The 121,426-nt window shown below is 40.8% G+C and overlaps 1 protein-coding gene across 1 annotated transcript; it reads right to left on the bottom strand.

Moving 5' to 3' along the window:
- Nucleotides 1-1,146: 1,146 nt before the first annotated feature.
- Nucleotides 1,147-100,980, bottom strand: mrc2 (mannose receptor, C type 2). The gene is made up of 30 exons (XM_034055767.3): nucleotides 100,679-100,980; nucleotides 72,113-72,499; nucleotides 68,710-68,883; nucleotides 63,655-63,819; nucleotides 62,823-62,936; nucleotides 61,417-61,557; nucleotides 59,483-59,668; nucleotides 54,945-55,099; nucleotides 53,089-53,193; nucleotides 44,827-44,942; nucleotides 44,482-44,630; nucleotides 43,567-43,781; nucleotides 41,033-41,175; nucleotides 27,912-28,008; nucleotides 26,237-26,372; nucleotides 24,695-24,727; nucleotides 22,742-22,908; nucleotides 21,763-21,830; nucleotides 19,671-19,771; nucleotides 15,996-16,141; nucleotides 13,112-13,226; nucleotides 12,627-12,793; nucleotides 10,780-10,888; nucleotides 9,507-9,748; nucleotides 9,128-9,293; nucleotides 8,857-9,006; nucleotides 5,063-5,182; nucleotides 3,442-3,621; nucleotides 2,838-2,858; nucleotides 1,147-2,322 (listed from the first exon to the last, which is right to left on the bottom strand). Exons 1-30 carry the CDS (start codon nucleotides 100,788-100,790, stop codon nucleotides 2,102-2,104), a joined length of 4,401 nt encoding a protein of 1,466 aa, XP_033911658.3. The 5' UTR covers nucleotides 100,791-100,980; the 3' UTR covers nucleotides 1,147-2,101.
- Nucleotides 100,981-121,426: the final 20,446 nt, after the last annotated feature.

The raw sequence follows: 121,426 nt of genomic DNA on the forward strand, positions 1-121,426 counted from the left end.
GGGGGGGGGGGTAGGGTCACTCTTTCCAGAATTAACTAGTATAAGGGGTACTGTGTTTTAAGTGCTACCCATCATGTTAGACAAGTCTTTAATTCCTTCACAAGCCATTATTGCATCCCACTCCAATAGACAGAGCCATCCTATTCTGTGCCTACACATCCCACCTGCCTAATACACTGCTGTTTCTTTAGGGTACCCCCCCCCCCCCCCCCCCCCCAACCAGCAGATTCACTGTATTTCAGTTTAGATCCCTTACTGGAAGTTCACTACTACTGTCTTTCTTTGCTCTCGCTCTTGCATTACTGTATGATACTTGGACTCCACTGTGTTTTCTTTGACTAAAATGTTTAAAATAAGTGTAAGGGCTCTGTGTAATATTCTGATGTCATTCAGGGCTCAAAGTTTGGGAAACTACCACAAAAAATACTGTTTGTACCATTGGTGCTCATCACAGAGCAGCAGAGCTGGTAACATACAGCTTACCAACTCATTTTGCGTTGCAGTTCAGTAAGATGTATCCACAGATTCACTCAATAGTGTATGCAATTCAGACCACCTTTATTCCTGCCATGAAAAATGGCACATAATATGCCTGTATAAATACATTATCATTGGAATGCATGTGTTTTTCATTTTAGAAACACAATTATGCAAAAGATTAGTAGATCTGGTTCTCTGTCCTTCCAACTACAGACTGTGGGTGATCAGATCTGATACTCACTGCTTTGGCAATGACAGGGTTAATGAATCTGTCTCCCACAGCATAACACTACATGCATGCATAGTATTCAGTATTCAAAATAAATATTCCACTTGAAAAACGTTGCATACAGATGAATGAGCAGTATTCAAATTGTCACTATTCCGAACACTGTTCTAGGCTCTAAACATAAGTCTAAAGCTAGTTTTGAATACTGTGTGAATTTAACAGGGGTGGTGACCATGTGCTAACCACTAGTAAGAGTCTTAACCACTCTGCAAAAGAGCCAGATTGCATTGGTGGTTACAGGGGTCAGAATCCGTAACTGCACGTGCATCACACAACACTGCCTGTTCCACTCATATACACTGAATTATATGGGCTCTTAAATGATTATTCAGAATATCTATTTGGGATATCCGGATTACTAAGTTATTGAAACAGTGTTGGTGAAGCTCTTTCTTTATTATTGTAACATAGTGCTCTGTGCCCCAATGGTCTGTATTTCAAGTCCTTATTGCACTGTTCAAGAATACAATGTGATTGTGCAGACATTGTCCTTCATCTTCTACACGTTTCAGACTATCTACAATTTCATTAAAATTATTAAAAGCAAATTCACAACAACTATAATCGTACTTGCATGTATAAAAATGGTACAATATTGTGCATGTATTTTATACAATATAGCAAAAAAGCCATTTAATTGGTATCACAAGGTCCAAATAAAATACATTTTAAAAACAAAGTTATCTTTTGGTTATTTCTACCAGCGCCATTTTCATTCAAAAGCCAAGAGCCATGTGCACACAGGTACAGAAATTAAAGTTAAAGTTGATTTCATTTAAAATCAAAATAGGATTCGTTATTATGGTTTTGTTTGTGTGGGTGTGAGTGTGTTTATGTTTTCAACTCCTGTCAGCTTTTATAATGTAGTTATCTATGAACAGTTTTGGGGGGGCTCCTTTCAGGTTACAGTAAAATGACTGATTTCCTCACCTTTTTTCTGGCAGCGTTACCTTTTTTGACTAAATTTGTGAGAATGTATGACATAATTTCTGTAAAAAAGACCCTTGGTAACGTTTCACATTCCATAGGTGATTTGGCAATGTGTGAATGTATTTACATTTCAGGTTAGTCATACGTGATGTATATTTCAAACATGCGAGAGTCCATAAAACATGCATACCATAACAGTAAAAGCATAACCGAAAAAGCACAACTGGAACTTGTCGTACCACAATATCTGCTAAATTAAAAGAAAAACTAAAACAAATAAACAAAAGAATATTTTCTTCTTGCCCAGGCTTGCGGCTGCATCTCTTTAGACCCCCACCCCCTCTTCCCTGTGCTGGCTCTGGTGTGGGTGTGTTTGGTCGGTCTGTCTGTTTGCCTCCTCAGTTACTCGGGCTGCTCGTTCATCTCCATGTCAGACACCAGGATGTTCTTCTCGGCTGACTCGGTGGGGGTGGAGGTGGTGCGGCTGTAGCGAGCGCTCTCAAAGGCCCCACGGCCCCCATCTGCTCTCTTTCGGTACAGGTAGATGATGGCTGCCATGAACAAGCACAGTGCCACAGTTGCCACGACTACCACAGCAATCACTGTGCTATTGTCCTGGACAGCTGGAGCGAGAAATAAAAGAAACAATTATATCACATTCGAAACCAATAGATTTAATGCCAAAAATAATCACTGAATAATTGGAAGATATACAGGGGGTAACCACAGGGTCATGTCACTTCAATAGTCTCATTGAAAGAGAAGTGTTTAGTGATTTTATATCATAGTATATCTAATAAACAGTATCAAATCTTTAATATTCTTAATATCTTTTACAGAGAAAAAAATGCAAAGCACATAGATGTTAGTATTGGATTTACTGGTCTGCTATTTTGAGTGGAGTTCTATCTTAGACCTGTGAATAGGTCAGTAGTGTTGAAAGACTTAAAGGAAGAAAATTAACTACTTTCCCCACCAGCAGAAGAATATAAAAACTGAAATACCAAAATAAAACATTTCATTTATTGAAGTACAATAGCAATAGTTCCTTCTATATTGGGAATTACGAACTGGTTTAGCATATAACAGATTACTTTAATTGAACTAATTAAACTGAAAACTCCAGTCTTATACTTACAGGACTTGGAATAGCTGGGATCTATAAATGTAAAAAGAAAAGAAAATAATTGTAATACACACCCACACATGCAGACAGGACCCTGTTTAAATATCATTGCTAGTGCATATACCTCTATCCAGCCTAAAGTAGCTTCAACTGCGAAGACACAAGCGTATGCCTACCCCACAGAAACACACTCCTCAATACATCACTCTGAACCAAATCCATGCATTACTACTGGCTCCAGATTATACATGTCCCATACAAATAATAACTAATGAAGAACCTACAGAAACGGTTATAGAATGCATTTACCATAGTTTGCTTTACCATACCTATCTGTGCTTTACAATACTTGCCTATGGTAAATTGGCGTTACAACATTTTGCTATGCTTTTACTGTGGTAAACTTAAGGGGTCAAAAAAATTCCCACAACACATTATTTAAAAATCAAACTAATTTGTTGTTTCTGAGCTACTTTTACAACATGGCTTGGAGCAGGGATGATTTGAGTTCTGGTAAACAGCATGCTTGATAACAGCCCTGGAGACTGCGATGTCTCTGTTACTCTCCAGGGCATAGTAACCTGAACGGAGACTGAGAGCTGTGCTGGGTGGCTACCTCGTGGCATCTTGCAGATGATGCCTCGTGTGACGTTGGTGCAGGAGCCCAGTCCCCAGGCCCCATTGTTGCTCTGGACCCAGAAGCAGGTGTTCGGGCTCAGCATGCTATGGTGGGAGTCCTGCTGGCCCCAATTTGAGTACTCTACCACGGAGCTGTCCGGCCACACCAGGCTGCCCTCTGCAAGACACAGGCAAAGCAACACATTTGTCTTTCATCTAGTATCCTGGGCACGTAATTATACACCTATTTTAAGCGATATGCCCTCAACTTTACCAGGTACAGTGGACTGTTTGAGGACTGTTTAGATGTAATAGAATTGTCTGGTAATGGGACAAAAAAGGATGGAGTTATATTTGTTTGAACATAATGACAGCAGGCCATTAGGCCATTTGGCCCATCTGTGCTCATCCGGTTCCTAGAAGCTGACTGATCTAATAAATGTGTCAAGTTGGGTCTTAAAGGATCCCAGTGAATCTGTCTCAACAACAGAACTAGGTAGCCCACTCCTCTCGGTGTGTGAAGAAGTGTCTGCTACCCTCTGACCTAAGTCTATCGCCACTTTTCCAACTGTGCTCTCTGGTCCTGGTTTCTGTGCTGCTTAACAATGTCAACTCTGTTTAGGATTGTAAAGACTTCAGTCGTGTCCCCTCTAATTCACCTTGTGTTCCAGGCTAAATATACAGAGGTGAGTTAGACAAAATAAACACTATTTGGGGAATTCCTACCATTGCATTTTAATTTTAATTTGCCTTGCTGCTGCGAAGCAAGTTTCAGGTACATCTGCCATGTTTTAAAATGTATTCACATAAACGAATGTGGAGAGCTTTTGTAAACTATGAGAATATATTGTGCCAGGGATTAGGGATCAGTTTCCCAGACAACCAGACAGCAGGAAATCGTTTTCAATTCAAGTGTAATTCCAATTACCCACTGAAGCGTCCTTGTTACGTCTGTCTTATTGTAGAACTGTAGTCTAGAAAGTGTTTGGTGTATATTTGTAGAGGTTCTGGAGATTTATTATGGCTGCTCAGGGAATTTTCTTGTTATTCAATTTTCTATACATGCATTCTAAGGACCTTTTACCTAAATGCTGAGAAAACTTACTCCATAACAAAAACTCACAATAATGTATACAGACTACATACGGTAACAGTAAGCAGGGAGTTTATTATATAATAATAATAAAAGGAATAATGTACACCCAACCATGCATAAGGCTGTAATTCTATCAAGGGTTTCTAGTGACATATAAATCAAAAGAGGGTTAGCGATATCTCAGAAACCTGACAGCAGTGATTATTTTTAACAGTTCAAGAAGTGTGGAGAATAACATTATAAAACAGAATTTAAAAAATGCAAAATTATTTTTAACATATAATTTTAAACTTCAGTATTTTATATTACATTTTTCCATGTGGAAGTTAATTGCCATTGATTTGTACTCAATTGTAAACGTGAGGGAGGAGAAATTTTCTTGTTTTGAAATCAAAACATTAAGTAATGGATTTATTGAATTCCTGATGATAATTGTCTTCGACCTGTGAACCTGTAATAATAAAAACCTGGGCTGGCATGGACTAGGGCGGCTGATGGAGTTCAAAGGCTTAGAATCTCTCACCTTTGGGGTTAAAGGTCATCCCCAGCCAGGCCCCGCTGGACTGCCACTTGTAGTCCTGGATATGCTCCCACACAAACACGTTCTCAGTTTCATCCATGATGGACAGGACCGTGGCTCCCACTGTGCGCAGAGAAAGACCAGGACAGAGCAGATAGGTCAGCGACAGCGCTTAGTTCTTGGGAAAATGATCACATTATATTCCCAATTCTACTGCAGCAGTGTGGAGTAGTGGTTAGGGCTCTGGACTCTTGACGGAGGGTTGTGGGTTCAATCCCCAGTGGGGGACACTGCTGTTGTACCCTTGAGCAAGGTACTTTACCTAGATTGCTCCAGTAAAAACCCAACTGTATAAATGGGTAATTGTATGTAAAAATAATGTGATATCTGTATAATGTGAAATAATGTATAATGTGATATCTTGTAACAATTGTAAGTCGCCCTGGATAAGGGCGTCTGCTAAGAAATAAATAATAATTAATCTCAGTTTAAAGCGAACATTTGTCTCATAAGGAAAACTACCTTAAATCTCTCTTAAATGTTCGTATCTCACATAGAAAATAATTTTTTGGCTTTGGGGTCGTACTTGGTTTACTTTCACAATGAGCAAGAAATTAAATCTCTGCAATGTCTGCAGGTCGGCAATTCTGAATGTTGTTCTTGTATACAGTTAACCCCGGCTAGCAGTTCATTTACGGTAATAAAAAAAAAAGCGAATTTCTATATTTGGTTTATTTTACCATTTATAGCTTGCAAATAGTGTTACCATTTCCCATCTACTTCAATGATAAAGTATTGTTTATATTACATTGTTTATATATACTTCAACTTCATTCATGAAATAACCACTTATGCTTTCCCCGATTTAGTAAAATTAAATAACCTCCTTGTGAACTGCACGTAATTATTATTATTTCTTGGCAGATGAACATTACCTTAAAGATAAAACTGAAAATCGAACGCTAACCTAAAAAAGCTGGATGAGTGGATTCATTCTTTTGATTTCTGCCAATCTTGAGCACGCAATGTGTTTGGACTGGTTTATAGTGCTCTGACGTTATTGTTTTTATTAAGTCAGCAATATGTTTATTTACTTTGGGTAGTTTTGGGACACAGAGTTTGTTTGATAACGGTATATTGTATAATAATAATTATGATAATAATAATAATATCTGACGTCTAAAAAAACAAATGCAACACTTGCAGAGAACTGAGTATGCACAGTGGATAGCTCAGTAGTATGGAGCACTAGAGCACTAGTGTATGAAGTGTCTTATAGATACAGCTATTGAAAAAAATTGTTTTGATGTAAATGTAAACGGTACGAAATTCCTTAATTAAGGCTGGTAAAAAAAAAAAAAGAAAGTATTGCAGCTTCTAAATGGTTCCGCTGTTGTCAGGGGAAAATGAATCAATGGTCACTGATGATTGTCTTTGTGAACAGCTGTCTTTGTAAAGGTCTGCGTGTGTTTGTGAACTTGTGTACCAGTGTCTTACAAAAGAGAAAAAATTAAATGTGTACTTGCCAGAAACCAACAAACAAAAGCTTTAGTCTATGTGTTCCGTGTTATATGAAGTGATCATTGCACTGTGCACTGACGAGCTTGCTGATTTTACTGTCACGGAATACAGTACTTTCTTTTTTTCATGCAATGCATTCCCTTGCGCCTATCTGAGGTGAAATGTATTTTTGACACCGTTTAACCATCGCGAAATAGGCCTGTATGTATGATCGTTTTGTTTATGCCATAGACATATGCATGCATGATTATGGTTTTATGGTTGGTGTTTTCCCCTAGTAACGTCAAGATTCGAAATCAGGGCTTTTTGGCAGAAGCACTCAAAAGAAGCTTTAGATTGTAAATTTCTTACAGTTATCATTTACAGTTAAATGATATATATATTTTTAGAACACTATTATAGTGTAGTGTAACAGGGCGAGGAGCCCTGTACATGATTGATTGTTTATTTATTTTTAGAACGGGGTAACCCTCCGCTCCTGTGCACTTTATTATTTTGTATTTGTTTTGTTGTAGTATTGTTATTGTTGTTGTTGTTATTGTTATGATTTATTATGTTTAAACATGATGTATTGTTTTTGTTTTAAAATACCTTGTGGGAATGCTTGACTGTCAGCTAGTAATTATTGAATTAGCTGGCAGTCATGCATAATAATTCTACCTGTGCAGACTATGACCGAGGGGTAATTAGAGAATTAAAAGCCAGTTAACCCCTTGGCCATGATATAAAAGACCTGCTGCTTTGGCTGCAAGGGATGGGTGTTCGAGAGGAGGAACAGAGCGCACAAGAGGAGAAAGAAACGGTGATTAAAATAACCACAAGATCAGTGAAAGCCATCTGCTCAGTGTCACAAAGACGGCCGGAGTGGGTGGTGTCAGACCAGAGCCAGGAAGTAACACACAGAGACTTGGATTTTGGTTAAGCTGAGCGCGTGATCGCGCTCAGCATTTAATAATTAACAGCACAGAAAATAAAAGGTTTGAACACAAAACAAAACAGGACACGGCACTTGCGCCAAAATAAATAGACAAACAAAACGTACTAAACACTTAACAAACGGTGCACGGAGAGACAAACAAACACGGTGAGTACAAACACTTATATTTACGATCTTATTTATTTTAACTCCTCTCTCTCTCTCTCTCTCTCCCGTTCTCCACTCTCGAACACCCAACCCCGACTGAATAAACGTGCATCTATATATACTGTTGTGCTGGGATTCAATTACTAATTAATTATTCACTTGAATCCCAGCACGTGAATTAATTCTGTGCAACCCCGTGCTTACATATTACATTTAACCAGCACGTGAAGTGATTTGTGCTCTCCTTGTGCCTAAATACAAATCTACACTTTTTAAATACACGTGAAACACAGACCCGTTTATATCCCGTGTACCAATCTCTATACACCAACATTAACACACGCACACAACATACAACATATAACACACAAATGCACACAGGGGCGGGGCACATTGCCACACTCAGCCTGACCTGTGTTTTGTGTTTGTGATTTGTTTTTTGTTTATCTTTTTTATTTTGCTCTGTGAGCAGTGGTTTTTTGTTCAAACCTTTTATTTTATTTTTGTGTTTGTTAAAATAAAACGTCGCAAACGCCTTGCACGCGGTCCTGCCCGAGTGTTATTCTTCCTGTGTCTGGCCTGACGTCACCACTTAGCCATCCCTGTCACATGTAGTTTAATAAAATATAAATCAGATTGTAATGTGAAATAGGTGACATATTGACTTTAATATGTGCAGTAAAACAGCCTTTTATCATTCTGCTTCGTATCATGACCTGCTTATAAATGGAGACAGCAGCAGAGGTGACAAAGTCTTAGTCTATGATGACAGCTTGTGTTTTGTATCCAATGTTTGGTCGGCTTTCTTTGTTTTGAAAAACGTAAAAACATATAAACTTTCTCGAATCCCTTTCCCTCAACCCGGCCTGCCTGACCGGTTACACACATATAAAAGATATAAAATTACTACAAATAAAATGACAATGAATAATTTGAACCTCGTCTGGCTTTATTCCCAAGAAGATCAAACCGGGATGTGTTACTTTACACACTGTACTGATGTGCATGTGATCAAACCAGTGCATAGAAACATTTACTGTCATCAACAGTAATTGTCAATGAACTTTGGGCAAGAATGCTTTTAAAATATACTGCACAACAGGACACATTGAAATATAGGTACTACAACCCAATATTGTTTTTCGAATAGATATGCGACCTATAATAATTATTATTCAGCCTCTAACAATACCTCCTCGGCACTTCTTGGCTGCCTCCGTGGGGGTGGTGCGGGACTCCAAGTGGAAGGAGTAGCAGGAATCTCGGAACGGGACCCAGTTGGAGTCCTTGAGGGAATGCGGGCATTCTCCAGAGGAACTCCACTTGTGGGGCTTGACCGGCTCTGAGATGATAAAACGATCATCATTTTAAACAACCTAGACTTTAACCAAGCATATGTTTTACAATAAGTGAGCCCAAGTTAGTAGGTATATAATATATTGCAACTGGTTCCCCAGCAATACCTGTATTTATCAGGCAGATGGCGCCCTGCAGCTTGGTCTCACAGGAGACTGTGTTCCACAGCCCATCCACACCCATGTAGCCGCAGCCGGAGGTCCTGGCCGGCTCGCTGTCCTGCCAGCTGCTGTAGGTCACCTGATTCTCCCCCAGCCACGAGAAGCTCCAACCCTGAGCAGACAAAGGAGGAAGAGGGACAATGCATTGCTTTCTATTGATAAAACTTTTGTACCTGGATCACAAAAACTGGTTAGTCTTCAGTTCAAAGCCCCCACATTTGTTTTTTTGTTTTTATAGTTGATTTTAGGCATCTTTTTATAAAAGTCACTCAGAAGTTTGCATTTGCTTTGCCCCTATGGCAGTCAATGCAGAGCTGCTTCTTACCCTGTCCTTGTAAAGCCCGATCCACAGCGGCTTGTCCAGGCCGTTGATGAGCTGGGTGAGGTAGGCCTGCTGGTATGGATCATGGATGCTGGCCAGCGAGGCGTTGCGAGACTCACACAGCAGCACAGCCTCCTCCCAGCTCAGCGGCTTCTTCACAACGCGGTATGTGTGATTGCGGTACTGCAGGGGGGAGCTGGGGGGTGGGGGGAAGGCATCCACAGAGGCTGGGATGATATACTGATCTGCAAACACAGCAATCTGTTAGTCATACATGCAGTGAGATATCTGACCCATGGCACAGCCCATTAACCCACTCCAGCACGTTTAGTCCACTAATATGAAATAGAGCACTGAAACCTGGCAGGCAGGTAACATGTAGACAACGTCACCTTGCATGGGAGGGGGACTGTCACAGCCAGTTACAAGGCGTCGACCATACTTCTGAACTGGTCGAGGTGATTTTTCAACCACCTTGATTGTATAAAATGCATATTTAGCATTGCTTTATTATAATCAAATGTATAAAGTGAAATAACATATTTTGCACAATAAGCGTAGCATCGAATACCTTTCATATTCAGTGGTCTAGAGTGAATATTGTTCTCACTTTGGAATCGATCTTGCATTCAATCTAATCCAGAAACATGCTGTAGGACAAGCTTACTTTTATATTTCTGACAGATGAAGCCATTTCTTTTCTGCGCACAGTTCCTGTCGTCCCAGTGGATCATCCGAATCGCACTGTTCCAAATTACACCACTGTATTGCTAATTGCGTATATTGTGCTATTTATATATAAACAGAATAATCTGGGAACGTTGAGTGCTGTGGTTACTTCACTCATAGAATTACTACAGGACTTCTCGAACATTCATGGTATCAAACTAAAGTTAATAAAATGCCATGTCAATTACCCACAGATAAGTAATTTTAAAAATCCATGTAAAAACCTGTCAATGGCAGATATTACAGACTGAAAATCTACAACAGAATACCACAAGACAAGGAATCACTTGTGAGCATGAAGTAATCATTATCCATTGTTTTGCACCATACTACACAACAAGCTTTATAGGTGCAAGTGTCTTAGTTGTACCTGATCTTACAGTGTAGTCTCACAGGCATAGCCTGGTATACAAGAATGCGTGGCTAGGCAAGTTGTTCTGTCAGTGTGAGTAAAACTACTGTACAGAATTTGAAAATATTGCATCTCTTGAAAGTCTGACAATAGACTATACATTGCGCACAGAAACATGCTGTAGGACAAGCTTACTTTTATATTTCTGACAGATGAAGCCATTTCTTTCCTGCGCACAGTTCCTGTCGTCCCAGTGGCCTGTGTAGTGTGGGGGGGCTCCGTGCCAAATCACAGCGCAGTTCATCTTCAGAGAACAAGAGACACAAGGGTGTAACAGGAAGCTGGGTTTCACATCGCCCCTCCCAACCCTGCCTGACTGAACTCACATCATCTTCCAATCTGTTTCTCATGTATTAATATTGTTATAATTGTTTGTGTGTTTATAACAAGTGGTAGCAAAGAGCAGGTACAGTGAACCTTCCCAAATTACTCCATCACCAGTCTCCATTTCCATGGAACCCTCTCTTATAACTGCCAGCAAATGTGCCCAGAGCTCATTGAGCCATTTGTAGGTCTGGTCGTGTGGCATACACTGCTGTCCACTGAAAGCAGTTTGGACCACCTTTATATAAGTTTATAATGTTTTATAAAGAACAGTGAAAGCATGGTAAAGCATAGTTAAGCATTGTAAATCCCAGAGATGCATGGTTAAAACATGGCAAACCACTGTAAACTATCATGAATGCAAAGTATATTCATAGGAAAAGCATGAGAAAACAAAAAAAACTGCAGTAAAACTTTTATAAGGCACCAAACTTATTTAACTTATGGACTAAGCATGATTCGAACCTCCAAGAGATGAACAGCTAGGTTATTAATCCACTGCGCTGACTAGTCCCCTTCTTAGATTTTTGGTCACAATTATAAATGTAAAAAAAAAAAAACAGATCAAATAATTGTTGTATTCATATTTTTTTGATGTATCGTAAAAGTGATATTTCCTAAATAAATAGTGGCAAAAGAAAGAAGTACATATAGCTAACACAATCAAACCAGTGCCTGAAGTACATATAGCTAATACAACCATTCCAGTAAGTCTTATCTAATGTGTATTATATAAAAGAGGCACACATTTTTTCAAACATGTAATGGTATTCTTTTGTATAAACAGTAAAAGTGGTGAGCGTACCTTGCACTCTTTTCCACACTGCACAGTACTTCCCCACAGTCCTTGTAGGAAACAATTCTGAATGCATTGTTTGTTTTAGACGATGACTCTTTGAGAGCATTTTTTTTAAATATGTATTTCTCCAGAAAAAAATAAACAAATCTTGGTCCACCGCTGCAACCCCTGCACCGACTCGTGAAACAGCGGTAGACACACACGTCCTCTGAAACGTGTCCTGTCAGGCTGTCTTTTTTTGTACTGTAGGCCCACAGCAAAGCCACCAGGCCCATAGTGCCGGAGGACAACATAGATCTGAATGGCTCTACAGCAGACCCGCAGGCGCCCTGCCGGCCACAGGAGTCACTGGTGTGCGGTGAACTGAGGACTATTCTGCCGACGTGAGCCCTCCCTACCCGGGCGGCGCTCGGTCAACTGTGTGCCGCCCCCAAGGAACTCCCGGTCATGGTCGGCAAATGACATAGCCTGGATTCAAACTAGCAATCTCCAGGCTATAGGGTGCATCCTACACTCCACGCAGAGTGCCTTTATTGGATGCACCACTTGGGGGCCCTTCCATTTATCTTCTTTAAAAGAACTCAAACTCCCAGAAGCTGGACGCATTGGCTCGCATTTGAGTACCAATCACTGCTTTTCCTATAAGTGTTAATTCATTGGCAACTTAAGTCCATCATGTGACTTTGGCAAGTACAGCATCAAAACAATTTCACCTGTAACATAATGTGTGTGTTTTTCATATAGGAAAACCTGAGACCAATGAAATGATAATATATATTGGATACGATTTACTGCAGTTATTTTGTTGGCTGCATGTACTTTAACAGTGACCCAACCATAGCATGAATGTACTCCTTACGGCAGTTGTTTTTGTGCTCATGTTGTCCCGGCGTCCTGAAGGTTTGCCAGGGGCCCAGTTGACGTATTTCAAAGGCTCCTTCTCAGTCCACTGGAACTCATTTTTGGAATCCTGAAGGCCAATCCACAAGTCAAAGGTTACGTTCGGAAGGAGGGTTGTGACAAAAGCTGTCAGGGAACAAAATACATTCAATAAGTCTACTGTTAATTTGTTTAATGGATTTGTAAACACATGCATGGATTTCTGTATGTATACAACAGTGAAACAAAATGTTTGAAACAAAATGATTCAACCCCAGACCCTGATATTGGGTATCAGGATTTGAGACTATTCTTTTAAGATAGACAGTGCTAGGCAGTAATCAAGGCCAATGGAGGACAAAGCAATCTGTGGCCAAAGCAAACAGAAATGAAAAATGTGATAATGGCCAACACTATGATGAATACCGGTTAGTCATGGTCACTGGGGCATGTTGGATACAGTACCTTGCTCCAGGTGGTTGGAGATGGTGGCCAGTGCGCTTTCCTGTCTCTCACATGCTCCCTTTGCTGCCAGCCACGTGGCTCTATCATTCCTATTCCACCCGTAGATCTTGAAGCACTGCAGGGACACAAGATTGGTTAAAATCAGGACTTCTGTCATGCAGGAGGCTTCTTGTGCATTTGACTACCTTTCATTAGCTCCAGTGTCACTGTGACTGTGGCTTTGTCCCTTGCTTTAAGTGTAATTTAAGTTTTGTTGTTAAAATTGTAGGGAAGAAACTGGAACTCTCAGCAGAGTCAAGGCGCAGAAACTGTGTTCTCAGATAGAAATAAACTCAGACTAACACATACACATAATGGATTATGTTTAACCTATGAAAGGCGCTATATAAAAATAAATATATTATTATTATTATTATTATTATTATTATTATTATTATTATTATTATTAGTTGTCCTGCATTATACCGCCCCCTTTATAACGCCACCCTCGCATACTGCCAGCTATTCTCTCTGAACAAATATCACCAATATAAAAACAGTGCTATTTTCCCCCGTTATATCACCACCCCGCTGTCCGCCACCTGCCAACTTCCCAAGCCAAGCAAACGTAAATATAAGCATCGTAGTTTCCCTCATTGTAGCGCAAGCAAAATAATCATGGCCAATTAAAACGACAAAGTTATGCAGTTAACCTTTGACTCACTTTCCTAATTCGTTGTTAACTGAACGTTCAAACCAATGTTATCAACACTCCCACTCCCAAAGCAAAACATAAAGCACAACATGGCGAGTTGACCCGACATTTAGGACAATTGTAATGGATAAAAACAAATGGCTTACCTTGATGGAACAGAGCGATTTGTTTAACCTGAAAAAGGCTTGACGCAGTCTAAAATAAGTACGGTATTTTACATGCAAGCTTCGCACAAATGAAGGCTGGCTTAAACTAAAGCATCAGTTTTGTAAAGAGAAGAAGTTTTTTTTTTTTTTTTACTTTTCGTTTAAAAAAATGTGCTTGCCTGTACATATTCAACTTTTTTTTTAACTGCTTAAAAAAGAATGCTGTTGAGCGTAAATTGCTTTGTGGAATAAATAGATGGCATCGTTCAATGGGGGATAGTATTCAGCAGGCTTACAGTCGTGCCACAACCAGTATAGTAAAAACAAAAATAAAAATAAAAAAATTGTACGCTTTTTAGGTTTTTACGGAATTGTTGTTTGGGTGTATAAACTGTTCCTCAAAAGTAACCATGTATGTTCCATACAGATGGGAAAAGATGATAAAACGTCACTAGTAGACCTACTGTTGTGTTAAGAACTAGTACTGTAGTTTAAAAAAAGATTAATGTTTCATTAAAATGGCCTGGAGATACTGTAATTGTATAGCTAAAAAAATAAATCGTTTATTGCAAACATAGAAGGTTGTGTGTGTTTCATTTTTTTTTTTTTTTTGTTGACCCTCACTATAACGCCACCCTCGCTTATTGCTCGTTTTTGCCCATGGCCCTTACCTGGCAGTATAAAGAGGGTTGACTGTGTTATATTAGGAACTGTGTCAGGGCTGGGGCATTTTGCATAAAAAACGGTATATAATGTGTGTGTTTGTGTGGGTTCTTGTGTGGTAAATTATTGGTGTTTGAATTTAAGTTTGGCAGGCATGGAGTTAAAATCTCATTCCTGCAAAATCCATGGTTGGACTCAAATGGGATAACTGATTGCCAATTAGAGTCTGACATGTATACAAGAGGAGCCAGCCCCTTTGCTCTGGGGCTCTTGTTTGGTATCCTATGTCAGAGCAGTAGGTTGTGTGCTGCCTGTGAATAAGCCCTGGATAGCAATGCTTGGGCTTCATTTATTTGACTTGCATTATGATTTTAAATAAAAGTGAGTGGAAATTGCTTTATAACGGCAGTCTCCTGTTTTCTGGATGTGCTATTCCCGTGGCTAGCCAGCCTTAACTGTCCGGCTACACTTCCACAGGAATATTTATATTCAATCAGAAATGCCATCCGGACATTGTTCTAAATTACTGCAACATGTCTTTGTATAGCAGTGGTTTCTCAAGCTACACTCACTGTGAAGTGACTTGGGTCTGCTACACCCTTCCTAATACACCCCTTATCAGTAGATCACAGAAACACATCTATATGTACTATTCTTAATCAGGTGGACTTTCATAATAGAACCCTCTACAAAATATCCACTGCAATTCACTGAGAAGGCATACAAATAAATAAAAAACTGAATCAGCCTGCCTGAAACCTTTATATTACTTTCCTTCTGTTGCCAACAAGACACATTTGGAGTACAAATTTCTGGCAATCTAACACATCTGCCTGCTTCAATGCCATTAAAATAATGGATGCTGCACTCCATTAGAAATGTTGCACTCCATTAGAAATCCACATTGCTTGTACCTTGTATTCAGCCAACACCTGCCTCTCAATTACTTACTTCACAAATCAAGAATGAACCGATTACCCTATCAACAAGTAAGAAATGTACTTAAAATACTACAAATAAAATGCCATAAAGTAAAAACAAATTAAATGTGACATTAAAAATCTATTTGGGACAAATGTGTAACTCCTTAATCTCAGAGGATGCATTAGTTACACCACCTGTCTTGTTAACTGAAATCCTGGCTGACGCCTCAGAGTTCAAACAACAAGAGGTCTAATTAATACATCCTCCTTGAAACAGGGTTTTTTTTTATCTATATATAGAATATATTGAATATTAAATAAACTGGCCTGGACTGTATACTAAGGCTAACACATATATGTAGCCTGTACTTTTTAAAAAAAGATTAAACGTCTAAACTCAGACCTATTAGCACTCCTATAATGGACAATACTTAGCTGCTCTGAAGCCTGTGCTGTACCTTATTGATGAAGGGAATCCAGCCCTTTGGGCAGCCCCCAGGGCCGGGCGTTGGTGCTGGAGGCAGGGGGGTGATCTGGCTGCTGGTGTTGGTCCGTTTGCAGATGTATGGTAAATCAGTGAAGCACTTCTGGTCACCCCATTCCTCTGTGAGAAAGACACCAGACAGATCTGTGCTGTTATGTTAGCTGTAACCCTGTTACAGAATACTAGGTAAGTTTCCCCCTTTTTAGGACAATAAACCGAAGAGTCTTCCATCTCCATTTTCCACAGTAGCACAATGAATGACTACAAGCAGGGGAACAAATATAGCCAATTAGCTGCAGATAATTATAAAATGCTGATGTTTAAATGCTAAAGGGCAGCAATGTGGGGTAGTGGTTAGGGCTCTGGACTCTTGGCCGGAGGGTCGTGGGTTCAATCCCAGGTGGGGGACACTGCTGCTGTACCCTTGAGCAAGGTACTTTACCTAGATTGCTCCAGTAATAACCCAACTGTATAAATGGGTAATTGTATGTAAAAATAATGTGTAAAAAATAATATAATTGTATGTAAAAATAATGTGAAATCTTGTAACAATTGTAAGTCGCCCTGGATAAGGACATCTGCTAAGAAATTAATAATTATAAAGTCAAACTGCTAGAGCTATCTACAGTAGTGACTGAAAACTATGATGCAACTGGTATAATGTAAACTTGGCTTAACCCCAAGCTCTGGAGAAGAATGCTCACTTTAGGTTTATGTTATTCTAGAAGAGGACACAGGGCTGAGCTGTGCTTAAGTGATGGATATTAAGTACTGTGCAAATACTCAAATTTCCTTTGTTTTATGAAAGGACCAGGAAGGAGTAAAAGTGAACCGTGAGATTCCGTGCTGTATTCTGTCTGTCTAATAATTGTTACTTGTTTGTTACTGTTAGACGACTAATCACCGGGAGCTGTCGCTACGAGGCCCGCTCTACACCCGGACAACACGTCACCACTGTTCACCATTCACTGTACTTCACCACGTACACTAATAAGCACTCACTCTGGACTTGTGACCGTGTTTGTGTTTCGTGCATTATTCGTACTTGTTTACTATTTTGGGACTGTACCCCTTGGTATTACATGTGTGATACACATTGTGTAGAGCCAGGTACTTGTTATTTAAGAGTTGTGAGCCCACAACCCAGCCAAATAAAGGAGCAGTTTCATTAAACTTTCACTGTCTTGTGTGTGTTATTCCTGAGCACTGAACTTTCACTGTCTTGTGTGTGTTATTCCTGAGCACTGCACCATCTACACCTGCACACTTCAATCTACCTGTTCACACGTGGTGTCAGAACACGGATATGGACGTCACAGCATTAACAGCGCTGTTGCACGTGCAAGATCAGAGATGGGAGGAATAGGAGCGAGGGAGAGAAGAACGATACAAGGCACTGATTGAGAGGGTTGGACTCAGACACACCCCAGGCACTAGCAGGACCCGTGATGGCACCCCCTAAAGCGAGGGCACAGAAAATGACAGCAGAGGATGACATGCAGGGGTACTTGGTTGCCTTCGAGCGGTTGGTTGCCTTCAAGCGGTTGGCTACCACCGCATTATGGCCTAAGGAATACTGGGTGAGTCAGCTGGGCCCTGTTTAAATGGGGAAGCCCAAGCCGCTTATCAGACCATGACTAATGAGGAGGCTAACCAGTATGCCCTCATCATGAAGGCCATCCTCCAACGCCTGAACATCATGGGGGAAACACATTGGGTGCGTTTTTGGTAGTACCGGAGGCTACGGGAGACCTGCCCTAGGGTGGTTGTGCAACAACTGTGTGACCACATGGTTCACTGGCTCAGCCCCTCCCAGAAAACAGGAGAGCAAATGGGCAAAGCCATGGTATTTGAGAAGTTTTGCCATGTGGTCGGCGCCAAGACCCAAGGATGGATACGGCGCCACAACCCGGACACCCTGGAGGCCGCAGTCAAACTGGCGGAAGACTACGAGGACTCCCAGGCCTTATCAACAGGGGGACAGATATGTAGCCCCAGTGCCCTCTGTCCCTCCTGTCTGTTTCAGGTGCCATGAACCAGGACACTGTTTGACAGGGTTCTCCCCCTTCGAGCTCTTGTACAGCCAACAGAATCACGGCATCCTCGATCTGTTGAGAAAGGGGTGGGAGGAGCACAAAGTCTCATCCAAAAATGTAGTGCAGCATGTGCTCCTACTCCGTGATCGCCTGGATTTGGTCGGGCATTTCGCCCAGGACAATCTAAAATCGGCTCAGCAGCAGGCAACAGCAGCATTGCAACAAAAATGCACGTATTCTGACCTTTCGACCAGGAGACAAAGTAATGCTGCTTCATCCCACTTCAGAATCCAAATTGTGTGCTAAATGGCAGGGATCATATGAGGTGATGCAGGCTATAGGGAAAGTGAATTATGAAATCGGCAGCCCGATCGCCGCAATGAAAAGGAAATTTACCACATAAATTTACTGAATCCTTGACAGGCAAGGGAGGCCTTATATACAGCCCAAGGCGAAGTAGAGGATGATTTTGGACCCTATATAGAGGCCACTAGCCCTCAGAGCATTCCGATGGGGGAACAATTACTTCCAGATCAGAAATAATTGAGTTAATTGAGGAGTTCAAGGATGTTTTTTCTGACTTGCCCGGCAGAACTAACCTTGTTGAATATGACATTATCACTCCCCCAGGTACCACGGTTCGAGAGAGACCTTACCGGATCCCGGAAAGTCGACGAAGTGGTGTTTGCAAAGAGGTGCGGGTGATGCTCCAACTTGGGGTGATTGAGCCTTCCAGGAGTGAGTGGTGCAGTCCGTTTGTAATAGTCGCCAAAAAGGACGGCACCAACCGCTTCTGCGTTGACTTACGTAAGGTAAATGCTATTGCCAAGTTCGATGCCTACCCCATGCCTTGAGTCGACGAGCTTCCCGACAGACTGGGAGTGGCAGGGCTCATCTCAACTTTAGACTTGACGAAGGGATACTGGCAGATCCCATTAACCAGCAGTTCCAGAGAGAAAACTGCATTTTCTACCCCTGATGGTCTGTTTCATTTCATAACCACGCCGTTTGGGCTACATGGAGTGCCCGCTGCCTTTCAGAGACTAATGGACCAGGTCTTACGCCCACATCGTTAGTATGCAGCAGCATATATTGACGATATGGTTATTTACAGCTTCACCTGGCAAAAGCATTTGGCTAGGCTCACAAGGGTGTCTCTGAGGGTAGCCCAGCTGACAGCCAACTTGGGTAAATGTGCATTTGCCAAATTAGAAACGCATTATTTGGGATTCACTGTGGGACATGGGCACGTGAAACCCATAGCCACCAAAGTCCTGGCTTTGATGGACGCGGCAATCCCGAAAACCAAGTCCCAGGTGAGGTCTCTCTTGGGGTTGGCCGGTTATTACTGATGCTTTATCCCTGAATATGCCACAGTGGCCAACCCTCTAGTAAACATCACTAAAAAGAGTGCACCAAATTCAATTAAATGGACAGGAGAATGTTAGGGGACGTTCGATACCATTAAGCAGAGATTCTGTCAAGCCCCTACCCTTATCACACCAGATTTTGATAAGGAATTCATCCTCCACACCAACGCTTCGGATGTTGGTCTGGGATCAATCCATTTTTCAGTCTCTTTAAATGAGGCCTGCCTACTGTAGCTTCCTTACCACTTTTGGGCATCATGTACACACACTTCTTCTCTCTGGAAACAGGGCGAGGCTTTTCTTGTGCCCAGGACACAAAGTTCAGAACAGACCGGTCAGACCACCTTAAATAAAGAGACACACATAGGTCACTACCTTAAATGATGAGGAAGATACACAGAGAAGTTGAGGGACAAGACCACTGTCTATAGTGAGGTGCTTTGAGAGCTTCTCCTCACAGCTCAGTTCTGTCCTGAACACTCCCTGCACTACTCTGCCCTGAACACTCCCTGCACTACTCTGCCCTGAACACTTCCTGCACTACTCTGCCCTGAACACTCCCTGCACTACTCTGCCCTGAACACTCCCTGCACTACTCTGCCCTGAGCATTCCCTGCACTACTCTGCCCTGGGCCTCAATCACATATGTTCACATTGAAGTACTAAAGTGTGTTCAAATCAATTTGGATTGAAATTCAATGAGCATAGACCAAAAATAACAACTGTGCTGCCCATTAAAACATGAACCCTTGTGGAATGCCATGTTACTAGTTTTAAGAATCTGATTTAGAGCAAAAAAATAAAATAAATGAAACGGGTTTGATGAAAAATAGTAGCCTGGTTTAATTTAAATTTGAAAAACAAATTTAAAAAAAATATTTACTTTGTAGCCCAATATTTTGCTGGTTGGAACCACTTGGGCAAAGCATGGCATAACTTTCTGAAAACTACAGGTCACATTTTCTTGTGATGGCAGTACCACATGACTTTCATTATGAAACTCGGTTGTTAATAAGGTCCCCTAAATCACAATGGCCTCAGATCTGTATGAAACAGATTGAAAGTAACAGGATGGAAAATATAAACTACTAAAGGGACTTGTATTTAATGTAGATAAGACCTTGTACTGAGATTTCCATCTTGTTTTGACCATTCTGATTTAGTTATGTCACATTAGGAATCAACTAGCCCATTGTAGCAGACTAAGCTTCAGAAAACCTGACTAAATATACGGGCCCCCCCCCCCCCACCGCTTTACCAAACCAGTAATGGAGCTTGAGACAAGTCTCAGTGCCACTGCAATAGGAATGTGTAAAACCCTGTAATGTTAACTGTTTGGGCAAAATCAGAGACTATAGTATCACCTTGTGTACCCCGGCTTCTTTGTCTCGTTTTTGTCAAACTGTCTAGCAAGGACCACTAACAAATATCCCTGTTTTACTTCTGCACTGTCATTTATATGTTAATGGGTTGTTACCACAACAGCACTTTCAGGCATCTGAAACCGCACGCTTCACAATCACGTCACAAGCATGTGACCGCCGATAACTCAACTACCGGTTTCTGAGGCTGACTGTCACTTTTCTATTCGACGAGCTGGTGATACCCCTAGTAAATACATTTAGACCATGGACTTTCAGGCAGGAAGTTGATGCAACATCCATTAATTTCCTACAATGAAAACATGGTAAAGAATAAAATACCAGTATGCGTAGTATAAACATTCAAAAAGCACAGCAGACTCAAACAATACTGTGCTAATCTATTTTGGGTGTGGACATTAAAGATCCCATGAAACTCTCTTGAGCAGGTGTGTTTGCTCTGGTGTCCTGCCTAAATTCCAACATGGGTCAAACAACTTTGTCAGCAACATGCATCCCCTGCCACAGCTGTATATTCAGTATAAGAGCTATCAGTATGATGACAAAGATGATGACCTTGACATGTATCAACATTATATAAAGAATAAGAATTACCAAGTTTCATGACAATTTGATAACTGATTATCCAGATATATGCAAAAACGCAAGTGTCACATACAGACGGATGGATGAACGGACAGACAGACACCCCCTATATCCCAATAATCTGTATCCTCAAAAACAAAATGTTTATGCCAGGTTCCATGACAATTGGATTAGCGATTCTCCAGAAACATGACATACAGATGGACTGACATACAGACAGACAAACACATCCCTGTACTCCAGAATCTGATATTATCCATTATTTTAAATAATGTTAATACCAAGTTTGCATGGATTTCATTCCCAGTGGGTGATAAAGATGTGACTGGATCTATCCTGTTTAAATTTAATACAAGGGAATAGGTCACCTGAAGCGGCCATCATTTTCATAGGTGTGCATTCCAATCCACCAGTGCTGGTTTTGAGCTTTGGGTCGCTGGCATGAAAAAATAAAACAGTGTTAGTCACAATTTAAGATTTGCATGCATGTAAAACTAGACTGCCTTTTAGGTTTGTGGACTTGAAATTGTGATCACTTTTCTGTGTTTTTAGTAGATATACTTTTACACGTTAGTGTTCTATCCTAACTATCACCTGTTCAAACTGCTAGTGCAATGTGCCCTCTCTGCAGTGAGATTGCACCTGCTTTACAGTGTCTAGTGGGGGTATGGAATGGGTTACCTAGTCATGTTGTTGATGCTGAAATCATTGGGATCCTTAAAGACACAGCTTGACAAACTTTTGAGACCAATCAATCAGCTATTAGGAACCTGTCAAGCATAGAGACCGAATGGCCTCTTGATTGTACATTTTCTTATGTTCTTATATTCTTATAGTGTCATTGTTGGGAACTGAGATATTAGTACTCCAGATTATGGAAGTGGCAGTACTAAGGACATTACCAGCAGTCAACAGGATGTCATATGTAAAAATAAGTCCTTATGTTTCCCCAAATGATTCAATAATGATATTTTACTACTATCCAATTCCGTAGCATTGAAGCTACAATTAATTTTTAGGATTAACATTGGCACATGGTGCTAATGAAACCTCAGAGATATAGATTTTGTGAAGTAGGGAAGAACAGATCATCACCATATAAAGACAGATAAAGACAGATCATCACCATACAAAGACCGATCATCACCATGCAAAGACAGATCATCACCATACAAAGAGCACCGTTTGGATTTACAATCAAACCCTACTTTAAATGCTAAAAAAAAAACATGAACATGGAGGCATGGATTTAAAACATGGTAGATCGATACTGAATTCAAGCATGTTACCATGTAAATAAGTACAGTGTGAAAAATGTACAAAATGCAGGAAGGTACGGGTCCCTACCTTGAGTAGGGCCTTCCCGAGAAAGTCAAGCTCTTCCTGGCTGTGGATGGAGGCGAGATGCCCGCCAAACCAGGTGCAGATGCGCTGGGCCTGCATCCAGGTAGAGTGGTGGTCAAAGAACTTGTACTCCACATCCTGGAACCGCACCCACTCCTTTGAGCCATTTTCTGGAGGGAGATGGTCACGTTCACTCAAGGTACAAGGATGATAGTTCTTTGTAAATGTAACAGTCGACCCCGCACACCGTAAGCAAGGGTCTTAACCACTGTGCAAAAGAGCTATGCTTGTCTGCATTCGTGGTAATAGAGCTTTTAACCTCATCTCACCGACAGGGGACACAATCTGTAACGGCAGTGCATCACACAACACTGCCCGTTACAGAATGTCTGAGCTGAATGATGGTGTTAAAATAAACTTTAATTCACTTGTCCACTGTATATTCAACAATTAAACAGCAATATTTTCCTAGCTGCCTGTTAACATTGTTTATACACTACATATCCGATCAACTACCACATCATTAAGTCATTTTAGTGTATTTTAGGTTTATATGGTCTTGAATTTTGGTCACTTTTCTTCCTAGAATCCCTGCCGAATCCTTTTGTAGAATGTGGTTGGCGCTTAATTGATTAATTGAGGATCAATTATGCCCAACCACATGCTATAAAAGAAGGTGTGTATGTGTATCAGTATCTGTTTTTGTTTAAATCTTTTATTTTGGCCCTAGTGGCTTTATTTGTTTATTTGTGTTCTTGTTTTGTGAATAATAAACATGAGCAACAGCGCTTGAACTGCAGCTTCTGACTCTGGGTTTGCTCTCCTGCCGCTGACCAGCCTTGACCGCAACGCTACCCTGCTATACCTATATAATCAGTTACTGATTATACCGGATTATACAGTATGCTGGTTTACGGAGTTACTGTAAAACCTAATACTGCACCTTAAAACTATAGTACAGTACATACAATGCAAGTACTGTCCAGGCATACCCTGTAATTCCAGGATTGTATTCCTTTTCATTATACTTTCTCCATTATGTAGGAAGGATTTTACAGCAGATGTGCCATACCCGCAACATACTTGATTATAAACTTAGAAAAGCAAAATCACTAAAAAAAATCACATGGTTTTAGGCAGAAAAGACTTACAAATCATGCCAGAGTCTAGAAAAGATTGTTTGTAGAGAGTATCAGACCACTAATATTAATAGGGATGTGGTCGGGAACTCAAAAACCAATTTATACTGTTTGTAAAGAGGATGGCTTAGACTGTACTACAATCTTAATTGCTTGTGCATCAATTTACAAATGCTCCGTGACAAGGACATACTGTATGTTGCCTTGGTACTTTGTCTCCTGAACCATTCTTCTCCAGATACTAACAAAGGAGCCATTTCAGTACATATTAAAAGGTAGAATATTTAAGGTGTGCACAATTAAGTAATTCACCCATGTATCGTTCATTTTATTTGGTCTTCATCACAACAGAATTGTCAGTAGGGAAGCTTGCACAGGTGTTGACGGTGAGACTAATAACCAAACTCTTTAGTTTCACGTTGATGACGCAGAAAGCCCTTGTATGGAATTAGCAAGCTGTAATGGTCTCCAGTAGAGAACGTATTGCTATGAACCCTACAGAGCTCAAACTTTTTAACAAGAACTTTCAAGGACGTGATGAAAAACAGAAACAAAATAAAAATTGAAAATCAAATACCATGAATGATATCTGGATGACAAGAATTCAATTGTGTACACCCTATTTATTCTACCATTAAAATGCACATAAAATCATTGGTAATCTCCTGTAAAGAGTGCCAAGCAGAATTACTAATATGCACATAATAATTACTATAGATTTAGCATGCAGATTTGGATCCGTCTGGAGGAGATTTAGGTGATTTTTGCTGAAATAGAAACAATGGCTGGAAGAAAAAATAAATTATGCTGAACTTACCTTCATTGATTTCTGGCTCTTTCACGTCAGTCCCTGAAAAACAAAACAGAAAAAAAACAGAAAAACTGAAGCCATTGCGGTGTTCTATATGTTATAGAACAGCATAATACAAATATTTAATTATTTTAAAATGTATTTATTGCTAAGAATTTATGGATTACTGTATGGTAGCTTTTTTATATAATTAAATACATCTTATTTTTTATCTGTCAGTGTAAACCCTGTATCCCTCACACCGTTTGTTAATGTGAAGGGTTTATCCTGGTAATAAATAAAAACATACATAAATGACTTTGAGTACACAGTTTTTATACAGCAGAACCTAACATATCACATTAAGCATTCAGAGCTTATATATAAAAACATAAAGTTTATGAAGAAGAAGAGACCATTCAGTCCATCTTAGCTCATCCAGTTCCTAGCAGCTGATTGATGTCAGAATTGTGTCAAGTTGGGTCTTAGTGTTTCTGCCTCAACAACATTACACTACGTAGCCCATTCCATACAGTCCCTACTCTATGTGTGAAGAAGTGTCTCCTTCCCTCTGACCTAAGTCTCTCTCTACTTAATTTCCAACTGTGCCCTCTGATTCTGGTTCCTGTACTGAGCTTAAAGTATTGGTTTGAGTTAACTATGTCAGTTCTTTTTTAGATTTTAAAGACTTCAATCCTATCCTCCCTGATTCTTTGTTCCTGGTTATATAGATTCAGTTAATTCAGCCTTTCTTCGTAGCTCAGTCCTCTAAATACTGGGATTAGTCTGGCTGCTCTTCTTTGGACTCTCTCCAGACCAGTTTGTCACAAATCAAAAGCAATAACACGAACAGTGAAGAATTTACAAAACAAGCTTTAATTGTGTCACACATCTTCGACACAGAACAGTACACACAAATACCTTAGATTAACCACCAACACCTACTGTTTTGACTTACTGTACACACATCAAAGGAAAATGCACCCTAAATAACTGCAGCATTGCGCTCACATTCTGTGTAGCACCATGTCTGACCTACATGGAGGACTTCAATGTGCTTTAGATTTCAATAATGCTTTCATGTGTTCCTTCAACCACTCCTGAAGGTTTTAACTCTGACCCTGCCTGCCTAAAAAGCATGTGGGAAAGTGGTCAAGCTAGATTGAGCAGTTATGCCGATCTAGCTTGACCACATAATAAAGGAGACAGCTCCTCAGTAGTTAGTTTGGATTTGAGATCAGCAGGTGTCGTGCTCTTTGTTTCCTTCGCCAGGAGAGCAGTTGCTTGGGTGGCATTTGTTTTGTTTCTTTGTTTTATGTTTTTGTTTAATTGTTTTGTTTAAATATAACAGTGTGCTCCTAACACTTCATGTCAAGCTCCGGTGTTCTGCCTGTGCTGTCCCCGCCACTAGCCTGCCTGACCGCAACACTACTCTTCCATGGCCCCTTCCAATTCTAGGAGGAGGTGATCTGATATTGGTGATCAGTGACCAATAATAGCTGGGAACTGGAACATGGTTTTTGCTACCTACAAAAAGACTGATAAAACCAGACAGAGGCAGACACTTACCCTTGGGAATCTTGCAGATCCAGTCGAGCTCAGACTCGCACTGCATAGCCAGCCACTGCATGGTGCCCAAGTCTGCCACCGCACACTGCCGGAAATCATCCTCATGGTGATAGCGGCCAAAGTTGTGATAGGAGTACTGTGGAAGAGGAGACACATTAGACTGCTGTCCTACTGATCTAGTCATCTATCTGAAATGCATAAGAAACAGAAGACAATTCCCAAACGAGAGGAGGCTATTCGCCCCATGTGTGCTCGACGGATCCCTGCAGCTCATTGATCTCAAAACCTTGTCAAGCTGGGTCTTAAAGGACCGCAGTGATTCATGATTAACAATATAACTAGGTAATCCAAGCTATACCCTCACCACTCCCTGTGTGAAGAAGTGTCTCCTACCCTTGTCCTACAGTAAGTCTATTTCCACTTAATTTCCAGCTGTGTCCTCTGGTCCTTGTTTCTCAACTCCTTTTAAGAATATAAAGACTTCAATCAAGTGCCCCCTAATTCTTCTTTGTTAACTACTCATTTAAGTATTTAGAGGTCAATAGGTGTTTGTTTTATATCTATTTCATTATCATGAATAATTAGTGAACCTCCATGCATTAGGACACTGCAGTTTTAATTATATTAATTATACTGCAGCTGTCAATTACAATTACAGTAGGTTTGGTTTCTGTATAGAATGGCAATTAGATTCCTAGTGTGAGTGTGGATCTACTACAGCCTACTGTAATGGATATACACAATGTGATTCCGAATTCCGTTTCACCACAAGGTTGTTCCCTAAGCTGAAGTGATCTCTTAGGAGGTGTTCCTAAACATGGAGACTACTGTACCATGTTTAACACAGTTAAAAAGGGTGTGTTGCACCAAATTCCTTTGTAAAATGCTTTTAAAACAATGTAAGCATGTGAGGCTTTTCTATAATGAGCAGCACTCAGTATGCTCATCTCTCAAACTTTAAAATAATGATTGCATTTTCAACAGAAAAACAGTAAGGAGCATTTTTATAAAGATTTTGGCAGACATTCACAACTGTAACAGATTTTTCAACAAAAGCATACAAGTTATGGGAGCAAATGTCAAATCAAACTACTTATGTTTTGTTCAATGAAATGTAATACTTTTGTACCACGGAATCTAAGAGTTCAGGGATGGAAAAAGACTCCTATTGCATAGCTTGAAATGAATTTGTTTATGACTGTAAGTCGCCCTGGATAAGGGCGTCTGCTAAGAAATAAATAATAATAATAATAATAATAATAATAATAATAATAATAGCAGTTTCACCAGGTTTTTCCAGGTTTTACTATAAGCCTGATTAGCCACAGTGTATAGGTAACCACCTCAAGTGTCTTATTAAACCAGGAATGGATCAAACTGCTATGCAATGGGAGGTATTTCCACCCCTGTAGTGCATTAAAATAATGCAGGTGTGATAGACAGATGGACAAATGTACGGACAGACAGACACCCCCATATATCCCCAGAATTTAACACTCAATAAAATCTGCGAAATAATCTTAATACCAATTTCATGTCAACTGGATAAGCGATATTCCAGATGTACAGTGTAACATACATATGTACGCCTGCACTATATCCCCATCACTGGGGAAGTTCATCCCCTGGGGGGAATAATTAAATGTCCAATCTGATTCCCGGACTGGAAGCTCACCCCCAGGCCATCACTCCACTTCCAGCTCCAGTTGTCCAGTGGGTTTTTCCGGTTCAGTCCGATCCAGAACCAATGCTGCTCGTGGTCGTCTGACTCCCTGCACAAACAGAGAACACACACAGACACACAGAATGAGCCGCAGAAGAACTGATAACATGTCACACAATCTCATTTGAACTTTACTTGTGTGTATTTTGTGTGTATATATATATATATATATATATATATATATATATATATATATATATATATATATATATATATATACAGACGTGCTCAAATTTGTTGGTACCCCTCCACAAAAATCGAAGAATGCACAATTTTCTCTGAAATAACTTGAAACTGACAAAAGCAATTGGCATCCACCATTGTTTATTCCATATTTAATAGAAATCAGACTTTGCATTTGATTTTTTATTCAACATAATATTGTAAATAATAAAACAAATGAAAATGGCATGGACAAAAATGATGGGACCCTTAACCTAATATTTTGTTGCACAACCTTTAGAGGCAATCACTGCAATCAAACGTTTTCTGTAGCTCTCAATGAGACTTCTGCACCTGGTAACAGGTAGTTTGGCCCACTCTTCCTGAGCAAACTGCTCCAGCTGTCTCAAGTTTGGTGGGTGCCTTCTCCAGACTGCAAGTTTCAGCTCTTTCCATAGATGTTCGATAGGATTCAGATCAGGACTCATAGAAGGCCACTTCAGAATAGTCCAATGTTTTGTTCTTATCCATTCTTGGGTGCTTTTAGCTGTGTGTTTTGGGTCATTATCCTGTTGGAGGACCCATGACCTGCGACTGAGACAGAGCTTTCTGACACTGGGCAGTACGTTTCGCTCCAGAATGCCTTGATAGTCTTGAGATTTCATTGTGCCCTGCACAGATTCAAGGCACCCTGTGCCAGGCGCAGCAAAGCAGCCCCAAAACATAACCGAGCCTCCTCCATGTTTCACTGTAGGTATGGTGTTCTTTTCTTTGAAAGCTTCATTTTTTCGTCTGTGAACATAGAGCTGATGTGACTTGCCAAAAAGCTCCAGTTTTGACTCATCTGACCAAAGGACATTCTCCCAGAAGGATTGTGGTTCGTCAATATGCATTTTAGCAAATTCCAGTCTGGCTTTTTTATGTTTTTTCTTTCAAAAGTGGAGTCCTCCTGGGTCTTCTTCCATGGAGCCCACTTTCGCTCAAAAAGCGACAGATGGTGCGATCAGAAACTGACGTACCTTCACTTTGGAGTTCAGCTTGTATCTCTTTGGCAGTTATCCTTGGTTCTTTTTCTACCATTCGCACTATCCTTCTGTTCAATCTGGGGTTGATTTTCCTCTTGCGGCTGCGCCCAGGAAGGTTGGCTACAGTTCCATGGACCTTAAACTTCTTAATAATATTTGCAACTGTTGTCACAGGAACATCAAGCTGCTTGGAGATGGTCTTGTAGCCTTTACCTTTACCATGCTTGTCTATTATTTTCTTTCTGATCTCCTCAGACAACTCTCTCCTTTGCTTTCTCTGGTCCATGTTCAGTGTGGTGCACACAATGATACCAAACAGCACAGTGACTATTTTTCTCCATTTAAATAGGCTGAATGACTGATTACAAGATTGGAGACATGTGTGATACTAATTAAAGAAACTAATTAGTTTGAAATATCACTATAATCCAATTATTTATTATCTTTTCTAAGGGGTACCAACAAATGTGTCCAGGCCATTTTAGAATATCTTTGTAGAATCAGCAATAATTCATCTCTTTTCATAGCTTCTTTGCTTTATTCTATGACATACCAACGGCATGCAAGTATACATGATAAAATAGCTTTTAATTCATCACTTTTCAGGAGGAATGAAGCATTATTTCAATGAGCTGTAAGGGTACCAACAAATTTGAGCACGTCTGTATACATATATATATATATATATATATATATATATATATATATATATATATATATATATATATATATATATATATATCGGATTACTGTTAAAGTTAATAATACAGATGAACACTCATTTCTATACTGATACAGTAGTCTCTGGATAAGAGAACAGCCCTCGGGATGCAAGCAAAGTGTTCTCTTATCCAAAGTGTTCTCTAAGACAGTGGACCATCGGACACAACATGCCAAGGCCAATCACGATATGAATCAATAAATACAAATGTCTTTATAACTTATATCATGATGCACATGCATCAACATATGAAATTAACAGAATAAGTAAATGAAAAGCAATAGGCAAGTGTTAATAAACTATAATAATAAACTAACTGACAAACTAAATTAACAAAACACCCCTACAGTACAGTAAAAATGCAGCAGCGGCTCTAACAGTAATTATGAATAAGGGAATTCATTTTAACACAGCACCACCCTAAATACATTAAAATGCAGCAGCATCTCTAGATTACTCTCGTGATGACAAGTTAGTTTTGAAAAGATTAAATAAACCATATTAGTTTGATGATGATGAGTTATCAGGTTGCAAAACAGTACTGGTGTCAGTTTTTAATCGGTTAGCAACAAATCTGTGCCAAAAAGGTGTTTTTTTTAAGCAAAGTTCCTGTTTCTTTAGGTGGAGCATTTGGGAAAATTCTGTTTCTACACAAGGGTGTTCCCTAAGCCGAAGTGTTCTCTTAGGAGGTGTTCCTAAACACAGACACTACTGTCTACTGTTAAAAAAAGGGAGCGTTGCACCAAATTCCTTTGTAAAATGCTGTTAAAAGTGTATGGTGATTTTTTTTGTGAACAGGCTGGCACTGTTTCTTTAAAAAATACAATACAATGTCTGAAGGCCAGTAATCTATACAGTGGATGAGTTATACATATACAGAGCTGCAAAAATGAGTGCATCATTAACTGACAGTTTCCCTAAATGTTTGTATATTTAAATGCGTGACATTATACGTTGGACAAACGACATAAAAAAAATGAGAAAATATGCAAAGAGACAGCGAAAGAATAGGATACTACATTATATAAAAAGAAGCTTGACAGTCAGCACAAAGTTTTTATACTAAATTGTGCCAATAACACTAGGCAATGCAGAGAAACAGTAAGACAACATGGAACGATAGGTAACAGATGTAACCCCGGTCCCCTGAAAGAGAAGATGACCGCCAATTTGCATACTTTTGGGATATGCCTGCTTGTCAGGTATTCGCTGAGCATTTTATATCAAAGCTGCAGATAGGCCCCTCCGTGGAGTGACGTCCTCGGTCCCGCCTCACCAAGGTAATACATAATAATATAATAATAATAAACTTTATTTTGTATAGCGCCCTTAAAAGCAATCATCTCAGAGCACTTCACAATTAATAGTACAGAAATAAAATAAAAAGATTATACATAAAAAAGCACAAGGAAATAAAACAATCATAAAAATCATAAAAACACCTTTCTAAAAAAGTAAGTCTTTAAATTAGCTTTAAAAACACTCAAAGAAGGTGAGTCCCTGATCTCTAGTGGAACTGAGTTCCATAATTTGGGGGCATAACAACAGAAGGCCTTGTCGCCCATAGAGCGCAGGCGAACAGGCGGGACACACAGCAGTCTGAGATCAACAGAGCGGAGGTTGCGAGTGGGAGTGTAAAACGATAAAAGATCTGACAGATAAGTCGGAGCTAGCCCATGAAGAGCCTTATATGTCAGCATTAAAATTTTAAAATCAATTCTGAACCTGAAAGGCAGCCAGTGCAAGGCCTCCAAGACAGGAGTGGTGTGATCTCTTGAGCGGGACCGAGACAAAATTCTGGCTGCAGAGTTTTGGACAAATTGAATTTTAGTGAGGATGCTATTAGACACCCCAGCGAGCAGGGTGTTACAGTAATCGATCCTGGAGAAAACAAAAGCATGAACCAGTTTTTCAGCTGCAGGTAGAGAAAGCATGGGACGCAGTCTGGCAATATTTCTAAGGTGACACAGTCATTCTCTTTTGCATTGAACCTGCGAATGAGAGTGATGCAACCTCACAAGGTTGGCGGTCATCTTCTCTTTCAGGGAACCAGGGTTACATGGTGAGTGTGCAACCTCAGGGCCCTAGTGCCTATTAAAGGCATAGAGTGATCTACGGCATTAAGTCGGTAGAACCTGGTAAATGCAGGGTAGTCCAGCTAGCCGCAGTACATATATTGGTCAATGAGGCATCTCTGAAGAGGGCCCATGACGTAGCCACACCTGGTTGAGTGTGCAGCCACTCTCCCAGGTGGGGGTAGGCTGGCATTAGTATATGCAGTCGAAACCGTGTCCACAATCCAATGGGACAGTCGCTGCTTGACCTTGGGTCTGTTCACCATGACAAACGAAGAGCTGGTCAGACTGACGCAGCGCTCTCGTTCTATTCACATAGCATCTCAATGCCCGAACTGGGCAGACGGAATTTAATCTCCTATCCGACTCCTCCGTGAAGGGTGGGGGATGGAAAGTCTCTAGTTCCACTGATTGATTCAAGTGAAACGCTGTAGGAAAGGTAGGAAAGCAGGGTTCGCGCGCAACAATACCGTTTCCATCGTCCCAAACATGCATACAAGAACTGTACACGGACAGTGCCTCTAGCTCACTGACCCGCTTAGCAGAGGTGATAGTTAATAGAAAGGCTGTCTTCATAGAGATATTTCAGATCTGTGGTATCTATGGGCTCAAATGGGGCCTTCATGAGAGCCTCCAGTACCACGTCTAGACTCCATTCGGGGAGGACGTCCTTTATACGAGGTCGTAACTGCCGAGCACCCTTTAGAAGACGGGTCGCCAGAATATGAGTGCCCGGGGATACTGAGTCGATGGGAATGTGGCAAGCAGATTTGGCTGCTAGGTACACTTTCAACGTAGAGGGGGATTTACCCGCATCTAGTAGATCTTGCAGAAACTGTAAAAATAACTGCTATAGGGCAATACATGGGATCATGGCCTTTGGCCATGCACCAGTTTTGAAAATATTTCCACTTACAGGCATACAATGGTCTTGTGGAAGAAGCCCTAGCGTTTCTGCAGTGTACTCAATACTGCGTCGGAGAGCCCTAGGGCAGACAGACGGTCTCATTCAGGGGCCAGACCCACAGTTGGAGTCTGCCCGGTTCTGGGTGCCAGAGTGTGCCTTTTGCTAGACTGAGGAGATCCATGCGCAGCGGGATCTCCCAGGGCTGGTCTTGCAGCAGCTGGCAGAGGTTCGAAAACCAGGTTCTCCTGGGCCATTTGGGTGCCACCAGGAGGACTGTCTCTCTCTCTCTTCCTCTCTCCTGACCTTCTCAAGGAAGGCAGGGAGCAGCGCTATAGGCGGGAAAGCGTATAAAGGTACTTTGGGCCATCTGTGCGCTAGAGCGTCGATGCCTAGTGGACCTCCGCATCTGCAGAGGGAGAACCACAGGGGGCAATGGGTAGTCTCTGCCGTGGCAAAGAGATCGACCTGGGCTTCCCTGAGGCATTCCGAAATGTGTTGCACCACCTGAGGGTGCAGTCGCCATTCTGACCGGGTGAGGACCCTCCCTCGAGAGGAGGTCCACCACCCCAATACACCACTCCTGGGAGATGTACAGCCCGGAGGGACAGGAGGTACCTCTGCGCCCAGATCAGTAGCCGAAAGGCTATGCGGTGTAACCTCAGGGACTGAAGCCCTCCCTGGTGGTTCACGTATGCAACCACTGACATGTTGTCCGTGCGGACAAGGACATGTTTGTTGCGGAGTACAGGGAGAAAATGTTTGAGCACGAGGTGGAATGCTCTCAGCTCTAGCGTGTTTATATGCATAGACGTCCAGTGGCCCGACCAGGATCCGCTAACTCCTCTTCCTCTTGGATGCGCCTGTCATCACCACTTGACGGTTATAAATGACTCCCATCCTTACGCCTTCACAAAAACTCACAAAAACTTGAAGGAGCTCAATCACAACTGGAAAAAAGTGTTAGAGTAATACTCACCACCTTACCTACCTGTCTGTGAAAAACGTGCGGGGGGCTAAGGAGAGACCGAATGGCAGCACGGAGAACTCGAAGACCCGCCCCTGAAAGGCGAAGTGGAGATATTTCCTGTACCCTGGACGGATAGGAACATGAAAATACACGTCCTTCAGGTCCACTGTTGTAAACCAGTTGCCCGGCCGGACAGACTGGAGGATGTGGCGATGTGTGACCATCTGGAACCTCCTGTCTCTCAACAGCCCGTTGCGGTGTCTCAGGTCTAGGATGGGGCGAAGGCCATCGTCCTTTTTTGGCACCAAGAAATACCTTGAGTAGAGCCCCTCTCTTTGAGAGGTGTGTTCTACGAGACGGATAGCTTTTTTTGAAGTAGTGTTTCTGCCTCTTATTTGAGGGCCAAGACCTGGAGAGGGTTGCTCACGGATGTGACCGTGATCCCTCGAAAGGGAGGAGGTCCCAAATGGAATTGCAGTGTATAGTTGGTGTGTACGGTGATGAGCACCCAGGAGTCTGAGGTGCAACTGCACCGGTAGTGTAGATGGTGTTGTGCGAATGGGTGGGTCTGAGGCCGTGAGTCTTCAGGGCCCCTGCTGGGGCTGCAGAGGCTGGGGCGGAGGCTGCCTTGGAGGCTGCCTAGAGTGGTTCCGCTGGAACTGTCTCCCTGGTCGCTGGTGTGCTGGGGCCCCACATCCGGCATTCCCCCGTCCTTGCTGCTGGTTCCTTGCCACAGAGACCTGGAGGCGGTGCCTCAGGTTGCTTGGTGGTGCCGTAGGGACCGGGATAGTCCGGGTTACCGTGGTAACTGCCAGACACTAACGCCTAACCCTTCCCCGTGCTGAGGCCTGCCGAAAACTGCACGTAGCTCTGAAGCTAGCGGCTCGGGAAGGGTAACCGAGCATAGCATGCCATCCAGGTAGGCCATCAAAAGGCCTCCTGTGTTAGCCAGGCGCGTGACCTGTGCTTCCGCGGCATATGCCTTTTTCAGGTGAGCTTCCGTGATCCTGCATTGCCATTAGGGCATACTGAATATTTGGATAGCCCTCCTACGGGGGGGCTCACTCTAGGGCCGCTATGGTGGTGTCCACAGGAGGGAACTGTGTGAGCTCTACCACCTCTGCTCCTTCCATAGCGGCTGCGCTCTTGGACACGCTGAGCACTGAGGCTGAGTGTTGCCAAGAGGATTTGTCGGTAAGCGCTTGAACAGCGAGGCCACCGAGGCATCGAGGCTTTAGTGCACCGAGGGCCTGAGGGTACCGCGGGCATCGAGGCCTAGACATGGGGGCGCCGAAGAACTGAGCACCAAGTACCGAGGGCAAAGCACCAAGGTACTGGGCTGTTTGCAATCACACAACCAGGAACAGCGTGTAGCTTGCAGTGGCTTGGAGCACCCAAGATGGCGTCCGGACCACTTGGAGCCCTCAACCGGTGCAGCGCGTAGCTTGCAGCGGGGTAGTGCAGTCCCGAACCTGGAGAAGGGAGAGGTGGAACCGAGGACGTCACTCCTCGGAGGGGCCTATCGACAGCTTTGATATAAAATGCTCAGCGAGTACGTGACAAGCAGGCAATCCCAAAAGTATTGATTTGGTGGTCATCTTCGAATTGAAAGGGAACCACATTTATACAGCACTCATTTCAATCAGAACACCAGCATCGTTTCAGGAGGGAGCATGATCTGAATATACTGCGATGTTTAGAAGATAACTTCTCTTTCTCTGTTCCTGAGTATAAACACTGAAAAAAGTAGTTCTCTAGTTGATTTACCTAGGATACATAAATAAAAATATCAAAGCAATCGGGATTATGTTGAAAATGATGAGATAGCGACAAATATTTTGTTTATTTAGCAGACGCCTTTATCCAAGGCGACTTGGGTGTGTGAACTATGCATCAGCTGCAGAGTCACTTACAGTTACGTCTCACCCGAAAGACGGAGCACAAGGAGGTTGAGTGACTTGCTCAGGGTCACACACAATGAGTCAGTGGCTGAGGAGGGATTTGAACCGGGGACCTCCTGGTTACAAGCCCTTTTCTTTAACCACTGGACCACACAGCCTCCTTAATATCAAATTAAACCTTTTAATTCAGATGTGTGTGAGTTTCTCTGGTAACCTCAGTCCTCAGTAGACCTACATCCAACTGTATGTTCTTGAAAAGTACAAAGAGGAATGTACAGGTAGTGGACAAAGAAATGGAAACACCTGGGTAAATGAGTGACACCAAGTACATTGAAAGCACGGGCTTCCACACAGGTGTGGCTCATACGTTAATTAAGCAAATAACATCCCAGCATGCTTAGGGTCATGTATAAAAATGCTGGACAGGCCTGGTTGCCTATAATTATGGCTAGCATGGCTGCAAGAGGAGACCTCAGTGACTTTGAAAGAGGGGTGATTGTTGGGGCGCATTTGGCAGGAGCTTCAGTAACCAAGACAGCTCAACTTGCTAATGTTTCACGGCCAACAGTGTATAAGGTGATGTCAGCATGGAACTCTGAGGGAAAGACATTATCAGCAAAGGGCAACAGTGGGTGGAAGCACATATTCCAGGATCGTGATAGCCATGCATTAATTCGAAGTGCAAGGCAAAACAGGTGAGCAACTGCAGATCAATTGACTGCAAATTTCAACCTGGGGCGCGAGCAGCCAGTTTCATCAAAAACGGCCTGCCAAGAACTCCACAGAGCGGGATACCATAGTGGCCCAATGTCCTATTAAGTGACTTTACATTGGTGTTTCCATTTTTTTGTCCACTACCTGTATGTGTAGCAGTAGACTGCTGGCAGTGCTTCATTACATAAGAACATTTACGAGCGACAGGAGGCCATTCGGCCCATCTAAGCTCATCTGGTTCCGAGTAGCTGATTGATCTAAAAACTGTGTCAAGTTGGGTCTTAAAGGATCCAAGTGATTCTGCCTCCACAACATGACTAGATAGCATATTCTATACCCTCTCCACTCTCTGTGTCTCCTACCCTCTGTCCTAAGTCTAATCACTTAATTTCCTGTTACGCTATAGTAATTAGTCATATGGGCAATCTTTCTGCCCCCACCACATCCTGAAGCTATATGCGGTGCTCTTTGCCTGCTCTGGGAAGAGCTGGAGAGGGAGGGAGGCACAGCGGGGTGCTGGCTGTTTAAAAAAATCTCAACTATCTGGCACATATCCTAGAAAGCAGAATTTAAAATCGTTGTGTCAGCAACAAGACAAATGAACTCAAAACGCACTCTGGGATTTTTTTTCACCTTGGAATTGAACTGGACCTGTTTCTATTTGCAAACTACATGTTATACCTTTACAATATGAAGATATATAGTATGGTTGGAGTAGGTTTTAGAGTTGGGTTGTGTCACATTTAGTAACCAGTACACTTTCATTTTTTTGTTAACAACTCACTCAGCTGCTGCAGATACTAAAGGACCATAGGTCAACCACAGCGTTTACCTGTCTTTAATTAACGCCTATTTATTTTGAAATGCCTGTTAATTTTACAAAACTAAAACCAAGCATCTAAGTTACATATTTAAAGTTCTATTAAGCATTCAAGGTGTTTTACTTACCATTTTGTAACATTAAAATTAAAAACAAGTGTTAAATAAAGAATGGAGGAAATGCTTTGAAAATATGGTCCCACGTGTTCAAATATTTTTGTAAGTAATCCACAGTTCATAATTCAGCATTTTTTTTTATAAATTTAAACCTAATCCCCAGAAAATATGCTTAATATTTATTTCTAATGACATCCCTAAAATGTCATGCGTGGAAGGAAAAACTATTTATAATATGTTTAAGTTAGGGCTGTCAATTAATCGCAGTTAACTTCTGCAATTAACACATTAATTTTTTTAGATGCATTCTTTTTACATTGTGTCTTGACCCTCTCAGCATATTGTAATTCATTCCCTGCGGCACTATTTGAATATACTCGGAAGCATGCAACACAGTAAGTGCAGTCGTCATTTGAATCGAAAGTTAGTCATGGAACTGCATTCTGGAGCAAAGCACTAAAAGTGAAGGACTTATGAATGGAAAGTTTATTTTGTTAAAACTTTCTGACAGTTCATTAGAAAGACTGTTACTTGTATCTATTGGTTCTATTATTATTATTTGTTTATTTAGCAGACGTCTTTATCCAAGGCGACTTACAGAGACTAGGGTGTGTGAACTATGCATCAGCTGCAGAGTCACTTACAATTACGTCTCACCCGAAAGACGGAGCACAAGGAGGTTAAGTGACTTGCTCAGGGTCACACAATGAGTCAGTGGCTGAGGTGGGATTTGAACTGGGAACCTCTTGGTTACAAGCCCTTTTCTTTAACCACTGGACCACACAGTCTCCTATTGGGGTATATTTGTTGAACAAATGGATATATTTGTTGAAATCTACAACGGAGTTCGGAATCACAATAATTATTTATACTGACGGATGCATGAAGGAAAAAAGAACACTAAATTCTAACTAACTTTATTTTTTAATCAACAGCATCTATCGCCAGCGGGTCCCTGGCTCCTTTTATGGAGAACCGAAGGGGACAGTGGGTCAATTCCTGGGAGGCAAAGAGATCTATCTCTGACCTCCCAAACCTCTCCCAAATGAGGCTCACCACCTTGGAATGTAGCCTCCACTCTGAGGCGCTGGGAACTCCCCGTGAGAGGAGGTCCGCCACCCAGTTTATCATCCCGGGCAGGTGTGCCAGCAGTGAGAGGAGGTTCTCATGTGCCCACAGCAAAAGCTTGCGGGCTACGCGATGGAGACTGGGAGACCTGAGGCTGCCCTGGTGGTTTACATAAGCCACCACCGTAGTGTTGTCTGTACGGAAAAGCACATGTCTCCCTTGAACCTCCTGCAAAAAATTCTTCAAGGTTCCATACCCCACTTGCCCCCTGCCAATCTACACAGCGCCCCAGCCGAAGCTGGACGCATCCGTGGTGATGACCTCCCTTCTGGTGACGCTGCCCAGTGCTACGGCTTGTCACTAGGCGGCCACATTTCAACACAGGCTGAAAAACCAGGTTTGGAGAGGGTGCATGTGTCGGAGACCCAAGTAAGGGCCTGGGAAGCTGCTGCCATCAAGCCCAGATGTCTCAGGAACGTCACTACTATAAGCGCTCTGTTGAGGTCTTGTTCGCCCACCTCCTCAGAGGCGGTGATGGAGAGTACATCATCCTGCTGCCAGTCTGTGCTTGTAGCCCCTTGGTTCCCCAAAGGCAGCAGTGTGGAGTAGTGGTTAGGGCTCTGGACTCTTGACCGGAGGGTCATGGGTTCAATCCCCGGTGGAGGACACTGCTGTTGTACCCTTGAGCAAGGAACTTTACCTAGATCGCTCCAGTAAAAACCCCGCTGTATAAATGGGTAATTGTATGTAAAAATAATGTGATATCTTGTAACAATTGTAAGTCGCCCTGGATAAGGGCGTCTGCTAAGAAATAAATAATAATAATAATAATAAATAATAAAAAGGCTCAAGCAGCAGCTCTGCAAGCACCGTTCCCTGATGGGAAACAACTGCCCAGTTTCCTGGATCGGTGACCCTTTTTCCTCCTCTATTTGGAGGAGGAGGAGAGGCTGAGGAGGATGATGAAGACCGTGAAGATGGCTTCCTACGTGGGCTCCTCCCCCCCCCCCGAGAACGTTGCCTGCTCTCCCTAATGGACACAGAGTGCTCTGTAGAGCTGCGAGGCATACGTTTGTGAGCAAGTGCCTCTCTGGCATGCTCCGGCCCTAGGCAGGAAGAACATCTGCCATGCTTTTCCTCCGCTGGCAGACTGGCCTTGCATAAATCGCAGGGAAAACCCAGGCATGATGCAAGAACACAGTTGGGAACCGCTTTGTAACTTTGCACAGTCGGTACGGTACCGGGATAGAACCGGGTGGTACCGGGACGATGCTGGGTCGGTTCAGTACCAGTTCAGTGCCTTTATGCCGTGTCGGTATGGTACCATTGTTATAATACAGTATTGTCAGTACGGTTCTTTACTGAGATTTGAACCAGAACGGTCCAGTTGATTCGGTACCGTTACTTTGCGTGCACCGGTTCGGTACAGTACGGTACCCTCGGTACGTGAACCGGACCTGTACCAGGACGGTAACCGGTCGGTTCAGTGCTTGCACCGGGTCGGTATGGTACGGTACCCTCAGTACGGTATGTCAGCAGTACCAGGACGTGAACAAGAGCGGTACTGGGACGTGAACCAGAACAGTACCGGGAGGGTACCTGGTTGGTTCGGTACCGGTTTGGTGCTTGGACTGCATTGTTTCTCTCTATTATGTAAAAATGTAGGGGAAGCATACAGACAGATGGATGGACAGACAGCCATCCTTGTTTGTGGGGAAATAAAGGATGTCCTTGGCAAATTTAATCACAATTGGATAAGCAGTTCTCTAGATATACAGTACAGTATGGGAACCATGCAGAAATAATAATTATACAGTACAAAGTACGACAAAGTTAATTTAGAAAAAAAAATCAAGCTTGTTTGGCAAATAATCTCAGTTTGGTTCTCTTTATAAAATGCAGTGTAAACGAATAGGGATTTTGTCTGTGTGCACAGGAGAAGCACCCCAAATACACAGAAGTGAATCTATTCCTGTCGTCACCCGTTAACATAAGAACATAAGAAAGTTTACAAACGAGAGGAGGCCATTCAGCCCATCTTGCTCGTTTGGTTGTTAGTAGCTTATTGATCCCAGAATCTCATTAAGCAGCTTCTTGAAGGATCCCAGGGTGTCAGCTTCAACAACATTACTGGGGAGTTGGTTCCAGACTCTCACAACTCTCTATGTAAAAAAGTGCCTCCTATTTTCTGTTCTGAATGCCCCTTTATCTAATCTCCATTTGTGACCCCTGGTCCTTGTTTCTTTTTTCAGGTCAAAGAAGTCCCCTGGGTCGACATTGTCTATACCTTTTAGGATTTTGAATGTTTGAATCAGATCGCCTCGTAGTCTTCTTTGTTCAAGACTGAATAGATTCAATTCTTTTAGCCTGTCTGCATACGACATGCCTTTTAAACCCGGGATAATTCTGGTTGCTCTTCTTTGCACTCTTTCTAGAGCAGCAATATCCTTTTTGTAACGAGGTGACCAGAACTGAACACAATATTCTAGGTGAGGTCTTACTAAAACTGAGTCCAGTGCTGAAGAAACACACGCACACATTTTGCTCCCAGACGGTTTATAACGAACCCATTATGGTCGCGGCCCTTGGAGACTCACCCGAAGAGTTCATGCAGAATCTGGGAGACAAACTGATCCTCTTCGAAGCTGGCAATGCTGAGGAGCTGAGCACCATGCTCCCGGCAGAACAGGTGGGCCTGGAGCCAGCTCAGCTTGTCCTGGACCCCCGGGTAGTGGAACACCTGGGGAGAGAGGGGGTTCACGGGAGGGGTTCTTCAGACTCTACAATACAGTTTGTGGTTAAAATGGTTTGTTTGAAGATCTTTAATGCAGACTTATTATTATTATTATTATTTATTTCTTAGCAGACGCCCTTATCCAGGGCGACTTACAATCGTAAGCAAATACATTTCAAGTGTTACAATACAAGTAATACAATAAGAGCAAGAAATACAATAACTTAATTTCCCTAATGTTTAAACTTTAAGATTAAACACATTTAAACTTTAACATGACTGGATTGTTGGTAACCACTCATATAACCCACAGCAAGAAGCACTGCAGCAGAGTCTAAAATAATTAACTACATTATTAATGTGTAAAAAACTGCGGGCCATATTATCAAAGCATTTACTCAAGTCTTTAATTAACTCACATTTTTTAAAGATGAAAATTCAACAGTAATGTACAAAACTGAGAAACAAACTATATTAAGATACCTTAATTCACATTACTCAGGAGTTTGATACTAGTTCTGTATAGTCAATAGGTGTTTTTCTCTTCTTCAAAAACAGGAGTTAATTAAAGACTGGAGTACACTTGGTACAACACGTGTGTATATGGAATAGACTTTGGAGAAACACTGAATATTAAATACAGTGTATAGTTACTACTATATAAACACTAAGCACAACATGCACATTTTGCAAGCATGTTTCTGATAATGTTTAAACATTTCAGAAAAAAAGTTAAAATTGTTTAATGTTTGGATAACGTTTTAGAGTAAGTAGTAGGGTTCTGAAAAATCAGCGTTATACGTCCACACATGTTGCTACAACTGTTTAAATAATGTACCTGCAATTTTTCTTTTAATTGTTAACAAGGAATCTGAGCTGCAAGTCTATCTCCCGACCAGGAAGGGCGCTAGGTAAGGTTGGTGGTACGCCTTCTCCAAGATGGGTCAACTCGATGGTGGGACGGAACCGGAAGTTGGTCATCTTGAGGAAAGGGCGTAGCTGTATGACTGTGGAACAACTCCATTGTGATCAACTGTGTTTCCCGCAGCAACTGGAGAGAGCGCGGCGCTGCACTGATAACAGGGAAGAGTTTGGCAGTGCAAAGGAGATGCAGCTACGTGAGTATGGTCCCTTACGCTGAAATTTCTAACGTAGCCGGAATGCTGTTTGTTTGTTGCCTGTGTTGCAGCCAAGGATTATACCACAAGCTGACACTAGTGGAGCCGGCATGCACCCCTGGAGCACCTACCCTGCACACAACCACCACTCATCCCTGCACAACTGCACGGACTACAACCCATTGCTGGTAGCAGGGGTCCTTTTGAATTAAATAAATAAAAGCCGGGCATTTTTGGAACTGCACTTGAGATTGGACATTCTGTTTCTTCCTACATCTTGACAACATCCTGACAACCTTTGTTAACAATGAAAATAAAAATTACAGGTACATTATTTAAACAGTTGTAGCAACACGTGGGGACGTGTACCACTATATTTTTTCAGAACCCCTTTTACTCTTTAAACTCTCCCCTAGTGGCTTCATAGACAGTTTTTGTTTTACTATTATTCTTTAGAATCTGCTCAGTATATTTCACACTGTGGTGCTAAAACTGCATGTGATATTAAAAACAGCAACTTGGCAGGTTATTGTCCTGATTTAAACACTAAAATGTGTGAAACATCTTGAAAGGCCAGCAGTTCCTTTTAGTCCTTATGTTACTGGTTCAGCTTATGGATTTTTGGCAGGTCAGCCTGAACATTAAACCTGCTCACCTCTGATTACTTGAACCCCAGTGGGATAGCAATGGAGTGCAGCCAGCCCTGTTAACTGTGAGTTTAATTAATTGTCTTGATAAAATGCTAAACGCCGAAATGTTGATATATTTTTCTGAGGTCTCTATGGGTCTCAGATTTGACATCATGGATTTTAAATAATAAAGAACCTGATTTTTTAAATGATTTTCGTGCTCCCTCAATTTTTTTCTGATTTATATTTGCCTATGGGACACGGAATGGAAGTTTAAGCAGAGATGGTTATGCGCTGATTTACTACTGCCTGTTTCTGCCTTGATTGGAAACACACGTGGCTTGACGTTGCAGCAAAGTGTGATGGTCTCTAGCGCATCAGATATACCATTTTGGAGGATTTGGGTATTAAGGACTTAAAATTAAATTTGCAAGGGTGTAAGGGGGCATTTATGCCAGGTTGAAAATGCTTACTTGCATTACAGTTATGGATACTGGGGTTAATACACAGGCTGTCGGCTTAAAGGAGCCTAACAGCCCCCTCAATTAAGACCCTGCCACCCCATCCTGCATATCCCTCTAGAAGTCATATTACTAATCACGCAGATCTCCTGGATGTGTTGTTGTCTGGTGTGGGACTCTTTCAGTTACCTTGTAGCAGTGGTGCAGGGAGCTGGAAGTGCTCCAGCCTCTTGGACAGGTCCCGGTTAGACTCGGGGTGGGCGCGGGCACTGGCAGCTCTGGGCTCACCGAAGTGTCCTGGTTTTGTCTGCAGATGTACTTGGCTCTGCTTTTACAGTCCCTCACCTCCCACAGACCTGTGGAGCTGCCTGTCGCCAAGACCACACAGCCACCTTTGCTGTACCCTGAGAATGAAACACAGACAAATATGAAAACACACTCAACAGATGGTTATAAATACACGCTGATGCTGATCAACTGAAGGATGCTATCCATCAAAAGGTAAGATGTTGTTTTTGATGTATTTCCAAGCATGGATGCTCCTTGAAAAATCCTGAGGTTATTGATAAGGTTATAATCTTGGATTTAGCAGGGCATTTTTTATACAGTATTTCATCCATTACTATTGAACACTCAATAGTGCTAAATGGTAAAAAAATTTAAAAAGACTTCTATTTGAAAAGTTTGTCATTGACGTATTAAGTTTCTTTTAGTATTTCAAAAAGTTTTCTATAAAATAAAAAAAATCATTTAATTAGTGATGTCAAACAACTATGGTTAAAAGTGTTTATCAAAAAGCTCATACTAAGCTAATATATAAAATATCCACTAACCTAAATTAACTGCAGTCTGATTTATAGTATTCATTTTATTTTAATTTCTCAAGATCTGGGTCATAAAACAAAGGTTCCAATGTCTTTTTGAGCTCTGAACAGCACCATTGCTGTCTTGCTCCCCACAGCTGTAAATGTGGTAATAATATAGTTGTACAGTTCACAGTTCAGGAGTTCAAATCATCTCAAAACTCGGAAGCGTTTGCCCTGGTTTGCTTGTGCATGTAAATCACACCGCACTGCACAAAGCTAGTTTCCCGGTGGTTCGTACCTGGCTGGTCCCGGTTCCAGTTGGTGTACATGACCTCATCACCACTGAGCCAGCGGAATGAACCAGTCCCGTTCTGGTCGTGGAGTGCGGTCCAGATTAAATCGTTTGTCCGGCGGTAGACCAGACTGCTGACAAAGGCCTGCTCGAACCTAAGAGGCAGAGACAGTGACGTTTAATTCTACACGGTAACATTGCCTTGATGCAATTCGGAAAGCAGAGAGGCCACAGCAGCAAGAAGCTTTCACAAGAACTACCAACTGACTGTGTAGCACACAGCGAATAAACGAGCAAGACTAGCGAATAAATTCAAAGATGACGGGGTCAGGGCTCAGCTGAGAGCAGTACCTGTTGGTGATGGTGACGAGGTTCGACTCTTTTATAGAACATGCCTTCCGCGCTTCCTCAAAGGACAGGAGCTCCTCTCCTAACCAATAGCAAGACGGACTGTGCCACTTCCAACCCTAGATGGGGGAGGCAACAGGGATGAGAACAACTAAAACAACACAGATTAGCAGAAGCCACCAGTGTGGTAATCATGGAACTGAAGTTCCTTCCAAGTATCTATTAACTGCTAATCAGCTTCTGTCAGAAATTATACATGCTTTTCTTTAGTTTTCAAAAACATGACTGCTCTTGAAGTACAGGATAATTAAATTGGCTGCAGAGCACAGAGGAACATGTCTGTGAAACTGAAATACTCATGCATTTGTTTTACCAAGACAGTAAATAAATGAGAGCTCTCAGCAACAGGCAGACATTGCCATGATCTATAGCCACTATGTTCAGATATAAAAATGCAACTTTGACATACAGAACAGACATATAAGACAGATGCCTCCACATCTGTTCACCCCAGTTCTTGTGCTCAAGAATGTCCTTACCAATTTTCATCACAGTGCAGTTATAAGCCATTTAAGTTAGTAATTCAAAATATCACACAATGAGCTTTATAGTATCATCTGCGAATAAACACAAGTCCTGCCAAGTTACACAAATTAATAATACATACAAATGCAGCTTTTCAATGTAACTTTTCTGATGTTTAAAGTGTTTTTTACTAGTTAGTATCTCATTTCAACTACAAGACTTCCATCACCATCTGTTCTTCATTACCTTCCATCTGGCTAACATCATAAAAAATTAAATTAAATTAAATATTTGAGAGCACTTGAAAAATAAATGTTTCATAATGATATCTCATGTCCGTTTAATGTTAAGGTGTAGGGCCATCGTGGCCAACCATGACGATACTGATTCTAAATCGCAACTTTGCAAGGCACTTCATTTATTCTGCAGGAAAATGTGAATGTTCTATTTGTGTTGAAAATGTGCTAATGAAAGATGTTATAGCTTTAAAAAAGTTACCAGGTCATTGTGTTATTTTTATGTCATCTCTCTTATATATATATATATATATATAAATATATATATATATATATATATATATATATATATATATATATATATATATATATATATATATATACATAAATTTGGAATCAGAAATTATTTTACCCCCGATTTTCTCCCAATTTGGAATGCCCAATTATTCAACCTGACTCACTGCTGTAACCCCCGCACTAACTCGGGAGAGACGAAGACGAGCTCTCGTATCCTCCGAAAAGTGTGCTGTCAGTCATCTGCTTTTTCCGCACTGCAAGCACGCCGTGATGCCATTACAGAACTACAGTGTCGGAGGACCACGCAGTTCTGAATTGCACACAGGCAGACCTGCAGGCGCCCGGACAGCCACTGTCTGTGGATTATTTTTCTTACCGATTCAGCACTTTGAGTTATTTATGCCACTTCAAATATTTCTTGCCAATTGATACTTGTTCCATAACGAGATTCAATTGATTGTTAATTGGGTCACTGGATTTCGCTCCTTTGTTATTATTTATTTATTTAGCAGACGCCTTTATCCAAGGCGACTTACAGAGACTAGGGTGTGTGAACTATGAATCAGCTGCAGAGTCACTTACAACTACGTCTCACCTGAAAGACGGAGCACAAGGAGGTTGTGACTTGCTCAGGGTCACACAATGAGTCAGTGGCTGAGGTGGGATTTGAACTGGGGACCTCCTGGTTACAAGCCCTTTTCTTTAATCACTGGACCACACAGCCTCCTAAACATCATTATTCATTATTAAATATTAAATAAATATTATTTATTTCTTAGCAGACGCCCTTATCCAGGGCGTCTTACAATTGTTACAAGATATGACATTACTTTACATACAATTACCCATTTATACAGTTGGGTTTTTACTGGAGCAATCTAGGTAAAGTACCTTGCTCAAGGGTACAGCAGCAGTGTCCCCCACCTGGGATTGAACCAACAACCCTCCGGTCAAAAGTCCAGAGCCCTAACCACTTAGTTCAAACAGTTAAAATGTTTGTCTCTCACATTGCGTCAATGTTCCTCAGAGAGTGAGTTTAAACTCGCACTTACACGGATAAAAGTGTCTGTTGTAAGTGAAGATAGTAGCGAGGACTATGTTTTAGATGTAGAACTTGAAGTGGCATTAGAAAAACTAAAATGTAAAAAACAAAGGAAAGTGAAACGGGAACGGTAAGTAAAGGTATTGATAGTTTTGCCAAAACTAAAAGATGCAAACCTACATATCACTGCAAGTGATCGGTTTTCAAGATGCACATAAGTGGGCTGTAAGCTTGTTTTGAACAGTGGTTAAAGCCAGGAACAAAATGCAAAAGCTGAGTTTAAATCTAACCTCTATGTAAATGATAAGAGGTTTACTAAGTGATGATGAAATTGCTTTTGTTACTGATAAAAATGTAGTTTTTGCTGTTTAAACGAGGAATGAAAACCGACATCTCCCAGAATGCCACAGCTATCCAAGAACACTGATTGAATGACAGTCAGTTAAACTAATACACCTGTTTGTAATTTAACAAGCCAGGCAGATATAAAAGGACCGGTTTTAAAGACAATAGCTGTCTGTGGCAAGGTAAGGAACTGTGTATAGACCTGAATGTGGTGTACATTAAAACAAAGTATATTAAATCTGTGATTTGTGTATTTAAAGCCGGTAAACTGGATTAGTGTCTCATGAAAAGATACAGTATGGATCCTGTTAAATTTAGTTAGAGCTTGGGCTTATTTTTGTTTTGTATTGTTTGTTAAAAGAAGCCGTGCTCCTACTGGAAAAGGCACACCGCGGAAAAATAAACACGCAGGTATCGTCCTGTTTAAACCCATCCTTTGTTGTGGAGCGTGCTTTATCCAACAAAAGGTGTGTTAGGAACCCAGAACTGTGTTCAAATATATACTGTAAATAAAGAAGCTTTGTCACAATTTGTAATTATGGAAAAAAAAATAAAGTTTTACATTGTTAATGTATAATTGAATTACCCTACTTTTAGCAAACAATAAAAATGTACATTATTAAGGAGGCTGTGTGGTCCAGTGGTTAAAGGAAAGGGCTTGTAACCAGGAGGTTCCTGGTTCAAATCCCACCTCAACCACTAACTCATTGTGTGACCCTGAGCAAGTCACTTAACCTCCTTGTTCTCCGTCTTTCAGGTGAGATGTAATTGTAAGTGACTCTGCAGCTGATGCATAGTTCACACACCCTAGTCTCTGTAAGTCGCCTTGGATAAAGGCGTCTGCTAAAAAAACAAATAATAAATTGAAATTGCAAGCCCTTTTCTAAGTGTTACGTTTAAAAGATGTAATGCTAATTAACTAATTGTTGTGAAATAAAATGATATTCGCTTTTCTGTTGAATTGTTATGACTCACAGTGGTTTCATTAACGAATTAACGAAAGTTTTCTTTAGATTTGTAACATTAACTGTGGATTTGTTAATCAAAATAAATCTGCCCTGCGCTCCCCTTCTCTTCAGAGCCTCAGACATGCTTTGTGTGCTGAGGGTGTGTGTGTGAGTGTGCTTTTTCCTTAACATTACACAGGAAATACGTGTGCAACATGCTAGCTACAGTATCTAATGTAAGGTTCTCCGTGTGATGTCACACCTTGAATAATATGAAAAAAGATTGTACATAGAGAAAAAAGGGTCCTAAGTGGTTTTATACTGGGTAAAGCAAAAATAAGTAAAAAAATTAAAAAGATTTTCTTCCAAAAAATCTGTAAATTAAGAAAGTATGTAAAAAGTCTACTAAGGCTGTAAAATTTGATTGGAATAATGTATTTATATTTTTTTGTAATGTTATATATCTATTACTGTACTGGCCTGTAGAAGATGTTATTGTTGCATTTTATATATTTCTTGAAGTACACAGAAAAAACAAATGTACTCTTTTCAGTTTGGGCAGTCTGCAAGGCATTTGAACATCTGTCAAATTATACTGTATGTGTAATAATACAGCATACAGAGAAACCCCAGCACAGAGATGGGGATGTATAGTGCAGTGAAGGAGTGTGTGAAACCAGCGATGAGATGGTTAAAGCTGATTTGAAACATACTGTAGCTGTGATGTCTTTCGCAGATTGCTGGGGCACATGCCAGCACTCAACAGTGCTTTCTTTCTGTGCGGAGGGATGACAATGCTGGCCGGGGTTCAGCTCAGGACGGACATAATTAACAGAAGAGCTTTTAATATTTACAATATGATTGCTCAATGTAAACAGCTGCTGAATGGCCTGAACAGCTGCTTCTGCTGATGTGACAGCACTGCGTGGAAGACGGGTTTGCATGACTGTCTTGGGAGTTCTTTGCCAACTTAATTGTTTCCCTTCAATACAAATAATTAAACGCAATAGCTACGAAACCCCCAAATGTACTTGGTCGCATACTTTTTGAAGGAAGAATAAATATGATTTCAGTCATCAATGGTTATGTATCTTGTTGCACATCATGCAAACTACAAATGTGATTTTAGCGCACTGTTACACATCACAGTGCAGGCACTGGAGGCTACAGTAGGTGCTACTGTATGCTGGGTTATACCACAAGCCTTTCAAAAAGAAAAGCTAAAGACCAGAGCTATACTGGTAAGTCAACTGGTAATTCACCTGTATTGAATTGTATTACTGTTACAGAACCCCCTGCAGTGTTTACAAGAAACCTATTCATTGATGCAGTACCCAATAAAATAGTTTTGATACATCATAGGTAAATAAACTAGGGAATTACTTTCTTCTTTCACTTTATTCACCAGAAGAAAGAGGTTTCCTGCCCAGTTGCTGTATGACTAGGGCTTTTCAGTTTTAACAGATGAAAACCGATAAAACACCCCCCATATCCCCCCCACCCCCGTTACAAAAAAAAGAAATTGGTGTACAGCCAATAAACACCAGAAAACACCAGAAAAACAGTGGAAATGGTTACTCAATTCACGTTGACCACCCCTTTCCCATTGAAAAAACAAACCTACTAATAAAAAATGTCCCTCCTTCCTGACTTGAATTTATCATTCATTCATTCTGAATACTTTAAACCTGCCACAGCTACAAAATGGCAGCACATTCCTACATTTCTATTGGAGACTCCGCTTGCGAGATTCAAAACAAGATTACAATCAGGATGGAGGCTTGTTCGTGGGATTTAAAGCTGTATTACAGTTAAAATATGGAGGATTTAAAACAGAATTTTACTGTCTTTATCGTGCAGTTACACAGCGCTTCCTCCAGTTTCACATGATGTGTCTTTTGGCAAGTGATATTTTCAAAATAATATTGTTCTGAATTGAATTACTTCTGCTGAAAATATAGTACTACAGCAACAGCATCAACTACAGAACATCTAAATGGAGGCCTACTTATTTTAAAACACAGTCCTTTCAGCTATGTATTTTTGACATTGTACCTTTTGTGTTCCCTGAAAAAACAGGGTTGGAACGGGCCACCGTGAAATAATCAGATATGCATCACATTCGTTTAACCATCACTGAAGTCAAAATTTTATAGGGTTCGGATATGTGAGTGCTGACTGTACGAAGAATTCGCAACAACTTCAACTTGTATAGCTTTGCCTTAGAAAAATCTACACATTCTTAAAAAACATTATAAAAAAATACAAGAAAATAACAATAGATCTTCAACAGAAGAACATGGACAGTGATAATATTGCTAGTGCTAACCTTGACAAGAACTTCTTAAGGAATCCTTTTATACAGTAACACATGGTATTACAAGGATTTGGGGCATATATCATGTCAATTAAACCTTAATATTTTGAAATACGACTTCCTAAATGTGTGAGGTGAATATATTGCTGTTTCAGGTCCTGTGAAACAGTACAGGACAGTCAGTGTCCCAAGGAGAGTACAGTCCTGCCCAGTAATCAATTTGCTGAGGACAGTACAGGACAGTGAGTCTCATGTGTACATTATAAGAAGACCTGAATATACCAGAATATATCCAAAGTACCCAAACACATGCAGGGTATTATGGGTTTATGAATAAAGATTGTATATACTTTCCAACATTATTATTTGACATATGTTGACTTTTAAAATAACAAACTAAAACAGGCTAGGGGGACTTTGGCTCCCCTCTATAACAGTATCCTTTTAACTAAAAAAAATATCATTTATTTAGCAAAAAAAAAAAAAGTTTCTTGGCAACAGAGCAGAAGTGTGTCACTGATAATAACTCAGACTGAGGGAGACTGAGGGAGTTGCAGCTCCCCTGATGGTTGCCAGAGTGTGCCAGACCGTAAGGTTGGTGGATTATTCTCCTGAAAGGAAACAGCTTTGAGAATGACAACCATGTGGGAAGCAGCAGCAGCAGCAAGCTGTCTGCAAGAGTAACTACAGTGAATGGGTATTCCTTAAACAATCACATGGCTCCTTATGCAAGTTATAACATGTCTGCAAGGAAAATAACTGCCAGTCAGCAATATTCATGCTTTGATCACCAATACTGAATCATGCTGACATTGAAAGACAACAGTTCTTGTCTTAGTTTAGTGACTCAGCACTGACATAAGAATTGTTTATAAGAAACACATTACTTTACCTTTTCTGTTTTTTTTTCCTCAATATATTCCTGATTGTTTTGATATTTTTATTCGCACATCATAGGTAAATTAACGAGGGAATTACTTTTTTTCAACTTTTACTTGGGAAAGTTCACCCAAGAGGAAGAGATTTCTTCTTCCAAACATCGCAGTGTATCCAGTTCATGCTCCCTCCTGCAACAATGCTGGTGTTCTGATTGAAACGAGTGGTGTATTGTGGGAACAGAAAACCAGCACCTTTGCAGGAGGGAGCGTGACACACAATCCTTAGAAGGGATCATTTTTTCTCCTGGTGAACGCTCCCAAGTAAATGTTGAGAAATGCATTGCCCGGTTGATTTACGACCCATGATGTGCGATTACGATCTTAAAAAGTAGAACACTTCGATATGTACAGCACAGGACAAAGGTAACGTCGTGTATTTTTTGTAAACACTGCATGGTGTACTGTAACACTTTTACATGCAAATCTGTTGCAGCGTACTAGACTTATAAATATGCAGCCCAGATAAGTTTTAATAAGATGTTCTTGAGTGCTTTTCATCATATTGTATGTTTCTCTTTCTATTCTTCTTAATGATTCATGCCATTGTCTAAAATACCTAATACTCTAAATAAATTAATAACCACTGCACGCACATACAGAGGGACATCATCACACAATATCTTCGAAATATTTATATATCAAAAGTTTATTGGACGGATAGACTTATACGGTCGGCACACAAGAGTTTTTAGTAGTCCCTTAAAAAAGATTTTTTAAATGATTCAGTTGGGTTTTGAATAATAGTGATCAGTTATACTGTTGTTGTTGGACTAATGTCATACAATACAAGGTTAAAACTGTACTTAACCCTCCAACCATTTTTGTACACCTATACCACATGGTTTTAACACTATTACTACCAAATATTATTCCTATACAAACACAAACAAATGTATATATTTAACTCTATCCTATTCCAGGAAGGAATGAAAATGTATAAGCAACAAGTCATCAAGTCATCAGTCATCTCCTGCAGTAGTAGTAATATGGCAGACTGTCCCGACAACTTCCTGTTTCTACAACTTCCTACTTTCTCTATCTTGTCAGTCAAATTCAGACAAGGGTGTAAATATGTCTGTGGCAGGGTGTTACGGTGGGTGTGCGTGGGTGGAGGGGGGGGGGGGAAGGGATATTGGGATGGCACAGAGGGGGTTAAATTCCTCCCTGCCAGAACACACATGGGAATGTGGCAGGGGCCATAATGGAACAATTGATGATTAATTAGGATCCAGCCACAGGTGTATAAAAAGGGTAATCATGGGTGTAAAAAATGTAGAGTTAATGTTGGTGAAGGTTAGTGTTTGTGTTGATGATGTGTGCTGTGTTTGGTGTATTGGAGGGTATATGTACAGTCGTTTTTGTATAAACCTTTTATTTTGGCCACTGTGCCTTTTTGTTTGTTGTTTGTTTTTGTCTAGTTTTGTAATAAACGTGCACAATAGTGCTTAACCTGCAGCTTCATGTCTGAGTCTCTCCCTGACAGAAACAGCCTTGCCAGTGACGCTACCGTCACAACGTCTTATGAAACACCAACATTAAGAATGCAGTACCATGCTGAAACAGTATAAACAGATCGATATTGAAAAGGTAGGAATGCCTATTGGCCCTGGACTCTTACCTTCTCGCATTCGTGGTCCTCTTCCTTCTTGTCGGTCTGTCGGCCCTCTTTCTTGCAGATGGACGGCAGCGTCATGTTACAGGGGCTGTCATTCCAGCGGCCCTCCTGAGCAGCACAAAGAAGACCAGCCACATTGTACACGGCGCTTACCAATTCATGGAATTCAATGTGTTATTACATAACAGACAACAGATTTGCATCACACGGGTTCAATGTTGAAGTGAACTTGTTTTTATAATAAACAAGTTTTGTGGATGGTCCGTTTATTATAAACAATGCGTAGAATGTTCTAGTCAAATTTTGATTAAAGCATCTTCATCGCATTTATATTTTGCAACACTTTTACCCATAATCCACTTTCGTCTCATCTTAAAGTAACTGTAGCTAACAAACTAGTCCCAGAAAATTTCTCTGCAATGCACATCCATTCATATGTGGTTAATGTGCAGTTTTTAAAGAAACGCCTGTTATAGGAAACATTTACTTTCATTTTGGTACCATGCTACGTTAAAGAAAGCTCTGTTTATGAGCCAAGACTGTCTTGAAGTTGTCCCCACCCCTTCACTGCCTTCTTTCCTGTCAATAACCAATAGGCTGCTTCCCCTATTGACTGACATGCTTTCAGCCAGTAAGACACGGCTGAGGTGAGATGACCTAGGAAGTGTAAGTGCAAACAGAAACCCCAAAACAAGGCAGAGAAATTAAAAGCTTAATTGTACCTATTGTAGTAGCAGATATCATGGTGTAAAATTAAAATATGTGTTTTCAAAACTGCACATGTCAGACCTATTTAGCTAATGGTACAAACTGTAAATAAAAATAAATAAATAAAGGTTTATGGAATTATTTTGTTAGCTTTAATTACTTTAAGACATCATAAAGCTATCATCACTGACCAGACTTTTCCCACTTTGGCCATACTGAGAAATAACATTCCTTTTGCATTACTTAGTGTCTGAAGCACGACAACTCTAGTTTTAAAACACACATTGATTGTCAGTGGGATGGACAGCACTGTCATGGTTCTACGAGCTAAATACCATCACTGTTTAGATCATTAAAATAGGACCATTTGGTCACCAAGGTTATGCAAATCTAACAGTACATGTGACCGCATAAATATGTAAATTGGCAGAAAGTGCAACTTGGCACGAGTGTAAAACATCCCAGTTATATCCTTGTTTAGAAAGTACAGCTACACCAGAGTGTAACCACAAATACATCAGTAAGAAATACCACGCAGAACAAACGGATGTAAGAAAGACCACTAATGTTATTTCTGACAGCTGTATTTTTACACCCACTTGGGGCAGTGTTGCAGGGGGCAGGTTAATGGTGATACTCTGGTGTACCAGCTGTACTATGAGAGCAGACATGTTTGAGAGCTCTGTTGAGGCCAGGATGATTTAAACTTCAAAGTTTAAAAAAAAACAGGTCACCAGGATGTTACAAAACAGACAATGATATACACAGTTAATCACTTAGTTGCAGTATGTAAAAGGAGAACAGTTACCGCCTAATTGCTGGAGCTGAAAGACAAGTTAGGGGATGAAGAACAGTTTACAGATCAGAACACAGACAAAAGAGGAGGCCCTTCATGAATTCTTAGCAGGATGACTCCTTTACATTTATATAGTAAAACACTCATGGAGCTTGGTAGGGGGCTCTAAATCAAGGGCCTTTGGGGTTAATCACAAAACAGCATTGTTCATGAAACGTTTACTAGTATACTGAATACAAAGAGAGCTGTGGCCGGCTGCAATAGTACTGAGATTATGTGTATGTGTTATTGAGAGCCATGACCATGTCGTTTATTGAATGGGTTACGGAGCGTCTCTGTGATCCTCTGTACTCACAGGCCCCCAGATGGTCACACAGTCCTCCCTGTTGTTGCCGAAGTTGTTGGGCTCGAAGGGGTGCCAATAGGTGAAGAGAACTTGGGTGCCGTCAGACCACTCGAAGTTCATCTGCTGCTTGCCATCATTCAGACCGATCCACAGCTCATCCACATCTGAGAGAGAGGAAGAGTCACAATGGCACACAGGGGTCAAACCTGGACAGTCACAGGGCAGTGTGATAATACAGTAACCTTGTAAAATACCACAGCTGAACCGCGCCCAATTGGGAAATGTCTTCCTCTCTTGTTAATGTATTCCAGTGCAAGCTATGCCCATGCTTTTTGCAGTTTAAAGTAATTGTAGCTAACAATTACTCTTCAATTATCTAAATAGGTCTCTAGCGCACAGTTTTTAAAGAAACGCGTGCTTATAAAGCAAAAATTTCAGTTGTTTGCATTGTCTTCCAGGAATTGTCACTGCTTTACTTCCTTGGTCATCTGTTTGTTCTATGTGTTATTGCTTACTGATGTATTTCTTACCATTAGGGAAACCGTATTGGGGGGGGAGGGGGAGGGGGACGGGGGACGGGGGACAGGGGACGGGGGGTTGTGGTTACACTCTAGAGTAGCTGTACTTTCTAAACAAGGATCACTTTACAATGATATTTTACACCCATACCAAGTTGCACTTTAATACTACCATCATTTAAATAATCAAATAGGCCCTTTCTGCAGATTTACATATTGATGCAGTCACATGTACTGTTAGATTTGCATAGCCTTGATAGCTGAATGGCCCTATTTTAATTATCAAAACAGTGGTGGTATTTAGATCTACCACTGCGTAGGTTAATCAGTCCTTCCGGAATTATGCGAAAGAAAAAGCTAAATTCTGTGATATTTTTTACATGTTTATGCGTCATAAATGACAAATTATGCGACAGTTTATGCAACATTAAATCAACCTATTTTAATACTGTAGTAGCAACTTTTTATACGGACAATTAAAAAAAGCCATTAAAAGGGAAACAAGTGTAGAATGTTTATTTTTGGAAAATCAACAAATATGATTGGTTATTGACAAGAAAGAAGCCAGTGAAGGGGTGGGGCTAGTTTCATCCAAGTGCAAGAATACCATTCATCATTATTATTTATTTCTTAGCAGACGCCCTTATCCAGTGCGACTTACAATTGTTACAAGATTTCACATTATTTTTACATACAATAACCCATTTATACAGTTGGGTTTTTACTGAAGCAATCTAAGTACCTTGCTCAAGGGTACAGCAGCAGTGTCCCCCACCTGGGATTGAACCCACAACCCTCCGGTCAAGAGTCCAGAGCCCTAACCACTACTCCACTCTGCTGCCCTGTCATGTTTTAAAATGAAAATTTGTGTTTCTAAAATATGTGTTTCTTTTAAAGCTGCACATTTGAGACCTATAGAATGAATGTATGTGCATGGTAGATAAAATGTATGGAACTACTGGTTAGCTACAATCACTTTAAAGGAAAACTGAATATCCAATATTAGAAAATGAATCTAAGATTTCCTTTATCCTGATTGGTCAATATGAGGTCCCTAATATTTGGTAAAGGACCTCAAATTTTATCTTTCAAACTAGGCTTAATCAATGCCCCGGAAAATAGGTAAATACAGTACTTATTTTTGTATTTTACCTGTTTTCTGCTTGATGAAAGAAAATCTCTTTATTACACACCCTCTGAATATTGTCTTTCAATGTGGACTGAAGTCTGCTTCATCTGTCCTAGAAGTTCAACCTATCTATTTAAATGTAGTAATACGGAGGCTTTGAATAACCTTTATGAACACACTATGAACAAGTTACTGAACTAACAGCACGATCAGCATTAACACATGTAGGCTACTTAATGTTTTTAATTACTAAAACTTTTTTCTTTTTTTTAAGGACCTAACGGTAAGTTAAACCTGAAACATACACATATACATGAATGTGCACTCAAATCCTCACAATTTTTTTTTTTTTTAAACCACTGATATTTTTATTCATTTACATGTTTTACATTTAACAAACAAACAGATCACTATTCATGTTCGCCTTTGTGTACGAGGTGTTTGAACTGATGTATTTTAGTTTTAAGTTAATATTTAAGCTATTGATTATTTGATTATACCCACGTCGTCCACCACTGGTAATTTAAAGCTTGATACATCACACAACCCCAAGATTAATCTAAAAAATATTAATACTTTAAAGGCCTCAGAATTAACCATTTCAACAGGGATACAAGGATGAAGACTACCAGACCACACATGGAATTCTGAGCAAACCACATTACTCATGACATATTGAGGAAAACAGTTGTATTCATTAGCAACTAAAACTACTGTTATTATTATTATTTGTTTATTTATCAGACACCTTTATCCTAGACGACTTACAGAGACTAGGGTGTGTGAACTATGCATCAGCTGCAGAGTCACTTACAATTACGTCTCACCCGAAAGACGGAGCACAAGGAGGTTAAGTGACTTGCTCAGGGTCACACAATGAGTCAGTGGCTGAGGTGGGATTTGAACCGGGTACCTCCTGGTTACAAGCCCTTTTCTTTAACCACTGTGTAATTCTATGCAACAGTCTCCTTACTGTTGCATAGAATCATGAAAATAATTTAACTTTAAATGTAATTTTTTTTAATGCAGCCATTTTTTTTATTGTAATAATAAGGCTTTACCATCTGGTAAGGCTCATCTCGTTATGTTAAATGCTTTTGCCTTCAGCTCAGGACATTTAACGGCATAAGAGGGGCCTTACAGGACATCAAACGATTAAAAAAATTAATAGCAATTAATCTTGCGATTAAAACATTTAATCTTAGTTAATCTTGGTTTTAATCGCATATTTAATTGACACAATTACTGCATCCATCTCATTCGTTTGTTTAATTACTATTACAGTGGAACTCTGTTTCTCCGCATGCTGGGGGGGTCCGTGGATAAATGAGGTGTCATTGCGTGTGACTAGAATGCATGAATAAAATACAGAAACCAGTAATTTTTTTAAATTAGCGTTTACACCTTCAACCCCATTTCCCTAGCTTTTTCTGTTACCAAAATACATACATACATACATAAATGAATAAATAAATAAATAAATAAATAAATAAATAAATAAATAAAAATAATAATAATAATAATAATAATAATAATTATTATTATTATTATTATTATTATTATTATTATTATTATTATTATTATTAATTTCTTAGCACACACCCTTTTCCAGGACGACTTACTTACATAATAATAATAATAATAATAATAATAATAATAATAAAGAAATACAAATAAAAATACTACAAAGCTACAAGATCATAAGACATTTTATGACGGGAATAAGCTGTTCAGCCCATCAGAGCTCACAATTTTTCTATAAACTAAGTCGTGTGTCTAGCAGCTAGAAATATCACAACGTATTATCACTCATTTATTCCACGCATTAATATTAAATATGGGTAGCTAAGTGTTGCTACTTTTCTGGGCTATCAAACAAAAATTACAATTCTATTATCTATTAATTTTCTTACATTTCAACAAAATATGTACCAAAATAAGTGTTTTTTTGTAAGAACTTTTTTAAACAATTCACTGCTGCAAATCATTCTTTTGAACTTTGAGAAAGTCCATCATCATTTTTTTCAGTGAGGCAAAATATGTTTGCTGGGATTCACTAAGTAGCTGCCTCAGGAGAACTAATTTTACAGACTCAGCATCCTTCCGCTGTTCATACCAAGAAACAAATCCTCCAATTTGTAGTGCTGCTGTCTTTGCGTCGACTGCACAGGTTTCAGACTGAGTGTGTGTGTGTGTGTGTGTGTGTACATTGGCAATAATGTACTGTATTTCAGTGATAAAACTCAGAGAGCCGCGGATGAATGGGGTGTGGATAAATGAGGTTGTACTGTATTATTATTATTTTGTCATTTATTTCAATTTAAAATATATTAAAATATTTTACCTGCAATTGTTAAAAAAGGCTATCATTACTATATTATTTGAGAAATACTTTTGTATAGAAATACTTAATAAAACATTATAACAGCAGGATTCAGCACTAACAGCTCAGATACCATAAGCAAAGGCTTCATCGACTGAGCTACAGAGAGTTATTAACAGAATATAGGAGTACAAATACAACATATCAGTAGTCTATATATTTGTAAGATACATTTATAAAATCATGTATGAATAGACTAAAATCAGTCTCTGGAAATTGATACATTTTTGGTAATGTACAATCTTGTGTAACATGGCAGAGGTTGGGCACAAACCACACACCACAAGCACATGTCTTAACCACAAAAGAGCCAGGCTCTTCTGGAGGAGTTGTTGTAGAACCTCATCTCACCAACAGGGGTCAGAATGCATAACAGCAGTGCATCAGACAATCTCACAGTTCTAGAAAAAGAACATTCTACTCTGATCTGATAAAGTCCTTGTAACCCTAGCCACTTGTGGTGCATGGTATCCCTCACCCGAGTGTGTTAAGTCCAAGCCCTCAGCGCGCTTCTTACCATGCTTCATGTACTTGACGACAAACTCGAGCTCTAGCAGGGTGTGGATGCTCACAAGGTCCGCCTCCATCTTGTGACAGGCTTGGCGGGCCTCCGGCCAGCTCGTCTTCTCACTGTTGCGAAGATAACAGCTGGACTGGAACTGCTGCCAAGCTCCATCGCACGCCATCCTCTGGTATGTCTCTGCTGCACCGTCACCATGTTTCAAAGGGAAATGTAAAGGAAACACTTAATTAACCACCCAGCTGCCCCTTTATTTTGGCAATTTCCATGTTTAAAAATGCTTTTTTTTGTGCAGATTTTTCATTCTTAGCCCTAAAACAAGCAATTTGGACAGTTTTCAAAACAATGTTGCCCTATTTTTTAAAATACACACTTTTTTTATTGTTATTATGAAAAGCAAAAATATTTTATTTCAATAGAACTTAAATAACAAAATAGCAATGTGTTTACAATTGTAGCATTATAATATAGATCACAACATAACATCATTTTTTTTTTCTAATGGCAGCATTATACAAGTATAAATAACATATTTTTTTACAATGGCAGCTTTATAATAACATTATAATACTTGTGCAGGCATATCACTTTTCAGAAATTATTTTTTCGTGTGATAGATTTCAAAGCAGACGCACTTCAAACCCTCATCAATGCTAATGTCTTTATCTAGCACATATACATCAGAAAACTTGCGTCGCAAATTTTCAATCATGTCATATACAGTATCTTCCCCAGTTTTAGGCACGGGTGTATAGTGCTGTTATATGAATCATTATCTGTGAAGTGTAGGTACAATAAATAAATAGGTCGTTTTGACCAGTACCAATCCTGACAAGGCTTCCTTACAACCTGTAACACCAACAAATAAAACAATAACAATCTCTGTAGATACACCGGCATCCATTTTTCACTCTCAGCTGTGTGTATACAGATGACCCGGTCTGTCAAGCACATTTCTTAGGGACTGCTGCCATCTGCCAGCGAAAGTCAAAACTGCAGACAACTTTACTCTATTGTCAACTTATTTATTAACTGAAGCATGTTAAAAAGACGTGTTAAACTTTGCAGATGCACATATAAGCACCTGCACGCTTTTCTCACGGGATTGACCAATTTGGACTCGTTTGCGCTCCACGTGGAAATCACAGGATAAGCAGCTGGGTGGTTAATAAAGTAAGATCATTTATTGTGTATAATTCTTATTTTTATTTTATTTTATATTTTTAATAAATTTAGTGTGCCCAATTATTTTACCCCTGATTTCTCCCCAATTTAGAATGTCCAAATACATTCCTTCACACAGCTCGAGAGAACGCACTGTTCGCTGGGCATCCTCCGATCCCACGACCGAGCCAATTTCCTATTTTACACCCAGGAACTTGAGAACCCGTGGATGTCAGCGATCTACCGCCCTCTAGAGGACTCACCAGGCCCCTGGCCAGCAGGGTCCACTGTAGCGCAATCAGGAGGAACAGTCCTCATTGGTTTTGCCAACCTGACCCGCAACAGTGCCAGAGCCAACACAACCCTCCTTCCACAATCCCCAGTAAAGCCAGGACGAGAAACTGCACTCCACTGACCGTATGAAGCACCCTGCACCCCTGCACACCACACGGCACAGCTTTTACCAGGTAAGCCACTCGGGGACCTCTCGTGTATTGTTCTTAAAGCTCATTTTCTATGTGTGTGACAGTGCACTGTGAAATACATGTTTTTACAGTCGATTGTCAGTATTCCCATGGTTATACTATGCATTTACTATAGTTTTGCCATACCTCTCTGGTCTCTCAATGTTTACATATGTTTTACCATGCTTAATTATACTTTGCTGTTCCTTTCTAACTTTTCTAATGGTGATGAAATATTTTTCAGATTGTAATATCTATATATAGAAATTAGTATATTACTTTTAACAAATAATGATAGTTAACCTGTAGTAGTGTTCTGGGCCGTGTTGGGTTTCTTCTTACAAACGTAGGGCAGCGCCATTTCGCAGTTTTTGTTCTGCCAGCGACCGGACGTCTCGGTCCGGATAACACCACAGCTCTCCTCCTCAGAGTTATCCGGCTGGTCTGAGAAAGAGAGGGGGAGGTGGGGATGGGGACACTTAGAAGTTTTCAAGGTTTGGTACTGTACAGTCTACAGCATTTTTAATAGCACATAAAAATAGTTGCAGTGTAAGAATTTCTACAATTACTCAATGACTGATAGAACTTTTGGTGTACAATTTACCAGTTACCAGTTCTCTGAGAGACCGGCGGTTTGAGTTATTCTTTTTTCAGATATCAGCCACAGCTACTGTACCAAGACATTTAACATGGAATCACCCAGTTGTTAACCACTTGAAAGGCTAATCCTCAAGCTGCAATCTGTGGGAATACAAGGTAGTACATGCAAGTGGATACAAAACTGGTTAAAACAAACCAGAGCGTGTGTAAGAGGGGAAGCCTGTGAGTTGTGCAGTGTACTCAGTGGAGTGCTGCAGGACTCTGTCCTTGGACCACTCATGTTTCTTATCTACATCAACGACTTTGATCAGGGGATCATTAGCAAACTTGTTAAATGTTCAAATGACACAAAGATTAGGAGAGTGGCAGAAACACTTGCAGCCACCCAGAAAACAGAGCAGAAATGTGGCAAATTAAATTCAATGTCAACAAATGTAAAGTATTACACGCTGGTCACAGAAATGTAAGATTCAAATACAAAATGGAGGGGGCAGGGCTAGAACATAAACCAGGCACACCGAGAGAAAGAGAGGCTGAAAGAACGGAATCATGGAGGACATGACTGAATTCTTTAAAATCCTAAAAGGTGTTGACATAGTTAACCCTAACCAATAACGCAGTACAGAAACCAGTACCAGAGGACCCAGCTGGAAATGAACTGGAGATAGGATTAGTATAGCGGGAAAGACACACTTCTTCACACAGAGAGTGGTGAGGGTATGGAATGGGCTAGCTAGTCATTGACAAAGTTCTAACATCAATCAGCTACTATGAACTGGATGAGCTTAGATGGACTGAATGGCCCCCTCTCGTTCATAAAATCCCTTATGTTCTTATCGTTGATGCATATATTCTAATTACATGTTGTGTTAGAACAAAGAAGAATTAGGGGGGACATGATTGAAGTATTTTAAATCTCAAAAGGAGTTGATAGTTAACTCCAACCTTCCAACATTCAGCACAGTAAAGAAACCAGGACCAGAGGACAGTTGGATCCTTTAAGACCCAACTTGACAGTTTAGAGAGCAGCTCCTAGGAGCCAGACGAGTTTGGTGTGCCGAATGGCCTCCTCTACGCAATGATCAGAGAGCTACAGATTCAGGGCTTACCTGCCTCCCAGTTGAGATATTTGAGAGGAGAAGCGTCTGACCACTGCCAGCCGCCGTTGATGTCCAGGTCATTAAGGCCAATCCACAAGGAGGAGCTGTACCCAGTCAGCAAGCCTGAATGGACACACGCATGCACACACACAACACACACACACAGACAAACACATACAGACACACACATATAACACAGATACAGACACAAATAACAGATACAGACACACAGCACAGACACACACACACACACACACACAACAGACACATAAACACACAGACACACAACACAGACACACACAATACAGGCACAACACAAACACACACAACACAGGCACAACAGACAGAGGGCAAATATGAGAGTCAGAATAAAGTGTTCCCCTTATAAAAGATCACAGAGGTAAATGTGCCAAGGGAATTTGAAAAATTAAGGAAACTATGCTTTTACTACACTTATAAAAGATTACTACTATACATTTTCATAGTAATATTACAATTTTCCAATGCTTTTCCCATGGTTATAGTGCATTTACCGTAGTTAACAATGGCACCATGTTTTTTGTATATGCTTATTAATATACTTTACCGTATATCTCTGCTTTACAATGTTTCCAGATGATTTACCATGCATTTAAAGCCACTAAACCCAACAGTCTGTTACTAATTATGATATCATATCTTTCACAGGCAGCTTATTAGTTATCTCTTGAACCCATAGATGCTTCTTGCAGCAGTGGCCTTTCTTTCCTGGTAATTAGTCTATTTTGTTTATGGACCCTTTTCCTCAATGTTGCAATGAGTTTGCGTGTGTGTGGTAGACGTGGCTGGTGTTGTTGCTCACCGTTAATGTAGGTCTGCTCGTGGATCTCGTTAATGCTCAGCAGGTCTGCCCCCTGCTGTTGACAGCTGACCCTCGCCTCGCTCCACGACAACGTTGATTGGAAGTTGAACTGGTAGCAGCTGTTGGTCATCGGGTCCTTATCCCAGAACGTCTCACAGCCGGGGCCTGGAGGCAAAGTACAGGGCACTGAGGACCAGCTCTCGAACACTGTAGCTGCTAATTTGTGTACAGCCCATAGCAAACTCTGATGGCTAGTTATACAGACCACGATTAACACTCGTCTTCGACTACCTTACCTAAGGTAACAAGTCTGGTGTCAGCATTCAAAAAGCACCACCCGTCTAAAAATGTGAAATAATGTGTCGTATAATGCACAGCCTCAGCGATCCTGTTTTAAAAAGAAAGCCTGTTCTGTAATATTGATGTTGTTTCTGCAAGTTTACTGAAGCTGTGCAACAGTTAAAATATACAGACGTGCTCAAATTTGTTGGTACCCTTACAGCTCATTGAAATAATGCTTCATTCCTCCTGAAAGGTGATGAAATTAAAAGCTATTTTATCATGTATACATGCATGCCTTTGGTATGTCATAGAATAAAGCAAAGAAGCTGTGAAAAGAGATGAATTATTGCTTATTCTACAAAGATATTCTAAAATGGCCTGGACACATTTGTTGGTACCCCTTAGAAAAGATAATAAATAATTGGATGATAGCAACTAATTAGTTTCTTTAATTAGTATCACACATGTCTCCAATCTTGTAATCAGTCATTCAGCCTATTTAAATGGAGAAAAGTAGTCACTGTGCTGTTTGGTATCATTGTGTGCACCACACTGAACATGGACCAGAGAAAGCAAAGGAGAGAGTTGTCTGAGGAGATCAGAAAGAAAATAATAGACAAGCATGGTAAAGGTAAAGGCTACAAGACCATCTCCAAGCAGCTTGATGTTCCTGTGACAACAGTTGCAAATATTAGTAAGAAGTTTAAGGTCCATGGAACTGTAGCCAACCTCCCTGGGCGCGACCGCAAGAGGAAAATCGACCCCAGAGTGAACAGAAGGATAGTGCAAATGGTAGAAAAAGAACCAAGGATAACTGCCAAAGAGATACAAGCTGAACTCTAAGGTGAAGGTACGTCAGTTTCTGATCGCACCATCCGTCGCTTTTTGAGCGAAAGTGGGCTCCATGGAAGAAGACCCAGGAGGACTCCACTTTTGAAAGAAAAACATAAAAAAGCCAGACTGGAATTTGCTAAAATGCATATTGACAAGCCACAATCCTTCTGGGAGAATGTCCTTTGGACAGATGAGTCAAAACTGGAGCTTTTTGGCAAGTCACATCAGCTCTATGTTCACAGACGGAAAAATGAAGCTTTCAAAGAAAAGAACACCATACCTACAGTGAAACATGGAGGAGGCTCGGTTATGTTTTGGGGCTGCTTTGCTGCGCCTGGCACAGGGTGCCTTGAATCTGTGCAGGGCACAATGAAATCTCAAGACTATCAAGGCATTCTGGAGTGAAACGTACTGCCCAGTGTCAGAAAGCTCTGTCTCAGTCGCAGGTCATGGGTCCTCCAACAGGATAATGACCCAAAACACACAGCTAAAAGCACCCAAGAATGGATAAGAACAAAACATTGGACTATTCTGAAGTGGCCTTCTATGAGTCCTGATCTGAATCCTATCGAACATCTATGGAAAGAGCTGAAACTTGCAGTCTGGAGAAGGCACCCATCAAACCTGAGACAGCTGGAGCAGTTTGCTCAGGAAGAGTGGGCCAAACTACCTGTTAACAGGTGCAGAAGTCTCATTGAGAGCTACAGAAAACGTTTGATTGCAGTGATTGCCTCTAAAGGTTGTGCAACAAAATATTAGGTTAGCGGTCCCATCATTTTTGTCCATGCCATTTTCATTTGTTTTATTATTTACAATATTATGTTGAATAAAAAATCAAAAGCAAAGTCTGATTTCTATTAAATATGGAATAAACAATGGTGGATGCCAGTTACTTTTGTCAGTTTCAAGTTATTTCAGAGAAAATTGTGCATTCTTCGTTTTTTGTGAAGGGGTACCAACAAATTTGAGCACGTCTGTAGGTACATTGCTAACAAAACCACTTAGCATTCAAGTCCCCAATCATAATGTTGAAAATGTTAGTTTAGTTGTTTTGTTTCTGTAACTGATTCCCAATAAAAGTATGTTTACTGTTTGATTGTGTATCCAGACAATAACGAGTTTCACTTTTGCTGGAATTCTGATCGGGCCTCGATTAGGGTCTGATTTTAGAAAATTAATGCAGGTTTTTGGTCAGTTGTTTATAACCCTATGCACTAGGATTAATAACAGCACCGGTGAGAATTAGGGGCAGAGTTAGGACAAAGAGTAGGAGACACTTTTTACACAAGGTGTGGTGAGTGTATGGATTTAATAGCTAAGTAGTAGATGCTGAGTCATTGGGATCCTCTAAAAGCTGCAGAGACAAAGTTCTGGAATCAGTCAGCAACTAGGAAGTGGGTGAGAACTGATGGGATGAATGGCCTCCTCTCATTTGTAACTGTTCTTATGTTTCTATGGTGTTTCTTGGAGCCCCTCACTTACGTACTGACCAGGTGTGACGGATTGACCCGTCTATTAATAGACGGCAGGCACGCCCCCTTTTTACATCTGTTTTTAAAAACGTGTCATTTTATTGTGCATTTATTTTAATATGTATAATCAAGTGGAATTTAGGGTTGAATTATAACACTAAGGGGTAAAAGCAAATTACTTGTATTGACATTCATCTGCTAGCACAGGAGCTGACCATGTGAACAGGAAGTGTGGCTTTTTCTTAGTTTTTATGTCTAAAGTACTCTAACTACCTTGGGACTTTTTAATTATTTTTAATTGTTTTAAAATCTGTTTTGAACACGGATGGATGCGTTATTTCAGTACAGCACTACAGCCCTATATTTTCATTGGAATTTATTAGCAATACCAGCACTGCTCTTTATTGACTGGATGTTCCAAAGGGGTGTGTATTGATTGGTCTTTATTGACTGGATGTTCCAAAGGGGTGTGTATTGCTCTTTATTGACTGGATGTTCCAAAGGAGTGTGTATTGATTGGTCTTTATTGACTGGATGTTCCGAAGGGGTGTGTATTGCTCTTTATTGACTGGATGTTCCGAAGGGGCGTGTATTGATTGGTCTTTATTGACTGGATGTTTCGAAGGGGTGTGTATTGCTCTTTATTGACTGGATGTTCCAAAGGGGTGTGTATTGATTGGTCTTTATTGACTGGATGTTCCGAAGGGGTGTGTATTCGCTGAATGATCCTTCTGAAAACTGCCCTCACTTGTGTACTGGTTAACATTTACGTATCTATTCTACTTGAGTGAAAACTTTTTAGTAAAACTCATGAAACTGAGCACTGCTTGTGACTGAATCACTACAGCTCTGTACATAAAACTGCCTCAGGAAATAACTCTGAGCCTTCGGCTTTGCCACACCAGGCCTGACCCTGCTCAGCTGATAAGATATTACAATGAAGAATGCAAGATGGTAGGCTGAAGGCACCTCTTGCACTGTATAGAGTGTGATCCGTTGGGGCAGGGCTGCTAAGGTTTTCGCACATGGTTCTAATCACATCCAGTGTTTTTCTTGTAGACTATGAGTGGAGCCTCAGCATTAAAATCTTTTAGTCAACAGCCAGACCTCAGGAGGGTTGCATTCCAAAGCTAACCTTGTTCCCTCACCCCCTATCCGGTTCTGTGTTTGATGTGGACAGCAGTGTGTTCTGTAGCCACTGGAAAAGGAACCACAGAGACTTGCAGCTGGGAATGATATCCATATCAAAATAATCTGATCCATTTTAAAAACAGGATGCAGCATTTTACATCTATTCCAAAGTGACAGAGTATTTTAAACATAGGTATTTCTATAAGAATCAATTCCACATTAAATTGTAGCTAACAAAATAATTCCATAAATCTTGCCCATTTTGCACTTCTATCAGCTACATAGATATTAAATGTGCAGTTTTTAAAGAAACGCGTGTTGTAGCAATCATGTATTTTCATTTTGAAACAGACACATTCAAGTTCTCAGTGTGCTTGCCTTGTCTTCCAGGAATCTGTTACTGCTTGTGACGGGGAGAACCCTGTCGCTGGTTCGTGCGTGGATGTGGGCAGCTGGGACGCAGAACAGGAGCAGGTAGGCTTGCCAGCGCTGAGCTGATTGGGAGGTCCGGACTGGCTGGGGGGCGAGACCAGAGAGGCTGCACGCAGCTCAAAGGGCATCCGTGCCACAGCTCGAAGCGACTGCACTGTCATGCTACACAGAGGGGTGCTTTGTTTACATCAAGGAGGAGAGCTACTACTACTACGCAACCCTTCAACTGCAAGACGGTGCCTGTGAAGGCTCTGCTCAGCCAGGACCGTCGCAATGACCCGGAGTCGCTGGGAGGCCGGGACTTCGGGAGCAACAGCAGTAGGTAAGTTTAGGAGATGCTGATCCCAACCAGTATAGAGAGGGCTATGTAGTGTAGTAGGTTCATGGAGCAGGGCGTCTAGCAATACTAGCAATCTTCTTGTATGGCAAACTTATTTTTAGCTTTGTGCGGCATTTTAACACCCAATGCTCTGTGTCTGACTTATTATTATTCAGTGACGACCCACGCACTTAACGCATTCCCCTGTTACACTTCTTTACTTCCTTGGTCATTTTATCCAAGCAATGCCTCCTGGGTCAAAGCATGTTACTGGCTGAAAGCATGTCAGTCAATAGGGGAAGCAGCAGATTGGTTATTCACAGGAAAGAATCCAGTGAAGGGGTGGGGCAGCTTCACCGACCAGGTGACCCAGGAAATGAACGGGTACTTTTGAGACCTGCTGCATATAATGAATGCATGTGCGTGGCAGAGAACATGTATTGAACTGATTTGTTAGCTACTTTATTTGAATGGGACACTCAAGACTATTGATTTAAATGAGTTGAAGAAGGCAGAATGCTGAATGCTCCCTGTATTAGAATTTGAGCAGACGGACAGGGTTGGGATGAGACCACTGGTACTTACTCTTGACCGGACAGAAGCCCCAGCGCTCGTCCTTCCCATAGTCCGCAGTGGTAGCACACCAGAGATGGCCGTCCTCTCGGCCCGTGCTGGTGCACTCGTGGAACCACTGATTGTCATACTTGAAGGGGATGGTGCACGGCTTGCCATGGGAGTTTCCTTGGATGGTGTAGATCTCTGTGGAGGCAGACAGAGTTCTCAGTTACAGTAGAATGACTATTCATTTAACAGAGTCGAACTAAAGTAAAAACATATATTTGATAATGTGTTATTCTATTTGTGAATGTACTGCTTGGTAACACTTGTTTGTGCACTGTATTTAAAAATTGCTTGAATTTCTTTAAAACTGTTTATTTATGTTCTGAAACGTCATTTATATTCTAATGGGTTGTACCCGCAACTGCACTTCCATCCATCTGAAACCAATTACTTCCCAATCAGTTCCTGCGGTCGACTGTCACTTTCCTATTCAACTATACACTGCTACTCCTAGTTGCAGTGCTTCAAAATCACGCCTTCTGTGTTTACAACTGTTAATGTAAGAAAGTACCACAGGACAGTTTTGAAAAAAGAAACCATTTTACATGTATTTATTTATTTATTTGTTCATATATTTATTTATTTGGTTGTACATTTATTTATTTATTCATTTATTTATTTATTTTGACTTTTCCCAATTGCTTTTTACATTTCATTTTGGCCGTTTATATTTCTGCTTCAACATTTACATTTCCCCCTCCCCTTTTCTTTTCACATTTCGTTGCTGCGAAGACACCTGTGTCAATCAAAGCCAGTGGGCAGCATCATTTACACCATTGGCTAACCCCCGAGATTAATTACACCCCCTCCAGTCTAACCTAACCGATGGACGATTTGTTAATAATGTTCCCTGTGATCGAAAACTTTCTCTGAGACCAAGACTTAACTAACAAGTTAAACAGGAGTTTTCAACCGTGGTTACGTGGACCCCTGGGGGTACTTGTAAGGGTCATGGGGGGTATGTTGTTCATAAAAAGGAAAGTAAAAGAAATAATGATCTTGAATTTATTTTTTAAACAGTATTATATATTATCGCATCAATAGCTTATGTCAATTAACTGGATTTTGGTGAAACTAGCTTTAAAATTCCACTAGATATACATTCTCAGAACAAAGAAAGTGGGCTCAAAATAGACATTGCAACATGTGGGTCATGAGTTCCACAATATCTTCTCTGTATACACCTACCCTGGAATGCTACCTCCTCTACATATGGCTTATGGATCACCCAAAAATGGACAAGACACTTCTTATCTTAAAGTCTTGTTGGAGAGTAGCATATACATCACACTCTCTCATCTCCTTCTGCTAAAAACCAAGGTGTCATTCTTGACCCCTCCATCTCCTTCTCTCTCAACACATCTCTTCCCTGACACGCACTTGCCTCCCTACACCCCCTCTCGCCCTCTCCGTTCCTCCTCTACTGGCCCACTGGTCATACCTCCTCTCCACTCTCCATCCTCCTGGGCCCGCTCCTTCTCTTCCCCAGCCCCTCTGTGGTAGAACCAGTTACCTGAGTACTTCAGGACTGCTCCATCTCTCACTGCCTTCCGCAGCCTCCTCAAGACCCATCTGTTTAGACTGCACTTGTAGATCTCTGTTGTACCCCTCGTACTATGCACTGGACTTGCCTGACCTAAGCACCATGTTACTGGATCCTCATCTATTGTTTTATTGCGCTACTATGTTATTGTAGATATAACTTGTTGTAATCCTAACTTGTTGCAATACTAACTTGTTGCATCCTGTTTCATATTGTATTCTATTACTATTATTGCACTTACTGTAAACTATACTTAGGGCTTCTGATTTTCAGTTTTAACTGATAAAAAACAATAAAACACCCCCGATACAGAAAAAATTTAATCGGTGGATAGCCAATAAACACCAGAAACCACTGGAAAAACAGTGGAAATGGTTAATCAATTCATGTTGACTTTACCCATTAACCATTAAAAAAATAAAACCTACTACAAATAAAAAAAATACATTTTCCAGCGCAGCTGAGCAATGTCCCACTTTCCTGACTTGTATCTATCATTGGTTCATTCTGAATACTTTAAACCCCTGCCCCAACTACTGAGTGACAGCACATTCCTACATTTCTATTGGAGACTCCGCTTGCGAGACTTAAAACGAGATTACAATTAGGAATGGAGGGTTGTTAGCAGGATATAAAGCTGTATTACAGCTATGATACGGATGATTTAAAACAGAATTGCAAATTGTGGCGAAATGTAAAAAAATGCTGTAACAGGGGGAGACCTGTGCTGACTCTTCTGATGTGTTCATAGTGCTGCAGGGAGAGGGCAGCAGCCCGTCAATATCCGCCTGTCAGTCATGGCAGTGACACGGAGCGGTGGGAGAGTGGGTGTGCGGGCTTTCCTTCTCTCTGAGTGGCTGAGAGGCGGGTCTTGGGGGAATTGCTGGCCCTATAAGTTAACATTCTGCTGTTCCCTCAGGTCTGCCCTCTGAGACGTAAAAGGTGTGCGGAACGCTGGAGAAAAATCAGCAGGGACGGAAATCCCAACAAGCAAAATAAATAAACAAATAAAGAAAAGAATTAGCGGTAGCGGGGAAAAACCTTGGGCAGCCCCGGTAAACAGTGTATAGCAGGCTGAGGGAGCCGCTAGTGTAGGACGGAGACTCGGGCCGTGCGGGTAGCGACGGTTGGGGTGAAGCTGCTGAGCGCAGCACCTTTTATTTGTAGTTTTGTTTACTGTGTTTTATTTTCCCTGTTCCTTTTGCCTTTTGATTATTGTTTTGTTTGAAACTCTGTATCCAGTACCGCCCCCGGTATAGTTGTGGCTCTGTCGCTACCATAGTTGGTACGGCAGACCACAGACAACAGCGCCCTCTGCGGGCTGAAAAGAAATTAAGCTCCCATAATAAAACTGGGCACCTGTGCGGTGTTCCTAAATTACTTCTCTGTGTCCTGTGTGTCAGTGAATTACCCACCACCCTTCCACAAATGCCTACACACAAAACCCCAGAAAAATGTGCCTGTGATCATAAGGATTTAGTTGTGGAAGACAGCAAAGGAAAGAAGGTACAACTTAAGTGTGCAAGTACTGTCGAGTTACTACTATATATATTGCGACAGAAAAAAAAGCGCTCAAGCTTTTTGGAAGGTAACCGAAAATACTAATTTCATACAGAATATCAAAAATGAAAGCCCCGAAAAATAAACACTGAAGCCCTAACTATACTGTATTTAAATATGAATCTTGCATTGTAACCCTGTACTGCCCTGTAACACCTGTAAGTCACTTTGGATAAAGGCATCTGCCAAATAAATAAATACATAAACAAATAACAGAACAGTGAGTGTATCCTATTGTATACCCATGTTAGTCAATGATCGTACCATGATAAGGCTTGGAGCACAGGTCCTGGTTGGTCCCGTAGACCCTCCACTGGCTGTCGCGGGCCTGGTCTCCACGGTCTGAGGGGCTGAGCGAGGTGTTGCCAGGGGAGATGTGCTGGCTTATCTTCTCTCCCAGGGAGTTGCAGTTCCAGACCATGTAGTACTCACGGTCGCAATTGTACATGCCCAGCTCGGAGCTGCTGGTGTTGGTGCCCGAAAGGCCCAGGCATTGCGTGGAGCCCAGGTTAAAGAGGCGTCTCCGTGACACCCAGGTCCACTGCTGCGCCGGGTTCGACTCGTTACAGGAGCGCGAGAGCCGCAGCGCTGTGTCCATCATCTCCAGGCAGCCCTGCAGCTCATCGCTGTAGATCAGGAACACGCCCGAGTCTGGGAATGAGAACAATATGGGTATCAGGCTTGGGGTCCCAATTCAACAATGTAGGTCATATTGCAGAACAGATTGGTATTCTCAGTAATTAGTTTAAGTCTGTGAATGCGTACACACTGGCTATCACCAATTAATCACGATTATTTACTCAAGTCTGCACAATATGGGGGACACCCTGACTAGTTTCCCAGCAATTAACCATGGTAACTTAATCAAAGCTTGGCTGCCACAGGAATTGGTGCTTGACACCTCCACTTCAAACTGCCTCAGCCCTGATATGACTAGCCAATCATGAACTCTCTCTGGCCTCCCTTTGTTCCTGACCCCTTAAGAACAAGAGTTTTAGCAACAAAAAAAGCTGTCCCTTCAAAATGGCTGCAAAGCCGTCGAATCGGTGTACCACGGCTCCTGGAATCCCTGCCTTAAGACGTCCTGCTTTACCTAAACAGAACTGTACGAACTGAACATATGTATGCAATACATGACATATGTATGCAATAAGGCCTGACAGGGTGTCCGTATACATCAAATATACAGACACCTCGGGGCGTTATGCAGCACGAGATGAAGTTAAGTGCCCCCAACCCCCAGGAAGTCTGTATATTCAACGTATACGGACACCCGAAGGGCCTTATTGCATTTATAATCCAGGTAAAACAGTGGATTTGAAGAAAAAAAAAGCATAAATTGTGTTTAGGGCAACAACAAAAAAAAATGGTTTCTTATTAAATATCCTTACACCAATAAAGTAGTCCCATTTATAACTCTGAACTACACAAAGTTAAACTGAGTAAATTAATTTAATTAAAACATGTAAAAGAAAGTACAGTCAAACCCACTTACAACGTACCTGGGATATAACATACAAACTGATATAAAGAACCAGTATCATTGAACCGAATCATATTAAATCCTGTTTCTCCTTTTAGTATGTACTCTGATAGTGCATACTTCCTGTTATTACGTACGCACCGAGATGGCACGCAGTGGTCTGTGCTGCACATATTGCGTACTCGTAGGCCTACTTCTTGCTGTTTGAACTTGACCTTGCTCTCGATTACTGTAATTTATGCAGTATTATCATGGCCACCGCTAAACGGTCATCAATTTCACTTAGGGACAAACTGTACATTATTGTTGAAATCTCAAAGGGATGAAAGCAGTCAGAATTATGTTGTCAAAGAGCTCAAGTTTAAAAAGCAGCAGTCGCTGAGACAGTCGTCTAAGGCCTTGTCCACATTAGAGCCAAAAAATCGACAACCAAGTTCAAAACCGATTTACCTGAACCCTAGCCCAACAGTGTTAGAGTGTCCAGATTGCCGTAATGAAACCGAGTTAGTTTAACCCAGCTGTTGTTGAAAAAACACTTCGCTGGATGACTGTATCCCAGAAACTACTGTAATGTATAAACGTCCTTCCTTCTTTTTCTCCCCCTCGTAAATGTTGTTGTTTATTTTCATTCAACACAGGAGCAGAACAGAGGAGCTATGAGAAGTGCCTAAGTAATCAAAAGGGGGAAAAAATACCTACGCCATTGTAAAAGGTCATTAAAAATGATCTAGACAGCATTTAGAACTGGGCAGACACATGGCAAATGACATTTAATAGAGAAAAGTGTAAGGTACTGCATGCAGGCAAAAAAAATGTGCATTATGAATATCATATGGGAGATACTGAAATTGAAGAAGGGATCTATGAAAAAGACCTAGGAGTTTATGTTGACTCAGAAATGTCTTCATCTAGACAATGTGGGGAAGCTATAAAAAGGCAAACAAGATGCTTGGATATGTTGTGAAAAGTGTTGAATTTAAATCAAGGGAAGTAATGTTAAAACTTTACAATGCATTAGTGTCACAAAGACGACCAGAGTGGGTGGCGTCAGACCAGAAAGGAATACACAGAGACGGTGGTTGTGATGATGAGCCGACTGCAATGGCTGCACTCAGCGTTTAATAACAAAATAAAAGGTTTAAACAACGGAATACAAAACAGGACACGGCACTTGACGCCAAAATAAACAGACAGACAAAACGACTGACACTAAACAAACGGTGCACGGACAGACAAACAAACACGGTGAGAACAAACACTTCTCTTGCACGTTTTTACTTTTAATTACTCCTCTCTCTCTCACCCGTTCTCCTCTTCCGAACACCCAACCACGAGTGACTAAACATGCATCTATTTATACTGTTTGTGCTGGGATTCAATTACTAATTAATTATTCACTTGAATCCCAGCACGTGAATTCATTACGTGCAACCCCGTGCCACACATTATACACATTTTATCTGCACGTGAAGTGATGTGCCATCCTTGTGCCTAAATATAATTATACACTTTAAACACACGTGAAACACAGACCCGTTTATATCCCGTGTACCAATCTATACACCAACATTAACACACGCAACATACAGCAACACATAACACACAAAATACACACAGGGGCGGGCACTTTGCCACATATACCCCCCCCTGTGCAAAGCACACATGGCCTCAACGGCCACCTCCCCCCTTAAATACCCAGCAGTCCAGGCCAAAGTCTCGGGCTGGGAAGGGAGGCTTCAGTGGGCCCATGGCTGGAAATGCTGTCAGCTCCCCTGCCAGTAGTGGCACGGCTGACAGCATGCTGGTCCCGTCCTGCAGCGAAAAAGCTGCGGGGGCAGGTGGTCCCCCGACCTCCCCCTTCTTCGTAGCCGGCAGCTCCCTCCTGTGGGGCTCCGGCCACAAGAACTCCTGCAGCGAAACTGCTGCTGGGGAAAGTGGTCTCCAGACCTCGTCCCCCTTCTTCGTGGCCGGCAGCTCCCCTTTCTGGGGCTCCGGCCACCGTACTCCCTGTGGAGGTACGGGCAGCAGAGGCAGCTCATGCTCCTCTGCTCCGGGCGGTGGCGGAAGCAGAGGCAGCTCCAGCTCCTCTGCTCCTGGTGGTGGTGGAGGCAGAGGCAGCTCCAGCTCCTCTGCTCCTGGCGGCGCTGGCTCCCTCCGCTGTGGCGGCTGGGCTGGTGCGCGCCGCGCTGCCCTCAGCAGCATGAATAGAGGCTGCTGGGGGACACCAGCCTCCTGCCCCTCTCCCCCCCAAAAATTTTCAGGGGGTTGAGCCTGTAACTCCTCCCCTTCCGGCTCTTGGGGCTGAACCAGCAGGCATTTTCCCTCTGCTGGTGGCTTGGGTCCCAGGGCTGTGGAAGCCCCGACTTGCCTCCCTTTGGGCTGTGAACGCACCGACTCCTCCCTTTTGGGCTGTGGATGCACCGACTCCTCTCTTTTGGGCTGTGGATGTTCGGGCTCCCCCCACTCAGGCACAGGACGTTCGGGCTCCTCCCACTCAGGTGTAGGACATTCGGGCTCCTTCCACTCAGGCGTAGGACGTTCAGGCTCCTTCCGCTTGGGCTGTGGACGCTCAGGCTCCTCCCATTTGGGCTGTGGACGCTCAGGCTCCTCCCGCTTGGGCTGTGGACGCTCAGGCTCCTCCCGTTTGGGCTGTGGACGCTCAGGCTCCTCCCATTTGGGCTGTGGACGCTCAGGCTCCTCCCGCTTGGGCTGTGGACGCTCAGGCTCCTCCCATTTGGGCTGTGGACGCTCAGGCTCCTCCCGCTTGGGCTGTGGACGCTCAGGCTCCTCCCGCTTGGGCTGTGGACGCTCAGGCTCCTCCAGCTTGGGCTGTGGACGCTCAGGCTCCTCCCGCTTGGGCTGTGGACGCTCTGGCTCCTCCCGCTTGGGCTGTGGACGCTCTGGCTCCTCCCCATAACTGCGGAAGGGACAGTGGGCGAACAGGTGATCCTGGTCGCAGAGGAGGCACCCCGGCGATGGCTTGTTACATCGCCGTGGATGCCTGGCCCTTAGGCGGCACTCCTCCTCCCTGTCCTTCACCTCTTTATCTTTCTGTGCCTCCCGCTTGGGCTGTGGAGGCAAAACTAGCAGGCATTCACCCTCTGCTGGTGGAGATGGGGACAGCAGGTACTCACCCTCTGCTGGTGGAGATGGGGACAGCAGGTACTCCTCTGCTGGTGGTCCTGCTACCTGGGCTGCTGTTCCGTTTATGGTTGCCTCCAGGTAGCTGAGGACAAACTCCACACCTTCCTCCAAGGTGTTTGGGGTGTGTTCCTGCTGATATGCCTCCCATCTCTCACTGTCCATCATCCACAGGGCGCGGACGACTATGGGCAGAGACTGGGCCTCCAGCCCAGCATTCTCCAGGAACCAGTCCCGCCACTTTGTGGCGTCTTCTGCCATTATATTATTATTTATTTATTTTTTTATATATATATATATTTTTTTTTTTAAACAAAACCCCTCCTGGTCTGACGCTTGGAGGCGCGGCTATCCCACTATGACACCACGTGTCACAAAGACGACCAGAGTGGGTGGCGTCAGACCAGAAAGGAATACACAGAGACGGTGGTTGTGATGATGAGCCAACTGCAATGGCTGCACTCAGCGTTTAATAACAAAATAAAAGGTTTAAACAACGGAATACAAAACAGGACACGGCACTTGACGCCAAAATAAACAGACAGACAAAACGACTGACACTAAACAAACGGTGCATGGACAGACAAACAAACACGGTGAGAACAAACACTTCTCTTGCACGTTTTTACTTTTAATTACTCCTCTCTCTCTCACCCGTTCTCCTCTTCCGAACACCTAACCACGAGTGACTAAACGTGCATCTATTTATACTGTTTGTGCTGGGATTCAATTACTAATTAATTATTCACTTGAATCCCAGCACGTGAATTCATTACGTGAAACCCCGTGTTCACATATTATATTTTAAATGCACGTGCGTGATGTGCAATCCCGTGCCTAAATACAAATATACACTTTTTAAATATACGTGAAACACAGACCCGTTTATATCCCGTGTACCAATCTATACACCAACATTAACATACGCACGCATACATACACAGAACACACAAAATACACACAGGGGCGGGCACTTTGCCACAATTAGTAAGACCTCATCTAGAATATTGTGTTCAGTTCTGGTCACCTCGTTACAAGAAGGATATTGCTGCTGAATGAAGATTAGATAAAGGGGCATTCAGAACAGAAAATAGGAGGCACTTTTTTATACAGAGAATTGTGAGGGTCTGGAACCAACTCCCCAGGAATGTTGTTGAAGCTGACACCCTGGGATCCTTCAAGAAGATGCTTGATGAGATTCTGGGATCAATAAGCTACTAACAACCACACAAGCAAGATGGGCCAAATGGCCTTCTCTCGTTTGTAAACTTTCTTATGTTCTTATGTTCTTTAAATAAATTAGATAGCCATTTGCACAAAGGGAAAATCTGGGGTGGATAAGACGTTCTTTAATTCAATTAAAAGTCAAAATAAAGACCTTTAACATGCTAATATGTGATGTGATCTAAGATAATTTAAAAAGTGTTTTGGACACATTTTAAGTTTTGTGTACATTAGCATATCTGACTGTACCAATGGAACATGACAAGAATAAATCCTCCTGTATTTTAATTCGGGTTTGTATTTTCTTTATTCTCGTCTCATGTAACCAGGGGGATTAATGCAACATACTACCGCAAAGCACTAGGGGATATCGGAGGATACTGTGTAACCAGACTCAAACACGGTTCACGTCCGGATTACAGTTAAACCACTTTATCTAACCCAGTTATGCCGACAACCGGGTTCGAGACTGAGTAGGTTTCAAACTCCGTTGTTGAACTCAGTTATGAACCATGTTTAGTGTGGATGCAAATCGATTTAAGCACTTTTAAAACAGGCTTTGAACCCTTAACTCGCCTAAAAGACTTCTTAAAATAGCGTACAGGCAATGATTACTGTACTGTACCTGAACTGACAGTTTGTATGGTTATGTTCATTGACTTGTATATTATTTTTAATTTGTATTATTTTTTTGCTGGTAATTGGTCGCTCAGTTTCATAGCTTTACTGTACATCTGTAACTGTAAAAAAGATGGCTACCGTTACTTTAAATTCTGTGAGGCAGCGCAGTGATTTCGAATATGTGATTTCCAGCTGCTTATCCCGAGATTTCTACAGGAGCGCATGCGAGTCCAAATTTGTCACTCCCGAGAGAAATGCGTGCAGGCGTTTATATGTGCATCTGCAAGTTTAACACATCTTTTTAATTTGCTTCAATTAAAAAATAAGAACACTGTATTGTAAAAGCGTATGCAGTTTTATTTTTTACTGGCAGATGGCAGCAGTACCTAAGAAATGTGCTTGACAGACCGGGTCATCTGTATATACAGCTGTGAGTGAAAAATGGATGCCTGCGTATCTACAGAGAATAAAACGAGGGGATTTCTGTATTTATTTGTTGTAAAACAATAATCGCATTTTACTACAATATATAAACCCATTTTCAATATTGCTCCCTAAAAACGATAGCAGATTTACATGTTTGTGATTTTTTTTTCATACACAAAAATCGCACATTAAAAGGCTCGCAAATATTTCTGGATTTACAGTAGCCTAAATTAAAGAAGAATAGGGAGGATCTGATTCAAATCTTTAAAATCTTAAAAGGAGCTCTGTGACAGAGAGCGAATGAATCCTAGTCAACAATCTCCCTCCCGATCTGTGAGGGCGCTGTATAACAGGAACAGAGTGCCTCGTACTGGATGGTCTGGCAGTTCATTCCAGGGTCAGTCGGAAGCAGGAAGGGGGTGGAGTCACAATGCCCAAAGCCAGACCCTAAAGTGGTACGCGATGCATCACTCATGAATTGGAGGAGACGTGACTGAACTAGCTATCACAGGGGGCGTGACTAAGGGTATAATTGAGGAAGTGACGATGTAATCTGTTCCTTTGATGTGGTTATGACTGAATGACCGAGAAAGGAAACGGACTGTGATAAGCGAATCGTGAGTGTTAAGTGTTTTGTTTGTTTGTGGAAACTGTCTGTGTTTGTCACTGTTAGATGGCTAACACGAACCGGGAGCTGTCGCTACAGGCCAGCATCAAGCCCGGACTACACTTCACGACTGTCACTACAAATTGCCTTGCACCGCACCTGCACTAAGAGCACTCACTGTCAGGAGACATAATTGTGTCTGTGTTGTGTGTTGTTCTTTGTATTATTATTTCGGTTTATATGCTCGTTGTGTAGAGCCAGCATTACTATTTAACGGTCTCAAGCAGACAAAGAGAAAATAAATAACTATTTGAACCATTAACTTTGTGTCTGTCGTTGTTGGAGCCCCTGCATCACCTGTACACCTCAGCACTGCAAACCACTCCATCACAAGCTGACAAAGTTAATCCTAGCCCATAACACAGCACAGAAACTAGGACTAGGAGAAACAGTTGGACAATGAGTGGAGACTGTTTTAGGACAGTGGATAGGAGACACTTCTTCACACTGAAAGTGGTGAGTGTATGGAATGGGTTATGGCATACTACTGAATCATTGGGACCCTTTAAGATTTGACTTGACAACATTTTTAGATCAGTCAGCTACAAGGAACCGGGAAAGCACTGACAGGCCACATTTTCTTATGCTATACATCAGTTAAATGGTTGGTCAGCATTTGGTTTGTATAATATCTAGTTTAAGCAATAACCATAAAACATGGAAATGTGGTGGTTAAAGTTCTGTTTCTAGTGGACAATTAGCAGCAGTTTCTCAGAGAGACATGAAGACTGAACTACCCTCTCACTCCCTGATGGGACAGTATGGGGATGTTTGCAAAGACAGTGTTTGTAAACAGAGGAACTTTTTTTTACAAGCACTACAAAAAATCCTAATGCAGTAGTTTTCCTTACAAGCTATTGTTATGAAACAAATTCATTTTTGTTAATTTCACAAGTCAAAACATCAACAACAAAGTAACAGACATGGGACCCAGGGCAAGCCGTGACGAGCCCAGATTATAATCGTTTCAGAAAAACTAAATACACCATGCCGGTTAACAGCGATACACAATGCTGTTGGCTCCCTCACTGCTGTAGCCCCTTTACTGCTGGTGTCAGAGCAAGGTAGGGCGTGATTTGTCAAATTTACAGTGGGGGGGGGGGGGGGGGGGTAAAAAAGACAAACAACAAAACCTTATGGCAAGCCTTAATACATCTGTAGTACACAATTTAAACAGTTAAGAGAATCAGCAAGTGATTATTTATACCAAATCAACTGCGAAGAAATCTTAAAACACACTCATGACAAATCCTTGCATTGTAGCACATAACCTCATTGAGAACTACACTGAGTGTAACAAACAACAATAAATGGAATGTAATACAACATACGTATTTTAGCAGTTTAATCTGCTATGAATATTTCATATATATATATATATATATATATATATATATATATATATATATATACAGGTATATATATATATATATATATATATATATAGAGAGAGAGAGAGAGAGAGAGAGAGAGAGAGAGAGAGAGAGAGAGAGAGAGAGAGAGAGAGAGAGAGAGAGACTGATACTGTTTCTCTTAACAATTCTAAGTCGTTATTTTGCATGGGGTCCCAGATCACAAATTTCCAAACAATACGAGCAGTTTACTGAACCGCTGGCTAGCCCGTAGCCAAGCGTGATATGCCTTCCATTTTCAAAGCAAGCCTGCCTTACACAGCCTCAAACATTGTGTTTTACTAAATGAGAAGCGACTCACAACTGAAGGACTTGAAGTACAGCTTTGAGAATCCTGTCCTTTTTAAATTACGCAGTCAATCATATGCACATTCTAACCATTACAACCTCCTTTCACTGTACTAGAGTACAGTAGTTTTACTCAACGGTCTTCATATAAAAACACATTCTTTGTTTTCTAAATCGAGTGTTTCCCAACTCTATTATATAGCACTAAGAGCTGTGTTTTACAAAACTAAACTATAGGTTTTATGAACATCTATTTCGACCTCAGGTTGGATCTGGTCCAATGAATTTACACACCAAAGTGGAATAACTTATACACACCCTCTCACTTTCTCCTGGGAGCTGTGTTTTATGTAGGAGTGGCTTCACAACCCTATCATTAAGGCAAAGGCACAGTGGGCTGTATCATTTCAAAATTTCACCGAAAAACAGAAAGGATGCCAAGGATGAAAAATCTCAAGAAACACACATTTGCTGGTGTCAGTGCAGAAGGTGCACAGTTCTGTGCACAGTGTTGATGTATGTCATGGTCAACTGTGTCATCATGCTGACTGCTCTATTTCTGAGTGTACAGCCGTGGCGGGGGAGGTATCTTACTGACATGCTTGTTGTTAAGCTGTGATCACTCTGTGGTTATCAAATTCTGAAGTGACATATCTATGACACATATGTATTTTTTTAAATGTGTGAGGTAACATGTTGTGTCTCATGCTGACATGTCAGAGCTAATGTATACCAGGGATTTTCATATGTTAGTAACATACATACCTACCAGCCAAAACTGTAAATGCAATATTAGAGCAACCAGTAGTGTCAAAAATACGATCTCTATAACCCACATCAGCGGAAGGGGGACATGGGAATTAGATGCAGACACACAGACAGACAGACAGGCATACCCCTACCTGTATATTCCAAGACCCTGATACTCCCATCACATGTCTAACCCAAGCTTAATCAAAAGCTGTACTTTAAACCCTGTCACTGCTGCAAGTAGAAGCAAGAATATGCCTATTTGGCAGTCAGATATAGTGACATACAGGTTTCAACAAACTGGACTGCCAACAATGTCTAGGATTTGTATCCTTTAATTTCAACCGCATTGCATTTTCCAGTGGAATTCTGGGAAGCAAGCCAGCCGTTATTCAAGACAGTCGATCAGGATAACGAGCTGTACATACCAAATGTGTAGTTAACCTTGGAGGTAGAATTCAGGTAATCGTAACATGACTGCGGGACTCTGCTGAAAGAGCCATTTTATCTGATTGGCTTTGTTTTTCACTTTTAAAAGACACAGTTTTCAAGTTGCTAATTCAATTCACCTTTTAGCTGGAGAAAAAGTTTACAGTAGGTTCCTGAAATCAGTGGTGAAAATTAAAGCAACATTTCAACATTGCAACATTGGGAGGTCCAGTGGTTAAAGAAATGGGCTTGTTATCTGGAGGTTCTGGGTTCAAGTCACTTAACCTCCTTGTGCTCCATCCTTCAGATGAGACGTAAGCCGAGGTCCTATTGGAAGTGACTCTGCAGCAGTTGTGATGCGTAGTCTCTGTAAGTCACTTTGGATAAAAGCGTCTGCTAAATTACTAAATAAACAAAATAATAATTTAATTCCCGTAAATATTGCTCTAGATTGAATCCATGTATTACAATCCCCCAAATCTGTTATCGCCAAGAGTCAACTGTCCCAGGTGAAAAAAAAAAAAAAAAATTCAGACAAGTGAACTTGCCAAGCCCTGTGCGATTCGAGTAATTTTACTATGGCAGGTTGCCCAGACTGGGACTGGCATGTTGCCACAAAATTAAGAATGTCTGGTGGAATCCATTGCCATTTAGAAAATGTGTGTGGTTTCTAAGCCTCTATTTCCAGGATTGCAGGTCACTGCGGAGTGAGGCAGGGAAAAGCTTTACAGAGGCAGATGGCAATATCATAAACAATGAAGGGGGTTGAAAACCCTTAAAATAGCTTCACCCTGGTGGGCTCCCGAGTGGCGCATCCAGTAAAAGCACTTGCGTAGAGTGCCGGATGCGCCCTATAGTCTGGACGTCGCGAGTTTGAGTCCAGGGTATTCCTTTGCTGACCGAGGACGGGAGCTCCCAGGGGGCAGCGCTCAATTGGCCGAGCGTCGCCCGGGAGGAGGGAGGGTTAAGTCGGCCAGGATGTCCTCAGCTCACCGGGCACCAGCGACCCCTGTAGTCTGGCCGGGCGCCTGCGGGCTTGCCTGTAAGCTGCCCGAGAGCTGCGTTGTCCTCCGACGCTGTAGCTCTTGGGTGGCTGCATGGTGAGTCTGCAGTGTGAAAAAAGCGGTCGGCTGACGGCACACGCTTCGGAGGACAGTGTGTGTTCATCTTCACCCTCCCGAGTCAGCACAGAGTGGTAGCGGTGAGCTGAGCATAATAAAATAATTGGCCATTCCAAATTGGGAGAAAATAATAAAAAAATAATTGGCAACGACTAAATTTATAAAAAAAAAAAAAAAAAAATAGCTTCACCCTGGCCTGGCACCAGGAGACAGGAAGAGAACGGGAGACACTATTACTTGTCCCTCTTAAACCTACACTCCCTTGCTGTTTACCAGCAGTGGCTTCAAGCAATCAATCAATTAATCTTTATTTTTATAAAACCTGTATATATATATATATATATATATATATATGTATATATATATATATATATATATATATATATATATATATATATATATATATACACACAAACACATACATACAGTGCCTTGCAAAAGTATTCAGACCCCTGACCAATTCTCTGATATTACTGAATTACAAATGGTACATTGAAATTTCGTTCTGTTTGATATTTTGTTTTAAAACACTGAAACTCAAAATCAATTATTGTAAGGTGACATTGGTTTTATGTTGGGAAATATTTTTAAGAAAAATAAAAAACTGAAATATCTTGCTTGCATAAGTATTCAACCCCTGTGCTGTGGAAGCTCCCAGTTTACACCGATGAAAGAAATTGCCCTAACGAGGACACAATTACCTTACCATTGGCCTCCACCTGTGAACCATTAAAGTTGCTGTCAACATATCTATATTGTAACACATCAGGGAGGGGGTTAGTATCCTCCCTGAAGAAAACATGTGCGTATGCACATTTTGTTTAATTGTTTTATTGTTTTGGTAATTTGTTTATTGGTTAATTATCACCGATCCTCCACCACCATTAGACGACCAGGTGTTGGGCAAAGCTGAAAATTGGACTCATCTGGGGGTGCTTCAGCAAGGCTGGAATCGGGCAGATTTGTCTTTGTGAAGGACGCATGAATCAAGCCAAGTATAAGGTTGTCCTGGAAGAAAACTTGCTTCCTTCTGCTCTGACAATGTTCCCCAACTCTGAGGATTGGTTTTTCCAGCAGGACAATGCTCCATGCCACACAGCCAGGTCAATCAAGGTGTGGATGGAGGACCACCAGATCAAGACCCTGTCATGGCCAGCCCAATCTCCAGACCTGAACCCCATTGAAAACCTCTGGAATGTGATCAAGAGGAAGATGGATGGTCACAAGCCATCAAACAATGCCGAGCTGCTTGAATTTTTGCGCCAGGAGTGGCATAAAGTCACCCAACATCAATGTGAAAGACTGGTGGAGAGCATGCCAAGACGCATGAAAGCTGTGCTTGAAAATCAGGGTTATTCCACCAAATATTGATTTCTGAACTCTTCCTAAGTTAAAACATTAGTATTGTGTTGTTTAAAAATGAATATGAACTTATTTTCTTTGCATTATTCGAGGTCTGACAACACTGCATCTTTTTTGTTATTCTGCAAATAAATGCTCTAAATGACAATATTTTTATTTGGTATTTGGGAGAAATGTTGTCAGTAGTTTATAGAATAAAACAAAAATGTTCATTTTACCCAAACACATACCTATAAATAGTAAAACCAGAGAAACTGATAATTTTGCAGTGGTCTGTATAAATTTTTCCAGAGCTGTATATATATATAATTTTAAGATATATAAACTAGATTATACAACCGTGTTTTTAAACTAGTTTTAAAAGCAGCAACAGTTGGTGCTTGCCTTACAGATCTAGGCAGTTCATCTCATAGTTTAGGGGTTTTATAGCTGAATGCTCTATAACCTGTGTTCTTTTTCTGACTCTTGGAAATAGTAAGTAACCCAGCATCCTGTGATCAGAGTGAGCATCTAGGAACATATGAGGTTAAAATATCATTTAAAAACAACACCTTAAAATCGATCCCAAACCAAACAGGAAGCCAATGCAAAGACACCAGCACAGGGGTAGTGTGTTCTTGTCTCTTAGCTCCTGTCAAAACTATATGACATGACAACGAGTACCAGAAAAAAGGGAATTTCAGTAATCAATCATAGAAGATGCAAAAGCATGCATCAATCTCTCAGCATCTAACAGGGAAAGAATACTTCTCAATTTGGCGATATTTCTTAGATGAAAGTGATTGCTCAGTCTTAGATTGCTTTGGCTGGCCTAGATTGTTCTTTTCATTTTGACGTCAACAGCCGATTAGCAGGTAGAGAGCAAGTGTTCAAACAGTTTTATAATTAATTATAAAATCAAGTAAGTGTTGTGCATGTATGTCTGTGTGTCAAATGGGAAGGCACTTAACTTTCAACAGTGAAGACGTACAGTAAAGAAATAAGCCCAGATATTTGAAGTGATGCACAATTCCCTCGCAAAACTTAGTGCTATTGCACAAAAATTGGTATTTTCCAACATGGCACAAAACAGTTGCGTGAAGTTGGAAAATAGTAGTTTTTTGCTCAATTCACAAATGTGTTTGTGCCTTGCAAAACCACCTGTGCATTCATTATCAATATAGCAGAAATGCACAAGAGCTACGCATTAATGCGCAGAATTGGAATACTACACAACAATGCAATGTAATGGAAATATTCTGCACATTGCAAGATTGTCACGCTTATTGCCAAACTTAGCCATTTTCATTCACATTTGGCCTTCAGAGAAATTCAGATATTTTTGTGCTTAAGCATATGAAATTTGAGCACATGCACAGATTTGTCTGAACTGATCTGATTTCTTTAATGTGTTTTTTTGTAAGAAATGTAAGTTGCCCTGGATAAGGGCATCTGTTATAAGAAAATATATACATTAACAACAACAACAACAAACAACAATAATTAATAATATGAATAATCCAGCTGGAATCACCTTTTTTATAGCCTATATCTAGGCTTGCTACTTTTCGATTGTAATCGGTAAAGCTTGTTAAACGTCGAAACGTCGAAAAAAATTTATATACGACAAACGTCGGTAAAACCACTTGCTATTTTTTATTTTCTTACCAAAAATAATAATTTAAGAAATCATATCATCTGTGTAGTTTTTATACTTGCTGTCTGTCCCATCTCTGTTGTACTCTGAATGGCTAGGGGTCGCTGTCAGTCAAATCAGTAGGCTAGTGTAGTTTTACCGTCAGTCATTTCATCCTGTCCTGACAGATCTCGTTGGCTGAAGCAGCGCTAGAATGCTCTCATTCGTTTAAATGACTGTCAATCATCAGACCAACTGTGCACTTTCATTTGCCAGCTAAAGCACCTACTTTTAAATTAGCGGGTTAAGGTGTAGGTAAGCATTTGCTATTATAAGTATATACGGTGACAGTTATTAGTTTGATTTGAAAATGGGGCGCATGAGGAAAACAGTTAATGAGTATTGTGCACAATACCCTGATCGACGGCAGAAGTCTCCGTGGCAGGACGAAGCGGGCCAGTCTCCCTTGCCTCCGGTGAGTCTAGCTGTGCTTAAGGAGAGGGGCGGAGCTCGGAATAAGTGCAAGTTAGTTCTGTTCAACTCTCGAATGTTTTGTTCTGTGCATATTGTTTTTACTTGTAAATGTATCCTATAAAAGTCTGTGTAATACACTTTATATGCTGCGTTTTCTACGGTTTGTTGGAGACATTTTTTTTTTTTCATAATTTTACAATCAAAACGCCGACAAAATGAACCAATACAGTAATCAGTACCCTAGCCTACTACTGTATAAGCAGTGTCTTTGATATTGAAATCTATGTGAATGCAAGGTAAGGAGGTGCAAACTTTTGCTGATCGATCTAGGGTTGATATACTGCTGTATGTGTCTATTAAAGTAAAGCTTTCCTGTATTATACAGGTAGTTGTTCAGTATCTGCCGGCACGTAATAGAGGCTCGGAATAGCTGCTGTAATAGAGGAGGCTGTGTGGTCCAGTGGTTAAAGAAACGGGCTTGTAACCAGGAGGTACCCGGTTCAAATTCCACCTCAGCCTCTGACTCATTGTGTGACCCTAAGCAAGTCACTTAACCTCCTTGTACTTTCGGGTGAGACGTAGTTGTAAGTGACTCTGCAGCTGATGCATAGTTCACACACCCTAGTCTCTGTAAGTTGTCTTGGATAAAGGCGTCTGCTAAATAAACAAATAATAATAATAATACCGTGCTGTATTCTTGATTCTGTTTTGGGAGTTATTCTTTCAGCACCAAGAAAGCGTGCTTGGGAAAGTGACTAGTTTTCTTTCGGTCTGAAAGAACGATCATGATTGCAGCTTCCCTGTTTATTTTTTAAACATGTATTAACACTAGTGATGCTGCTATCACAATCGTTCTTTTGAATATAATCATTATATAGATGTGCACGTAACCTTGTATGATCGCTTCCATTGCTATAGTACCTCGGAAAGCGCCTGCATTTCACTTCAGTGATTGTTAAGGCTTGCTTTTTTGTGCCTGGCAGGATCTCGTAAATTGTCGACTACTCACGCCAAATTGCGCAATGCATACATTATGTTTGTGCACAGCGCAAAACGCATTGTGGCATGCAAAAAGAAGTTTCGAATATGGCACATTTTGCGCATAAAGGCCATTTGCGACGCGCATAAACCTTTCGACTATCTGGGCCCTCCTGCTTTACACACTCGAAATGGCAGGCTAACCAAATGTATGTACACTAAATAGTCATAACATATTCACATATATTTTTCATTTTGACATCATAAAACTAGTAAACAAAAATAAAACAGATGGAATTAAACATGAAATGTATTAGTAGGATTTGACTGGTACGATTTCCAACACACTTAAGTAATCATAAAATATGCGGGCACAGCGACCTACAGGGGAAGTGTTTCTGGAGAATAAAGGCATGACCTGAGGTCATACTCGCGCTATGTAGAGATAGTAAAGTTTGTGCGAAACTAAAGAGGTCCGGGGTGGGTGTTTGCAGCAATATAACATTGATATAATTTAAGGACTTTTCTAAAAAAAAAAAATAATAATAACTGATTTTCCAATACTTAGGATTTCAGGGACCTGTATGGACCCTTATATTTACTCTATATATGATGTGAAAGCATGTGAAAATGAAAACAGTAAAATCCAATAGAAGTCACAGGCTACAACAAATAAATAACGAAAAGAAAAAAGAAAGAAAACAAATTCATAAATAAACAAATAAATAAAATAAACAAATGAAGTAAACAAAATCCGACCTGAATCATCACAAGTATCAGTCACGGTGGATGTGGATGATGAAAAGAATGACGAGATCGTCTTAAGTTTCATTCGTTATTTCTTCAGATGAGACATGATGAGGCCTGCTTGCTTCTTCATCTGTTCAAGCTGCAAGCGGTTCAAGCACGTTTCTCACTCAGTTCATGTACATTGTTGCTGCAGGAGCGCGAGATTACTAGATCATGCAGTGCAATGCAGAATGTTGTTTTGCTAGATGGCATGCGCTTTGCGAGTACAGTTCACATGCAGCTTTTTTATTTGTATTTTTATTTTTTAGTACGACATACAGTACGTATTTTTCCATTCTACAAAATGAGCGATTCATTCTTTTTTTTTTTTTTTACTGGTACAAGATGAGACACAACAAGAAGAAATATTGCATATATAATTACAGTAAAATTAACTATGTGTGTGGGGGGGGGGTGATTGCATATGTCATCCCCCTGACCAAAAAGTGGAGGATATATATTACCCCCCGCCCCACCACCTGGGATCTATGCCCATGGTGTCCAGCAATGAAAGAGCCAACCCCTAAGGGGTTGCAATAAATACTTCACAGGTCTAGACTTGATTTCTTCTGAGAGAATCAAAGGAGTCTCCTTGTTACTTATTTTAATGTTACCCATAAAGACTATCTGGCAGTGAAGCAGTTAAGCTTTATTTTTGTTACCACTTGCAGTGGAGTGTTTGTTTCAGTGAGGATTTATTTGCCAATGTTGGCACTGAAAGCGTAGTAACTGTCCTGAATTTTAATCCTCCCCACAGTCTCACAGATCACTCTCTTCCTTCACCTCTCTCTCTCTCTCACACACATTTTTTTTTCTCCATTTCTGTTTCTCTCTCTCTTCATTCCTTCTTTACGCGGTTCAATTGTTTTTGGCATGACAACATAATTCAAGTTTTTTGCAAAGCAAGGTTATAGCACATGTCAACAGGAACACAAAGTATACTGTATTGACACAGCTGGCCTTTCCTAAATCGGGTTTCAATTTGCGTAAGCTCTAAATGCAACTAATTGATGACCCTTTTTAAAATGGGAAAATGACCCATCAAAGGGTTTGGCCTTTAACCTTTGACCTTCTGGAGGTCAAGTCTTCAAGTTTGTGATGAGAGGTCATCCAGATCTGAACCAATAAGCAGAAGCTTTGCATCAACACAAAACAATTCAGTCTCAACAGCTTTGAAGTAATTTATACTGGAGTTGATTCCTCTTTCAATTCTTAAATGAAAATCTAACTGAATCAAATTTCAAGGGACTGTGGATAATGTAATCACAGTATAATGTTAGCACTGTATATGGGTAGTTCAGTCTGTTTTCTCATCTTTAGCATCATATGTTTTTAAACATCCCTTACAAAGTTGCCAAACCGAGATAGACAACTCACAAATCATTGCCTGCTTAGATGAGAGCAAACAGCAATGTGTAAACCTACAATGTGTATGTTAAACCTGCAATGTTTGATTTTTTTTTTTCTAATAATTTAGAGTGCTCAATTATTTTTATCCCTGATTATCTCCCCAATTTGAAATGTCCAATTACATTTCACCGCAGCAATTCCCCACAACAGCTCAGAAGAATTGAAGGTCAGTGGGCATCCTCCGATCCCACGACCAAGCTAACAGCCTATTTACAACTCGAGGGCAAATGTTGGCAAGTTATCAGCCCCTGGAGGACAAAGACCTGCCCTGCAGGTGTCTGCTTGAACTCACCAAATGACTGTAGGGTCCACTGTAGCAGCAGAAACAGTATATCTATATTTGCAAGGTTGTAAATAGACAACATTTGTCTAATCAGGAACTCTAATTATGAGAACAGTCGCACTTAAACAGTATTAAGTACAATATCAAATGAACTAAACCTACAAAAATAAAGTAAACGGTACACTGAGACAAAGTGAATTTGATAAGGGATAAACAGTAATAAGTGTTGATTATTTTCTTAATGATTCAATTATTGTTAATTTGGTCATTTGATTTGATTTTTGCTCTTTTGTTAAGCTTAGTTCAAACAGTTAGAATGTGTTGTTTTAAGTGAAGACAGTAGATAGGACAATGGAGAATAAAGTTATTAATGAAGACCTAATATACAGTGCCTTGCATAAGTATTCACCCCCCTTGGACTTTTCCACATTTTGTAGTGTTACAACCTGGAATTAAAATGGATTTAATTAGGATAGTTTGTCACTGATCTACACAAAATAGTCCATATGTTGAAGTGGGGAAAAAAAATCTACATATTTTTCAAAATTATTTACAAATAAAAAAATGAAAAGTCTTGATTGCATAAGTATTCACCCCCTTTGCTGTGACACCCCTAAATAAGCTCTGGTGCAACCAATTGCCTTCAGAAGTCACATAATTAGTTGAATGGAGTCCACCTGTGTGCAATTAAAGTGTCACATGATCTCAGATTAAATACACCTGTTTCTGGAAGGCCCCAGAGTTTGTTAGAGAGCATATCTAAACAAACAGCATCATGAAGACCAAGGAGCTATCAAAACAAGTCCGGGATAAAGTCCTGGAGAAGCACCAATCAGGGTTGGGTTATAAAAAAATATCCCAAATATCCCAAAGAATATGGCACAACCGTGACTCTGCCTAGAGAAGCCCGTCCACCAAAACTCAGTGACCAGGTAAGGAGGGCATTAGTCAGAGAAGCAACCAAGAGGCCAATGGTAACTCTGAAGGAGCTGGAGAGATCCACAGCTGAGATGGGAGAAACCGTCCATGGGTCAACTATAACCCGGACGCTCTACAAAGCTGGGCTTTATGGAAGAGTGGTGAGAACAAAGCCATTGCTGAAAAAAACTCATATCAAATCCTGTTTGGATTTTGCCAAAAGGCATGTGGGAGATACAGCAAACATGTGGAAAAAGGTTCTCTGGTCTGATGAGACCAAAATTGAACTTTTTGGCCTTCACCCTGAGAAAACCATCCCGACAATGAAGCATGGTGGTGGCAGCATCATGTTATGGGGATGCTTTTCATCGGCAGGGACTGGGAAACTGGTCAGGATTGAAGGCAAGATGGATGGAGCCAAATACAGGGAAATTCCAGAGGAAAATCTGTTTCAGTCTGCATGAGACCTGGGACTGGGGTGGAGGTTCACCTTCCAGCAGGACAATGACCCTAAACACACAGCCAAAGCTACACTGGAGTGGTTTAAAAACAAGAACCTGAATGTCTTAGAATGGCCCAGTCAAAGCCCTGACCTCAATCCGATTGAGAATCTGTGGTAAGACTTGAAAATTGCTGTTCACCAACGGTCCCCATCCAATTTGACAGAGCTTGAGCAATTTTGCCAAGAAGAATGAGCAACAATTGCAGGATCCAGATGTGCAAAGCTGGTAGAGACTTACCCAAAAAGACTCAAGGCTGTAAGTGCTGCCAAAGGTGCTTCTACCAAGTATTGACTCAGGGGGGTGAATACTTATGCAACCAAAAAATACATATTTTTTTTGTTTAATTAACTTGCGTGTCACAATAACAACTATTTTGCACTTTCATGTTATGTAAATTAAATGGTAAAAATCCCAATTAAATCCATTTTAATTCCAGGTTGTAACACTACAAAATGTGGAAAAGTCCAAGGGGGGGTGAATACTTATGCAAGGCACTGTAAGTACTCAGGCAAAATGTAAGTGGACTGTAAGCTTGTTTAAACAATGGTTAAACAAAGGACATGCAAAAGATACATGAAATGTGAAATGCTAAACTGAAATCGCAAGCCCTTTTCTATTATTATTATTATTATTTGTTTATTTAGCAGACGTCTTTATCCAAGGCGACTTACAGAGACTAGGGTGTGTGAACTATGCATCAGCCACAGAGTCACTTACAACTACGTCTCACCTGAGAGAAGGAGCACAAGGAGGTTAAGTGACTTGCTCAGGGTCATACAATGAGTCAGTGGCTGAGATGAGATTTAAACCAGGGACCTCGTGGTTTCAAGCCCTTTTCTTTAACCACTGGACCACACAGCCTCCTTTTCTAAGTGTTGTTTTTAAAATGTGTAAAAGTATAATTAAATAATTGTTGAAATGATTGTTAAAAGGCTATTGTGCTGTACTGTATACTACAAAACGTTAAGGACAATTAAGAAAGATAAAATAAAGTTAGGTAAGCTTGGTAAAAAATAAAGAACAGAACATTAAAAAGCATTGGAAGAATTAACTTACCATGCACATTTAGTGAACTTATAAAGGGTGTAGGTTTTTAGGGTTATAGAGTAAAAAAAAAAAAAAAAAATTGACTATTAAACAAGTACAGGAGTTTTCTTTCTTTATAAAGACAATATGAAACAACTTACTCAACAGAAAATACACAGATCTAGCTTATCTCAGCTTGGCCACAGCAACCAAAAGACTGGCAAAATAGCAATGTCAACAAGCCCAAGGCCTCAGCGTAAGCAATGGACAATTATAACCGGCTGGCCTCCAAAAATCACAATAAAAGCCTTTTCTAGTGAACCAATGACATGCCTTTTTTGTTGCCCCATTGAGACAGTTTAGTGGCAATTTCAGTCCTGTAAATGAGTCCGGTAAAATGTGGATTTGGTGGGGGGTAATTTAACAAACACTGTTTTTTTTTTTTTTTTTTTTTTTAAACAAGAAGTTCCTGCCACCTTCTAATGATTAATTATAATGAATTCTGCCATATCAGTTATAACTTGAATGCCTTTGCTTCATCTTAAGCAGGGAGGTCTGTCTCATTTGTTCTGGAGCTGGCTTTGGAAAGGGGGCGGGGTTAGAACACAACAATCTACAGCTGTCTGCAAATGTTTCAGTGACCTGCCAGCCGCTATCAAACCATGGCTGTCTGGATTCTCAGCAGGAGTTCTGAGACAACACTGCCTCCCCCGCTCCCACTGCTACATGACTTAAACATTGAGCCAAAATAAGCCTTTATTAGTGAAGCACATCTCCTTTAACTTGGGTCCACACCACACTCTCTGGGTCTTTGTTTATTAACCCACCACATGGTTAACTAGTTGAGCATCAAGGCTGTCTCCTACCATAAAACTCAGGCCAAGAAAATAAACCTTCGCACCAAAAGACAGAGGCTATGAGAAGCACAAACAAAAATAAAGTTCACAAAGGTATTTAAAATATTTTCACAGATGATTTGACTTGGGTTATGATTCATTCACGTGTAAAACCAATATACAGTAGCATGCATATAATACTCATACAATGTTTAAATAAAGCATGAAAACAATTTTAACTGGCTGTGACTGTTTTTTGTATAAGTATAGATGATGTGCTATGTTACAAATTAAAAATATTGTAAAAAAAAAATAATAGTATTACTCTTTCTCAATGTTGGTGTCCCTTTTTGAGAAAGACTTATTGTCAAAACGTTTTTTCACAAATTTTAAAACATATATATATATATATATATATATATTAAAATATATATATTTTAACCTCCTGGATTTCAAACCTTGCCTACAGATGTAATACCCTGCTGTGATAGCCATTCGAATAATCTACTTCAGCTGAGAAGCTAGAACAATGCTTGAAACCTTTGCTCAAATGCAAAATCAGGACTGGGTACCAGATGGAACCAGTTTGGGATGCTCAAATTACATAGGGTCGTGGGTTCAATCCCAGGTGGGGACACTGCTGCTGTACCCTTGAGCAAGGTACTTTACCTAGTTTGCTCCAGTAAAAACCCAACTGTATAAATGGGTAATTGTATGTAAAAATAATGTGATATCTTGTAACAATTGTATGTCGCCCTGGATAAGGGCGTCTGCTAAGAAATAAATAATATTAAATATTGTTTTTCACATCCCTACCCACTTGATATATCAAACACAATGTACAGGCTAATTGAGAGTGTTGTTTGCAATGCTGCAGTTAAAAAACAATTATAGCCAATCTGAAGGCTCCTAATCGGATGTGTGCTGCTTTCTGCTGGACTGCTTATCAAGACAAATGGTGCCCTTATTGAGCAGTTAATTCAACTGTCAGGTGTCAGCTCCCTTATAAAAGTTTACCGCAGTAAATCAGCATGATAATTTTGCAGCTTTCCGATTAGGGTTGCCACCTTTTCCACAGACCAAACCCAGACATATTTCTCAGTCAGCTTAGCTCTATCAAAACTGCAGTATACTGTAATACAGTTTAACCCAATACCCAGGTTCGCCGAGAGTCGTCCTGGGTCCCGGGGAAGGACTGGTATGTCCCGCTGCCGCCTGCGGGAACCAAGATTGCTACAATACTTTTTTAGCATAAACTACATTTTAATTGGTGTTGCTATACACTATTTTATTTATCCCGTGCCAAAAATAAACCACTCACCTCTGCTCTTAACTAATAACCAGTATTGGTAAATATATTTGTATTTTAAGCAATATAACCGATCGTTCTCTAATTGTGTTTACCACCAGCTGAAGAAAGTACCTTATTTATTTTACACCATACAATTTTTCTAACAAACTGCTGCACCACGTTGTTTTGAGCAAATGATAGATCATAATAATAGAATAATTCATACTGTGGTATATATTGTGCAACTTTAGGGTTCTTTTAAAGTTTTTTAAAGTCTTTAAAAAAATACATAAAATTGCTATGCCTTTTTTTCAGCTTTTTGATGTACTAAAATATGAAATGCGAAAGTTCAAATCATTGTGTGAAAGGAAGTGTTTGACAGCACCTGGATACACAATCATTACACAACAGAAGCACATCGGCTCGGTGTGCAGGATGGGAGTTTTTAATGTGGTGGTGGGAACGCAAAGGGTCTTGTGCAGGGCTAGTTGTTTTAAAATATTTTATATATATTAAAAAAAAAAAAACTTCCCCCTTCATCAGGGCCCCCCTTCGGGGCGTTGGGCCCCCGGGGAAATTTCCCCGTCCTCCCTGCCCCCTCAGTGGGCCTGACAAATACCACCAGATCTTGGTAAAAATCAATAATCATTCAGTAGCCTATACACAGTTATTGTGCATTGATATTTCTAGCAATCAAACTTGCAAGCCAGAAAAATAGTAGCTATATCATGGTAGGTTCGAGGCTAATCTTACCTGAGACAAGTAGCTGTGGTGATGAGTAACACTGTAGTAAATCAATGGAATTACTGAAGCCACGATCCTGTTTACGTGGTTGTTTTTTTTTTTTTTTTTACAAATAATTTGTGAGCCTGAAAAGCCTGTTTGTGATGGTCAGAATTAGTTTACAACTACTGTGTCATGGCAAATCCCCCCCCCATAATAAATATGAATAAAACGTAAAAACTATGGCACTATTGGTTGTGTGTCGGTAAAAAGCGACAAAATGAGTCAAAATGTACTCAGATTTGGTTTGGGTTTTTCAATGTTACTAATGGCTGCCTCGAAATATTCAATGTTTATACATACACGCATGCATATATGTGGTATAATTACCATTATATATCATAAGTAACCCATATTTTACTGTAAAGGTTACGTATTTAATCACACGCAGATCATTGTAATGTAAAGCATTATTCAAATGCTGGGGGCACAGTAGAATGTACAGATCAGTGCTAAGCAGTACATTTCTAATAAATAGTGGAGCCTCTAGCCAGTGTTGCGCAAAGTTTTTAGATGCCGCCCCCCTTTTTTAGCATACATTTTGTCACCCCCCCCCATATTAAAACGTTAGACCATACCTTTATATTTTAACAGTTTTTTTTCCCCAATTTCTTGTAAATTGCGTATTTTTTCCTTAACCCCAAAAAAGTCCAGATTTAGCAAAATACAGACGCGTATCACAAACTCAACATCTAAAATCAGTCTGGAAATCTTTTTTTTTTTTTTTTTTTACACTTCGAGTGAACATTTTGACATGTTAAACCTGGGTTTCTAACAAATCAATCAGTGAATTTAAATATTCTGTTTACACTTGGCAAGTCAACATTTAGCTAAAATTTCTAACAAATAGATCTGTGAAAAAATACATGTAACTTAATTCTTGTTTTGTTTGTTTTGTTTACACTTGGCGATTCAACAGTTACCTGACAGATAAATCTGAAAAACATTATCGTTCAGCAATGAAATCTGAGGTTTTCACAAAATACAGTATGCACATCGGGAGCGAAGCGAACGACACGAATACAGCACGAGTACAAAAAAATGTAGCCAGTCATGAAAAGAAAAGACTGTTTGCTCCTTTTGTGGAGACGAAATAAAATAAATAAAACACAGAAGAGGAAACAGTTTAGGGAATACCACCAGCTTGTGAAAGAGCTCATTGATTATTATTTTTGGTCAACATTATTAAAACAAAGAAGCATCATTTTACAAAAATACGAAACCAGTGTGTTGCATTCCCCGTCACTTTGACTAAAATTAAGGTGAAATAAAGAGATAGACATACCATCAATTTCCAGTTGTTCTGCTATTTCTTGACATGTGTGTCCTTTTTATTGTCTTATAACCACAGACATTGGCATCATAAAGAACATTATATTTTTTGGCTTTAATAATTAAATTCTCATTGATGTCAATTTTTATTTCTGTGGTAATGTCTGCGTGAGCGAGACACTGACAGTCTGACAGCCGCTACCTTTGACCTTATTTCTGATTGGTCCATTGCGATGCGAACAGCGCGTAGCAAAATACAAATAAAACAAATGTATTTCTATGTTTGCTTGCTTCATTCGCGCACTCGCTTCGCTTGTGTTGTGCATTACTCCATTTAAATCAATAGTTTTAGTTATTTTTGATTTGCATGCTTAACCTAAAAAAAGAACAGTCCTACAGGTACCACAGTAGCAGGCGCAGTTTACACGGCCTCAGAGTTTCGGATAGCATCATAAATTCCAGATTTCCTAAATACATTGGTGCAAATGTCTAGTCTGCTTTTCATTTTTTTAAGCAAACTGGCTTCATCACTCGCTGCCATTCTCATATTCACTTTGACAGCCCACACATTCTTTCCCTTGTCCAGCGCGTGCACTTCTTAACCTGCACTGCATACCACCAGTCTGTCAGAGGGCGGGATCGCACACTGTATGCCACACTCTGATTGGTGGAAGTATTATTGGCAAGCCAATCCAAATCGCTAATAAAGCCAAAATAAATTCCACTCCAAAATGTCCTGTTATATGGTATGTCAAAGAAAATATTAAAGGAAGTTTGGTATTTCTTATGCGTTTCACTTAAAACCAGACATTAGGGTGTCTGGGTTTGTTAATTCCTGCCACCCGGACACAGATGCCAATTCCCGGACTGTCCGGGTCAAACCTGAACAGGTGTTACAAGCTCATGAGTGGCGCATCCAGTAAAGGCGTGGAGTGCAGGATGTGCCCTATAGCCTGGAGATCGCTGGCTCAAGTCCAGGTTATGGCCGGAAGTTCCCAGGGGGTGACGCACAATTGGCCGAGCACCGCCCGGGTGGAGAGGGCTCAGGTCGGCAGGGTAATCCTTGTTTCTGTGCGCACCAGCGACTCCAGTGGCCGACAGGGCGCCTGCGGGTCTGCTGTAGAAGCCACTCAGATCTGTGTTGTCCTCCAGCACTATGGGTCTGGTGGCTTCACTGTAGACCCGCAGCGCGAAAAAGGTGGCTTGGCAGGACAAGTTTCAGAGGACACGTGTGTCTGCCGCCATTTCCCGAGTCGGCGTGGGAGTTGCAGTGGTGAACAAGGATCAAAATAATAATTGGGCATTCTAAATTGGGGAGAAAAATCATTGGCGACGACTACATTTAAAAAAAAAAAACCCGGACAGGTGGCAACCCTATTTCCGATGCTTTTTTCATGTATATACCATGCATTGTTTAGCACAGTTTGTTTTTTAATATGTTTTAACATACCTCTCTGGGCTTTACAAAGATTAAATGCGTTATTACACTTTGCAAGGCTGTTACTACAGTAAACTTTGGTCCTGTCTACACTATGCCTTTAAACCGTATTGGTTGCCTTTAAACCAGCTTAAAAGTGCTACACATGGTTAGCGTCTACACTACGCAGCATTTAATACCGTACTCGAGAACCACACTCGAGATCACCTCTGGGTAGTCTTGAGTCTGGTTCTAATTAGACCGCATCAGGTAGTGCGGTTTATCAGAAGTGTCGACGTTGTAATACCGAACTACATTTTTTGTGTATCCTCCAATATCCTAAAATGCTTTGTGGTATGTTTGCTGAAATATTTGGCACCTGAAGAACTTGCTATCAGTGCACACTCCGCAATGGGTATTCATTTTTATGCATAGAAATGATCCCGAGTGGCGAATCTGGTAAAGGCATTCCGAGTGGAGTGCAGGATGCACCCTATAGCCTGGATGTCGCCGGTTCGAGTCCAGGCTATTCTATTGCTGACCGTAGATGGGAGCTCCCAGGGGGCGGTGCACAATTGGCTGAGCGCCGCCCGAGGGGGGGGGGCTTAGGTCGGCCAGGGTGTCCTCGGCTCACCGCGCACCAGCGACCCCTGTAGTCTGGCCGGTCGTCTGCGGGCTTGCCTGTAAGCTGCGTTGTCCTCCGCAGTAGCTCATGGTGGCTGCGCGGTGAGTCTGCAGTGTGAAAAAAAGCGGTCGGCTGACGGCACACGCTTCGGAGGACAGTGTGTGTTCGTCTTCACCGCACTTGAGTTAGCGCAGGAGTGGTAGCAGTGAGCTGAGCCTAAAAATAACTGGAAATGCCAAATTGGAAGAAAATAATTGGAAACTACTAAATTAAAAAAAAAAAATCTGTTAGGGCATCTCTGTTAAACTAGTGGCGAAAATAACAAAAGCACAACATTAAAATTAGGCGACGTGAACAATTCACCTAATTTGTCACCCTATATGTAAAGCTCTGTCCCTGATTAAATTCATGCATCGTAATCCAGCTAAAGGAATCATACTGACCAAATCAAGCTTGTAGAGTGTATAGTTCAGGGCTCTTCATGAGTCACACCGACCAAACCTGGCTGCTGCACAGATTGAAACGGGAAAAGATGCCATCGGAAATTCACACAGTAGGTTTCAGTGATACCTACTGTATAGGCTTTCTTAGGGGATGTGAAAAGTAAACACTCGCTAATTATCTCGTTATGCAGTAGTACATCCTCCTTTACAGTAACAAAGCTCTAGTTTGGATGTGTGACATCTCAGTTACCTTTTTTTTCTCATTCCACTTAAATTAGGGTTTGTGAAAACACATTATTGTGCAGCCTGTGGAACAAAGCGTGTGCTTTTTTATTTTATTTTTAAAACCGTGCAACACCTTATGTTTTTTCACTGTTGTTTGTCTATAAAAGCTTATTTTTAAGACATATTATATAAATTACTTGTGGTTTCTGTTATTAATCCTTGCCCAAAATACTAAAACAATTTTAAACTCAGTATACAGCATTGAGCCATATAGATACAGTTGACCATAGACTAATGTTCGTTCGGTTATATTATATACTTTTTTTTTGTATATATCCTTTAATTTTGCCACCCAAGTCATTTTTAATAGTTCTAGCATTGTTGTGATATTAACAAATCACTTAAAATGAAAAAAAACGGTATTGCATCATTATTGACAAAGTAATGGTGTTCTTAAATTCAAAATAAAAAATACACTATTATTATCTAACACATTAATTCAATTGCATTCTCGTGACATACAACTTTTAAAAAAAGTTTTCAGTGGTAAATATTGAATGTTGTACACTACTCACTGTAACTTAAGTTTACGTAACAGCTAAACAAAGCTACTTCTGGATAACACTGCGCCACAGCATCAGTTAACTCTTGATAAAAAAAATAAAAAATAAAAATAAAATAAAATTCAGTAATAATCTATGGTTTGTTATGAAATGTAGGTTTAAAATACAGTATTTTGCAAAGAACTGAACCCTAAAAAGCGAGTCCCCTCCCCCTTCAAAGCTACGAATGCACATCTGGTTTTACTCAAAATTTGGACTTTCGTGGCATTCCTTCGCTGCAGTTAATCCAACTCAATTCCTTAAAAAAAAAGGAATACATCACTTTGCATAAATATCTACAACCGGGGTTAAAAGCATGCTAAAGACAGAATTGTTTGCAAGCTCCAAATACATTCTGCAATATCAGCCTAGCAGTTGTAAGTAACACTAACTTTTACGAAGCAGTTTTTCCTTACCTGCATTTGCTGTCCCTAATACCAGACTAAGGATGCATAAATATAACTTGCATTTGCAGAAGATGAAAAAGCGGGTCCACAGAAAATAGGTTTGTTGGTCGCTGCGTTTCATACCCAAGGCTGGATGGGAAATCTGGTGTTTTCTTCAGAATGGAGTGGTGGTGGAGAGAGAAATAGAGAGTGCGTGGGTTAAAAAGGGAGAGAGAACTTTCGGATGAAAAGTGTCTCTGTGTATGTGTCTGTCTCTAATGATTCCAAAGAGAACGTGGTTCAGACACTGCGTCACTGTAGCGCCTGCAGTCACTCACTAAAGGAGGAAGAACCCAGAATTGAGTTTTTAAATTTGCAACTTCCTTTCTCGTTTATTTTTCAAGAACTGAACCATTTGCCTTGCACTACTTATTTTCAACACTTTTGCTAACAGAACAACACATGACTGCAGTTTGCAACGTTGTAACACGTGTACATTTCAATCACAGAAATGTATAATTATTATTTGTTTATTTGTTTATTTTTTTGTTTGTTTGTTTATACAATGGCGATACAAAACCGGTCTAGTGTACGTACAACTGTGTGACAAAAACTCGCACCAAAAAAATAAATAAAGTAAAACATGCTGGTAAAAGGTTGACAAAGGACAGCATATTAAATCATGATAAATAGCACTATAACACGGGTCTGCAAAAGTAACATGCAAGTGTACCTAACGTTTATACTGTAGAAAATAGTGTTTTGTTTTGTTTTTTTTCAAACGACCAACGCACATGGAATGGTTGTATATTGACGTGTCTGTACCGGCACTGAACAGTGTTGGTGTACCGTGGGACTTTGTTAAATGTATTTAGACTCCTTTGTGTACAAGCGTAACACAAACAGTCGGCTCTTTTAGACAAATCTGCTTAGCCAGGTAAGCAACGGGGGGATGCTGTTCAGGAGCTGGGGATTCACCATTCCTTCTCATACATCAATCATCTAAGAAAGTCAACAGGGTATGCTAGCAGGTATGTGTGATGTTGTTGCACAGTCAACACACCAAAAATCAATACACATCTCTATATTAGTATACCACACGGGTATATTTCTGACTGCTGTCCTTGGAGGAATTGGTAGGAATGTAATCCCATTCTTACCAGTGTTCTTTTCTCCAGTGTAAAAACTTATTTTAAGAATTTAGCATTTCGGTATATCTTAGGCTGCTTTAAACTGGATATCTACTGCATGCAATTTGTTTGGAGTGATCGTGGGGTCACCTCAAAAAATGGTACCAGAGCATAGCCTAACCTGCAAGGATTGTAGCCAACAAAATAATTCCATAAATCGTACATAGTGTTCCATTCTTTAACATGTCTCAAATGTGCAGTTATAATAAACATGTATTTTTATTTTAAAACATGATGTATCTGTTACTTTGAATTCAGACAGAGTTGCACTTACTAGGTCGTTTCACCTTGAGGGTGAAATTGTCCCCACTCCTTCAATAATGTCTTTTCAGCCAGTAACATGACCCAGAAGACACTGCTGAAATGACAAGCATGTCAGATATACAGAAAGAAAAGCAAGAAAAATGACTTCATCTAAATATTATATTACATCTTAAATAACATAATGCAATCTTATAATAAAGACACGTTGTCAAATATAACTAACATTAGTGAATGTATAAATCTAAACCCAGTACCCATACCCTTACATTCAGTACCAGTAATCGTCATTACATAATAGGAAGAGTATCAAATGTTACAACATTTTTTAAAAGTCATTGTATTAAGCCAACAGTAATATATACAGTCACAAAAGTATTTTGGCAGTTTAAAAAAATGAGAAAACCCACAAAGAAGAAATTATAGAAATAATTTAATTGTTCTATTGAATGATATAAATTAAAGTAGAGATTCAGCTTTATAATAAAACAACAAGTTACTACATAACATGCATAATATGAAAAATAACATGCAAAAACTAATTTCATACTTTAACAAAAGTATTTGGGCAATCAACATATTTTGTATGAAACTCATTTGTTGCTAATTATTGACAGTTATCATGATTGAAATCCAACACCTGATGATAATTATAGAATAAATAAATACATAACCATCAAGTGCTGAAAAATAAATTGGAAATTTGTGATTAAAAAAAGGCAAAAATGGTTAAAAGTAAAGAGTACAGGAACAATCTCAAAATGGCGAAAAAGGAGAAACTACCAGAAAAATAGCAGAAAGACTCGGTTTACCGAAAAGCACTGTGTGGGCTATTATTGACAAACACAGGAGAACAGGAATGACTAACAGGAACATTAGCTCCAGGTGTGGAAGACCAAGAAAGATTTCTGCAAAATCTGGAAGAAGAATCGTTCAAGCAACCCGGCAAAACCCTCAGATTACTGCAAAAGATTGACACAAGAATTGAGAGAAGATGGTCAAGAAATTCACGAGTGAACAATTCAACGATACCTTAACAAGATCAATGTCCATGGGTGAAAACCAAGACGCAAACCTTTGCTAAAAACAATAGACGAAAGAAAGCTATTGGAGTTTTCCATTGAATGCTTGAAGCCTGATAATATCTTCAACCAAATTTTATGGTCAGACAAATCCAAAATATAACTTTTTTCACCAAGAAAGCAACAATATGTTTTGGAGGAAGAGAGGAGAAGAATTTAAAGAAAACTTAATCATATCCAGTGTTAAACATGGTGGAGGTTGTGTGATGGTATGGGCTTGTTTTTCATCCTCAGGCACTGGCAACCGTTGTATTGTAGAAGGATCAATGAATGCTGCAAAATATCAAGAAATTTTGCACTCTCATTTGTTACCCAGTGCTAGAAGGCTTATTGGACAGAAGTTTGTATTCCAGCAAGATAATGACGACAATGCTGAATCCCCAGAGCTGGATTACAATAACAACTCTCCAGCAACGTGGTACAGACTGAGAGAGCCAACACTGTGGTTTTAGTAAGGAAAGAAGACAAAACACTGAAACCAGTGAGTAGCAAGATTTTTTATTTTACCCCGAGTTGGGTTGGAAACTGTTTACTGTTTTTATCACTGCAAGCACAAAGTGATCGCTGGTTCCATGGAGTTCCAGGTGGGGCAGTACGGAGCCAGTGGTCTTGTAATACAGCAGAGATCCAGGAGTGGCAGCACTGGAGCTATGCTGACTGTTTCAAGCCTTGGAGTTACAGATACTTACCTGGGCGGGCCAGCTCAGCAGCACCCTCTACTGGTCATCATTAGGAACCTAGAAAAGAAAGAAGAAAAACAGTAGAACAGCCATTAAAATTCCGGGACAGTGTTTTAAATACTCACCTTCCCGTTCCACACCAGGAGGTTTAAGAGGATGGTGGGTGGAGCTCTACAACAGGTTGGGACTTTATAAAATGCAGAACTTTTGTGTGTTATCCTTATTATTATATGATGAACTTTAAGTTGGGATTAACCCTTAAACTCCGGTACAGGTTTTTTTTGTCCCTGATTTCTTTTTTCCTGCAGGAAAGAAACAAAAAATAAAACCTACCATTTGTATTTCTGTTGTCCTCCCTGTTTGTCAGGAGTCTACTTGTCAGTCTGTTCTCCCACATACATTTTCTATACTATTCTAATTAAGAGCACAGAGCGCCATGGTCTGTGTAATCATGAATGCCACGGTTGCGCAACAGAATGCCATGGCTGCACAGCAGAGCATCACAGCTGTGCAACAGGAGACCAACAGACTGCAGAATGAGCAAATGCAGGAAGCAAAGTTGGAAAGGTTGGCCATTTTATAATGCTTGTAAGGAATGGCTACCACTCCAGCTCCAGCTGCAGCCACAGCATCAATCAGGTCAATGCATGTCCTGAATAAGATGACCGTAGGAGATGACACAGAGACTTCTAGCCGTTGAGAGAACAGCAACACAGGAGGGCTGGCCACAGGAAGAGTGGGCTGGCGTCCTCGCACCTTTCTTAGTTAGAGACGCCCAGAAGGCTTACTTTGATCTGCCTACTAGATCAGCCAATAACTATGACGTTCTTAAAACCAAAATTCTGGCTAGGGCTGGAATTAACACCGCTTTAAGAGCACAAAAGTATCACAGCTGGACCTCGATCCCAGTTGTTCAACTTTGTCCATTTGGCCAACAGGTGGCTAAAACCGGAAATGAACAACAGCAGCAAGGTCATCGAATTGCTTTTGATGGATTAATAACTCCGCACCCTGCCTGCACCGATGAGAAAGTGGGTAGACCAAGGAGACCCATCTACACTTGATGAGTTCATCTCATTAGTGGAGTGCCAACTAGCAGCCGAAGAGTTGGTGCGCACAACCAACACACCTGGTCCCAAACCCTCAATGCATGGCCCAGCAGGAGGAAAGCAGCACGTCCACTTCAAGACAGGTAAGCCCCTCAAAAAGGGGAATGAAGAGCAGCTTACTGTCGTGAAGTGACATTTGGAGGGACCTGGGCACAGGTTAATTAATAGAAGGGAGGGGATTGATTACTCCTTCTATAAATGTTACAAATGTAATAATATGGGTCACATTGCTAGGTATTGTCTGCACACAGAGGAGCCTATGCAATACAATATGGGGCAGCACTTCTGCGGTAGTATTGTGGTACCAGGGAAATTAGAAGGTAAATCTCCCTATTTAGCAGAAGTATGCGTAAATGGAAACCAGGTGACTGCTCTCATTGATACTGGCAGCTCAATGACTCTGGTAGCAGCAGATTGAATCACTACCAACAAATTGGATAATAATCTAACTATCGGGATTACTTCTATACACGGGGATGTAAAGTGTTTCCCAACCTCTCTAGTTAACATCTCGTTTAAATGGCACTGTTGCAAAATAAGAGTGGGGGTGGTTCACCAGTTACCCCATCGAGTAATCCTTGGAAGAAATTATCCAGGTTTTAAAGATCTGGTGCAAGTGAAAGGGAAATTGGCAACCCCAAATGAAAAAGAACCAGTAGGCACTACTACCACTGAGAGTTTTGTTTCATTGTTTCCATTACCGATGCCACATTATTTGAAGGGCCACGGCCCAATAAAACATATAAGTCATGTCGAAAATGACGTTTAGAGAAAGAAAAGGGTGCTCCAGAGATATCTGCTTTTTTGGGGAAAAAGTATAAAAGAGCTGGCAAGGGTGTAAGTACCCAGTGCACACCCAGTGAAATAGTAGAAGAAACTGTGGAAATGGTTGTTGAAATGCATGAGAATGGTTCAGACTCCTGGTATGATACTTTTTCACCATCAACTAGAAATTTTGGGTGAGACCAAGCTCAGGATCCCACATTGATAAGCATCCGTGAAAAACTGGTCTCCATTAATGATGTGCCAGTGGAGAATGTAACAGTGAATCCACTAGAGCATTTTATTGTTAAAAATTATTTGTTATATCGAGTCACCTTAATTAATGGTAATCAAGTGGAACAGTTACTAGTACCCCAGGCATACCGTTTAATGGTGCTGAAGTTAGCACATAACCATTTATCTGGTGCACATTTGGGAAGTGAGAAAACTTTACAACGTATAGTACAAAGGTTTTATTGGATCGGAATTAACAAAGACGTAGATAAATTCTGTAAATCCTGTCCTGAGTGCCAGAGAGCTAGCCCAAAACCTCATTTCAGAGCTCCCCTACAGCCCATGTCTATAATTGAAGTACCCTTTGACAGAATCACAATGGATTTAATTGGTCCATTAAATAAATCGTCTAGAGGTCATGCACATGTGCTTGTAATTCTAGATTACGCCACTAGGTATCCTGAAGCAATTCTTTTACGGAACATGGCTTCGAAAACCATCACCAAGGAATTGATACAGGTGTTCTCAAGAGTGGGAATTCCCAGGGAGATCCTCACAGATCAAGGGACCCTATTTGTGAGTAAATTGTATTAGTTTATTTAGCAGACGCCTTTATCCAAGGCAACTTACAGAGACTAGGGTGTGTGAACTATGCATCAGCTGCAGAGTCACTTACAAATACGTCTCACCCGAAAGACAGAGCACAAGGAGGTTAAATGACTTGCTCAGGGTCACACGAGTCAGTGGCTGAGGTGGGATTTGAACCGGGGACCTCCTAGTTACAAGCTCTTTTCTTTAACCACTGGACCACACAGCCTCCTATACCATCCCCAAACGGATGGATTAGTTGAACGTTTCAACAAGACGCTAAAGTCGATGTTGAGGAAGGTGATTTCAAAAGATGGGAGGGATTGGAATCTTTTGTTACCTTACTTAATGTTTGCTGTTCGGGAAGTGCCCCAATCTTCCACAAGTTTCTCACCATTCAAGTTATTGTACGGGTGTCAACCACTGGAAATTTTAGACGTTGCCAGGGAAATGTGGGAGGAGCAAAACCAAGTAGGTAAGAACCTAGTAGACCACATCATCCAAATGCAGGACCGGATAGATAAAGTCACCCCCATAGTCACAAGTCACCTAGTTACAAAAAGGATATTGCTGCTCTAGAAAGAGTGCAAAGAAGAGCGACCAGAATTATCCTGGGTTTAAAAGGCATGTCGTATGCAGACAGGCTAAAAAAATTGAATCTATTCAGTCTTGAACAAAGAAGAATGTGCGGCTATCTGATTTCAAACATTCAAAAAGGTATTGACAACATCGACCCAGGAGACTTTTTCTTTTTTTTTTTTTTTTAAATTTAGTTGTCGCCAATTTTTTACCCCAGTTTTCTCCCCAGTTTAGTATGCCCAATTATTATTCTCTATATCCTCGGCTCACCACTCGCAACCCCCCTCCGCCAACTCGGGAAACGGCGGCTGGAGCACGCGACCTCCGAAACGTGTCCCTGCCAAGCTGTCATTTTTCGCACTGTAGATCCACATCGATGCCACCAGACCTAAAGTGCCGGAGGACAACACAGATCTGGCGGCTCCACTGCAGAACCACAGGCGCCCTATCAGCCACAGGGGTCGCTGATGTGCGGTGAGCCGTGGATTCCCCTGCCGACCTAAGCCCTCCCTACCCGGGCAGCGCTCGGCCAATTGTGCGCCGCCCCCTAGGGGCTCCCGGTCACGGTCGGCTGTGACATAGGCTGGATTAGAACCTACGATCTCCAGGCTATAGAGCACATCCTGCACTCCGCGTGGAGCGCCTTTACTGGATGCGCCACTCGGGAGCCCCCAGGAGACTTTTTCGACTTGATAAAAGAAACAAGGACCAGGGGTCACAAATAGAGGTTAGATAAAAGGACATTCAGAACAGAAAATAGGAGGCACTTTTTTACACAGAGATTTGTGGGAGTCTGGAACCAACTCCCCAGTAATGTTGTTGAAGCTGACACCCTGGGATCCTTCAAGAAGCTGCTTGATGAGATTCTGGAATCAATAAGCTACTAACAACCAAATGAGCAAGATGGGCTGAATGGCCTCCTCTTGTTTGTAAACTTTCTTATGTTCTTATGTTCTAAAACAAGCGCAAGGACGACAGGCATGGCAGTACATTAAGTCTGCAAAATTGTGTCAGTTTAAAGCAGGAGACAGAGTTATGGTGTTAGTTCCCACACCAGAGAACAACCTCTTTACTCGTTGGCAGGGGCCTTATGAGATTATAGAGGCAGTAGGGCCTGTAAATTATAAGGTCAAACAACATGACCATAAAGGAAAGAAATTAAAAATAAAACCTACCTGTGACAGGGTGGCTAAGTGGTGACATCAGGCCAGAAGCAGGAAGGAGAAACTGACACCAGGTAAGTACTACAGTTTCAAAACAAACGTGGCATGCACAGTTTATTTGAAATAATACAAAAATAAAATAAATATTTAAACACAAAACACTGCTCACAGAGCAAAATAAAAGTTTAAACAAAATAATCACGAACACAAAAGAACGCTAAGGTCAGACTGAGCAACTGCCTTCACTGATCCTTCTGTTTAGTTTTAAATAAATTTTTCTCTTCTCTCCTCTCGCTCCTCCTCTGGACACCCACCCGGAACCGAGAGCGCTGCAGGTTTATATACTGGTGACCATTCCCGATTTAGCAACAAATTAATTACTTAATTCGGGAGATGGCCACCTTCTGCACGAGGTTTTTAATTACTCCTGGCAGAGCACGAGTGACCAACCTCGCCTCTGCCAGAACACGTTTAAATGAAAACAAAACAGCAACAAACAAACGCACGGCTACGCCGTCATATAAATACATAATAAATAAATCATAATACACAAATACAAAATAAGACAGGGGCAGAGGGGGAGACCCCGTTCCAAAAATAAATAAATAAATAAACATACAGGGTTCCTTGCCCTGTTACACTACCATTGTTTGTATTTCTGTTGTCCTCCCTGTTCTTCATCAAGAGTCTACTTGTCAGTCTGTTCTCCCACATACCTTTTCTATACTTTTCTAATTAAGTGCACGGAGCCCCAACGGACATCGTGTCATATATATATTATATATTGTAACAGAGCAAGGGCTCTGCATGTAAATAAAGTCTGAGTGTTGTGTGTTTTGGTGGTGGTTGGCAGGGACAGGGTTAATTCCTCACCCTGCCAAAAACCTGTGAGAATGTGGCTGTTCCCAAACAAGGTCATTGGTGTTAATTGGGAACAGCCACATACTATAAAAGAGAGCATTCAACTCCATTGGGGGGAGATCACCAGGGAGCTGGTATGAGAAGAGTTTGGCTGTGTAAAAATAAAGGAAGAAAGGTAAACTGTTTGTAATAGTGTTGTTGACAGGTAAATGGCTTAGCCGTCCTGTGTGAGAGTCAGGGACCTGTTAAGTGAAGGTTTTGTTTTGTTTGTTTTGTGAAAATTAAACTGCACAATAGCGCTTAAAATCAAAGTTTTGGTGTCTGGGTCTGTGTTTTAAGGGGCAAACGAATCAAAAGTGGTGAAGTCCTTTTACTATATATATATAGTGATACAGCTAGGGGTAGAGTCGCTAATGGGAGGTATCTGAGGGCAGGTTTGCTGGCAAATTATGACCTCACATTACCGGAAGATGGCCAACCCGAGGGAAACTTCATTTCCCAGACCACCTCACGGAAATGATGTCACAGAATTAAGGATTAATCATCATAAAAAGGTATAGCCCACAACAGATTGGTGAAGGAGTAAGGAGACAGCTTTGTGCTGGGGGAGAGTGAGTGGAAAGAAACGTAAGTGCCTGTTAATACCTGTTTGCCTGTGATTACCGACCTTGGATTGTTTGACTACCCGACTTGTTGCCTGAACCTGAACTTTGCTGAGAACCCGTAATGTGTACCAAACCCTGCCTGTGTTTTGACTGGCCTTTGGATTGTGGAAAATAAATATATCAGGTGCCGCCCTGATTTATACTGCATTACTGTGTTGTGTAGAACTTTGTTTACGGATCTCTGCTACTGTTTATGTGAGCATGTTCGTACTTACCTCCGGACTTGCCACATATGGTGGAGAATGCGGGCAACGCTCTTTATTGTGGAACTGATAGTACTTGATCAGTTCCAGCAGGGACTCCCTAAGGAAGTACGACCCTGGGTCGAGCAGAACAACACGAAGACGGCAGATCAGCTGGTGGCCTTGGTCGAACGATACTTCACGGCGGCATCAATCAACCAAACACAGGATCCTGGAATGTTTGCCTCCTGGCTCAACCATCCCTACAGACCAGGTAAGCCTATTAAATTGCCTGGGGGGGGGGTAAAAGAACAGTCGGCTACCGTGGGGCGATAGAGTACTGGGGGAGGTGAAAATAGGGGCAGAGAAAGATGGAATCCCCCCATGGCACGTGTGACCTGTTTTAAATGTCACAAACTGGGACATACAGCGGCTTATTTTTCCAAAAAGGACGAGCCTATGGACTGCAATGTGGGAGAAAAAGAGGATGTGTATTATGCGTGTCCTGTCCTGATTGCGATAGAGGAAATAGAACAGTTGCTGATCCCGAGCAGATATTGGGCAACTATTTTGAGCTTAGTTTATGGGCACATTTTGGGAGGGCACTTGGAGGAGAAGAAGACCCGAGACTGACTTTTGCAGAGGTTCTACTGGCCCAGTTGACTGCTCCGAAGCTGGCTTTTAGGAGCCCCTTAACCCTTAGCGGTCCATTTATTCAGCGCGCTTCAGGTCCAATTTAATTTCACGCGCGCAGTTTATTTTGACGCGCTGTTTAAAAGTATTTTTTTCACAGTAAAACAGGTTTAAAAGGCACTGCTTATCAACAGGAAACTCAGTACTGCATCTCCAGCCCCGCCCCACCCCTTGTTTGCTGTATTTTTCACATACCTCTTCATAGTAATGCATACCGATAAATCATCTCCTAATCACTCGTTTTATCACCAAACTCCTCAATAATGCGAACCAAGTCATTATTTTATTACTGTAACATCTAAAATAGCTCTGAAAATGTCTGTGATATTCTTTGAGCGCTGGATGCAGAACAGCTATCTTGTTTGTTTATGTCCGTGTTATCTATGTGGTGCCGGGGCTATCTGTATTCATGAGATACCCCCCTTTTTTTCGGCTTCTCTCGGCTCCTATTGGTCTCACTCTGCCATTGAATGGTTTTCTCGGCTTTTTCCGGAGAAAAAACGACTAGAGACCTGTTTTTTACGTCTTTTTGATGACGTCGGACCAGGTCCGACATAGGACTGCAAAGGGTTAATTCCCCTCCCCATTATTGAAACACAATTTGAATGAGTGGCTATGGATCTGGTAGGTCCCTTACCAAAATCAGCTAGAGGACACCAGTATATTTTGGTAGTAATGGACTATGCAACCCGTTACCCAGAAGCCATACCACTACGAACCATGGCCACTAAAGGCATTGCCAAAGAATTGTGGCTGATGTTTAGCCGGGTAGGGCTGCCTAAAGAGATCTTGACGGATCACGGCACCCCTTTTATGTCCCGAATACTCAAGGACTTGTGTAACAACTAAGGATGTCGGTATACCACCCCCAGACCGACGGTTTGGTGGAACAGTTTTACCGCACTTTGAAATCTATGCTGCACAAGAATATATGGGAAAGAACTGGGATTGTATGTTACCTTATTTGATGTTTGCAATCTGGGAGGTGCCCCAGGAGTTGTTAGGCTTTTCGCCATTTGAGCTACTTTACGGTAGACACCAGAGAGGTATCTTAGATTTAGAGGTGGGTTGCTCAGCTCCTCCCCCTTGACTGCAGCTGGTGGTTCCAGAGACGGCAGCAGCTCCTTCTCTGGTTCCGGAGACAGCACCGGTGTCCCCTCTTCAGATGCTGGAGACAGCGAGGCTTCTCTCTCTTGCTCTGTAAATAGCTTGGCTTCTCCTGCCAGATTCAACTCCCACTTTTATAGCAACAGCTCCAGCTCGGTCGACTCTCGCTCCGGCAGTCCTAGTCCTGATCCTATTGATCCTAGCGATCAATTCTTTTAAATCCATTTTCTGGGTCGTAGGGTGCCCACACTCGCTGCCACCATATGTAACATGGCCGGCACTCACAGTCATTCGTTGCCCTTTTTAAAATAGACCCAGGACACAGAAATTGATTTTCAAGCGCGGTTGTGCTATTTGTAATAAGTCATCCACAAACAAACAAAAACAAAATAAACACCTAGCTCAAACGTAAAACCTAACTTCACTTTGAACAGGTTCCTGACGAGCATGCAGGACAGCTAAGCCTTTACCTGTCAACAAACAAAACACACCGTTTTAACACAGCACTTACTTTTACGTTGACTGCTCGGAAACAGAGCACACCTTCTGCCTCCTTCTACTCAGCAGTCCAGTGCAGACTGACTGCGCCTCTTAAATACCCTGCACCTGGTTCTAATTTACAATTACTTCCAGGTGCAGGGGATAATTAACCATAAAAATAATTAAACAATTAAACAAAATATTTTTAGGCAGGGAGGAATTTAACCCTCTCCCTGTTCACAATATATATACTATGCATTTAAAATGTGTAACTTAGTGTAATAAACTCTATTCATGATTTTATACTGAATTAGCCTCAGTTCTTTAGGGTAATATTGTTATAATGTATCCAAGCCCCTGCCCATGAAGCAGCAGATATAATAACACTGAGATCTTGCTGACAGCTTTCTTTTGTTTTTGTATAGAAATCTTCAGAAGGAAAACTCAGAACTTTCTTAAACCTAATATAATACCAGGTATCGTGTTTTAAAATGAAAACACATATTGTTTGACTAAAGTGCACATTTGAGACCTATGCAGCTCTAATGGAAGTGCAAAACAGAAAAGCTTTATCGAATGAACGTGTTAGCTACAATGATTCACCAACTGAGCAACTTCAAAGACCATTTGTCTGTATTTAAGAAACTCACCCTTATAAAAGTTTATCAAGGAACATTTGTCTTTGTGCTGTTTTCCCATGCTTTTTCCCTGCTTATACTATGCATTTACCAGTGTCTACTGTATGGCTAATGCAGGTTAAACAAATATTATGAAGCACACTATGCTGAGCACAGCTGCAAGGTATGCTGCAATCAACACAGAGATGTTTTTCTCCTCAAGACAACAGACTGGGGTGTGGGACTGACCTTGGTTGAAAACACTGCTGACAGAAAGAAAAGTGTAGCTACACACACATTTAGGCAAGATAAAAAAGACAGTCACTCATTAGTGCGAGTGAAAAAAGCTACCTGAATCCTCTCCTGATGACAGACCATCGCTGTACCTAAGCTTTCTCCCAGGAAATTAGATAATTGATCACTCGCCCATTTCTGTTTATAACTAGGCGCTACATTGTTGTGTCTAACGATAATGTTTAAGCTTATATTTGTATAACTTTTGAATATTGGAATCAATAAATGGAAACTTACTAGCATAGCAACTGGTACTGTGTGCACTCAAATCAGTTTCCTTACACTACCATGCTTTTTAATATGCTTTATCATACCACTGTGGGCTTTACAATGCTTGTCTATTCTTTACTATACATTCACTGTGCTTTATTACACTTTACTATGCTTCGGCTATTGCTGGAAAGTGTTAATGAGATTATCCATAACTACAAAACAATTCTAAAGTAAAACAAGTAAGAAACTAAGTCAAGTAGATACACGTTTTGGTTAGTGCCTTGTACACTGAAGACTGCACTAGCCCAAACTTGTGTCTACTTGACTGAGTTTCGTATAAGCCCTTTAGACCCAGATAGAAGTTTTGAGATCAATCAGTTGTTAGGAACCAGAGGAGCATAGAGGGGCCAAATGGTCTCATAAATTGTTCATAAAATGATCTAGACAGCATTCAGAACTGGGCAGACATATGGCAAATGACATTTAATAGAGAAAAGTGTAAAGTACTGCACGCAGGCAATAAGAATGTGCATTATAAATATCATATGGGAGATACTGAAATTGAAGAAGGAATCTGTGAAAAAGACCCAGGCGTTTATGTTGACTCGGAAATGTCTTCATCTAGACAATGTGGGGAAGCTATTAAAAAAGGCCAGCAAGATGCTTGGATATATTGTGAGTGTTGAATTTAAATCAAGGGAAGTAATGTTAAAACTTTATAATGCATTAGTAAGACCTCACCTTGTGTTCAGTTCTGGTCATCTCGTTACAAAAAGGATATTGCTGCTCTAGAAAGAGTGCAAAGAAGAGCAACCAGAATTATCCCGGGTTTAAAAGGCATGTCGTATGCAGACAGGCTTAAAGAATTGAATCTATTCAGTCTTGAACAAAGAAGACTATGCAGCGATCTGATTCACGCATTCAAAATTCTAAAAGGTATTGACAATGTCGACCCAGGGGACTTTTTTGACCTGAAAAAAGAAACAAGGACCAGGGGTCACAAATGGAGATTAGATAAAGGGGCATTCAGAACAGAAAATAGGAAGTACTTTTTTACACAGAGAATTGTGAGGGTCTGGAACCAACTCCCCAGTAATGTTGTTGAAGCTGACACCCTGGGATCCTTCAAGAAGCTGCTTGATGAGATTCTGGGATAAATAAGCTACTAATAACCAAACGAGCAAGATGGGCCGAATGGCCTCCTCTCATTTGTAAACTTTCTATGTTCTTATGTTCTTAAATTATCACTGTTAATGAGATTGTGCATATTTAAAGGTTACTATTTTAAAATCATATGTTGGCAAACAAAAGCAACATTTGTAAAATAGATTTAGAAAAAGATCTCCTTTTAAATGTATATGTCTTTTTCTAAACTGTAGAAGTGTTTTAAATAATTTATAAACTTGCAATGCTGCCAGTTGTAACATGAGCAACCTGTAAACTTGTTGATTAGGTCTGCTCTCTGATAATGTATAATAGAGTACACAGAAGGCAGAACAAATGGAAAATATATTTAAAAGACCAAGGAATTGTATGTCATACAAAAAATGGACCCTAGTCTCCCATTGTTTTCTATAGAGGTCACCTGTTCTAGCATTATTCAATAAGAGAATGTCAAATAATGCACAGCCGAGAGAGCACAATAATTAATGACACCTGTTCAGAAACCATTGCTTACTGAGAACTCTTTCACTGAACGACAATGATTATTTCAGATAAAGGTAAATAATTAAAATTCCCTTAAAGTTGTAGTATAACAGTGATAATGACATTGCTGTGGCATGTTCCACTGTAAAAATCATTCTAAAAATGGCATTTACGCGGGAGTTCCATTAAAATCTCGTAACAAGCCACAGCAATGACATTATCCATTGTACTGTATGTAACACTGTATGTAACAGTCAACAAGGTAAACTAATAGACCTAACACAGGGAAACCAGATTGCTAAACATTGGAATCCCTGACAATGTGCTTTCACTTTGTTATCCATCAGTTCTACTAACTTACAGGTAACTGCTCTTGGTCTTAAATACTCTTATATACTTGCATAACACTTCCTGATGAGTCATGCTTCAAGAATAATGTTACTGTCCTATTGTTTTTACAATAGGATTTTAGGGACTGCCAAGAAAGTCTGAGGAAAGTCTGATGAAAATCAAAGCTGTTGTTTACATTACAAAGTGATGCATCATCAGTCCATACTCAATTGAACCCATGAATTTCAGTGATTTAAAAACATGGAATTGACAGTTTAAGAAAACTGAGTGGGGTGCTAGTCAGAGACAGACTAGTGAGACATACCATTTCCTACATCAGGGGTTACATTTTACTTCCTAAAACGTAGAGTACACCTCAATTCTAAGTGATATAGTTAAGCAGCAATTAGAAATAATTTGCCTCATTTCCGCACAGAAAAGTTTTCCAGGAGATAAAACTATTTTTAAAAACCATGCCAAACACAGTCACTTTACTTGTATACTTTTATTCAGGATATCAGATTCAATGCTAGTAAAATTCTGCAGCTCATTGCTTAATATGCTGTGGTGCTGTTGGTCACTTCACTCTAAGTTTAGCTGCAATAGGATCATGCAATATTACACAAGTTTTTCATAAAATACATATTCACTCATATCTTCTTTATCACGCCTTTAGGAATGTATAAATACGAGGCATTCAGTTATTTCAAAAGCTATAAATGCAAGATTGCAGGAAGCAACAAAGGCAAATAAAGAAAATTGTCTTCCCAGATTGACAGCACCTTTGAGAATAGAAACATTTGGTGATCCAGTCTGTCTGTAGTGTCTGTTTGTAATAGAGAACAGCACAGCATTTAACTGCTTTTTATGTCATGGATATGTTAATGAATTGCCACTGCACTCCCATCCAAAACCACATGCTTCACAATTACTTCACAATCAGTTTCTGAGGTTGGCTGTGTCAATAAGTCCACTATTCAGTGCTCCCCCTCGTCGAGTACATGGATACATACATTTTAACTTAAACACAAAGTTACATAAGAACATAAGAAGAAAACGAACGACAGAAAGCCATTTGGCCCATCTAAGCTTGTCCAGTTCTTAGTATCTGACAAGTTGCATCTTAAAGGATCCAAGTGATTATGCCTCAACAACATGACTTGGTAAACCATTCCATACCTCACCAATCTCTGTGTAAAGGAGTGTCCCCTTCCCTCTGCCCTAAGTCTTTATCCACTTAATTTCCAGCTGTGTTCTCTGGTCTTGGTTTCTGTACTGCAGTTAAAGTATCGGTTTGTGTTAACTATGTCAACTCCTTTTAAGTTGTCACGACAAGGACATGGAAACTAATGGAATGATAAGCTTAAAGATGATCTTCCTTATAAAGGCCAACGCTAACATTGTAATATCATTATATTTTTAAATATTAAGGATGGTTTTCTTTTCCACTTATTTTAATAATCTGTCCAGATGTGTGTGGCAGCCCTGGGGGGCTGTCTGCTTTGTGTACAGGCCTGGAAAGTGAGAGACTAGCCGCAGGCCTGGCCTGTTGAAGGGGGAGTGTCGAATGTGGGCCCCAGGAAACACTGACTGTGTTTTGGAACAGCACTCCTTGCATAGCTGTGGTGTGATAAAATGTTTTCTAGAAACCAAGACTGAGATAATTGAAAAAATAGGCCAGCAACAGTGTGACAGGGTATTCACTGTCTAGCTCTGGACTCAGTACAGTCTAAGAGCTCTGTTTACCACTGAACTAAGCCTTTCAAGCAGGTACTGTAGTCACACCCTTTGGGTACCAATGGCCAAATTCAATAACACTTACAGTAAATGGTTGACTTCACAGACCCAGATTAGTGCTAATTTTGGACTACCTAATGCTAATTGACGTCTGTAAAACCCGCTGAAAGAGGAAATATAGTAGCTTCAAGTTACATTTTCTTAGTACAGTCCCTTACCATGTTATGATGTTGCAGTCACTCTGAGCGGGTCTTCTAGCAGTTACTCAAATATTGTGTTTTTTGTGCTTTTTTGTTTGGTTTGATAAGATGCTTTAAGCAGCTCTTGAGTTCTTAGGTGTAATTTCTTGGGATGGGTACGTTTTGCTTGTTTTATGTGAACAGGAACAGGTTTTAGGATCTTCTCGTTGAGCTGATTGGGCTGTTTGGCTGAACAAGAGGAACATGTTCCAAAAAAAGAATAGTGGAACAGTTCAACAAATCAGATTGTTCAGGTCTGTCTGATCTGTTCGGTCTCACACAATAATGCCTTTAGTTGTCTGCTATAGATACGTGTAGACTAGACTATCCAAAGAGTCTTTATAACAGTAAGTGTGAGCACAACCTAGTGCACAACAGTGTATTGCCAGAAAAACAAACTTCATTCAAATTGGCAGATCACTAGATGGCGCTTGATCTTACTACTATGGAGGCACTGTGGCTGATATAGCTTACATCACAAATATCTATGGCGGGCGATGGAACTGAAGAGCAGCACCTGAACACAGACGTATCACACATTTAAAACAGTATTTGAGTAATTGCAATAAGAAGCACTCAGAAGATTGCAAACATCATAAAAGGTCAGGGGATCGTAAAAGAAACTAAGGCAATTCAATCTTACATGGGGTGACAGATTTAAATGGGATGATTTTTTTTTCTGACAGCTTGTAACAGGGGAGATCTGTGCTGATTGTCTGGCGCATGCATGGTTCTGCAGGAAGAGGGTAGCAAACCGTGAGATCTGCCTGTCAGTCACGGCAATGACACGGAGAGGTGGGACGAGGGCGTGTGGTCTCTCCCTCTCTCTGAATGGTTGGGAGGTGGGTGTTGGGGGATTGCTGGGCCTATAAAATAACGCTCTGTCGGCCCCTATAGAACAAAAAACAGCAGAGAACGGCTGGAGAACGAAAACAAAACAAAACAAAATAAATATAGGGGTAACAGAGAAACCATGGGCAGGCCCAAAAGTATAGACAGTAGTCTGAGGGAACGGGGGAGTGTTGGACAGAGACCCGGACCGGTGGGTAGTGACAGTCGGGGAAACGCTGCAGAGTGCAGCACCTTTATTTTGTAGTTTTGTTAGTAGTGTTTTGTTTCCCTTTTTCTTTGTGCCTTTTGTTTTCATTATTATTTTGAGACTTGTATGTGCACTGGACTGTCTACCGTAGGTAACCCTGTGGTCCTGATTACTGTTGGCAGTATTCAGGCCATGGACAACAGCGCCCTCTGGGGGTAAAAATAAATCGGTACGCCTTAAGTGGTGTTACAAATAAAGTTTGGTCTCCTGTGTGCCAGTGAATTGCCAACCACCCTGCCACACTGTTATAAACATTTGAAGGCTAGATGGTGGAGTGGATTAATATGCATTACTAGTGTAATGTGTTTGGGTGTCCACACAGCATAACCAGCACAATTTAGGACAGCCCAGGACTGAACGGGAGGAGTGGTTGAATTCAGGATTGTTGGGTAGCTCACGATGAAAACAAAATACTGAAAAAAACACCAAAAGCAAACCAAAATGTCAAATGAGTAGTTTCAGAATGGACTGAAGTGGGTTCTGTTTAGTTTTTTAACATTACCAGTAAAGCTCACTTTTAAGACAACACTGCAGGACCCAACTGACACATAACAACTATAAATAACCTGCAAAGGAACTTCAATAAATGAGCACACTAGGGATAGCTCAATAGCACATGCATATTGAGAGCTAGTTATTCTAGTTCAAGTGGATCTTTTTTTATGCCCAGTCTTTTCAATGAAGCAGCTCAGTCAGGCTACTTGGACAGAGACTGTTTACTTCAGAGACTGTTTACTGTGATGTAATTGTTGCAATGACATCACAGTTCCCATTTCTGCAGGGAAACAGAGCAACACTCTCCAACTGCAGAGTCATAACTAGCGAAGTATAAACAAACCACTCCCTGAAATTTCAAGTTTGATTTGGAAAGACACAAACATTAAAAGAACAACTCCCACTCATGTAATGTAGCAACTTCCTGGTTAAATAGTTTGTAACCAATATTCAGAACCAGCTGTAACTTCTGTTTTGTTTGAAGAAATAAATCAACTAAAAATAGTTAAAGTACTAAATTTAGAAACACTAAAAGAAACATAATAAATTAAAAATTAAAGGTTTCGATTCGATCTTGAAGACACTGAGAAAGAAAACTTTGAATTTAAATTTGAATTTATTAACTTTCAATTAGTATTTTAAAATTTAAAATTTGGAAAAATATCCATAACTTTAAATACTCAGTCAACTAAAAGGATCTCAGTACATTTTTGGACTTTCATCTAACCTTTTGTCAAAAACTTTCTTTAGTACTTCAATATCATTTCAGATTTTTTTTTATTTAATTGTTCTTTTGATGTGAATTCTATGGGGCATGAGAAGTTGCCCTGCCAAGACTTTAAAAAAAACCCCATAAATGCATTATAAAGTATAGCTTAAATAGGAAACTTACCATACAATATATACACAGGGATAAACCACTTGGGCCAGACGTGTAAACACATAACTAAAATGATTAGAACTCCAGCATGTTGTCTCAGGGAAGAAAAGCACTTCAAAGGGACTCTAACTGGACCAAACTGTGAACTCATTTTGTTCACATAACTACTGACAAGTTAAAACCTAAAAGAACAAGCAGATGTACCTAGACAGACTGTATTCCTGGAGTGAAAACAGGGAGGTTAACCAATTGGCAGGAACCTGTGACATTTTTGTAGCTCTGCAGTGCACCCTGGCCAAGCTGAACATTTAGACAGGAATAATCAAGAAGTTGCTGTCGAGTTACCAGTTGTTGTGCAGGCTTGCGAGGGTTAGGTGAAAAAATAACCACTATTGACAAGTAAGGGTTTTTCACCCCATCACAAGGCCTAAAGCATAATCTTTTTCACAGGAGTGACATGTGTTCGTCTGTGCGGCATTTTGATTCCTATGTTACCATGGTAACCAGTGGGTTTATACTGGTGATTTTGTTGAAACACAGTAATTACTTTAGGGCTAAAATGACTTCTTCCACAGCGAGTCCCCACACAGCACAGACTTTCTGAGGGCGTGTGGGCGTCCTCCGATCTCACAAGCCTAAAGCCAGAATCGCTTTCACACCAAGCAATCCAGAGCAGAGATGGTCACGCTACTGATCCCGGAGAACAGAGATAAGCCCTGCTTTTTATCCACTGAATGTGCTCTGTGTCTGGCCAGTAGGGTTCGCTGTTGTGCGATGAGAAGGAATCCCTGCCGATTTTCCATCCCTCACCCCGGGAGCATCAGAGCCAATGTGGCGCCCCCTTCGGAGTCCCCAGCAAAGTTTGGCCTCTTTACACAGCCTGGCCGCTCCTAGCGGCAGCGCTTTAACTGGAAGAGTCACTCGGGGACCCCACCAGAGCTTGCTTTTTTGAGTTGAATGGCAAGACATTTGTCTTTGAATTGTATGGTTTGTGGTTCATGTCCAGCCCTGGTCTTTCCATTCAATCCAGTCAAGGTGCTTCCATATAAAAGTTAGGGAATAAGAGATAATCAATTTGGTGACTCTAGACCAGTGGTTTTCAAAGTACGAGTCACGACCCCATACTGGGTCGCGGAAGAGAAGGCACTGGGTTGCTTGCAAATTTAAAATATAAAAATGTTTTTCGTTAGTTTTAAAATAATATTACACAATAATATTAAAGTCGGACGAATTACTTCTTTCCGGTAAGACTTATTTGTTTGCAGAGAGTTTCATCTTACGCAGGACGCACTACACGTGATCACAACGTAGCAGTTTCAAATGTAGCTAATCACACCTATCGTCATAACATGACTGCATTCTGAATCCAAACACTGTCAGTTTGTTGTTGCTGGGTAACTGACTGAGAATGGATCGTTTTGTTATCAGAAAAAGAAGTTCGGAATCAAATCCATCTGCGTCAAATACAAGTGTAAGTACGCCGCCCGAAACAGGAAGTTCTTATTCTACTGGTCGTACTGGTATTACTGCCAAATCGATGTCTGGACCACCAAGTAAAAAGAAAAATAAATCATGGACGCGACAGTAAAAT

The sequence above is a fragment of the Acipenser ruthenus genome, chromosome 33, assembly GCF_902713425.1.
Source record: "Acipenser ruthenus chromosome 33, fAciRut3.2 maternal haplotype, whole genome shotgun sequence".
Lineage (NCBI taxonomy): Eukaryota > Metazoa > Chordata > Actinopteri > Acipenseriformes > Acipenseridae > Acipenser > Acipenser ruthenus.

Bases quoted from the DNA above. Each gene is read 5' to 3' on its own strand.
- mrc2 (XM_034055767.3), bottom strand. From the start codon at position 100,790: ATGAAACGCAGCGACCAACAAACCTATTTTCTGTGGACCCGCTTTTTC. The intron at 72,500-100,678 runs GTAAGGAAAAAC...TCTCATTCCCAG, and splicing joins ATTAGGGACAGCAAATGCAG to ACTCGGGCGTGTTCCTGATC. The intron at 12,794-13,111 runs GTACTGTATCCA...GTTCCCTGACAG, and splicing joins CTCCAACCACCTGGAGCAAG to CTTTTGTCACAACCCTCCTT.